The 144,179-nt window shown below is 42.8% G+C and overlaps 2 protein-coding genes and 1 pseudogene across 7 annotated transcripts; 2 read left to right on the top strand and 1 right to left on the bottom strand.

The window, feature by feature from the left end:
- Nucleotides 1-33,892: 33,892 nt before the first annotated feature.
- LOC118885822 lies at nt 33,893-34,458 on the bottom strand (annotated as a pseudogene).
- Nucleotides 34,459-101,710: 67,252 nt separating this feature from the next.
- Nucleotides 101,711-123,787, top strand: GOT2 (glutamic-oxaloacetic transaminase 2). Its single transcript, XM_036832572.1, has 10 exons — nt 101,711-101,915; nt 111,086-111,242; nt 113,449-113,577; nt 115,926-115,985; nt 116,518-116,679; nt 117,054-117,158; nt 118,280-118,430; nt 118,913-119,078; nt 121,811-121,961; nt 122,542-123,787. Exons 1-10 carry the CDS (start codon nt 101,827-101,829, stop codon nt 122,662-122,664), a joined length of 1,293 nt encoding a protein of 430 aa, XP_036688467.1. The 5' UTR covers nt 101,711-101,826; the 3' UTR covers nt 122,665-123,787.
- A 4,127-nt stretch (nt 123,788-127,914) lies between these two features.
- Nucleotides 127,915-140,861, top strand: SLC38A7 (solute carrier family 38 member 7). Of its 6 annotated transcripts, none has more exons than XM_036832569.1 (12): nt 127,915-127,961; nt 128,589-128,718; nt 129,823-130,244; nt 130,894-131,092; nt 131,328-131,472; nt 132,368-132,466; nt 133,102-133,159; nt 133,341-133,455; nt 134,813-134,960; nt 135,506-135,705; nt 136,564-136,618; nt 138,889-140,861. In XM_036832569.1, the coding sequence occupies exons 3-12, from the start codon at nt 129,975-129,977 to the stop codon at nt 138,989-138,991; spliced, it is 1,392 nt and encodes a 463-aa protein (XP_036688464.1). In that variant the 5' UTR covers nt 127,915-127,961; nt 128,589-128,718; nt 129,823-129,974; the 3' UTR covers nt 138,992-140,861. The 6 variants fall into 6 exon arrangements, with proteins under 6 accessions (XP_036688464.1, XP_036688465.1, XP_036688460.1 ...); XM_036832570.1 differs by lacking the exon at nt 138,889-140,861 and adding an exon at nt 136,833-137,640; XM_036832565.1 differs by lacking the exon at nt 136,564-136,618.
- The last annotated feature ends 3,318 nt before the right edge of the window (nt 140,862-144,179 follow it).

Genomic DNA, 144,179 nt, shown 5'->3' with positions numbered 1-144,179 from the left:
GGTCTAGGGCTAATCATGCCAAGAGAAGAAGCTTCAATTTATAGCAAAGGATGGGTGGGTGCAACTCCCAGGGATGTCTGAGTCTAACCAGACAGTGCTGCCTGCTTCCCGTATCCAGGTGGTCTGTAGTGGTGTGTCTGATAAGAACAAGGGACAAGAGCCAGATGGCATGATCACTGCAATGGAAAAGGAGATGAAGAACCACCACGTCCCAGCAGCCCCTGACATGGTGGCCCTGGATAGGTAAATTTCAGCCATTCCTAAACACTGGTGGGAAGAAATAGATTCAATTCATTAGGTGTTTTCAATCTGCTTTTTTATACGTATACATATACTGTGAAAAGAGTATCAGTTTGTGTTTGGAAGGACTGGTATGTTTATTCATATTTAGTCATCTATTAGGGGCGTGAGGAGTAAAATAGAAGGAAGTATGGAAGGGCGAATTATTTGAAAAGGCAAACTGGTATAACAGGAGAAAGCAAAGCCTTGCTTAGTTTCTAAAAGAGAACAGTCTTTTAAAGGTCAGCTAGGAGGTTTGTCTATGTGCGTGTATGTGTCTAAACCACATTTACTAGAAAAGCACGTTGGCTCATTCACCAAAAAGAGCACAGTCTAGCATGTGGCATATCTTTCTCAGAGTCCAGGGAATGGGGACTTTAGAAGCTGGACAGAGGGGAACAGAGATAAGTGCCTGTGCTCACATGCATGGATATCCGAAGTCTATTCTCATTTCTCATTCTCTTTCTCTCTCCATCTCCATCTACGTATCTTTACCTATTTCCTGAAAGCACTCTGACTTCAACATACCGCTGTCCCTTGTGTGCTAACATGAAAATCCTGATCTCTCCTTGCCTCAAGTCCATACTGCCAAGTTCCCGATTCAAAGATGTCCCACTTGGATAGGCATGAGGACACAGGACAAACCAAACGCCCTTTTAAAATACTGAATGCTTTTTATAAAATAACTTTGACTTGAATACAGCCTACAGATTATAGTATTGTATCAATATTAATTTCCTGATTTTGATCACCATACTGTAAAAAATACACCCTAAAGTATTTAGGGTTAAAGAGATATCATAGTTGTGACTGTTTTCAAATGTTACAGAAGAAAAAATAACATATATAGAAAGAATAATAAAGCAAATATGACAAAATGTTAACATTTGGGATACCTGGGTGAAAGATACCAGAAATTCTTTGTATTTTTCTTAAAACTTTTCTGTAATTTTGAAATTATTTCAAAATAAAAAATTTAAATGGGGGCTATTCTATATGAAAAGAAATTTATTATTTTAACTTGTCCTCATAGTGAAGACTCCCTTCACTCAATAGTGCCATTGGGGAAGATGACTGAAAAGTAAAAACTATACCCCAACACAACTCAAACCAAACATATGGTTGTGTAAACCACACAACCAAAACTGCATTCTAGAAATCTGGTCAAATTTTTCCACATTTCTAATGAAGTTCTCATCTTGTCATTCACACATTCATTCACCAAATATTTATTGAGAGCCTTCATATGAAATGATCGAAGATGCTGATCTCATAAGCCTGCAGAAGAGAGACACACAGAGTCATGTCTGACACTGTGTGCCATGTGGTAAAACCACAGAGAGGAGCAACCCTCACCCAGTCTTCAGTGGGACCAGAGAAACCTTCCTAAAAAGAGGATGTTGAATATCAAACCCATAAGAAAAGAGGAGTTGGCTAGATGAGGGAGGTGTGGGAGAGCAATAATATCCCAAGATATGCAAAGACACTGGCGCAGAGCACTGGGAGTGAAGGGCAGAGAAGGCTATAGGTTACAAAACAATTAAAACTGAAGAATCAAGCAAGAGCCTTATACTGAAATCAAGCAGGACCCTGCAGGGCTTTCTTGGGGACAGACCTCCTCAGTGTCCCCTGTCTCTTGTTTGTAGAAAAGCTTTAGCCTCCTAGGCCTTCCCCAAGTTCCAAAGAGCAAATTTACTCAGAGAAGTGAGAAAATGCTAAAACAAAGGAAAACAGTCATTCAAGACAAAATAATAATAGTTTAGCCATTCAAAAAGGTCAAGGAACTTTAGTTCTCCTGAAGGGCTACAGATAATATTCCAAGCTATATCCTTGAGCTGTTTTGAAGATACTATAAAACCCACACCAGGTGGAAGAAGATAACTGTATGCTGCCCACCAGCACGCAGATCCCAGACCAGCTGGAACCAGAAGGTTGATGACTGAGATCCTCAAAACCTTACCCTGTTACCTCACCATCAACCAATCAGAGAATTGTGTACAAGCTGATCACACACCCTGTGACCTTCTCCCTCACACTGTCTTTAGAAACTCCTCCCTGAAAGCCACTGGGGAGTTTGGATCTTTCGAGCATAAGCTGCCCATTCTCCCTGCTTGGTGCCCTGCAATAAATGCTGTATTTCCTTCACCACAATCTGGTGCCGGCAGATTGGCTCTGCTGCAACGCTGGATGAGCAGACCCAAGTTCGGTTCAGTAACAATACGAGTTGCTTGTGATTTTGGATTTTATCCTGAAGGCTACAGGATTTTTAAGCAAAGGAGTGACATGAGAAATGTTTTTGCTTTTTTGAATTTTAATTCTGGTTACTGGCAAAACCACTGATTTGAAGAGAGCAGGAATAGAGCCTGTGAGACCATTTGGCTGGAAGTGAGGTAATGAACACTAAGGCAACATCAGGAACATATGGACCAATGAAATTAAAGCCTCATACTCCATGTCTGTCTTCTGAAACCCAAGCCTTTTAAGTCAAATGGAAACATCCCTGTGCCCCATATCAGATGGATGATAAAGGCCAGGTGCTTACACCCTAATCTTGCTTATGACAATCACTATGGGCTCACCTTCCATTATGGCTTTTCTGATCTTGCTCTAAATTCTGTGCTTGATTCTGAGAGTTAATTCCATAGCCCTTCACAAATCCATCCTGAATGGATGAAATGGGTGAAGGGGGTTAAAAAGTACAAACTTCCAGTTATAAAATAAATAAGACATGGGGATGTAATGCACAGCATGGTGACTATAGTTAATAATACTGTATTGCATATTTGAAAGCTGTTAAGAGAGTAGATCTTTAACATTCTCATCACAAGAAAAAAATATTTGTAACTATGTATGGTGAGGGATGTTAACTAGACTTGTGATGATCATTTTGCAAAGTATACAAATATTGAATCATAAGGTTGTACACCTAAAACAATACAATGTCAATTATACCTCAATTTTTCAAAGTCAGTAAAATGCGACCATCACACTGAAGCCAAAACTATATTGCTTAAAGCCATAAAACTAAATCTAAATCAGATTATCAAAATATCCTGTTCAATGACAACTATTACTTAAGTGGGCTTCACAAAAGAATCCAAAGTTATTTCCTATGGCCATTTCCACTTATATGTTACAAATGCTGAAATAACCTCCTGTCAATCTTTGTCTTTGTCAGGTGAACTCTTAGTTATACTTCAAGACCCAAATCAGAAAGTACTTATTTGGTAACATTTTTCTGAATGCTCCCAGGAAAGGTGAGTCAATCACTCCTATGTTCTTATGGTACTTTGTGCTTGCTTCTTAACCACATGGGTCCAAACTCAGCTTTTCCACTGATTTTGGGATAATGTTGATCATAGTGCTTTCTACCTAAAAACAGAGCGGAAAATAGAATTTACCTTCCAGAGTTGTTATATGAAATAATCACTAATGAATGTTTGCTTGGGTCCCCAGAATATGAAAATAACAGCTACCAGTTATGGAGGGTTTACTCTGATTTCATTTATTACTCTCCTCCATTAAATTAGGAGCTCCTCAGGAATTCCCTGGCAGTACAGTGGTCAGAACTCCACGCTTTCACTGCCAAGGGCCCCCGTTCGATCCCTGGTCAGGGAACTGAAATCCCACAAGCTGCGCGGTACAGCCAAAAATAAAATAAAATAAATTAGGAGTCCCTCTAGTAAAAGAGACTATCTTAACCACCTATGAACCCCCACTGTCTAGCAAGTGGTTTGGCACAGAGAGGGAGCACCTTCCATAGTTGTTGAATGCATGAATGAGTGAGTGGGTATAAACAGGATATCTGATGATCAGCATCCACTGCCACAGATAAATTACAGCCTGGTTCTTGGCAGATTCCAGTGATGAAGTGTTCAGGCTGGTTCACAGAGCCACAGGTTCAGCCCCAGCTTGGCGAGCCTGCTGAGTCGTTTGCGCACATTGACTGTATCTCAGACTGCTCTTCATCCTGATCACTGGCTTAATCACCGCTGCTGGCTTCTTTCCTGCTTCTTGGGGAGTGAAAAGTTTCTGCTGCTAAAAGAACGACTGCCTGTGATCCCATCCTTTCCATTTGGGCAGTCTCCTATTATTGTCGATTCTCCCCTTGCTCTGACAAGTGGCTCCTGCTTCATCACAAAGCATTCTGTGCTTACATCTCCCTTTATCCCTGTGTGGAGTGGAACAGAGCAGAGACAGTTCCTCCCTGCCCACATTGTGCTGACACTGAAAGAGACACAATCATCAGGCAGGAAGGAAAGATGGCTTTTGAATCAGAACAAATGCATCCCAGCTCAATTCTATGCTTCATTTAATTAGGAATCAATTGGCTCTGGCCACCACGACGGAGTTCCCCTTTTCATAACAGAACTAACTCACTCTCCCTCTCCTCTCTCCCCCTTCATTTATATGAGAAGTGGAGAGAGATGGGGAAGAATTGAGTGGAGTTTGAAATTAAAAAATAGCATCCTGCAGCAGGAGAATCAGAGTGAGCAAGAATAAATATAAACAAAGCTGATATGATAAGGAAATTAATTCCAACCCCAAAAATGTATTGAGCACCTAATATGTGCTAGGAAGTGTGCTAAAATCTGGGAAGGCACCTTTGAAAAAAGACAGATTCCTGCATTCAAGGATTGTGGGGAAATAACTTCATATGATGATTATTTGGAGTAATTGATGTTATTTAGCTTGGGAAGGGAAAGAATCAGAGGTGGCATAAGTCTTGTCTTAAAATATATGATAGGATGTAGAATGGCTTCCTCCAAGCTCCTTGCAATTGTCTACAAAACTCTGCACTATCTAGCTCCTGCTGGCCACCTGCAACATCATTGTAAATGTAAGTTTCATAGGGTGGTGCATGAAACCACCTAAAATCACAGCATTCCAGAGAAGTAATAATGATAAAGTGCTTAAGTTCTTCTACCAGTCATCCTGCTCCTTCTCCTGCAAGCCAAAGATAAAACCATGTGCTTGTATTTCCCAGCCATAAATAAATGTTAAAAACTCACCCCTACAAATTACCACGACCTTTATGGATAACATATAAGAATCCAGGAAAAGAAGAGTAGGATACACAATGTGATGGAATCAGAATTTGAAGTTGATAATCTTTCATACACCCTCAGGAAGTGTGACTTCAGTTGTCATATCAGGGCTTTGCAGCCACAAAGTGTCCTTGTCAAGATCTACAACCTTTTACTTCATCCCTTTAAATTCATACATGCCATTTGTCACATCCAATGGCTCAGAAACCAATTCCAAGTGAGCACAGTCCATTACTTGGATGTTTGTAGATGGACTTTCTTTGTCCTCCTCTTTCTGAATTGACAAACCTATTTCAAAGGTTTTGCTTTGCTTGGGACCCAGATGGCTGTGAACATACATTTATTAGTCATCACTCTTAGAGTTGCAAATTATGGAAGAGTCAACTCAAACTGGCTTAAGCAAAACAGGCAAATTACTAAATCATATAACTAAAACGGCTAGTAGTAGATTTCATTTTAGAGATTTCTCTCTCTCTCTCTCTCCCCCTCCCCTGCTTCCCTTTCCTCTGGCCTCTCCCCTCCCCACTCTACCTCTATCTCTCTATCTCTCTTTCCTTTCCCCATGCCTTGGCTCTGCTTTCCTCTGTGTATGTTTCATGCTCAAACAGGATCTCTTTGTGTGGCCTCTGGAAGCTCTGGTCTTTCATCTTTGTAACTATAAGACCAGCACAAAGAAGAACAATTTCTTCCAATCTCCTCAGTAAACATCCAAATATCAGCTCTGATTGGACAGACTAGGGTATGTCTCCATCCCTGAAGAAAGCCCTGAGGCTCCAGGATGAAACATTGGCGGGGCTGGTTGCTCGCCCACCCCTGCACCTGAGGCTGGGTCAGCTAATGGTCTGAGAGGAGAAGGTGTATTTCCCAAAGGAGTCTCCAGAAGCTGTTATTAGTAAGAGAACTAATGAATGCTGAGAAGGGAAAAAGAAAAAGGCAGAAATGTCCCCTTAGTTCCCACATTTGAACATCGAGCCCATAGCTTTCAATAGTTTCAGATGGAGCAAAAAACAAAAGCCTCTGAACAAAATTTAAGTGTCCAAGGCTTGGCTTGTTTCCTTTTAGCTCATTGCCCTCTTATGTCTCCTGGAGGGAAGAACTGATAGAAAGTGAGGGTGAGAGAACAAATAACCAGGAGAAGGACGTTTGTTCTCAACCTTTTTTGAGAGCAATGAGGTCAGATGTTAATAGAGACGAAGAGTAACAGATCCAGATTATGTATTGACAGGAGGGTGGGGCTGTGCTACTGGGAGGCTCTCACTTTGTTTTCCTGTAGGACATCACACGGATGCCAAGATGGACTATTTGCACAAAAAACATACTATGTATCTGAGTCATAAGTGCTATAAAAAAAGATTATAATTAGGATTTGAAGTTCAGATTCTAGCTTAACTTTGGATATGAGAAAGAAACCATCACTCACTTATTTGAGCCTGAATTCTACCTCTTATAACCTCACCAATCAATTACAAAGGTCATGGGTATGGAGAAATATTTTTACTATATTTTAATAGCAGGAAGAAAATGTGAATGCATTTTAGAGTGGATTTCTTTGGTTGTTCTGTTTACTCTGCTTTTTCTTTTCATTTGCCCCTTCCCAATGCCCCACCATCTCAGAGTCACTTCACTGCACACTGTTTCATCCATGGCTCTGTTATGTGGATCTTCATGAGGTACAGTTATGGAAACAATAAGTTTTCTCTTCCCACAGCACCAACTGGAGTTTCTAATCACAATAATATAAGTACTATTAACCTCATCATTATTATTAACACCAATGACCACAGAACAAAAACTTAGTATGACATAATAGCCGTATTGATGAGCAATGCAATGTGTCATGTTCTCGGCAAGCACTTTACCTATATTATCACAATTAAGTCTTGCAACAAAACTATGAGGTCAGCACTTTTTTTCATCCCCACTTTTAAAATGAAGAAAACTGATACTCAGAGACCAACGTTTCAACTAATAGACAAAGCTGGTGAGTGTCCTTCATTCATTTCTTCTGCCTGCCCTGCTCTCTCAAGCCTTTGCAACTGGATTGCTCTTGATTCCTAACACTGTCTCAGGAAAGAGCGTATGTTTTCAGGGCATAATCTTCACAACCATAAGTGATGACCTATTCCTTCCTGGCTAACTTCGACTCGTGCTCTTAGAACAAAAGGCACCGCCTCAGAGCTGATTCCCAGACATCACCACTTTCAATGCTCCCCCCACTCTTTGTTCTGCATGATTGTATGGTCATTGATTACCAGCACTGTCCTTCTAGACTTAGAGTTCTGTTTGGTTTTTACTCAGAGCTGTGTCCTTAGTTTTTAGCTCAGTTTTAGTTGTCTATTACACATGGCTAAATAGATGCGTGACTGTAATCACTACCCAGGCAGGTAACAGGCAGTTTGGGACCGGTAGACTCTAAGCATTTTCTCAGGACTTCCTCCATCCCCCAATGCCATTTTCTAATGCCTCCTTTTGCTAAACCTCATCTCCCTGATTTGAAAACTATGACTCTATCCCAGATGTTATTTACGTAACTACTTATAGGAGTAAGAAAAATAACAGAAGTTTTAAAAGTCGACCAATTACAGTGAATAGGGATATGTGAAGACTCCAATAAACAGTAGTCATGCCTATCCTATCTAATAAGGACATTTGTTGCCCTAAGAATTGAGAGCCCAATAGTCACTAGAAGTTTCAAATATTCAGAAATACTGATTTTTAGTTTTATATGTAAAAATCTCTCACTGTTTTAATATCACGTGTAAGGTATATGGCCTTGCACAAGTTATCTAACCTCTCCGTGCCTCAGTTTCCTCATCTGTGAAGTAAGGACAATATTGGAACCTAACTAATAGGGTTGCTATAAAAAGTAAATTACATGGTATTTCTGAACAGCTTACAGCAGTTCTTGGCACATAGTAAGCGTTTATATATATAAATATATATATATGAATATGTGATTATATATAATGTTCAATTTCATGTTGAATATATAATTGAATATTGAATATATAACTAAATATTAAACATGTAATTGAATGACAACAATAATACATTTTTAAAGAAAAACACTGAAAGCCAAGCAAAACACACCTACAGGGCACTTGTGGCCTACAGGTTATCAGATTGGGAGCCTGCTTAGACTTTCACTGAAAACCTCATTTTGGACTGCCTCTGGATATGGCATATCTCCTGACTCTTTTATCCTACATAGTTTGAAAAATAGCCCTTTCTCTGCCCACACAGTCCCTAATTTTCTTTTTTTTTTATTTTATAAAGTCTCTTTATTCTTTTTTTTTTTTTTTTTTTTATTTATTTATGGTTGTGTTGGGTCTTTGTTTCTGTGCGAGGGCTTTCTCTAGTTGTGGCAAGTGGGGTCCACTCTTCATCGCGGTGCGCGGGCCTCTCACTATCGTGGCCTCTCTTGTTGCGGAGCACGGGCTCCAGACGCGCAGGCTCAGTAGTTGTGGCTCACGGGCCTAGTTGCTCCGCGGCATGTGGGATCTTCCCAGACCAGGGCTCGAACCCGTGTCCCCTGCATTGGCAGGCAGATTCTTAACCACTGCGCCACCAGGGAAGCCCCAGTCCCTAATTTTCTAAAATCAGCCCACTCCTGAGTCCCAAGACTACCCAAGAAGGGACAAGTTTTTAATATCTGCCTCTCCCCACCACAGGCCCCCATGGAAGTGTGGTTGAAAAACTTCCACCCAAAAGCAAACCCTTTAGGAAGCTCCTGCTTCCTAGGCCTCAGAGGGGTCTCTCTCAGCTGCAGCCCACTTTTCAATCAATCTTATCTGTAATGCTTGCAGATTGCACCCGCCACCCTCCTCCCCCACCGCAAGCCAGCTGTGTTATCAGCAATCAGCAGCACGGTGAGGACAGAGCACAGGCACAGTAGAGAACAAGGCTAAAAATAACCATTTTCAAATTAAAATCCTGAATTGTAGAGGGAAGGGGGGAGGAGAAGCAAGACACCGTAGGGCAGGTTTTATTTATTTACACCAATGAATCAAAGATAAAAGGAGGAAAAAGGCATTTCGAAGGAGTTGGGAGTATGGCAGAATTGCTTTCATCTCCAGTAATGTTGTCAAAACACGAATGATGATGCAAAGTAAATGCCTGTCAGACAAACCCAAAGGAAGCTTATTTACACGTTTAGGATGAGCAGGGTTGTAAATGATGGTTTAATTGGGAAAATCTGCCTAGTCATTTGAACAAGCAGACCTAAAAACAGACATAGTGCTGGGAGAAAAATAAATTTAAGGAAATTTCTTTTCCATTGCTTTACTCTAATACACTTCCCCCATTCCTCTGCCTCTCCCTATTCCATTTTCATTTCCATTAGAAAAAACACTTCTCAGCGTTTCCCAGGCTGCCCTTAACCTTTCTGACTCACTCACTTGGGGCCTGTGGAAGGCAAAGCATTCTCTCAATGACTGGAGACAGGCTCTGGGCAGTACCCAACACACGTACGCTGACCTCTGGAGCTGGGATGGTGGCTTCCTAAAAACAAACAGTGCAAGGGCTAATGGATTAGGGAAGGTGCATAGAATGTTCAACTCGATGTCCAGCAAATAACAGGCATTCAATAAATATTAGTTTCCTTACCTGACACTCAGTAGGGAACTGGCATTTATTGACTGGGAAGAACTAAACCAATACAGTAACAATGATTATTTCTAGATGGGAGGTTATGGTTGATACAGTTTCCTTCTTCTTTATATTTTTTATTTAGGTTTTTTTTAAATTTTCTGAGATGAGAAATAAGATGATTTTTAAATCCAAAATTCTGGATGCCATCATATTAAATGTGTCATTCTAGTCTTATACCCACCTATTCCCATCCCATGATCTGACCTTCTAGTAAAATTAATTCATTAATAAGCTTTAAAACTAAGGTTTTAGTTCTCTTTTATGGTTTTTTCAAAATGTGCCAGAAATTGGCATTTTGCCAATTTTATAGGACGAGAGGTTGGCACAAATACCAACCTTAAACTGAATATCACTTGACATGACCATAATCTCTCAAAACATAGCAAAAAATCATATATAAATATATAAATAATTAGTAGAGCATATACAATTTATTTCATCATTTTGGCCATTATTCTTAGGTAAGACTTCTTGTCGTCTGTAGCAGATACTTGTAATGAACCATTTCCCTCCCTCAGTCCACCTAATTTCAGCACTTGTATGGTAGACAGTTCCATGCATCTTTGCCGATATCCCATGGTGCCTCTCTGTACTGCTTTCTCTAAAGCTGGAGAAGATGGCTTAGCCACATGCAGGTGCAACCCAAAAATGTGGGCGAGTCTACCCCCAATGCAGTCCTCACACTATGGAGGGTAAAAGTCTATGGATAAACGTCCCAACTTCTTTGTCTTTCAGTGGGACAATTCTAAGCAGTAATCAGCTCATTATCACATACTTTATTGTTTTTCTTCCTTTCTTGTCTCTCTCTCTCTACTTTCCACACTTCTGTTATCTGTGATCACCTTCAAAATAAATTCCCCATATCAACTCCTTGTCTTAGGGTCAGCTTTAAGTGGCAGGAGGAGGTGTGGCTGCACCCACAGTAAGATATCATAATTATAATTCATTGGTTAAAAAGAGTCTTCAAGTCACTAATGATAACAACATCATTAATGAGAATTGCAGTCAACATTTTATTTATTAGAATGTGGTGCCCAGGGCTTCCCTGGTGGCACAGTGCTTAAGAATCTGCCTGCCACCCCGAATAGCCAAAGCAATCTTGAGAACGAAAAATGGAGCTGGGGGAATCAGGCTCCCTGACTTCAGACTATATTACAAAGCTACAGTAATTAAGACAGTTTGGTACTGGCACAAAACCAGAAATATAGATCAATGGAACAGGATAGAAAGCCCAGAGATAAACCCACACACATATGGTCACCTTATCTTTGATAAAGGAGGCAAGCATATACAGTGGAGAAAAGACAGCCTCTTCAATAAGTGTTGCTGGGAAAATTGGACAGATACATGTAAAAGTATGAAATTAGAACACTCCCTGACACCATGCACAAAAATAAACTCAAAATGGATTGAAGACCTAAGTGTAAGGCCAGACACTATCAAACTCTTAGAGGAAAACATAGGCAGAACACTCTATGACACACATCACAGCAAGATTCTTTTTGACCCAGCTCCTAGAGAAACGGAAATAAGAACACAAATAAACAAATGGGACCTAATGAAACTTAAAAGCTTTCGCACAGCAAAGGAAACCATAAACAAGACCAAAAGACAACCATCAGAATGGGAGAAAATATTTGCAAATGAAGCAACTGACAAAGGATTAATCTTCAAGATTTACAAGCAGCTCATGCAGCTCAATAACAAAAAAATGAACAACCCAATCCAAAAATGGGCAGAAGACCTAAATAGACATTTCTCCAAAGAAGATATACAGATGGCCAACAGACACATGAAAGAATGCTCAACATCATTAATCATTAGAGAAATGCAAATCAAAACTACAATGAGATATCATCTCACACCAGTCAGAATGGCCATCATCAAAAAATCTAGAAACAATAAATGCTGGAGAGGGTGTGGAGGAAAGGGAACACTCTTGCACTGTTGGTGGGAATGTAAATTGATACAGCCACTATGGAGAACAGTATGGAGGTTCCTTAAAAAACTACAAATAGAACTACCATACGATCCAACAATCCCACTACTGGGCATATACCCTGAGAAAACCATAGTTCAAAAAGAGTCATGTACCAAAATGTTCATTGCAGCTCTATTTACAATAGCCAGGACATGGAAGCAACCTAAGTGTCCATCATCAGATGAATGGATAAAGAAGATGTGGCACATATATACACTGGAATATTACTCAGCCATAAAAAGAAATGAAATGGAGGTATTTGTAATGAGGTGGATGGAGTTAGAGTCTGTCATACAGAGTGAAGTAAGTCAGAAAGAGAAAAACAAATACAATATGCTAACACATATATATGGAATCTAAGGAAAAAAAAAAAAAGGCCATGAAGAACCTAGTGGTAAGACGGGAATAAAGACACAGACCTACTAGAGGATGGACTTCAGGATATGGGGAGGGGGAGGGGTGAGATGTGACAGGGTGAGAGAGTGTCATGGACATATATACACTACCAAATGTAAAATAGATAGCTAGTGGGAAGCAGCCGCATAGCACAGGGAGATCAGCTCGGTGCTTTGTGACCACCTAGAGGGGTGGGATGGGGAGGGTGGGAGGGAGGGAGATGCAAGAGGGAAGAGATATGGGAACATATGTATATGTATAACTGATTCACTTTGTTATAAAGCAGAAACTAACACACCATTGTAAAGCAATTATACTTCAATAAAGATGTTTAAAAAAAAAAAATGAAGAAAATGAAAAGGCAACATTGCATGCAGAACATGACACCAATTCTGCTACCAGTCTAAAAGGAAACAATAAACTCTCAATGGTGTTTTAGGGAAAAAAAAAAAAAAAAAAGAATCCACCTGCCAATGCAGGGGACACGGGTTCGAGCCCTGATCTGGGAAGATCCCACATGCCACGGAGCAACTAAGCCCGTGTGCCACAACTACTGAGCCTCCACTCTAGAGCCTGGGAGCCACAACTACTGAGAGCCCATGCCACAACTACTGAAGCCCACGTGCCTAGAGCCCATGCTCCGCAGCAAGAGAAGCCACCGCAATGAGAAGCCCGCGCATCGCAACGAAGAGTAGCCCCCGCTCGCCACAACTAGAGAAAGCCCGCGTGCAGCAACGGAGACCCAACACAGCCAAAAATAAAATAAATTAAAAATAAATTAAAAAAAAAAAAAAAAGAATGTGGTGCCCAAATTAAACTGACCGTGTAAGCAACCTCCACATAGAATGGGACTGGAACAAAATTCCTTTCTGTCTAGATGTGCTGTTAGCACACAGAACTGTGCCAGGAACTGAGACAAAATAAGCAAGTGCTTTCACAAGCCCATGGGCAAAACCTCCCCTTTTCTAACTCTTGGCCTTGAAGAATTAGGGTCCTAGAACATGATGAGTATGGAAGACTAGCCTCACTCAACAGTAACTCCTCCTTATAGCCTGAGTTTTTGACAGCCTAACAACGGTACAGGAATTATGCCAGTTTTCCTGCTTAGCATGAGCTCTGCCACAGGACCAATGACATATAATCTGTATACTTGCTTTTCCTGCCACAAAGCTGTGACACATTATCAAAGCTTCACAAAGTCATTCCATCTTAGTACAACTCTGGACAACTTCTTTCCATCTTATTTCTGGGACAAGGACATTCACTGTATCCTACTTTCATTTTCTGATCATTATATTAAATGTTGACACATGTTTGACAACTCTAATTCATTGATTAAATGTTTTTCCTCTCTCAAAATTATTTTTAATATAATAATCTAATAAATATGAATCCCAGATTCATCACTAAATATATGACCTTGCTTAGTTAACCTCAGTATTTTGTTCTGTAAAATACAGATAACAATAAAACATTGTAGATTATTGTGAATATTGCAAAAATCCCTGTGTGTTTTGTGAAGTCCCTAGCTCAAAAACCCATCTAAATGTTAAACACTATTATTAAAATCAGATCCAATTATAATAAATGCACAATGAAAAAATACCAAGTCAGTTTTGCACTTAGAATCTGGAGACACTTTAACTAAAAGTCATATAAGGTCTCTCATTCTAACCTTTTCATTTTTTATGCAATTTAACCTTCATTAAAACTATAATGTGTAAAGACAGGAATGTATCAAAAAAGCAAAAATTATCAAGATATTCATCTAGAGGATCTCACAATATAGAAGGAAAAACAGATACATAGACAGATTTAATCATGCACTAAACATTTATGAAATGCCAGTTTTGTACTAGAACTGCACTAGGTAATACAGACACAAAGATGAGTAAGATTCTATCTCCTCTGAGAGAAGCAGCTGTCCAATGAACCAACAAGAACACTATATTGATATGATATGTATTATGTTCAAGGTGATATGAGAAGACCTTAAAAGGAATTACCAGCTCTAACAAGGGAAGTTAGAGCTGGGGGCAAATGAGTAAAGCTTTACAGTTATGACTGTTAAACTGGTATATGAAGGATGTATAGGAGTTAACAAGTAAATCAATGGGGAAAAAATGGCTCCAAGATATAGCATATACAAAAGCAAGGAATTATGGAAGAACATATTGTCTTCAGGGAACTCCAAGTAGTTAGATTAGACTGGACCCAGGAGAGATGGGGAAAGTGAGGAGGAGAGATGTAGGAAAACACTTCTCACAACGGTAGACTGTGATTATTTTGAAATGACCATAATGGAGTTACAAGCAAAGCAGTATGAAATATTCCTGCCACATAAGGTTAGATCACTTGTCCATTTACTTCTGGCAAAACTAAAACTAGAAGCTGAGCCTCCCAACTCCAAATATGGTGCTCTATCCTATAGATCAGCGGTTTAGAAAGGTGTCCCAGGACCAACAGCTTAAGCATTATCTGGGAAATTGTTAGAAATGTACATTCTCGAGTCTCACCCAGACCTACTGAATCAGAAACGGCGAGGACTGGGCTCAGAAATGTGCATTTGTAAAATCCCTCCAGATGATTCACACTAAAATCTGAGAATCACTACTCTTGACCATGCTGTTATCTTCACATTCCCAAGGAGCTGTTCATGGAAGAAATTGAAGAAAAAGCAAAGACTGCTTCTTTTTTATCACAATCAGAAAACAGCCTTATGCTCATAACAAAACTTTATCAATCAAGCACTTTGCAAAAATTGTATGAAAATGTTCTGTTTTGGCAAGTCCTTTGATGGCCAATATCTTAGAGGGCACAACAGGTTCAGGTAGCCAGAAATATCATTTACCCCCAGATGCCATTTAGGTACCAGCTACATGGAGACCCAGGAGCAGATGCCCACCGGTATACCTGCTGGAAGAAGTTAGAAGGGGGAAATAAAATTAAAAGGAATGGGAGGAAATGAATCACCCTTGGAACACTATGGTTATATCATTGATTTTTCTGAAATTAGAAGCATTCTGCATCCAATCAACCTGCCTCTCTATAGCTGACATCAACCATTGAGGAGAGGAAGAAAAATCTCATTTGTGTCAGTAACTGGCAAACTAATACAAGTTAATTTGTCAATTAAACTATCAGCGTAACAGGGAATGCTGAAAACTAACATTAGCAGGTTAAGAGAGGCAAGCTGTATAATTCATAAAGAAAACCCCAAGTCTGCAACAGGAATTCAGATGGAACTTAAATGAAGATGAACAATGGCAAAACTAAATTAAAGACAGGGTCTGAGTGACCTCTAGTGTTATTAAGAGGAATATGAGGTAAGTATGAGAAATAGAAACTAGCCTACAGTGCAGAATCCTAGATACAAATATAACTATATATGTATATATATATATATGCATAACTATATATGTATAACTACACATGTACACTTGTGTATGTATACTTCATTTCAGCATAGTCATAATATCCATTGGTTTAAAAGTCACCCAAGAAACATGTAATGTTTTACATTTCAGTTTTCGTCACTAAAATACTGACTGTTCTGACTTACTGACTTAGAATTAAAATGTCTTCATTGTATATATGCAAAAGTTTGGGATCTTAGCCTCATCATTCAAATGCCCATGGGGAAAAAGAAATAATGCCTTGTATTAAATGTTAAATAACATTAGGTTTCCTAACTGATATTGGGAAAAGGTCAAGGGAGTGCAGAGAGGCAATAAAGTCATTGCAATTTTAGAACTGTTGAGAGAGAGTGCTTACATTCAGTAGCTTCACCTTCTAATGTATGCATTGATTTTTCTAAAAGCACAGCTCTGATCACCTTCCATCAAGGTTCTTCAAGAGCCCCTGGTTGTCTACCAAATTAAGAACAAATCCTTATGTGGGTCATTCAAGGTCTTCCATGATGTGACCACTCTGACCTTCATCTCTTATGAAGAAGGCATGGCCAGATGTCACAACACTTGTATTATTTCTGCACAGGCAGACTTCCCACCTACCGATGTTTTTAACTTCAAGAATTTTGTAAACCTTTGTGTAAAGATAGCCCCAAGCCTGGGAAGGGCTTGCAGTTTATTTCTAACAATCTCCTGATTTCAACTCCTGTTTCCACCACTTGCTAAATGTGTAATTTTGGAAAAATTACTTAGTCCAACTTAACTCAGTTTGATCATCGCTAATACAAAGATAATGTACATCATGAATATGTTACTACAGCTACCTCTTCATGACAGAAGATAAAGAAGGGTAAGAAGAAACCAGGTCAAGTACCATCTCTGCCATTAGCTTTGGGAGCCTGGATAAACCACTCGACTCTCTTAATTCCAGTTTCCCCATTTGTGAAACAGGTACAATAATAACCAACTTCATAATATTAAGATGAGGATTAAAATCAGATGACTTATATGCAAAAGCAGCCAGTATATCATAGGAACTCAATAAATGCTTAACCCTGCACACTCTAGGACTACTGTCTCTACCTACCTCTTTCATCTGGAGTAGGGGCATGGACGTCAGTGATGCCATCAAGCCCTCTAATTGGGCTGGGCCTTTGACTGTCCTGTTCCTCCTTTTCCTATTGAAAATGTAGTCAGCAAATGATTCAAGAATATGTTAATATTCTTGTTAATATGAATATGTTAATATGTACATCTAATATGTACATCTAAGGTGTGGTTATTATGAACCATCTGATAATAATAATTTACAGGATGATCCTGTAAACCAGCATCATGCAGTCAGTAAAATTATTTTAGCCCATAGACTTGGGTCTAAACCAGGCTCAGAATGAAAAGTTAAAATAAAGTTTTAATGTATGATTCCACTTACATGAGGTATTTAGAACAGACAAACTCATAAAAACAGAAAGTAGAATGATGACTGTCAGAGGCTGGGGCCGGGTGGGGGGGTTTCTTTTTAACAGGTAGAGAGTGGCAGTTTTACAAAATGAAAAAGTTCTGCAGATTGGTTGCACAACAGTGTGAATATACTTAATACTACTGAACTGTACACTTAAAAATGGTTAAGATGGTAATATGTGTATTTTACCATAATTAAAAATTTTTTTTTAATTTTAAAAAGCTTTTTTGAGATGAAATTCATTACCCCTTAAATGCAACTTCTTCTGGCATCTCCATAGGCCACACACACACACAAGTGAGCTTGTGTGTAAACAGTGATCTTTGTCTGATAACCCATGATTTTACTGATTGGCCCTCAAAAGCCTAGATTATTTGAGTCCATGTTGAAGAATGATAAAAAGGACATTTTTCACCCCTCTGAATGCCACCTAACATGTAAGCAGAGGAACTGATGCTAACTCATTTGGCTAGAAATAAAAGGAGTAAAAGGATCAGCATTTACCTTCTACCTGGAGTTACTTGGGCAGAACCTGGAACAAAGCACCAGTATAAATAATTTTGAACTCCTTCTAACTATTATCAGGCTTTTGTGTGTTTATTAAAATGATTTCTCAACAAGAGCTACCAGCAATTCCTTCCACTACCTGAAAACTTAGACCAGCAAAGAAAGAAGTCCCAAAGCCAGCTCCACACTTGTGTCCCTTCCTTCTGAATCCACTGGAAAAATCAGTAAAAACTATACGTCTGCACTGCTGCTTTCTCGGGTTAGAAATTCCAAATTACTTTTAAAGCCTCCTCATTAATGTGTCCCTCTAACAGCCTAACCCTCATTGTTGGCCTGATATCCAGAATGCTTAGAGCTTGATGAAAAAGGATAAAACTCAGTAGTCTTGAATGTAAGTGAGCTGAAATAACCCCATCCATTTATCCCCAGATCCTTGTGCTTCTCCAAGTCAGTGTACCCTATGATGCTGTCTCTGTACTTCTGGATGGATTCTAGCAATCCTAGGTGTTCTCTAACTCATGATCACAATTTTTTAGGTAGTTGTTTCAACTTTTTGTTGATGTAATATATATATATATATATTGATTGCATATATATATATATATACACACACACACAAATTGATGTGCATATATATATATGCACAAATCATGATTGTATAAATTGATGCACTTTCACAAAGTGAACATTTCTGCATAACATCCGCTTTTGTTACATTCCAGTTATCCTGCCAAGGATAACTACTATACCAAATATGCTGATTTTTAACATCATACATTAATTTTGCCTCTTTGTGGGTGGGGCAGGACTTTATATAAATGGAATCACACAGAGGGATCTGGAAATTCGTGAGATTCATCTATACTGCTCTATGTAGATGTAGTTTGTTCCCTTTCATTGCTGTGTAAGGCAAATGTAACATGACTTATTTGTCCATTTTACTATTGATGCCGCTTCCCATTTATTTGAAATTAGCCCATCATATTTGGGTCTGTGAATGCACACCTCAAATCCCTGTACCTTAAGTTTCTAGTAATGTTCTAATGACCATCTGACAGTAACCACAGAGCTGCCTTGTCATCCTCTGTCCAAGTCAGTAATTCCCAAATTCCATCTCTAAGGTTCAACCAAAAACTGCCCTGTGTGAAAAATCAAGAAATTCATTTTCCCTGAGAACAATACAACCTTTCTATATTTGTAGATTTTCTGTTTTTGCTTTAGAAATTATTTTTTTAAACACTATGTTCTATCTACTTCAGTTCCGTTCAACAAGTTTTATTAGAATTTCATCTACGTGCCAAGCACTGTGCTCCTTATGGGACTACAAAATAAGGTAACATACAGTCCTTAATTTGGGGGAGCTCAGAGCCTACTGGAAAGAAAGATGATATTATATATGTGACCGCCCCCCACCCCAGAAGTGAATGTGCTGTCCAAATTTCTCACCAATGCTGTTCTAACTCCAGGGAAGAATAAAGTCATGACCCTAGGGCTGGGGGCTCTCAGGAAAGTCTTAAGTAGTTCATCCCAAGTGTGAAATATCCTTGAAATGTTGTTCGTCAGTAAAGGTATGCTTAATAAAATGATCATGCCTGTTTTAATATCAAAATATTTCCCTTCACAACTGTCAGTTAAAATAGACACTCCAGGACAATGTGTCCTGTTTAACACTTGAATTTTAGCACTCCTGTAAACCACTAATATATTAAACCACTGTAGATATCACCACCGAAGTTTGAAAAGGACAAATCTAAACAACCTGTAAAAGTTTACCACATAATAAAAGGATATGAGGCGGCTCCATCAATCTTGTAGATGATCCACAAACATCTGGCCATACTGTGTTTTGATATATACTAACTGATTTGCTCTACTTTTCCCAGGAGATAAATAATTCTTCAGATATTTTATCCATTTTAAACAACCATGCATTTCATAATATTGGAGGCTTTAAACCACAAAACTCAGTAAAACACAGGCTGAAATTCTAGTGTCACTCATACAGTTAAAAACCAAAAAAGTAATACTCATCATTTTCCTAACTGTTTGAAAGTAGAAATTGACTCCTGGGAAGGCAGAGAAGCCAATTTGCAATGAGTGGCTTTCATTTCCTACTCTTAATTCAAATTGTCATAAAATTGTTTGAAGTCTTGGCACAAGTAGTGACATTCCAATGTAACCTATAAGCGGCTCTTTGGGGAGGGACAGTTATATGTAAAATACACTCTGCATAGCAACCAAAACAGTCAGTGGACTTTGAGTGCTAAAATAGGACATCTTTCTAACCACAAAGAAGAAAAGTGAAGACGGTGGCACAAGATGATTAGAACTAAGGGTGAGAATCCTTTGGGCACTCTTATTTTGGCTTGCTGTGTCTTTTCTGTGCAAAGGGAGACGTGATATCTGTCATTCATTCATACACACATCCTGGAACTCAGGAAGTCCAAGGGTATGTACAACTAGGAGCTCTCAGAATACAGATGGGGATTAAAGCCTTGGAACTGAATAACATCACCTAGGCTAAAGAAGAGAAGAAAAGATGTATGAGGTCTGATCCCTAGTCTGATCCAATATAGAGGTTAAGAAAGAGGAGGGCAGGCTGAAGAGAACCTTAGAAGAAGCAACCTATGATGTAGGAGGAAAAACAGGAGTGTGGAATGTCTTCAAATTATATGGGGGTGGGGAGGTAGTCAACAAGGTAGGAATACTCAACCATTCCAAAGATTCTCAAAGGCCAAATGAGATGAGGTTTGACAAGGGACCAACGGAATCAGCAAGCTAAAGGCACCAGTAACCATGACAAGCGTGGTTTCAGGAAGTAGGGAGGGCAAAAATGGATTGAGGACAGCATATACAGTGAAGATTAAGTAAACAGAGAATAGACACAACACTTTTGAGGAGTTTGCTATAAAGAAAAGTGCACAAAGTTTACAGTATCTGGAGCAGGACTTTTTAAAGATGAGCTACAATAGATTAGGCCATGTGTTTATGCTGACTGGAAAAATCTAGCAAAAAGAGGTTAACTGATGATTCGGAAGAGAAAGAGCTAAGTGCAGGCTTGAAGCTCTTGAGCAGGTTACAGGTATGAGATCTTGTTTACAGAGTGTGTAGGGAGGGGAAATTAGATAAGAGCTCGGACACTTCCTCCTCTATGAAAGGGAGATGTGCAGAAGGTGTCGGCATTAGACAGATTTGTCATGGGGAAGCTGTAACAATTTTCTTCTGATTGCTTCAGTTCGCTTCACTGAAATAAAAAGGGAGGTCACAAGCTAAGAAAGGAGAAAGGACAGGTGCTGAAAAATTGAGGACAAAAGGGTATAGTTGTAATCATTTGGATAACCTGGTTTTCTATCCAAAACCTGCTACTCCAAGCTATGTGCCTTAAATAATTAAATTAACCTCTCTGATTCCCAGCTTCTTCATCTATAAAATAAGGATGACGGTTTTATCATGAGGTTAATCCAGCACCTCAGAGTGAGTTTTATTTGGCTTGAGTTTCTTTCTTATAAAAGTAATCATCATGGATCTTCCAAAATGATATTCTGAAACCAATTATCACATGAGTTTATATTTAATAAGAATACACACATGCATGGAATAGATGGCATGAAAAGGGCTCTGGGGCATACTTACAACAACTAGTCTTGGATTTAGATTGACTCAAAATATTCTACAACCAGAAAAGCAACAAATAAATTGTGATACAGAAAACATAGTGCAAAGAAGCTGGATCTACTCCCAGGTGAAACACTCATTTGCTGTGTGCCATGGATATCACCTAACTTTTCTGGGCAGATATTTCCAATCTGTAAAATGAAGCCCTTGGACTTAACGATCTGGTTCCTTCCAGCTCTAAAATTCTGTGGACATATGAATTACTCCATTTATACATAGCTGCCCCTTGCCTACTCCATGTATGGCTCTGAAATGTTTATATTTATACCTAGACCCCGTCTTTCTTTTTTTTTTTTTAACATCTTTATTGGAGTATAATTGCTTCACAATGTTGTGCTAGTTTCCGCTGCACAACAAAATGAATCAGCCATATGCATACATATATCCCCATATCCCCTCCTTCTTGTGTCTCCCTCCCACCCTCCCTATCCCACCCCTCTAGGTTGTCACAAAGCACCGAGCTGATCTCCCTGTGCTATGCAGCTGCTTCCCACTAGCTATCTATTTTACATTTGGTAGTGTATATATGTCCATGCCACTCTCTCACTTTGTCACAGCTTACCCTTCCCCCTCCCCATATCCTCAAGTCCATTCTCTACGTCTGCATCTTTATTCCTGGCCTGCCCCTAGGTTCATCAGAACCTTTTTTTTTTTTTTTAAGATTCCATATATATGTGTTAGCATATGGTATTTGTTTTTCTCTTTCTGACTTACTTCACTCTGTATGACAGACTCTAGGTCCATCCACCTCACTACAAATAACTCAATTTCGTTTCTTTTTATGGCTGAATAATATTCCATTGTATATATGTGCCACATCTTTATACATTCATCTGTCAATGGACACTTAGGTTGCTTCCATGCCCTGGCTATTGCAAATAGTGCTGCAATGAACACTGTGGTACATGACTCTTTTTGAGCTATGGTTTTCTCAGGGTATATGCCCAGTAGTGGGATTGCTGGGTCATATGGTAGTTCTATTTTTAGTTTTTTAAGGAACCTCCATACTGTTCTCCATAGTGGCTGTATCAATTTACATTCCCACCAACAGTGCAAGAGGGTTCCCTTTTCTCCACACCATCTCCAGCATTTATTGTTTGTAGATTTTTTGATGATGGCCATTCTGACCGGTGTGAAGTGATACCTCATTGTAGTTTTGATTTGCATTTCTCTAATGATTAGTGATGTTGAGCATCCTTTCATGTGTTTGTTGGCAATCTGCATATCTTCTTTGGAGAAATGTCTATTTAGGTCTTCTGCCCATTTTTGGATTGGGTTTTTTGATACTGAGCTGCATGAGCTGCTTGTATATTTTGGAGATTAATCCTTTGTCAGTTGCTTCATCTGCAAATATTTTCTCCCATTCTGAGGGTTGTCTTTTCGTCTTGTTTATGGTTTCCTTTGCTGTGCAAAAGCTTTTAAGTTTCATGAGGTCCCATCTGTTTATTTTTGTTTTTATTTCCATTTCTCTAGGAGGTGGGTCAAAAAGGATCTTGCTGTGATTTATGTCATAGTGTGTTCTGCCTACGTTTTCCTCTAAGAGTTTTATAGTGTCTGGCCTTACATTTAGGTCTTTAATCCATTTTGAGTTTATTTTCATGTATGGTGTTAGGAAGTGTTCTAATTTCATTCTTTTATATGTAGCTGTCCAGTTTTCCTAGCACCACTTATAAAAAGGCTGTCTTTTCTCCATTGTATACTCTTGCCTCCTTTATCAAAGATAAGGTGACCATATGTGCATGGGTTTATCTCTGGGCTTTCTATCCTGTTCCACTGATGCATATTTCTGTTTTTGTGCCAGTACCATACTCTCTTGATTACTGTAGCTTTGTAGTATAGTCTGAAGTCAGGGAGTCTGGTTCCTGCACCTCCATCTTTCTTTCTCAAGATTGCTTTGGCTATTTGGGGTCTTTTGTGTTTCCATACAAATTGTGAATTTTTTTCTTCTAGTTCTGTGAAAAATGTCATTGGTAGTTTGATAGGGATTGCACTGAATCTGTAGATTGTTTTGGGTAGTATAGCCATTTTCACAATGTTGATTCTTCCAAGCCAAGAACATGGTATATCTCTCCATCTGTTTGTATCATCTTTTTTTTAAAAAAAGAATTTCATTATTGTGCTCATTCTTTTTTTTTTAATAAATTTATTTATTTATTTATTTATTTATTTATTTATTTATTTTTGGCTGTGTTGGGTCTTCATTTCTGTGCAAGCGTTTTCTCCACTTGTGGCGAGCGGGGACCACTCTTCATCGCGGTGTGCGGGCCTCTCACTGTTGCGGCCTCTCCCGTTGCGGAGCACAGGCTCCAGACGCACAGGCTCAGTAGTTGTGGCTCATGGGCCCAGTTGCTCCATGGTATGTGGGATCTTCCCAGACCAGGGCTCGAACCTGTGTCTGCTGCATTGGCAGGCAGATTCTTAACCACTGCGCCACCAGGGAAGCCCTGTTTGTATCATCTTTAAGTTCTTTCATCAGTGTCTTATAGTTTTCTGCATACAGGTTTTTTGTCTCCTTAGGTAGGTTTATTCTTAGGTATTTTATTCTTTTTGTTGCAATGGAAATGGGAGTGTTTCCTTAATTTCTCTTTCAGATTTTTCATCATTAGTGTATAGGAATGCAAGAGATTTCTGTACATTAATTTTGTATCCTTCTATTCTACCAAATTCATTGATTAGCTCTAGGAGTATTCTGGTAGCATCTTTAGGATTCTCTATGTATAGTATCATGTCATCTGCAAAGACTGACAGTTTTACTTCGTCTTTTCCAATTTGGATTCCTTTTATTTCTTTTTCTTCTCTGATTGCTGTGGCTAGGACTTCCAAACCATGTTGAATAATAGTGGTGAGAGTGGGCAACCTTGTCTTGTTCCTGATCTTAGACCCCGTTTCTTTAAAGTGACAACACAGTATCTTCTTTAGTATCACAGTACACTAAGTCTTCGAGGTAAATGTTAAATATTCTAATAAACTAAACTTTTGAATGACTGTATCATGTGTATTGTCATAAATAGAAAATTATATCAAGACATTACATTTTTTATTGAAGTATGGTTGATTTACAATGTTGTGTTAATTTCTGCTGTACAGCAAAGTGACTCAGTTATACATATATATACATTCTTTTTTATACTCTTTTCCATTATGGTTTATCCCAGGACCTTGTTGTCCATCCATTCTCTAAGTAATAGTTTGCATCTACTAACCCCAAACTCCCAGTCCATCCCTCCCCCACCCCCCTAAGACATTATATTCTAAATAAACACTGTAGGGTCTTAGGGGAACACACAAATATACTTTTTGGCAAAATGCTTAAAAATCAACACATAATCTGTACAAATCAGTGTTAAGTATGACTTGGCAAAGACAGATAAGAGGAAATGTTATTTTTATCATTTAATTTTTTAATGAAAAATTATTAATTTATCTTTCAATGACAAGTTCACAGGTTTAAAAAGAGAACATGAATACCAAAGTTTTTAAATGGCACAATCATATGGATAGTCATGTATTTTTAGTTATCTGAAATGAGTCTTGGTTCCAGTAAGCTCAATGATAAGATAAGCATTACCATGGCTGATTCTGTCACTTAGAATGGACTCCAATTATGGGTTTTGTATAATAATGAAGATTATGGTCAACATGTCTTGACTAACCAAATTTCCAAGTCCCTTCAACTGCCCCTGTAGCAATCAACAAAGGATTGCCATTTCATTTAAGCAATTGTCCTAACCATCTCATACAACAGCAATGAATTTAAAACTTGGATATGGGGCTTCCCTGGTGGCGCAGTGGTTGAGAGTCTGCCTGCCAGTGCAGGGGACACGGGTTCGAGCCCTGGTCTGGGAGGATCCCACGTGCCGCGGAGCAACTGGGCCCGTAAGCCACAATTGCTGAGCCTGCGTGTCTGGAGCCTGTGCTCCACAACAAGAGAGGCCGCAATAGTGAGAGGCCTGCGCACCGCGATGAAGAGTGGTCCCCACTTGCCGCAACTGGAGAAAGCCCTCGCACAGAAACGAAGACCCAACACAGCCATAAATAAATTAAATAAATAAATAAATAAATAAATAATTTTAAAAAAAAACTTGGATAATACTCCCATCACAGTGGTGATCGTTTTGTAATAATACAGAAATATCAAATCACTATGTGTGCAGCAGTAACTAACATGATGTTGTAGGTCAATTATACTTCAAAAAACAAACAAACTCACAGAAAGAGAGATCAGACTTGTGGTAACCAGAGGCAAGGGGTAGGGGGTGGGGGAATGGATGAAGGTGGTCAAAAGGTACAAACTTCCAGTTATAAGATAAATAAGTCCTAGGGATGTGATGTACAACATGATTAATATAATTAACCCTGCTGTATGTTATATATGAAAGTTGGTAAGAGAGTAAATCCTAAGAGTTCTCATCACAAGGAAAAAGTTTTTTTCTTTTTCTTTTATTTTGCATCTGTATGAGATGATGGATGTTCACTAAATTTATTATGGTGATCATTTCCTGATGTATGTAAGTCAAATCATTATGCTACACACCTTAAACTTACATAGTGCTGTCAATTATATCTCAATAAAACTGGAAGACAAAAATACTTCCATCACAAAGATTTCCAAGGTTTCTTTATTTTCTGTGCCTCTCCTTTTTTTTTTTTTTTAGTGTTTTACAGTTTATTTCTCTGCTTACATATGTAACGTACTTGATCTTCACGACCTGACAGATATTTTCCCCATTTTACAGATGAGGAAATTGAGCCTCAGAGTGGTCCAGTGAGTTTCCCAAAGTCATACTGCTGATAAATGGCTGTGCCTGAATTGGTCCCTGTGTTTTCTGGTTCCAAATCCCACAATCCTTCCACTATCACTCAGAACCTTTCAATGATCCAGTAGCATGATGGGTGTTTGCCCCAGCTTCTGTGTGCCTCTCCTTTTGGTATATCTATAAACTTCACTGAAACAAACTTTCTAAAAACTTCAAATGACCCTTTCCTTGTGGTAGGGCTGCCAGATTTAGCAAATAAAAATGCAGAATGCTGGCTTAAAATTGAATTTCAGATAAATAACAAATAATTTTTTAGTATAAGTATGTCCTAAATATTGCACTAAAAAATTACTTGTGTTTTATCTGAAATTCAAATTTAACAGAGCATCCTGTCTTTTATCTGACCACTCTGCCTCTTTGCCCACCTTAGCCATTCAATAGGATCCAGGAAGTACACTGAGCTCATGGTGATGGTGATGATGGAGATAGCATCTGACTTTTATAAAGGGTTAATTAAGGGCCAAAAATAGCGAGCTTTTCTGATTGTATAATTTGGTATGATTTGCTTAAATTAATCAAAATGAAACAATCTATTTTGTGCTTAATTGTCTGAAAATTCATGCATTCATTATTAATTGAGGTCCTACATTTTGCCAAACTCTTATCAAGCACTGGGGAAATGGCAGTGAACAAAACAGAGTGGTGTTTTCCTCTTGGAGCCTGAGCTAGTAGGAAAGGCATCCAATAATAGGTTCAGGAATACACAACCATGGAGGAGAGGTGCAGCAAAGAAAAATAACGGGTGTCATGAAAGAGCAAACAAGGGGAACCTACCTTACCTAGGAGTATAGCTGGGTGTAGAGAAAGCCTCTCCAATTCTGAGACCTGGAGTTTGAGTAGGCATGGGCCAGCATTGAGGGAAGAGTAGGAGAATTTGGCAAGTTAAAGGGACTGGAAAAGGCCAGTGTGGGTAGAATACGGTAAGCAAGTTGGCAAAGGCAGAAAATGAGTCTGTAGAAATAGATGGGGGCCACCATGTGGGGTCCTCTGAGTCATGTTAGGATTTGGGATTTTTTTAATGGCATGAAGAAGCCCTTGGAGGCTTTTCAGCAGTATGGTGACATGATCGAAACTGCCTATTAAAACGCTCTACCTAGCAGTTAGGTGGAAAATCATACAGAAGGGAAAACTAGTACCACTGGGGAGACAGGCCATTGAAGGAGAGGAGGCATAAAATAAGGGTGTCTTTAGCTGGTGTGGTGATAGTGAGATAGAGAAATATTTTGGAACTAGAAATGACAGGATTTGTCACTGGATATAAGTAAGGAGTGAAAAAATATGAGATGTCAGATGGCTTGTTTAGAGTATGAGACTAGAATGGGGGGAAGGATGGATATGCCATTTCCAAAAAGGGCAATTTGGGGTAGATTAGAGTGGATCAGGGAGGGAAAGAGGCAATCTAATTTTGGCCCTGTTAAATCTGAAATGCCTAGTCCCAGCCCTTTGTATCACCATGATGTGAATCTGGAAATAAAAAGACTGGCATCGTTAGCATTGCTTGTGGAACTGAAGTGTTCTATATTCAGGAATGTTTTACTTCATGGTCCAAATACAAATGAAGAGGACATGTTACTCATCCAGGACAGAACCTCAAGAGTTTGGGTTAAGTGATGACTTGTAGAACTGGAACCAATTAAACACTGAGATTTGAAAGAAGGTATTGTAATATTGCTCATAAAATGCAAGCAGACTCTATCACGGAAGAGATTTGTCTCCACTAAACAGAGAAAAAGATTCAAATAAAGGAAGCCTTCATATACTATTCATTGACTTTCTTCTTGACAATTTGACAGACAAGATACAAATAGTTCACTTTTGTAGCTGACTCTAAGAACGGCAACCAATGATCTGGCTGACTGACTAAAACTATTAATTAAACAAAGTAAATGGGTTTTCCACCTCATCCTCAGCACTTCCCATCAAATCAACGGTATGAACATGTACATGACTTGTGACCTCATTTTATTCTACATAGAAAAGTTTGAGAAAGAAAAGTGAGTTAAATTCTCTTACATTTTCCCCTTCACATATGTCCTGAGATGGGATGATAATCCCATCTAGAGTTTATCACAGAAAAGTTTTCAACAGGACAGAATTAAATGAAAATGAGCATTAGAGAGAAATGGTTGAAAATAGGACAAGGATACATTTATATAATTTCTATATGTGTTGTTGGTCCAGTGTGGTGTGGTATGAATAGACCTTATTGATAAATTAGATATTTATGTATGTGGATATACATGTAGAAATTAAGGCAGAGCGGGACTTCCCCAGTGATCCAGGGGCTAAGACTCCGTACTCCCAACGCAGGGGGCCCAGGTTCAATCCCTGATTGGGGAACTAGATCCCGCATGCCACAACTAGAGATCCCGCGTGCTGCAACTAAGACCCGGCACAGCCAAATACATAAATAAATAAATATTTTTTTTAAAAAAAAAGAAATTAGGGCAGAACTTTGGGAAAATACACCCATTACGAAATGAACAAAATGTATCTCACTTTTTAATATTCTCACGTGCAGCGCATAAATGCACACAGTGCTTTTTAACATAACTGTTCCACATGGAAATATTTTAAAACTCTAAAAGTACATTTGATAATGTCTTTATAGAGAGCAGCATGTTCAGTCTGTTCTTTGAAATGAAAAGTGTCAACCATCACTGCAGTTCTTAGAACTGAGATGTTAAAAGTCTGTGGTGTCAAGAATGGGCTCATTGTGGGCTGCTGATAGTACAGACTCCTACAAATGTTCCATTGTACTTCTGAGCCATGCTAATGATCCGTGCCTAATGGATTATGAAGAGCGCTTTGAAGCCACTTTTTCCCTGATCATCATCAACTCTCAATACCTTGTCAAAAAGCACCAATGGTTGTCATGATGACATTCCACGAGTGTCCCTTCCCCAATGCAGCCATCAAATGCATTTGAAGGCTTTGGGAAACAGGCAGCAAAATTCAAGGGGAGTTCAATAGTGCATATCTGAGCTTTAAAAAAAAATTAAATCTGAAATAGTATTTGCGACATGGGCCTTTCACAGTGGAAAAAGTGAGCTATTGCTATGTGGGAATTCCACTTTTATCCAACTGAGAGAAAATATACCTTATAGTTACAGAGCACTTTTTAAGTTACATGTTGTACATTTTTTTTTTTTTTTTTTTTTTTAAACTATGAAACTTTTTTTTTTTTTTTTTTAATTTTTATTTATTTATTTATTAAATTATTTATGGCTGTGTTGGGTCTTCGTTTCTGTGCCAGGGCTCTCTCCAGTTGCGGCAAGCGGGGGCCACTCTTCATCGCGGTGCGCGGGCCTCTCACTATCGCGGCCTCTCTTGTTGCGGAGCACAGGCTCCAGACGCGCAGGCTCAGCAATTGTGGCTCACGGGCCTAGTTGCTCCAGGGCATGTGGGATCTTCCCAGACCAGGGCTCGAACCCGTGTCCCCTGCATTGGCAGGCAGATTCTCAACCACTGCGCCACCAGGGAAGCCCTGTTGTACATTTTTATCTCATTTACTAACACAATGTTCCTGTCAGTACCATTATCATTCTCATTTTATAGATGAGGCCCTCGGAGATCTCAAGAAACATGCTTAAGAAACATTCCTCGTTTGGTAAGTGGTAAAATGGTGATTCAAACCCAGTTCTCTATGATTCCAGAGTGTGAGCTTGTAAGCACCCTCCTAGGTCCCCAATTATTGTGCCATGATATGGAAATCTATGAACTCAGCAAATTTTCCAAAAGTCCAATAGAAATCAAACATTTACTTACCAAGAAAGTCCCAGGTTTACTAAAAAAAAAAAAACAAAAAAAAACCCTTTTTTGTTTTGGCTTTTAAGATAGAATTAGGGGGCTTCCCTGGTGGCTCAGTGGTTAAGAATCCGCCTACCAGTGCAGGGGACACCGGTTCGAGCCCTGGGCCAGGAAGATCCCACATGCCACGGAGCAGCTGGGCCCATGTGCCACAACTACTGAGCCTGCACTCTAGAGTCCACAAGCCACAACTACTGAAGCCTGTGTGCCACAGCTACTGAAGCCTGCGCACCTAGAGCCCATGCTCCGCAACAAGAGAAGCCACTGCAATGAGAGGCCTGTGCACCGCAACGAAGAGTAGCCCCTGCTCGCTGCAACTAGAGAAAGCCCTCGCACAGCAACGAAGACCCCACGCAGCCAAAAATAAATAAATAAATATATATTTTTTTAAAGTAATAAAATTTTTTAAAAAGATAGAATTAGGAAGAGAGAAAATTTGGAGTTGAAAGAATGAGGTTCACATCCCAGCTCTGTCATTTGTGTCCTACGTGACACTGTACAAGTTACTTAATGCTACAGTGTTATTGTGATAAACTCAGTGAAGTGAATGATATTATACCTATTTCTCGGATGAACATACTGATTAAATTCAACCCTGAGGGGCTTCCCTGGTGGCGCAATGGTTAAGAATCCGCCTGCCAATGCAAGGGACACAGGTTCGAGCCCTGGTCTGTGAAGATCCCACATGCCGCGGAGCAACTAAGCCCATGTACCACAACTACTGAGCCTGCACTGTAGAGCCTGCATGCCACCACCACTGAAGCCTGCGCGCCTACAGCCCGTACTCTGCAACAAGAGAAGCCACCACAATGAGAAGTCCGCGCACCACAACGAAGAGTAGTCCCCGCTCACCGCAACTAGAGAAAGCCTGTGAGCAGCAAGGAAGACCCAACACAGCCAAAAATAAATAAATAAAATAAATAAATTTATAAAAAAAAAAATTCAACTCTGAGTGTGGCTATATCCCAAATTATTGATCTCTTTATTTAGAAGGACTGAAAAACTATGTGATGCCAAATTGCACTTAGTCTAATCTTGGTCACAGGGTTGAATATGCCAGAATTTGGGGACTATACTGATATGAGTTTATTGTGTAATTGTCTTGGAAGGATCCCAGGTCCAGATCACACCCCCGTAGGTGAGAGTAGAGTTTTCCTAAAGTGAAACGATATTTTAGCTGTCAGCCATCCTGGAAAGAGATCCTTTGGAGGCAATAAAAAACGACTCGGGAGAACCCCATGAAAGAGGGGAAATTATATCTCTTTCCTTCAGTCTCAGGACCCACTTCAGTTCACCTGATGTTTGGTCACATTGACACAGTTCCAGAAAAAAGCAGGAAGCCAATCTGAGGGAAAAACCTAAGGATGGAGCACAGCTGTAAATCACTGCATGTTGGACTTCTCTTTTCCTGTTACCAACCTTCAGTGAAATCTCTGCTACGATCTAGGACAAAGGTCTGCAAACATTTTCTGTAAAGGGCCAGAGAGTGAATATTGTAGGCTTTGTGGGCTATACTGTCTCATCGCAACGACTTAACTCCTGACATTGTAGCACAAAAGCTGCCGTAAATATGTAAATGAGTGAGCGTGGCTGTGTTTCAATAAAACTTTATTTATGTACATTGAAATTCTAATATAATTATCACATGTAATGAAATATTATTCTTTTGATTTTTGTCAACTATTTAAAAATGTAAAATACATTCTTAGCTCACAAGCCATACAAAAACAGGCAACAGGCCAGATTTGAACCAGGGGTTGGAATCTGCCCCCTGCTCTAGGAAATTAAACAGGAGAGCCTATCCTCCTGGGAGTAAGGCAGTAAAAGAGAAAGAAATGTGCCCTTCTCTGAGGACTCGAGGCTGGAAACTAATGCTACCGTCACCATCCAAGACAGTCACACTCTATGCTGACTTGCTCCCACTTAACTAAGCCCATGGCTGCTGAATTCTAGGATGTCAATATAAGGGCAACACTGTCCTCCAAACTACTAGAAATTGATTATGGATACAAATCACCAGTGATGTGCCTGGTACCTAGAACATACTTTGACAATACTTGATTCCCTCTCTCCTTCCTTGCTTTTGTTGATTTTAGCTTCGTAACCTTGGTGTGAATATATGCTTAATTCACATCTAAACTGTTGAGGTTTTTTTTTTTCTAATTCTGACTAATAGAAATATAGGAAAGCCAAATCCTTATTACTTAAAACATACAGTTATTATTAAGTTTAGTATTCTTATTTTTTGAGAGGTTAAATTGTTCAAGATCTGTAGACAAGGGACAAAAAAAAATAAGACCGTATACAAAAGATACTTTGGTGGTGGTCTCCACCACTTCCCCTACATAAAAACTGCATCGTGTGTCTTTTTCTCCACATTCTGCATATACATGCACACACACAAGCACATGTGCCTTTCTCCAGCCTTTACATTTATGCACACTTTGAAATAACAATTTTCATTAACTTCATTCATCTTTTGGATTAGCCAAAGGACAGCCTTGTAGGCGTTAATGTAGCATAGAAAATCAATACATCACAATTAGTAAAAGCCAATTGGAAAGGTTCCTGGCTTTTATTTTACTTTATTTTTACTCATACACATTCAGTTTATTTGAACAGAGGACAGTTTTGCTATTCATTCCATCAGCCGGAATTCTTGAACCAACGAAGCCAGTGGACACTAATGAAAAAGCATTTTTCATGTCTGTTGCATCTGACTCAACACCAAGTTGCTTAATGAATTACATTTGGGTTTCACCTAGAGTTGATTAAATATTTAACATTTGGAGCAAAAATACAGCTGCATTCAGTAGGTTAAGGGTGAGCCACAAAATGGTTTCTAATAACCAATTCTAGAAATGCATTATAGGAAACACTATTAAAAATTATCTAAGCCAATAAACCAATATTTTAGACTAGAAATAACTGAGGCCCAAGAGATTCAGGTGGCATGGTTGAAGTCATCCAGCTAGATTTTAATCCAGCATTCCTTTTAGTTGGATATTAGACTCATTCTGAGAAGCAGAAAATAGGACTTGTTTCTTTTAGGACGGTCAAATCCTAGTATTCAGAAATTGGCCCTCTTTTTGAACAGGTGTAGACTGCACCTGACCTCAGGCTACACGTGTTTCTGACAATTCCAAATGAAGTGTCTGCTCTAAGGGAAAGATCTGGATTTGAGCTGCTGCCCTCGGTGGTGCAGGGTTAAGTGCCAACATGTTTGAGTGCAGGACTTATTCTTGAAGTTGCCAGCTTCAGCTAATTGCAGATGTAAAAGATAAGACACCAATTTCAAAAAGAACAGCACATTGCAATGAGACCATAAAATGTGTTCACTGTGCTCCTTCCCTATCTAAGGACAACTGACCGCACTGGAAGAAGGAGACTGATAAAATTTAATGGTCTTTTTTTTAAAGTTACTTCTAATTTAAATGTGATTTAAGAAAATTAATACCCAAGTCTGATTCAGAAGTCGTTTGGGGCAGCTAAATTACAAGGCTCCTTAGAGGAAGAGTTCTTTCCATTCAATTAATGAACAAATTTTTAGGTATTATTAAGGTATGATTGATACAATAAACTGCACATATTTAAGGGGTACAACTTGACCAGTGTTGATATATGCATACACTCATGTAACTATCATCACAGTCAACATAATAAACAATTCCATAATGCCCAATAGTTTCCTAGGCATGTCTGTAATCTACTCTCCAGCTCTGTTCCTAGACAACCACTAATCTGTTTTTTGTTTGTTTGCTCTTGTTTTTTTGGGGGGTGGGTTTTTTTGTGGTTTGGGGAGTATTTTTTACTGGTTTCCAAATGATCCTTTATTGAAATATTTTCCTTAGTAGTTCCTAACTAGCTGGGCATTCAACTGCACCAGTTGATGTCATCTATGATGTCATGATGGTGGTGACCATCAACACTGCAGCCATACACTGGGCAGTCCCCAGGATTTCTTGAATGGTTCCAGAGAGTTTTCTAGCTAAACATCCATGCCACATCTGTCAGACAAAGTTGACAATCTCTTCAACAGTGATGTTTCCTATGTGCTTAATGTTTTTTGATTCTTTCCGTCTCTAGGTGGTTCCTTGAGGGCTTTGATGGCCAGGGTAGAAGTAGAAGGTACCACCTCAATCTGGGCCTGTCTGTTCTAAATGGGTAGGTCCACTATAATCCTCAGGCCCTTCATGTCACTGGTTGCCTTGGTGATGCCACCACCAAGCTTTTTTGGAGACAGACTCAGGGGACAGATATTGGTGGCCAGGGCAGACGTGGTATCAATTTCCCGACTAAGGCACCTCAAGTACACACAACTTTTGATCTTGTTGAGGTTGAACTTGAGCGACATGTTGGAGGCAGCTGGTGTTAGATAGACCTGGATGCAAGAAGACGGAAGAAAGTTGCCCCTTGGCCTGCTCTGAGATAAAAGAGGAAAGCTGCTTTTTGTTATTATATATTTGTTTGCACTTTCTAGAATCTTCTAGAAATGAGGTCCTATAGTATGTACTCTTTTTTGGTCTGGCTTATGTAATTCAACATAAATGATTTTGAGATACATCCATGTTGTTGCATGTATCAATAGTTTGTTCCTTTTATCTGAGTTTATTGTAAGGATATAGAAAAACTAAATTGAAATGGACCATAGACCTAAATGCCAACCCATAAAACTTCTAAAAGAAAACAGGAAAAAATCATAATGGCCTTGAGTTGGGATAAGATATCTAATATAGCAGGGGTCCCCAACCCCCATGCCACAGACCACTACTGGTCCACAGCCTGTTAGGAACCGGGCCGCGCAGCAGGAGGTGAGCAGCGGGCAAGCGAGTTAAGCTTCATCTGTTGCTCCCTATCGCTCGCATTACCACCTGAGCCATCCCCGCTCCCCCACCCCACCCCCAGGTCTGTGGAAAAATTGTCTTCTACAGAACCGGTCCCTGGTGCCAAAAAGGTTGGGGACCACTGTATAGGACAAGAAAAGCGTGAACTATTAAAAAATCAATAAATTGAACTTCATCAAAATTAAAACTTTTTCTCTTCCAAACACACTGTTAAGAAAATGGAAAGGCGGGCTTCCCTGGTGGCGCAGTGGCTAAGAATCCGCCTGCCAATGCAGGAGACAGCGGTTCGAGCCCTGGTCCGGGAAGATCCCACATGCTGCGGAGCAACTAAGCCCGTGCGCCACAACTACTGAGCCTGTGCTCTAGAGCCCGCAAGCCACAACTACTGAAGCCCATGAGCCACAACTACTGAAGCCCATGCGCCTAGAGCCCGTGCTCTGAAACAAGAGAAGCCACTGCAATGAGAAGCCCGTGCACTGCAACAAAGAGTAGCCCCCGCTCACCGCAACTAGAGAAAGCCCGTGCGCAGCGATGAAGACCCAACACAGCCAAAAATAAATAAATAAATAAATGTATTAAAAAAAAAAGAAACGCCACACACTTTGAAGCAGCCAAAGGTGGTAAGGCCTGGAGTGGAAGCCAGCTTTATTTATTGTCAAGGCCAGCACATTCGTCAGCTCTCCTCATTAAAATTTGCCAATTAATGAGCAGTGGCATACCCCTTAGCAAAGGTCAGCAGCAACCTAAGCAAACTTATCAAAAATTCAAAGAGGTACAGAGTTTGGGAAAAGTTCATTCTTCACTTAATTAACGGATCTAATTACAATCCTGACATAACAAAAGGCAAAATGCGCTCTTCAAAAGACACGCAGTTCAAGGTTTAACAGCCCAGATAACCTTCTCCTTTGGTACAGGCTGACCCAAATGTGGGGGGGGAGGGGGGAATCTTAGCATACAGTCAACAGGATTGATGAAATGGCTTTTCAAGAAATTAAAGCTTAGTAGGGTATCAGTATCCCAGAGCAACAAAGGAATTGAAAGAGAATGAAGACGCTCCCACATCCTGCAATCTGGGTGAACACAGAGTCAAGGCTTTCACTAATCTCCTTTCTTAGCAGACATCAAAGTATTTATTTGGTGACCTTTCCTGACTAGTTGTGAACAGCACTTTAGCATCCTAAAGAGTCCGGGTCTGTAACTGTTGCCTCATTTAGATAAAACCTAAGATACAATAAGATAGAATGGATATGCTGTACTTACATTGTTTCTGAAATAGCAGGTCCAGAATTTCAAACCAGGTACCACTAACCAAAGGCTTAGAGAAAACTCAGCCTGACCTCCAGCTCATCCACTCAGAGAACAACCATCTTGAGAGGGTCAGCTCCATCTCTGTCTCATGACATGGAATCAGCTTCACAGGAGACTACAAAAACCCTGGCAACTTCAAGTTTTGATTCTTTACATGAAAATGAACAGATAGGAATCATTAAGTCTCAGGGCTTCTCACCCTTCTCACCCTCCAAGGGTGTTCAAAACTCTTAGACAGCAAGTGGGTTTTCCACTCAGGAGTTCCTAGGTGAGAAGCACACTCGTGGATTAGAATGAGCATATCACAGAATACTATTATCTGGAAGGGGAAACTGATGCTCAGAGAGAATAAATGACTCACCTAAGACCAAACACAAAGGTAATAGTAAAGAACCCTGCAGCCTACCCTCGGCAGGGTCAGGTGTGATAGTTCTAATCATTTCTTTATTCAACAAACATTTGTTGAGCGTCTTTCATGTGTTGGGCCTTGTTTAGTCACCGGAATGAGGTTAAGTGTGCAAAACAGATATGTCCTACCCCTCATAGAGCTTGTATTCTAGTGGAGGAAGATAGACAATAAAGTAACAAATAAGCAAGAAAAATGCATCTAGGGAATTCCCTAGCAGTCCAGTGGTTAGGACTTGGCACTTTCACTGCTGGGGCCCAGGTTCAATCCCTGGTCAGGGAGCTAAGATACCAGCAAGCTGCGTGGCTCGGCCAAAAAAGAAAAAAACAGAAAGAAAAAAAATGCATCTACTATCGGTGCTTATAGAGGATTAAAACAGAGGGACATGAGAGTGACTGGGTGACTATTATAGTTGGAAGGACCGGAGAAGCTCTCCCTAAGAGGTAACATTTCAGCTGAGACTGAAGGACACAGAGAGCCATCCATGTAAAGACTAGAGACAAATGTACAAAAGCAGGAGAGAAAAGTTGGTGCCAAGGCCCAAGGCCACTAAACAACATCAAGAAGACCAAGGCGTCCAGACCAAGAGAGTGAGGAGAGGGGTATAAGATGAGGCAGAGGCAGCAGGCCACAGGTAGCTAGCACACACAGGACTTTGCACGTCCATGATAGGATATACGAATTTTATTACAAGTGCAACAGACCCCACTAGAGAGTTTTAAGCAGAGGAGTGATCTGAATTCTCTTCAGAAGATCATCCTGGCATATATGTAGACAGTCCAGAGTCCAGTAAGAAAGTCCAGTAAGAAGGCTGCAGCAGGAGAGCAGGAAAGAGACACGAGTGGAGGTGTCAGTGGAGATGGAGGGAGGGTAAACAGAACTTGCACGTGAATTGATGAGACGTGGGAGGAGGTGATAAAAGAGGCGCAAAGCATCACTGGTGGGTTTGGGGCTTCAGCAACTGGATGAGTGGTGACGGCTGATACTGGGTTGAGGAAAATAGGCCATAGGAAAGAAGCAAATGTGGAGGTTAGCAATAGTTTTTTTGGTCAAATTTGAGATGCCTAATAGATACCGTTGTGAGATACCAGCTAGATAACTGGATAGAGAAATATACAAATCTGGGATTCTGGGAGGATGTTTAGAATTGAGGCAGCAAAGTGACAGTCACCTTCCTTAGAGATGTCACTTAAAGTCACTGGACTGGATGAGGTCACCCAGGCAAAGGGAGAATTTTTCCAAAGGAGCAGTCCACTCCACTCCTTTCCAGGAGGAGCTCTGTTCTTTTTTCTCTCCCGCACAGCAGTTCTGTGACGGTACTTGAGAACAACAAAGGAAGGGAGGCGACTCTCAGCGTCCTTGGACGCAGCATGTTTGGAGTTGGTGCCTCTTCCCTGTAATCAAAAGGCCCTCAGAGGTGAGACGCGAAGACGCGCACTTCCTGTGATGTGCTGCCGAGCGAACCCTGGTCCCTACCTCAAGCTCTTCGTAAAGAAAAAGAAAAAAACAAAAAATCAATCCGCTTTCACACAAAACTGTGGAGTTTTACTTACTGTGCACCTAAAGAGGGGAAAAGCAGCAGCCGCCGCGATCACAGGCGGCCTTCCCTGAGAACCCGGTGTGAGGCTGCCCCCTTGTGTCTACTAATGGGTATGACCCGCGCAGCAATCCAAAATCGGTTTCTTAAAATCGCAGGGCACCGAGGGGTGGGAGAGGGAGGGTGGGAGGGAGGCGACAGAAGGAGGGGATATGGGGATGTATGTATACGTATAGCTGATTCACTCTGTTATACAGCAGAAACCAACACACCATTGTAAAGCAATTATACTCCAATAAAGATGTTAAAAACAAAAATTGCAGAGCATGGAGCTGCCTTTATTTCCTCTTAACTTTTTTCTTTTTCTTTTTTTTTAGCTGTTAGTGAGTGGGTAAGTTAATTGAATAATTGAATTATAATTGCTGTACAATATTATATAAGTTACAGGTGTACAACATAGTGATTCACAATTTTTAAAGGTTATGCTCCATTTATAGTAGTTATAAAATATTGGCTATATTCCTCATGCTGTACAATATATCCTTGTAGCTTATTTTATACCTAATAGTTTGTACCTCTTAATCCCCACCTTATATTGCCCCTCCCCACTTCTCTCTTCCCACTGGTAACCACTAGTTTATTCTCTATATCTGTGAATCTGCTTCTTTTATGTTATATTCACTAGTTTGTTGTATTTTTTAGATTCCACATATAAGTGACATCACATGCTGCAGTGGTCACTATAAAGGAAACAAACCAAAACACACCAAATGCTCCATTGCCCTCGAGATGAAGCCCTTTCCCAACTCAAGCTTGACCTTGGACCCCTGCCTGGCCCTGCCTCCCCAGCCTCTGCTCCCTATGACCATTATACTGGCTCACCATCAGTCCCACACCCCACCCACCCCTGATCACACCATGGCGCACTCTCCTGCCCTGGCCCATCTGCCCCAAATCCTCCTCACACCCTTCTTTGCCTTCAGACCTCGGACTGGAAACATCCAAGCTCACTCTGGGAAACCTGCTCTGAGCCTCGAGGATGGGAGCTCCTCTGACGTATTTCTCCCATCACAGTCTTTGCCACACCTTATTATAACTGTTTCATTGTCTGTCTCCCCTAGAGAATGTAAGCTCTACTTCCTAGAAATAAGCACCACTTACCAGAAATCAATCCCATGCGTCCCCATTACAGGAACATAGATGAGGAAATGAGAAAGCTCCACGTGACATTACCTACCCAAACATCAAAACATGGGCTTCTTAAAAACACATCTTTCCCTGTCATACAAGGTATAATTCTCAAGCAAAGATAGTGGTGGCTTTACAGATTCAGATACCTGGAGGTCCTTTAGGATACCCTAAGGTGTATGACCTTGATGTGACATATGGGTCTGATTAACTAGTGTCTCGGCTGGGATTCCTCTGAAAGCAGAGCCTGAAACAAGTTGAGTGCAGATGATGTCAGAAGCAGGGATGTGAAACGGTGGAAATAAAACAGGGAAGGAGGAAAATGAGGGATGGGTTACTGAGCTGTTTACTTGCGGGTCCAATAGAGCTCAGTGATGTCAGGGAACTTCTGAGAACCCATGTAGAAAGCACCTTATAATCGTCCATCTGAAGGGCAGAAATGTGGTGCATTTTTCAACCAACTCTGATTTTCCACTGGTGAAGGACTGCTACCTTGCATCTCTGGGCTGAGCCGATAAGAACTCGACTATCCTTCCATGGTTTTAGAAAACCACATGAGGCAGAAAACCAGAAAGAGACCATGACACACATGCTTGAGGAGGGATGAGGACAGGAACAGGAACTTTCCACCTCAGCTAAGCTGAAAAAGGTGAGTTGAGGGGATGTGACCTGGGGACGACAGGCATCTGTGTCATCTAGGAAGAGTCTCATCCTGAATGATTTCGAGAAACCTTGTTCTGTAGAGCACAGGGTACCACATTTGCCATTTGCTAGCTGTGTGAGATTCAGCAAACTTCTTATCTCTCTGAATCTTAAAATTCTTCATCCATCAAGTAATTATTAATGGTAACTATAATTAAGGGCTCTTCTAAATAACAAATGTGTTAATATATGTGAGGTGCCTGGTACAAGGAGAAAAAGAAATTAAGTTGCTATGGTATTGTTAATAAAATAATAAGAGTAATATCTCACTTGCCTCATGGGTTCATATCTGTTGACTCCATTTTTGTCCCACTCTTACTTAGTAGCATCTGTTTATTCAGACACATGCTAGTTGCTTTGGCTTGTTTCCATTCTTCCTTCTTCCTAACAAATATTTATTGAGTCTTAACTGTGCTTCAGACATTGTGCTCCTGTTAACTCTATAATTTTGCTTCCCAGACCATATTCAAGCATTCTTATCTGAAGTACTAGAAATTCGCTGTCTGCATAAATACTGCCTGCCACTAACCCCTAATCCACACCATGCAAATATTTAAAGTCTTGCCATGTCACACTGGAAATGCAACAAATAGACCAGAACTTACATCTAAATGAGCACTGTTCCTCTTAAGTAGTCACCTTGCAAAGTTACACAATCCACCTGTCTCCCTCCTCCACTCCATGCATACATTTAGGGAACAATACAGAGTCAGCATATTATTTTTAATGCATTTGAAGACAAAAACTATTTTTGTTTCATTTGTAGGTATATGCAACAACACAAACAGAGGAGTACATAACACTAGAGACCACATCTTATTCTTCTTTGGCGACCCCCACTCCATACCTACCTAGTAACCTTCACTTTGTAAGGCAACAGTAAGTGTTAGCTACTATTTTCATCCATTTATCAAATATTCTAAGCACCTACTATAAACTAACTGATGTATTAAGAGCTGAAAAAGGACACAAAGGTAATTAAAGTATGATTTATGATCTCAAGATCGCTATGGTCTAACAGAGAAGTTAATATTAAATGCCTCTACAAAAAGATCTTAGGAGAATTTTATAGATGAAGTTGAATTGAAAGGTGGGTACGATTTCAATAGACAAAACTGTGAAAGAAAGAATGCAGTACTAGCAGCAGGAACAGCAAAAGCGAAGGCACCGAGTCAGGAAATAACCAAAACAATTCATTAACAGTGTTAAATAATTTTTTCTCAATCAGTGGAGACTATAGATACTACCACCATCTTAGCACTAAAAAGATCTAGAGGTGGCCAAATGGAAAACATGGTCGTCTCAGACACTAAGAGCAGGGTCATTTGAGGCAATGGAATTAATGCATCAAAGTTCCCTTTTTTTTTTTTTCATTTTTAACAATAACCACTGTTTGTCAGACACTGCTCTTGGAGAATGGATGAAAGGAGTATGGGTTGGAAGCTGAGGGTCAGTTAGGTGACTCTGGCTAGGATTTAGGTGAGAGAGAATGAATGTCTGAAGATGATACCAGAAGGGGTAAAGAAGAGGAAACAGATGTAAGAGATAATGTATTAGTAAAATTCTTAAAAGGACTAGCTGAACAAGATCAACTGATATGTGGAAATAAGGCATAAATTGAGAATATCTCCTATTTCTAACTTGGACAAGTGGGTGAATTGCAATGCCTTTTTCTGCATGTGTGTGCGTGCCAGTGTGCATGGAGAGGTGAGAGGAAGTGGTAGCTGGAGAGTTCAGTTTTCCTGAACTGAGCGGTATTTGGAATATCCAGGAGAGACTATTTTAGTATGATTGACCAACAACAGGCTCTACCGTCAGCTGTGCTATTTTAGAATCAAGCAGGACCTTTATAACTCTTGTAAGAACAAAGTTTGGATTTTCAGAAAAAGGGAGAGTTCTTTTCCTCCATAAAGCTCTCACTCAGTTAGTTCACTGAAAGTTTACGACTAACGCTTAGCTCCGTGAAGGTAGGAGCTCTGTCTCACTCACCTATGTGCTATTCGAACCTAGAATCGTACCTGGCCCAAAGAAGGCATTCAGGAAAGAGCTGTTGAATTAACTAATTAATGTTAGTTATAACATTAAAAGTAAACAAAGTAAAAAATAATAAATCTCAGGCCTATTCTCAGGAGTCTCTAGGACTACTGGATAGTAATCCAAGCCTATAAACAGAACGCCTTGGGGGCCAGGAGAAAGGAAGGATGAGTTAGAAAAATGATCTTTTCAGTCTCAAGGAGGCAGGGACGCCTTCAGAATACAGCCAGTTGTTTCCTCCCACACATCACCTGCCGCTTTACTTCCCATACAGAGTCTTAGACCAGAGATTAGCACATGTTTTGAAAAGGGAAGGAAGGGAAGGAAAGGAAGAAAAACTGCCATAGCTCCCACTGGCTTTTAACTTCATTGGTTCCAGACATTTATGACAGCTGATTTTGTATTCTTTTGATATCTTCTTCTACCCTCTCTGTTCCAATTTAACCAAGCTTGAAGAGCATCTACTCCTTGAAACCAAACGGTTATTAAATTCAGCACACAGTGGACACTCAAAGCTGATTAAAACAAAGGAAGAATGGAAGGAAGCAAGGACAGAAAGAAAGGTCCTTTACAAAAGATTGGCTTTCATTTATGGAACTTTATAAGCCCACTGAATGTGTTTCTTTTCAGGTATTCCATAGGGAAGCTCGCTTGGTTCCAAACCTAAAGATCAGCAGCAACATGTCACAAAGGAAAGAAGGCCCAAATCTTGGATTAGTGGCATCTGTTCCCAAAGGGTGACCCAATCGTGGGGAATTGAATCTGATATGAGAAAAGGTAAAGGACCTGGGCTGCCTAGTCAATCCTGGCCACACCCTATTGGTATTTGAGGAAAATAGAAAAGAGACATAGTAGAGAGGAAAAACTGAATGCTGAAAGAGGGAGACAGGATTTGAAATGAGCCTGAAAAATGAGCAGATTCATATAGTCCGTGGAATAGATGGTTTGGGACACTCTACTAAGACACTGGTGTAACATCAGAGGTATCTAAACAGGGGTGTTGAAACTCACTTCCCATAAACTTCTTTTTAGTAAAAATGAAGCTTGAAAATTTGAAAAATATTCATCACCAAAGAACTCTCTGGAGGAATTGAAAAATCACCTGCCTCCAGCTAGTACTTTGCTCTGTTAATGATTTGTATACATGTGAACAAAAGGTTCAATGCTCCTATTAATTACCTAAAAAGATGATTAATCTCCTCTTCCACTATGGAATTAGGGACTCAAGAGGTAGATCGTTTAAACCTCTGTATCACAGATATCAGAAATGAGTATCCTTCCTTATACACTCACCATACTCTTCCCCAACTTTCTTTCTGCTCCCATTCTATACACACATATAGCACATTAAGAAGAGATGAAATTCATATTCATTTTGTTTTTGCTCGCATCCCAGAGGTAGAAATGGTGAGGCACAAACTTTCTAAGCTAGGGCACATGTGTGGGTAATCATACCCTTTACTTCACCATCAGAATGTCCCCTTCTCCCCACATGCTCCCATATTACTCCCTGAACACACATTTCACCTAAATTTGCCATGAAATCCTCAAGATGTTCACAACTTTTTTTTTTTAAATAACACTAAGCATAACCTATCTACTTTGCCTATGGTTGGGGCCTTAACTGTAATAGCCTCCAGTCTTGCAATTCACCTTTCCATTTATGACCTCTACTCTAAACTGTAATTTGGATTGTCCCTATTTTCATTGCACTGTGCAAATATCCCACCACATAAAACATTTCTCTTGGGGCACTCATCCATATTCCAACTGCCAACTTGAAGGGCTCTCTGAAAAGTTCACTTCAAATTATGTAACGCTAAAAAGAATTTAAACCAAAAAGGATAGGATAATTATTGTTTTTCTGAAAATTGTTTATAGTATCTTTGGGTTCAGGACTTAACAACAATCAGCACTTGTAATGACTTAGATGAAGATGTAAAAGGTAGGAACTCAGCCTTGCAAATAACATGAAGATGTGGAGAAAAAAAAACTACTGAGTGAAGTACAATAAGCCACTATCTATTAACTACTATTAAGGTGCTTTATACGTAAATCACACAATTTTATCATAAAAATCCCTATAGAGTTGCTGCTGTTATTATCATACCTCTACTTCATAGAGGAAGAATTAGGCCTTATCATGTCTAGGGCACAGGTGCAAATCCACTGCAGCTGAAGTAAGGGAACAGAAAAAAAAAATCTATCCCTGAGGGAAGGGGCAGGAATACATGCCAGACATAGGCTATTAGACCTCTCCTCTAGCTGAGCAGGAAGACAGTAGATCCCTAGAAGACTCCACCCTCAGGACCCAGGACACAGCAGTTATCTAATACCAAGGCTTAATCAGAACAACAGAAAATATGACCCCTTCTCTGCTCTCACCACCAGGCTAACAAGCCTCCAGTAATAAATAATAGCAGTCTATTATTGGAGAGGGGCAACAGTGAAGACCTAACGCTGATGGTGGAACACATATTAAGAAAAACCCTCTGGCAAATTAGCACCCACTTTAAACACAAAGAAAAGCTAGAAGAATTTGAAGCCTGTGGTACAATGAGGGTGCATTGGTTTCCTGAAAAAAAAAAAGATAAGTTATAGGTTGCATTGTTTCCTGAAAAAAAAAAGATAAGTTAGAATCCTAAGGCTCAGTACCTCAGAATATGACTTTATTTGGAGATCAGGTCTGTACAGAGGTAGTCAAGTTAAAATGAGGTCCTTAGGGTGAGTCCTAATTCAATATGACTAATTTCCTTATAAAAGGGGAAATTTGGATACAGAGACAGACACGCATAGAGAGAAGATGATGTAAAGAGATACACAGAGAAGATCGCCATCTACAAGCCAAGGAGAGATGCCTGAAACAGAACCTTCCCTCACAGCCCTCAGAAGAAACCAACCCTGATGACACTTTGATTTAGGACTTCTAGCCTCCAGAACTATGAGACAGAAATTTGTTGTTTAAGCCATTCAGTTTGTGGTACTTTGTTACAGCAGCCCTAGCAAACTAAGACAGAGGGTAACCACAGAAAAAATAAATCCCAAACTCAACTTAACTCCTGAGTAGATTGAATCAAACACTTACTAAAGGTCCAGCAGGAGGAAAGGCATGCCAATTTCCAAATTAAAAAAAAAACTATTAAGTTTCTACAGTCATTAAAAAAAAAAAAAGTCTGGCTTTCAATCAAAAACTACTAGGCATACAAAAAAGGACAGAAAAAAACAAAAAAAACTGTCAAGAGACAAAGTAAGCAACAGAATCAGACTCATGTATGACACAGATGTTGAAACTAACAGGGAATTCTAAATAATTATGATTAACATGTTAAAGGCTATAGTGGAAAAGGTGGAGAGCATGTAAGATCAGATGAGTGATTTCAGAAAAAAAAAAAGAAAATTCTAGAAATGAAGATCACTGTAACAGAGATAAAGAATGCCTTCAACAGGCTAATCACTAAACTTCACATAACTGAAGGAAAAAGTCAGTGAATTTGAATGCAGGTCAATAGAAATTACTCAAACTGAAACACAAAGAGAAAAATAAGACCAGAGCATCCAAGAGCTGTGGGACAATATCAAGTGGTCTAATATACATGTAATTGGAATCCCAGAAGAAGACTCCATTTCTCTTTCAGGAGAAGAGAGAGAAATGAGGCAGGAAAATATTCAAAGAAATAATAGTGAAGAATATTCCAAATTAATGACAGACACCTGGGTTTGGCAGGATACATACGAAACAAAGCATACCTATGTATACCATGTCCAAACTTCTGAAAAGGAAAGATACAGAGAAAATATTAAAAGGCAGCTAATACGTACAATGGAATATTACTCAGACATAAAAAAGGAATGAAATATTGCCATTCGCAGCAACGTGGATGGACCTAGAGAATACTATGCTTAGTGAAATAAGTCAGAGAAAAAAAATACTATATGGTATCACTTACATGTGGAATCTAAAAAATAATACAAATGAACCTATATACAAAACAGCAACAGACTCAGACAGAGAAAACAAACTTACGGTTACCAAAGGGGAGGTGGGGGTGGGAACAGATGAGGAGTGTGTGATTAACAGATACAAACTACTATACACAAAATAGATAAGCAACAAGGATTTACTGTATAGCACAGGGAACTATACCCAATATCCTGTTGGGTACAGGTATTAGGAGTACCTAATATTCCTATAATGGAATATAATCTGCAAAAAACCCAGAATCACTATGCTATACACCTGAAACACACAATACTATAAACCAACTATACTTCTGTTTTAAAAAATATCATAGCAGCCAAGTTAAAAAAAAAAAGCAGCAGCTAGAGGGAAAAGACATATTACAAACAGGAATAAATGAGAATTACAGCAAACTTCCTGTCAGAAACTATGCAAGCCAGCTCTAGTATTCCACATGATGATATACTGCTCAGCAATTAAAAACAAAACAAAAAAGAACTGATAATACATGCAATAACATGGATGAATCTCAAATGCATTAGGCTAAATGAAGAAGCCAGAATCAGAATGTTAAACATGATATGATTCTATTTATTTAATATTCTTATAAATTATAGGGACAGAAAACAGATGAGTGGTTTCTAAGAGTTCATGGGAAGGACTGACTAAAAAAGGGGCACAGGTGAATTTTGGAGGGTGATGAAACTGTTTTACGCTTGATTGCAGTAGTGGTTACACAACTGTATATATCTGTCAACACTCACAGAACTGTATACTATAAAGGGTGAATTTAGCTGTATGTAAATGTTAACATTTTTTAATGTAATATGTTATCAGCACAGAGTAAATGATTAAAACTAACCACAGAAATGTTTAAACTCTTGAAATTATAAATAAAATATTCACCACATATAGAGTATTGACTAGGTGACAAATGTTTTACAAAATTCTCTCTAAGCCTTGCAGGAACCCTTCAAATATGTACCATTACCTCTACTATTAGATTAAGAAATTGATCTTCAAAAAAGTAGAAGGACCTTCTAATAAGTTATGGAGCAAAAACTCAAATCCAAGTTTTCTTGGTTTAAAATCTAAAATAATATGCTGCACCCTGGAAAAAAATAATATATTGTACCCAAAAAAGTTCAATGTCTATGTTTTAGAGGATATTGAGAGAGATGACCTCAAGTTTATCTTCCAATTCTGATTTCACTGTTCTTTGAGTAAGTCTCTCTACCAGGTTCTAATGTTGTAGATTTGGTAGTAAAACATATTACTACATTTTAGAATCCAGGCTAGACATATTTTCACTTAGTAATATTAGAAGAGTAATTTTAGTTCTCCTCATTCTTCCTGCCATATTGTGATTTATAAGAAACATATATTTCGTCATTCAGGTAACCAAAATATATTCTTGGCTCACAACTCCTAAAACTTTTGGAATTTCCTGTGATTGGAGCTCTAAAGTTGTCTTTTGTTATATTTATGAGGTGGCTTTTGGAACGCCCTTAGGTAACCTAAGGATGGGGGTTGGCCACCAGCAGGATCAACGAAGCGATTAAAGGGTTGGAATGTTCAGCGTCCCCTTTCCAACTTCGGGGAGGGGAGAGGGGATGGAGATTGAGTTCAATTGCCAATGGCCAACGATTTAATCAGCTGTGCCAGTGTAATGAAGCCTGCATAAAAACCCAAAAGGACAAGGTTTGGAGAGCTTCCAGGTTGGCAAACACGAAGACTTGGAAAGAGCGGGTGCGCTGGGCGAAAGCATGGAGGCTCCGTGCCTTATCCATACTTTGCCCTATGCATCTCTTCCATCTGGCTGTCCCTGACATATCTTTTTAAAATAAACCAGTAATCTAGTGAGTAAACCAGTTTCCTGAGTTCTGTGAGCCACTCCAGCAAATTAATCAAACCCAAAGAGGGGGTCTTGGGAACCTCTGATTTATAGTCATTTGGTCAGAAGTACAGACAACAACCTGGGCTTGCAAATGGCATCTGAAGTGGCGGGAAGGGAAGGAGGCAGTCTTGTAAGACTGAACCCTTAACCTGCGGGATCTGACACTATCTCCAAGTAGACGGTGTCAGAATTTTTTTTTTTTTAATTTTTTGGCCGTGCTGTGCGGCATACGGGATCTTAGTTCCCTGACCAGGGATGGAATCTGTGCCCCTGCAGTGGCAGCGTGGAGTCTTAACCACTGGACCGCCAGGGAAGTCCCGAGAGTGTCAGAATTGAGTTGAATTGTAGGACACCCAGCTGGTGTCACAGAGAATTGCTTGGTGTGGGGAAAAACCTCCACGCATTTGGTATCCAGAAGTGTCAGAAGTGAAGTGGTCTCTGTGAAGGTAAAGGAGACACATGGGGAAGAAAGACCTAGTAGAGAAGAACTGGGGTTTTTTCCTACACAGAAGGAAAAAGCTGAGTTTTCTTCCTAAACAAGGATGATTTGCTCTGCAGCTACCTTCTCACTTTATTTTCTAATGTGTGTGTGTGTTTGTTTTCTTATTTAAAGGTGATCTATGATTGTTGTAGCAAAATTTAAGCACACAGGTAAGCGAAAAGAAGAACATTAGAAAACATCCACAATCTTACCACCTAGAATTAATTACTGTTGACTCTTGCATTTACCTCCTTCTAGAGTTTACTTTCTCTGCATACATGAATTTCTTTATTCAAAAGGTTTCATATTATTTTGTAGACTATATTTTTCACTTAACAATGTCTTTGAGTCAATACATATATTCATTTATAACATCATTTTTCAAATTACAGAAGTATATAGTGAGAGGTTCTTTGTCTCCCCACTAATCCACCCCTCCAGATGTGGCTATGGTTAATGTTTCAGTGTATATCCTTCCAGGTTGTTTTTATATCGTGTGTGTGTGTGTGTGTGTGTGTGTGTGTGTGTGTGTGTGTGTAATCTAAAAGCAGGGCCAGCAGAAGTTGGTGGGGAAGAAGACACTAGTAATCTAGAGAGGAAGACACTAGGAATCTAGGTATCAAGAAAGGCAGAGCCTGGGCTTCCCTGGTGGCGCAGTGGTTGAGAATCTGCCTGCCAATGCAGGGGACACGGGTTCGAGCCCTGGTCTGGGAAGATCCCACATGCCGCGGAGCAACTAGACCCGTGAGCCACAACTACTGAGCCTGCGCGTCTGGAGCCTGTGCTCCGCAACAAAAGAGGCCGCGATAGTACGAGGCCTGCGCACCGCGATGAAGAGTGGCCCCCGCTTGCCACAACTAGAGAAAGCCCTCGCACAGAAACGAAGACCCAACACAGCCAAAAATAAATTAATTAATTAATTAATTAATTACTTAAAAAAAAAAAAGAAAGGCAGAGCCTTAGCGGGCACTGTGCTATTACAGGTGTTGAAACCAAGCAGGACCCTCTGGGGCCCTCCTGGGGACAAAAGCCTTTTCGTGTCCCCCATTTCTTATTTGCAGAAAACAACTTTAGTTTCCTAGGTCAACTTAAAAAAATGCGCCATGTGAGAGTTGCGAGTTAAGTTTTATTTGGGGCAAAACGAGGACTGCAGCCCGGGAGACAGCATCCCAGACAGCGCTGAGAAACTGCTTCAAAGAGGCGGGGAGGGGGGGGGCTTCCCTGGTGGCGCAGTGGCTGAGAATCTGCCTGCCAATGCAGGGGACACAGGCTCGAGACCTGGTCTGGGAGGATCCCACATGCCGCGGAGCAGCTGGGCCCGTGAGCCACAATTACTGAGCCTGTGCGTCTGGAGCCTGTGCTCCACAACAAGAGAGGCCGCGATAGTGAGAGGCTCGCGCACCGCGATGAAGAGTGGCCCCCGCTCGCCGCAACTAGAGAAAGCCCTCGCACAGAAACGAAGACCCGACACAGCCATAAATAAATAAATAAATAAAGAGGATGCATTTCAAATTGTCTAAATGTAACCTAAAAAAAAGAGGCAGGGGGGAAGGTCAGTATATGTGTGATTTTGGTGGAAGGGGAATACATGCAATCAAGCACATATTTTTTTGTAGAAGGTTTCTGCCAGTCTCATGAAGGTTACTGCTAGTCATGAGGAGCAGACGTCACCATGAAGGAGTTTAGTGTTTTTTTAGATATGAGGAGATAGAAGAATTGGGCTCATAAAATTGGCTCCTGAAAATATCTAACTATCTGAAGACCTGTTCTGCCAGTTTTTCCCAGAGCACAGAGTGCCTCATTTCTGCTCTCCTTTCAGGGGTGCTGAAAGTCAGCAGCTGCTGCAGCCCATGATTTAATCCTTGTAGAGGGAGATGGCAAGTGCCAAAGGAAAATGCCAATTTGTAGTTGACATAGGCCTTCCCTAAGTTCCAAAGAGTAGATTCAAGCAGTTACTAATTAGGGAAGCGAGGGAATGCAGAAACAAAAGAAAAGCAGTCAAGAAACAATAGTTCAGTGATAAAACAGAGTCCTAGCTCCTCCTCAAGGGATACACATAACAATCTGACTTTGAGTTGTTCTGCAGGAACTAAGATTCCCCACCAGGTGGAAGATGGTGACTACATGCTGAGCACAAACACACAGACCCCAGACTAGCTGGAACCAGAAGGTTGATGATTAAGATTCTGAAACACCACCCTGTTACCTCACCACCAACCAATCAGAAGAAAGTCATGCCCCCTATAACCCTCACCCCAAATGTTGCCTTTAAAAGCCTTCTGCCAGTAAGATGGATCTGAGACAAACTTAGATCTCTCATCTTCTCCATTGGTTCCCTCTCAATCAATAAACGTTTCTCTGCTCCAAACTCCGACGTTACAGTTTGTTTGACCTCAGTGTCCGTTGGACACACGAACTTGAGTTCCACAACGGTACTGTTTCTCTTAAACCTTAGAACAAGCATATAAAGTACCTACTTTATATGGTAATCATATCCTTATTTCACAGATGGAGCTGCTGAGGTCTAAAAGATCAATTAACTATCCCAAAGCCACACAGCTGATAAATGACAGTCACATTTTATCAGGTCTGCCTGATGCCAAAGCCCAGGCCTTTAACTAGTATGCTAGTAGTTCTCAACTGAGGGGGATTTTGCCCACACACCCTGCACCCAGGTGACATTTAGCAATGTCTGAAGATATTTTTGGTTGTCACAACTGGGGGCAGAGGGTATGCTACTGGCATCCAGTGGGTGGAGGCCACAGGTGCTGCCACACATCCCACAGGGGGCAGGACAGCCTCCCACAGCACAGAATTATCCAGCACAAAATGTCAACAGTGCCAAGCTTAAGTGACTCTGCATTATGCCATGGCAGGTATGGAAGAAAAGTTTCAGGTTGAGGCACTATTTTGCTTCAGTGGGGCCTCTTTCCATGGTCCATAGTCTTGGTCCTGGTGGCATGCCTTTCCCAATATTAACGACATAAGCCTAGGGTCACCATGTGTCTGATTTCTGCCCTTTGGAAAAAGAGGAGGCTGGGGTGGGTGTTACAGAGGCAACTTTTAAAAATACACCACAGGATGACTGTGTTGAATTCAAAGACAGATTTTGGAATGTGTGACCCCAGTTAAAGAAGGCAATACACAGAGCCCCTAACTGTTCTATCAGGCAACATGAAGCACTGAGCCCCGGGGGCAGGAACAGGGATGGGAATTATGTCCCCATAATCCACAAAGGGAACATTTTCTTAACAATAACACAGTGATTTCAGAAGCAATTTTAACAACAAAAATCTTCCCCCAAACTTTAGAGCTTTTCTGATTTTTGTCAGCAACAAAAGAATACAGCTTCCAAAAGCAGGCTGTATCTCTGAATATTAAAACTCCCACCTCGGGAAATTTTTTAAGCCTTCAGACAACCCCTTTTAAAGTTATAAATGAAAGTCACTCAGCAGACTATAGTGCTCATGGGCCCCTTTTATCTACTGAAGAAAGACAACAGAGTGAAAACTCGGGAGCCAGAGACCAAATTACTGACCTTGAGTCACCTTCCACACCACGTCTGGCCCAACCAAGATAGGGAGTTAAAAGCTTTAACTAGACCAACAGCAAATGATGTAATTTGATGATATAAAGAAATCCATCAAGGGAGAATAAATGACTAGATCATATTATTCACAGAGCTCTTAGAATTTAAAACAGAGCCTTGATTTGCCTTCAGCTAAGTTCTTTCATGCAAAAAATCAACCATTCCACTTTCCCCTCCTGTCCAGAGAACAAGCAATTCCATAGCCAAAGAACTGGTCCACTGGAGCTTGGACTGTCCTAATACATTTATTATTTATCTGCCTAGAGCTGCATGAGTGAACCCCTACATCACTCTCCCAGCTCTACTGCTCCCATTTCCCTTTTCTATGATGGTTATTATTATGCCACACCGATACCTATTCATCCACATCTTCAATATGAATTCCTGTGTTCCTTCACCCCAACTGTATTTCCCATGCGAGCCAACTATGAAACTTTCAGAATTGCCACCAAACCCAAGCATCAAGGATCTAACGCCCAAAACTGACATAGCAAGGACGCACCACAGCACTTTGTGGCATTTCCCCAGGACTCACAAACTGCTGTCTTCATACTCAAATCTGCTTCTTTCTGCCTTATTTTCTCCCTAACTCCTAACTATCAGTATTAACTGTTCATTCTCATTATATACCTGGCACTGTATTAGGTGTTTTAAAAATACAGTTTTATCCCACAGAGAAAACTACAGGTGTCTTCACTGGAAACTTTCACCAAATATGTAAGGAAGACATAATTCCCATTTTACACAAACTCATTCAGGAATAGACAGGGAAAGAATGCTTCCTAACATTCTATGTGGGTAGCAGTATTCTGATACCAAAAACAGATGAAGGTAAAAGAAAAGTATTCTAGAGACCAATAGCTCTCATTAACATACGCAAAACTTCTCACTAAAATTTTAGCAGATCAAATACAACAATACGCTTTTTTAAAAAAGGTTACTATATCCAAAACTAGTAGGCTTATCCTAGTGGAAGGCTACTTTAACATTATAAAATATATCAGTGTAATTCACCATTTACACAGACTAAACAGGGAAAACCATATGTTCATCTCAATATATTTGACAAAATCTACTGGGAAAGGCAAAGAGTTGTAGAACTGCAAAGTGGACATGAACAAAGAGTGCTCCTCCAGAGACCTAATAATCTTTTTAAACAGAAAGATGAAAAACCTCTCTTTCATCTCTAACCCATAATTTTGGCTTTGTATAAAGATGCTAGAATCCTGCTATCTCAGATGGAAACATTTTGAGGTATACACACCCAAAATAATACTGGAATCCTGCCAACTTAGACTTGAGTCTCCGTGTTAAAATCACATGGACTTGCAGAAAATCACAATGTGACACCCAAACTGCATTTGTGGACTACCTGATACTTCTTATTTTCTGCTTTTTGTCTCAAATCTCTGTATCCACAGGAACAAGCCAAGTCCCTTACAAGTTATACATGCTCAACAAGTGTTTGCTGAACTAAATATTGAATAAAACTCTTAATATAAAAAAATAAAATAAAATAAAAAATACAGTTTTACTTAGTCCTTGCACCGACCCATGAGATAAGTATCATTACCTCTATACTACAGATGAGAAAGCTTAGAGAGTTTTCGTAACTTATAAAAGATAACATAAAAAGTAAGTGGCATATTTAGTCCTAAGTATATCTGACCTCAAAAATCATTTTTACTACACAGCATGCAAGATTTGTGGATGAAAACTCTAAATTCATTAGCAGTAAATATTACCAAAAATAAGATGATGGCTAATTTTATGTCTTTCTTAAATATTCTCTATATTTTTCAATATATAAAATTGGGTACACAAGATAGACTAACAGAGAAGGGATTTACCCTTTCAACAAAAACAACCTAAAACAGATGAAACATATGAAACAAAAGTTTTCAAGACCTTGGACATAAGGCAACAAAGGCAGTGATCCCTGAGAGATGGGAAACAAATAAGGTGAGCCCTATGATTGCCTCAGTGTACTCTAGTAAGAGAGTGTCCAGGGACTTCCCTGGTGGTGCAGTGGTTAAGAATCCACCTGCCAATGCAGGGGACATGGGTTCAATCCCTGGTCCGGGAAGATCCCACATACCGCAGAGCAACTAAGCCCACATGCCACAACTACCGAGCCCACGTGCCACAACTACTGAAGCCCCACATCTAGAGCCCATGCTCCACAACAAGAGAAGCCACTGCAATAAGAAGTCCACGCACCGCAACGAAGAGTAGCCCCTGTTTGCCGCAACTGGAGAAAGCCCGGTGCAACAACGAAGGCCCAACGTAGCCAAAAATTTAAAAAACAAATAAATTAATTAATTTTTTTAAAAAAAGAGAGAGAGAGAGTGTCCAGACCTCTGTACAGGGAGGGGAAACCAGGCAGAACCTAGCAGACTCCCTGAGTTGAAGAGACAAATCTAAGAGTCTAGTGAGACCAAAGTGGCTAGAGTTCACAGCACCAGCAAGGAGGGAGGTGCACAGAGAGAGAACTCCAGACACTGCAGAGGGTGCCCTTTAAGTATTTAACAAGTACTGATCGGTGCATATGTGTGAGAAAACTACCCATCAGGAAAAGAACCATCCAAAAAGATTAAGTATCCAGTGTTCAAACAGAGCTAGGTATAGTGCCTAACCCCACAAGCCAGACTAGAAAACCACATGACTCACAGGTCACTGAGTAGATTACACAGTAGGGTCTTGCTTCAGTCGTGGAAAATAATTATCCCTAGAGAACTCTGCTCAAGTCCCACCTAATATTTCTTCAAAGCTATAACCAAAAGGATCAAATTTCTTCCAAGTAATTTAAACATGTCCTAGAGCAAACCTCAAAAAGATTTATACGGATACAAAAATATCCAGCACTCAGTAAGGTAAAATTCACAGTGTCTGGCATCTAATCAAAAATTAACAGACATGCAAAGAAGTAAAAAGATACAACCATAATGAGGAGGACAATTAAAACAACTGGTATATGTGTATTCCATATGTTCAGAATTTGAAGTACAGGTGTGAAAGATATAAGACCCAAATCAAACTTCCAGAGATGAAAAATACAATTATGAGATGAAAAATAGACTTGATGGGAGTAATGGCAGATTAGACACTGCAAAGAAAAAATTAGTGAACTTAAAAACACAGGGGACCTCCCTGGTGGTCCAGTGGTAAAGAATCTACCTTTCGATGCAGGGGACGCAGGTTCGATCCCTGGTCAGGGAACTACATGCCCACATGCTGCGGGGCAACTAAGCCTGTGTGCCACAACTACTGAGCTCGCGTGCCTCAACAAGAGAGCCCACATGCCGCAAACTACAGAATCCAAGCGCTCTGGACGCTGCATGCCACACCTACAGAGCCCACGCGCCCTGGAGCCTGCGTGCCACAACTAGAGAGAGAAAACCCGCACGCCACAACTAGAGAGAAGCCCACGTACCACAACAAAGAGCCCATGCAGCAACAAAAGATCCCACACACCTCAACGAAGACCCCACGTGCCACAACTAAGACCCAACGCAGCCAAAAAAAAGAAAAAAATAGCAATAGAAACTATTCAAAATGTACCACTGGAAAAAAAAATGTAACACAGAGAGAAAAAAGAACCCAATAAAATTAAAACTGCATCAGCGAGATGTGGGACAACTTCAAGCAGCCTAATATATGGGTAGTTGTAGTCCTACAAAAGGGGGGAGAGAGAGAAAAAATATTTGAACAAATTTCAGTCAAAAACTTTCAAATATGACAAAAACTATAAACCCACACATCCAAACCCAAATGAACCCCAAGCACAAGAAAAATTAAAAAAATAAAAAATTAAAAAAAAACTATACCAAGGTGCCAACTATACCAAGATACCAAGGCACATAATAATCAAATTACTGGACTTCCCTGGTGGTGCAGTGGTTAAGAATCTGCCTGCCAATGCAGGGGACATGGGTTCAATCCCTGGTCCAGGAAGATGCCACATGCCACAGAGCAACTAAGCCTGTGTGCCACAACTACTGAGCCTGCACTCTAGAGTCCACGAGCCACAACTACTGAGCCCACATGCCACAACTACTGAATCCCGCGCCTAGAGCCCATGCTCCGCAACAAGAGAAGCCACCGCATGAGAAGTCCATGCACCACAACGAAGAGTAGCCCCCACTTGCCACAACTGGAGAAAGCCCATGCGCAGCAACGAAGACCCAACACAGCCAAAAATAAATAAATAAAATAAATTTATTTTTTAAAAAATCAAATTACTCACACCATTGGTAAAGAGAAAATCTTAAATTCAGCTGGAGAAAAAAGACATGTTATGTAGAGAGGAACAAAGATAAGGATGACAGCAGGTTTCTCATCAGAAACAACACAAGGGAGAAAACAGTAGAGCAACACCTTTAAAGTACTGAAAGAAAAAACTGTCATAAAAGAATTCTATACCTAGCAAAAATGTCTTTCTAAATAAAAGCAAATCAACATGGATGAACCTTGAAAATATTATGCTTAGTGAAAGAAGTCAGTGACAAACGTCTATAGATACTATTTTATTTATATGAAATGTCCAAAAGAGGCAAAGCTACACAGACAGAAAGTAGATGAGTGGTTGCTTAGAGCTGGGGGGTGGGGGAGGTAAAAGCAGGTGATTACTAAACTAGAATAACAAAGAGTCACAGCTAATAAAGCCAACAAAGGAGATAAAAATAGAATCATAAAAAATAATCTGAAAAAAAGGCAGAAAAAGAAAAATAAAACAAAGAACAGATGAGACAAATAGAAAACAATTTGAAAGATGATAGGCTTAAACCTAACCAAATGAGTAATTACATTAAATGAAAATGATTCAAATATTCCAATTAAAGGCAGAAATTGTCAGATTTATAAAAAGCAAGACACAACTAAAGATAAACAAATAGATCAATGGAATAGAATACAGTCCAGAAATAGACCTATAGATGTATGGAAAAATCAGTTGATTTTTTTACAATGATACTAAGACAATTCATTGAAGAAAATAATCTTTCAACTAATGGAGATGGAACTATTGTATATCCATATACAAACATAACAAAAATAATTTTGATCCATATCTCATACCATATACAAAAATTAACTCATTTGAACACAAATATAAAACTGAAACTTCTAGAATAATACATAGGAGAAAATATACTGGATTGACAAAGACTTCTTGGCTACAATACCAAAATCACAATCCATAAAAGAATAAATTGATAAATTGAACTTCATGATAATTGAAAACTTTTGTTCTTCAAAAGTCACTGTTAAAAGAATTAAAAGACAAGCCACAAACTAGGGGAAAAATTTTGCAAAGTATATATCTGATAAAGGACTTGTTTCCAGAATATTTTTTTAACTCTGAAACCTCAAAAAATAAGAAAACAAACAACCCGATTTTTTAAGTGGGCAAAAGATTTAAACAGACCCTTCAGCAAAAAAAAAAAAAAAAAAAAGATATATGAATGGCAAAGAAGTATAAAATGATGCTCAATATCATTACTCATTAAGAAAATGCAAAATTAAAACCACAATGATATAGCACTACACACTTTAATTTGATGGCTTACATTTAAAAGACTGACCATACCAAGTATTTGGTGAGGTTGTAGAGGAACTGGACCTCTCATACACTGCCGGTGGGAATGTAAAATGGTACAATTGCTTTGGAAAAACAGTTTGGCACCTTCTTAAATAATTAAACGACATCTACCATATAATCCAGCTATTCCACCCCTAGATATTTATTCAAGAGAAAAGAAGAGCTATATCCCTACAAAGACTTATTCAACAATGCTCACAGCAATTTTATCTGTGATAGCCAAAACTGGGAATAATCCAAATGTCCATCAACAAGTAAATGGATACAACAATTGTGGTATATCCATACAACAGAATACTACTTGGCAATAAAAAGGAATGAACTATTGATATACACAACATGAATGAGTCTCAAAATAATCATGCTAAATTAAGGAAGCCAGACTAAAAAAAAATTTTTAATTAAAAAAAACCATATTGTGTCATTCTATTTATATAAATTCTAGAAATGCAAAATGATACAGTGATAGAAAGCAGATCATTGGTTGGGGGGAAGGGGGAGCAGCCAGGATGACGAGGGACAAGAGGGAAGAATTTTAAAGGGAAACAAGAAAAATACAGGTCATGAATGATACGTTTAGTACCTTGATTGTTAGGTTCACAGGTGTACACATAAGTCAAAATTTATTAACTTACAAACTATAATATGTGCCATTTATTGCACATCAATTATGCCTCACAAAAATGGGCACCTGCAATTTTATAATCATAAAGCATAAAAAACATACCTTAATAAATCCAAAGAGATATCTAAACTAGTGGGAATTTCAGTTGCTATAATAAGGGGAGATATTTTAGGGGAAGTGGAATCTTCAGTTCCTATAAGATATCAATCTGAAAGTCCAGCATGGCTAAAATACCTCATGGACCAGACCAAGCTGGTGATAATTGCCTATTTGTCTTGTAAGTACGAATAGGAGTAAAATCTAAAATGAAAATCTACAGAATTTCAAGAGATTTATTTCAACTATTCATACAAGGACTCTTCTCCTCTCGAGACCGTTAAACGGGGCTCCTTCAACACTGACTCATAAATCTGGGATGAAAAAAAAAGAACTTATTTCAATAGATAATGCTTCATGCTAATGTTTCTTTTCAATCACCAAGTGAAGGTCCATCACAATCATAAGGACTCCCACAAATCATTTCACTAGGTGTTGGGGTCTACTTAAAAGCTGCCAGCCAGTGAAACCTCCTGTAATCAATTTCACTCATCTTTGAGCACTTCAAGATTGTCCTTTTAGCACTCAGGTTTGTAAGCCAAACCACAATGATTACCACAGATTCTATGACTGAAGCGCCTCTCTGTTCAACTACTGATCTTCCTCGACTTACAAAGGTTACCTCCTGATAAACATAAGTTGAAAATATAATAAACAGAAAATACATTTAATATACCTAACTTACCAAACATCATCACTTAGCCTAACCTACCTTTAACATGCTCAGAACACTTAGCCTACAGTTGGACAAAATCATCTAACACAAAGCCTGTTTTATAAGGAACTGTTGAATATCTCCTGTAAGGTACTGAATACTGTACTAAAAGTGAAGAACAGAATGGTTGTAAGTGTATCAGTTGTTTACCCTGGTGATCACGTGCCTGACTGGGAGCTGTGGCTCGCTGCCTCTGCCCAGCAGCACAAGTGAGCACTATACTGTGTATTGCTAGCCCAGGAAAAGTGTAAAATTCAAAATTACAAGTACGATTTCTACTGAACGCATATCACTTTTGTATCATCGTTAAGTCTAAAAATCATCAGTTAAACCACTATAAGTTGAGGACAGTCTTATTTAATTGCATGTGCCACAAGAGAAACTGCGCAAGAGAGTGGGCATGCAACCCCTCCTCAAGACTGTAGAGAAGAAACAGACGTTTTGAAATTCTATATTCTTGTTTTAAAAGTTGATATTCTCTTTTTGGGGACAGTGGGGAGGAAAAACAAGTAACTAGCTATATTGAAATCCTTTGGGAAAAGGAACCAGGAACCAGAAGAGGGACTTTTACTTTTTACTTTACATCTTACAATATTTTTTTGAATTTTCTACTCAACACGTATAACTCTTTTAAGTCAGTAGAGGATATTTTGGTGTTAGATTTAAGATCCTTTTGTATTCATTTCTATAATCCTCTGTGTTCAATCTTTTAATAAAGGTAATTTTTAATAATGTTCATCCTCCATTGTCACTGGGTCTATTCAGAACCAGGAGGAATAGAGATCTTTTAATCCAAGACTTTCATTTTACAGATGGAAAAAGTGATGCTCAGACTAGAGAAGCTGTCTGCCCAAGCCGTCATACAGTAACTGGTATGGCCAATTCAGGGACTAAGTCGTCTTCTTTTTTTTTTTTTTTTAACATCTTTATTGCAGTATAATTGCTTTACAATGGTGTGTTAGTTTCTGCTGTATAACAAAGTGAATCAGCTGTATGTGTACATATATCCCCATATCCCCTCCCTCTTGCACCTCCCTCCCACCCTCCCTATCCCACCCCAGACTAAGGCCTCTTAACTTTCAATGCTTTTTACCAAATTTCCATTCTATACTTACATATTAAGATTCCACAGTAAGCTTTTTAAAACTCTAAGTACAGCAATATTCTGGATGCCACACCTTGAAAGAAAAGGTGCCAAAGTGGAAAACTATCAGATGAGAAGTAATTGAGGAGATTTAAGGAGACTAATGAAGCATGTGGAAGTTTTACGGTAATGCCTGAATTTCTTTAAAACAACATCATGGGGACAAGGTGGGGAGCATGTTCTGTGTGGCTCTGGAAAGAAGAACTAGGTCCCATGGGAGATAGTCCAAGAGGGCAAATGCTTGTGGTCCGACTATCCACAATGGAGTGTCGTGTGTGTGTGTGTGTGTGAGTGTGTGTGTGTGTGCAATGAGTTGGGCAATAATGTGCCAGCTATGTTGGAGAAAGAGACAGATGTGAGAAGAAAGATAACCTAGATGCACTTTGAGGTCTTTTCCCCTGGGGCCCAGGGGAGACTTGTATACACTATGGTCACGCCTTAAGTGTAGGCCACCTTATTAGATCATTCTTTCCCTTGCCTCGTTTCATGTGGAAGACACTGACTCATCCCCAACCGTTCTCCTCATGAAACAAATGAATTACACTCGGCTTCACAAGATTAAAGCTTTAAATCAGCAGTGACGATTACTGGACAGAGTGGCAAAGTAAGACCACTGGGCGCCACAAACAGCCAAGGAGCAGAACCCCCAAACAGAGCTAGACAAAGTTCAGAAGGTTAGGTAGCCTATTTGGTGCATCCCAATCTTTCCATTTCATTACCCTATCCGTCTCATTGGGTTTTTAGTGGGTTTACTTTTGTCTGTTTTCTTGTTTGTTTTGCCCTCATTTCAAAGCATCCTGTCTGTTCAAATAGCAGCAAAGCAGTTAAACGACTTTAAACAGCCAAAGGGTATTGGATCTTTGAAGTAACAGTAAACAAATACAGCTTCTAAACTTCCTTAGGGCAAGACCACCCCTGTATCTTCTTTAAGTAATAATGTGAGAGGTGAGAATGAACAGAATGAGAAGTGGGCTGAACACTGAGTATGATCAAAAAAGACTATTTTTATGCATTTCTTCATTAATTTATTTACCCATGTAATGGGTAACGTGTGTAAAAAAAAATAATGTGTGAGGAACATATGAGCTTTGACCAGACAGACAAGGTCTTTGAACCCTGGGAAAGTGACTTACCTCTGAGTCTCAAGTTCATCAAGTGTAAAATGGGAACAATAATAAATTTCTGCTGATCTTCAGATTCATACATTGAGCTAGTTGAAAGCATCCTTACTTAAATGATACCTAAGTCCCTCAAACTCAGCATGTTTAAACCTCTGTGAACTTATACAACCTTCCAGAGTTCTCTGTTCCTCGTTGCATCACCACACACAGAGCCATAAATCTAGTCATACTAAATATATCACTTCTTCCTTACCCACCCACATCGATCCATTCACCAAAGTCCTCCCATTTAAAAAGGAGTATTAGGACTTCCCTGGTGGCGCAGTGGTTAAGAATCCGCCTGCCAATGCAGGGGACACGGGTTCAAGCCCTGGTCCGGGAAGATCCCACATGCCACGGAGCAACTAAGCCCGTGCGCCACAACTACTGAGCCTGCGCTCTAGAGCCCATGAGGCACAACTACTGAGCCCGCCCGCCACAACTACTGAAGCCCATGCGCCTAGAGCCCAAGCTCCACAACAAGAGAAGCCGCCGCAATGAGAAGCCTATGCACTGCAACGAAGTGTAACCCCTGCTCACTGCAACTAGAGAAAGCCCGTGCACAGCAACAAAGACCCAACGCAGCCAAAAATAAATAAATAAAATAAACACATTAAAAAAGAAAAAAAAAAGAATCCTCCTGCCAATGCAGGGGACATGGGTTCGAGCCCTGGTACGGGAAGATCCCATATGCTGCAGAGCAACTAAGCCTGTGCACCACAACTACTGAGCCTGCGCTCTAGAGCTCTCAAGCCACAACTACTGAGCCCGTGTGCCACAACTACTGAAGCCCATGCACCTAGAGCCCACGCTCCGCAACAAGAGAAGCCACTGCAATGAGAAGCCTGCACACAGCAACGAAGGCCCAACACAGCCAAAAATAAATATATATATAAATAAATAAATACATTTATTAAAAAAATAAAAATAAAAAGGAGTATTATGCAGTTATTAAAAAATAAGATTGAAATATATCTAATGTCTTAGAATGATGTCCCAAAAGCATGTGTGTATACACACACACACACACACACACACAGGATAAGGTAAGAGATAGGAAGGGAAAGAGGAAGGTAGAAAAAAAACTACAAATTGTTTTCAGTAGTTACCTAAAGGATATTGGAAATGGAGTTGTTCTTTATTTTTCTCTTTTTGTTTATCAGTACTACATAAATTTTCTGTAATGACTAATAATCAAAGGAGAAAGTTATAGTTTTAATTATGAGGATTAGCTAAGGAACAGATTCCTTTGATAAAATAATAGAACAACAAACCCTAGCATTGTTTCATGACCAAAAGAAGCAGTATGGAGCAGTGGTTAGGACACAGACTCAGCCAGACTGCCGGGACTGAACTCCAGCTTGGCCACTTCTTACGAAATATTAGGCGAACTACTTAACCTCTTACTCTTAGCTTCCTCATCTATAAAATGGGGATAATATTAGGGTCAATATGACAATTAAATGAATTAATACCTATCAAATCCTTTAAACAGAATCTGTAATATATCAAGGATTACTGTTGACCCTTGAACAACACAGGTTTGAACTGCACGGGTCCACTTACATGCAGATCTTTTTCAACAGTACCACCACCTCCATAGTTGGTTGAATCCGCAGATGCGGAACCATGGGTAGGAGGGCCAACTATCAGTTAGATGGGGATTTTCAACGGCACGGAGGGTCGGGCCCCCCCCACCCCTGTGCTGTTCAAGGATCAACTGTATTTAAATGCTGCTATCAGTAGTAGCACAAACATTTTCATCCTCCTCCTCATCATCTTCTCTCTCTCTGTCCTAATCTAAGCCCTTAATTTCTCTCTTTGGACTGTTTCAACAACCTTCTAATTTCTCCCCCTATTTCCAGTATTGCACATCGTAAATTCATTGTCCAATCAGTAACCAGATTGATCTGGCTAAAGACAATTAAAACTATGTCACCTTATATACAGACAACATCTTTATCTTTGTGTGATATAGTTACCAGTTCTGATCTGGCCCCTGTCCACACTCCTTTCCTCACTTCCAAAATATTTTACTTCATACTCTATGGTGTCATAACGCCAAACTGCTTCTCACAAACCCTGGTGAAGCACCAAATTTCCCACATACCTTCTGGCTTTGCATATGCTATTTTCTTTGCTTGGATCATATCACCCTTCTTTTTTCCCTTGGATGACTTTTATCCATTCATTCAGGTTCAGCATAGGTGCCATGTCAAGAAGCTTTCTCTGAAACCCCAGGTAATATTACTCCTCTTCTTTTTTTACATAATATCCAGTGTTCTACTACGAAGTGTTCTGGTTGTGTGATGATTTTGCACACCAAACTGTGGGAATCTCAAGGGCAAGGACTATGTTTATTTCTCTTTGTATGCTCAGATTCTAGCTCTGCACAGACACTCAAGTGTTTGTTTAAACGAATATATCTGTATAATTACTTCATAAGGTATTGTGGGATTAATTGAAATGGCAATTCCCTCCTTTCGGTTTACTCTTTAAATCAAAAGAAACAACAGCAAAAGAAAACACACACACACAACTAAGCACCTACAGTGTGTCAACCCTGAACTAGGTACCATGGAAATGATAATGACATCATAATATAAAAACAGTGATAGGGACTTCCCCGGTGGTCCAGTGGGTAAAACTCTGCACTCCCAATGCAGCGGGCCCGGGTTCAAGCCCTGGTCGGGGAACTAGATCTCACATGCATGCAGCAACTGAGGAGCCCGCATGCCACAACTAAGACCCAGCGCAGCCAGAATAAATAAATATTTTTTTAAAAAAAACAAAACAGTGGGGACTGCCCTGGTGGCGCAGTGGTTAAGAATCCGCCTGCCAATGCAGGGGACACGGGTTCAAGCCCTGGTCTGGGAAGATTTCACATGCCACGGAGCAACTAAGCTTGTGTGCCACAACTACTGAGCCTGCGCTCTAGAGCCCTCGAGCCACAGCTACTGAGCCCATGTGCCACAACTTCTGAAGCCCATGCTCCGCAACAAGAGAAGCCACCTTAATGAGAGGCCTGCACACCATAACAAAGAGTAGCCCCTGCTCGTTGCAACTAAAAAGAAAGCCCACGTGCAGCAACGAAGACCCAACGCAGCCAAAAATAAATAAATAAATGCTAAAAAATGCTAAAAAAAAAAACAGTGATAAAATTCTTAGAAAATAATTATAGTATGAGGTAACATTTGATGGAGTCCAAAGACAAGATATAAATAAAGGGTTAAGGGAATTAGCAAGGGGATATGATCCTTTGTTAAATTTAGTACATCAAGACCTATGAGGTTGGACCCTTGATGGCTTAGGGCTCCAAGGGGGTTCTCCCAGACAGAAGGGCGGCTGCATGAACAGTGCTCTGCGTTTTGCCGTCTACTTGTATTCTGTCCTTTCATTCCACAGTAGCATCCAGGAGTATCCTGATCACTTTTTTTTTTTTTTTGGCCGCACTGTGTGGCATGCGGGAACTTAGCTCCCCAACCAGGGATCGAACCTGTGCCCCCTGCATTGGGAGCGTGGGGTCTTAACCACTGGGCCACCAGGGAAGTCCCTCCTGCTCACTTCTTAGAATTCCACAGTGGCCACTAAACATGTCCTCTTTGTCTTGAGTAGAGCCTGTATGTTCAAAAACAACATCAAAAACCACTAAAAGGTGAAAATAAAAGTAAAGGAAAACCCAACAGCAGAAATTAATGGTCAAACATTTATGAGCATCCAAACAACAATAAAAGCATAAACACACACACAGAGTGTACTTAAAGCAGTAATCACAGTGCCTGAGGAGTAAGAAGCCTTGGCAACTAGTAGTTATAACTTCCTCAGAACAAGCCAATAGGTAGGTGCATTCTACAGACAAGAAAGCTGAGGCTCAGAATGATTAAGAGAATGGCTCAAAGTCACAAGATTTGCTGTGGAGACAAATTCAAACCAGTGTCCATTAGATTGGAGAGTCTATGTCCTTTTCATTACAGTGGGTTGCCCTCTTAGCCTGCTGTACCCCCTACACATGCAATAGATTCATGCCTCTTCTGATCAATACTACCTATTACCTTAAGCTATACCTGGTAAATATTGATTCATGTGTAGCTTCAAAATGTTCATGATGCCCAAGACTGAACTATTATTGTGAGCATCCTAACCTGGCTACCCCGGGACAGTAGGGAAGAAATACAACATTGGCAACTGTGTATACATGTTGCCCACATTTGCTGAAATAACCAAAAGAGGGTATGGAAATAACGGGAGATTACATTCAACGGCCTATCTTAACATTTCTATTCCCCACCACATAAGAGAGAAAACAGTGTTCCCATCACAGAAGACAAAAAGCATAAACTTTGATATCTGACCCAGGATTTAAAGTTGTGGAACTGAGGAACAGCAGTTTTCTTATCTGTAAAAGGGGTTGTTATGAGGATTCAAAATAATAAGTTTAACTTGCCCAGCCCATTGTAAGATAAGTTGAAAATTGTTGCTATTGTAAATATTAGTAGTAGAAGTAGTAGTGTTGTTTTAGCATATGAACACAGATAATAATACATGGACCTGGGAAGTCCTTAATGAATTGTGTGGGCTCTTGGAAACCAGCTCCTACATTAGTCCTTTCCCTTCAGCGTGGGACCGTGTACAGACAACTAAGACAAATAATCAGGGGCTTGGTAAAGCACATGTGAAGAGACAGTGCAATCTCTCCCCTCCTTGAGGGGCTACCAGGTTTTTGATGAATGATGAGGGTGAGTGCCAGTCATGAGGCACAGCGGCAGGGAGCATTCCCCAATAAATATTTAAATCCCAGCTGCCATTCCCAAGGCCCCAGAATTCACATACTCAGATCTGAAGCAAATGAAAAACAAGAAAGCAAGTAATAAGTTAACAACCCACTTCAGAAATGACTGCATTCGTTCAGTTGAGCAGCTACTTAAGTTCTGATGGTTCCCACTCATTTGCCAGTGTGTAATTCTTTTTCTTTTTTTTTTTTTCTTTTCCTTCCAGTTTTATTGAGATATAATTGACATACAGCACTGTATAAGTTTAAGGTGTACGGCATAATGATTTGACTTACATACATCATGAAATGATTATCACAATATGTTTAGTGATCATCCATCATCTCATATAGACACAAAATTAAAGAAACACAAAATAAATATTTTTTCCTTGTGATGAGAACTGTTAGGACTTACTCTCTTGACAACTTTCCTATGTAACTTTCAGCAGTGTTAATTATGTTTATCATGTTGTACATCACATCCCTAGTACTTATTTATAACTGGAGGTTTATACCTTTTGACCACCTTCCTCCAACTCCTCCTCCCCACAACCCCCGCCTCTGGTAACCAAAAATCTGATCTGTTTTTGATGAGTTTATTTGTTTGTTAGTTTTTTCGTTTGTTTGTTTTTGAAGTATATTTGACCTACAACACTACGTTAGTTCCTGGTACACAAACAACATAGTGATTCTATATTTCTTTTTCTTTTTTTTTAAACATCTTTATTGAAGTATAATTGCTTTACAATGGTATGTTAGTTTCTGCTGTATAACAAAGTGAATCAGCTACACATATACATATATCCCCATATCCCCTCCCTCTTTCATCTCCCTCCCACCCTCCCTATCCCACCCCTCTAGGTGGTCACAAAGCACCGAGCTGATCTCCCTGTGCTATGCAGCTGCTTCCCACTAGCTATCTGTTTTACATTTGGTAGTGTATATATGTCCATGCCACTCTCTCACTTTGTCCCAGCTTACCCTTCCCCCTCTCCATGTCCTCAAGTCCATTCTTTATGTCTGCGTCTTTATTCCTGTCCTGCCCCTAGGTTCTTCAGAGACATATTCTTTTAGATTCCATATGTATGTGTTAGCATATAGTATTTTGTTTTCTCTTTCTGACTTACTTCACTCTGTATGACAGTCTCTAGGTCTATCCACCTCACTACAAATAACTCAATTTTGTTTCTTTTATGGCTGAGTGATACTCCATTGTATATATGTGCCACATCTTCTTTATCCATTCATCTGTCGATGGACACTTAGGGTGCTTCCATGTCCTGGCTATTGTAAATAGTGCTGCAATGAACATTGTGGTACATGACTCTTTTTGAATTACTGTTTTCTCAGGGTATATGCTCAGTAGTGGGATGGCTGGGTCATATGGTAGTTCTATTTTTAGTTTTTTAAGGAACCTCCATACTGTTCTCCATAGTGGCTGTATCAATTTACATTCCCACCAACAGTGCAAGAGGGTTCTCTTCTCTCCATACCCTCTCCAGCATTTATTGTTTGTAGATTTTCTGATGATGCCCATTCTAACCAGTGTGAGGTGATACCTCATTGTAGTTTTGATTTGCATTTCTCTAATGATTAGTGATGTTGAGCATCCTTTCATGTGTTTGTTGCCAGTGTGTAATTCTAATCAGAATGAAAGTCCTTAGTCATAGCAAACTACAGAATCTTCTATCCTGAACCTATTAGGACTCTTATAAGTAAATGCCTTGCAAAGGGAACTGAGTCATCAGCTCATAGCTCTGTCTATCCCAGGCTTATTTCTGATGCTGACAGGCCACAAAGCAGTACCTATCTCTTCCTGGTATGTTTAGTTTATCTGACTATGACTTGGCCTTCCACCTCCCCATGCCCTGTGAATAAAGGTCATAAATGTCCTCCCATCTGCCTAGACTCAGGTCAGCACACAGATTCTAATTCAATGTTGTACTGGTCATTTAACTTTCTCTACCTCATTTTCTTATATGTAAAGCAGTTGGTCAAGGCATAGTACCCCATCAAGCCCTTAATGCCCTGATACAGAGCAATACCTCTTATGAGGTTATTAATGTGAGGATGTCAGGGGGACACATACAGATAGCAGATATATACAGCTAATGGAGCAGGCCATAAAAGTAACTGGGCTCCATTTAGGTTTGACTGAGAGTAACAAAGAGAAAAGGAGAAAATCATGTTAATAGTCTACTATAGTTTGCCAAATTAATTTAAAGGAAAAGTGTCACATTTCCTCATTATAAACAATGACTCTCCCTTTGGATCAACTCCCGCAAGCCCACCTTGGCCCCTCATCAGGTCAATAGCATTGATGAAGTCCATTCAGTAGCCCAAAATTTAAACAACTCTATATTTCCCAAGTCTGCCCCGTCCTATTATTTTAGTTACTGTGGCTGAATATTTGGCACTCATCTTTGACTCCTTCAACTACCAAGTCCTTCAATATTTCTACTCTTCTATACCCCTAATCTATCCCAGTGGTCAGTAAAGAGCTCCAGACCTATATCCCCTCTCAACTAGCCAACAGAGAAAGCCTTCCTCTGCTCGTCCTGTCTTAAGTATCTGCATTGCAGCGTATCGTATCTACCTCTGTGACTTTAACCTTTCTAAAATAAAGTTCTTATTCCCAAACACTAAATGTCTCCCCAAGAAATAAAGGCCCAAATATCTCAACCTGGCGTTCAAGTATTTTCACAATCTGACCCCAAATGTCCTGCATCCCTCACCCCTTTCTGTCTCCCTCCTTGAATTCTAGAGTCCACTCAAGCTAAGCTGACTGCTGGTCCCAGAGTACACTCCTGGTTTCTCTCCTCAACATGTGTTCATGATCCTTCCCACCTGCAAGAAGACCTTAATCCACCAATCTGTTCATATCTAAATCATCCTTCGGCATCAAATGTCACCTTTCCTGAACACTTCCCTGAACTCCCAGATAGAAGGGATCTTTCTCTTCTCTGAACCTGACTGCCCTCTCTCTAGCATTTATTACAATATGATGACTCCACAGACTGAGTTCTTCACCATTTCACTCAGCCTCCTCCTAGCGCAACAAATCAATCTCTGCGAGTTTGAATCCTGGCCATTTATTAGACCTGGGGTTATTTATTTAACCTCTACCAGCCTCCATTCACTTGCTTACAAAATGGTGATAAGAATGATTCCTACTTCACTGGGTTAGTATGAGGATGTCGTGAGATAATACATGTCCAGTACTTACTTAGCTGGCTGTCTGACATAGAAGAGCTCACTAAATGTTAGCTGTGGTTCTTATTTATTTGTATCTGTGGAAGATACTCTCCAAAAAGGGTTCCCTCTCTATAAGTGTGTGCTACTTCACCCACTACTAATACCATTACCCCTCCTCTTGAGTCAGGGCTGGCATTATGACTTTCCTTGATCAATAAAATGCAGCAGAAGTGATAACACTTCTGGTCTTCTCCTTTAAAAAGCCAGGCAGCTTCTGCCTTCTCCCTGGTAAAGCCAGTCACCTTGCTGTAAAGAAACTTGGACTAGACTACTGGATGATGAGATACCACGAGGAAAGAGAAAGGCCATATGGAAGAGCACTGAAATACCAGACACATGAGTGAAGCCCTATTGGATCTTCCAGCCAAGCCCAACAGGCAACTGAATGCATATGCATGAGAGACTCCCCAAGCAAGATAAGCAGAATAACTGCCCAGCTGAGCCTTAGAAACCTCACAGCCAGCAGTGGATTTATGGGAAATCATAAATGATTATATAGTTAACTAAAACAACTTCTATCTACTTTCCCTTCTACTAGACCATGAGCTCCTTAAGGGTAAGGACCATATCAAATTTATATCTGTATTGCCAGCTCCTCAACAGACAGAAATTTGAATTAATTCATAGGTTAATATACCAGTGAACTAAGTATGTGAGTGGCTAAGGCAGAATGTTTGAACAGAAAGCTATTGAATGAATTATTTCCCAGCTCTTTATGAGGATACTGGACATATAGCATCAAAGCCCAGGGTACAAAAACATTAATACAATCTGACAACATAAGCAGGAGGACCCCATTTTTGAAAGCCTTATGCTCAGCATCTTGGTTAAATAGGTCTCTTCCAAAACAACCTGGCTGCCTGTCAACTTCTAAGACAGTGGCAACCTGGGTAGCCTGGGGAAAGGAAGTGGGAAACTTGGATTTATTGCACTAAGTGGAAATTGCAGAGGGAAACAGATGGAAGATAAAATGTTCCGTGATGTTGTCCATTTTTCTACCCATTCACGTAGTGATTGCTGCTCACCATCTGTCTTGGCCCCAGAAAGTTGGGTCTTTAAGCACTGAAAGAGCCTCCTTCTGTCACTACTGCAGAATTATATCAAATGTACCACGTCTTAAGATTATACCTTGTCTAGCAGAGTCTAGCTCTGTCCCTTTAAGCCTGATGGCCCATCCCCAGATCAAAAGACCTGAAAAGAAGTTATCTCTTCCAGCTTTTTCTCTTTCTCAAGTTTTGTCCTGAACCATAACCCTCTTGTTTTTGCATCTCTTTTCTGTTAAGAATCTTGCCTGTGTCCTCAGACACAGAGGTTACTGTGCACCAGAGGTTCTGACCCCAAGCTTACTGCGCACCAGAGGTTCTGATCCCAAGCTCTCTTCACCAACCATAATGGTTTATTTTCCCATGAACTTTCCAACTTCAGGTTGTGTGGACGAAGTGAAACCCTCAAGCATACCACCTGGCCCCAGCATCCAGTGTAAACCCTTGTAATCTCTGTAATTCTTGGGCATTACACATGAGATCGCAAATGAAGCCCACATCCCATCTGCTGGTCAACATTTTACATAGATCCTTTGGAAATGGGTTAGGAAGGGAAACAAAAGGATCAAGGATGTGACCCTGCTAATTTGAGTAGATGCGAATGAAACCCAGTGCCAGATGTGCTCAGCAGCTTTCACTCTTTACTTTTCATCAAGTGAAAAGTCATGCCCTCCTCAATAATTTTTGTTAATTCCCAGGGTCTTTATATTCTCACTGCCACTCCTTGCTGCAATTTCCTGAATCCACTGAATTCTTGTTCCTGGTTTTAATCCTGCCACATGTGCATTTACTGAGCCTCAAATATCTTTCTTACATCATCAAATGCTTCTTGAGTCTTTCATATGTGAATGCAACAAAACCCAGTTACTGTGGCCTAGGACATAATGATCTAGTGGGGGGGAACAGAAAATTAATAGACAATTAAACACTGTGGTGAATGCTCCTACAGGAAAAGTCGAATGTGTTCTTTAAAGCACCTCATTCTGGGTGTAAGATGGGAGAGCAGAACAAGCTTCCCAGGGAAATAAAAAGCAGGAGATACTTAAACAGTTGCTACTCAAAGTGTGGTCCATTAAAACAGACAAGTCCCCAATCATAGTTAGAGATTTCAGCATCTCTCTCTCCATAACTGACAGAACAAATGGATAGGAAATCAGCAAGGAGGTAGGAGACTTGAACAACTATCAACCAACTTGACCTGAGTGACATTTATAAAACACTCAACCTAACAATGTCAGAATACACATTCTGCTGAAATGCATACAGAACAATTACTAAGAAAAACCCTATTCTGGGTCATACATCAAACCTCAATTATTTCAAAAGGACTCAACTCATACAAAGCATTTTCTCTAACCACAAAGAAATTAAATTAGAAATCAATAACAGATAGGTCTCTGAAAAAAATGCCCAAAATTTTGGAAACTAAATACACATCTAAATAACCCATGGGTTGGGCTTCTCTGGTGGTGCCGTGGTTAAGAATCCACCTGCCAATGCAGGGGACACAGGTTCGAGCCCTCATCTGGGAAGATCCCACATGCCACAGAGCAACTAAGCCCGGGTGCCACAACTACTGACCCTGCACTCTAGAGCCCACGAGCCACAACTACTGAGCCCGCATGACACAACTACTGAAGCCTACATGCCTAGAGCCCATGCTCCACAGCAAGAGAAGCCACCACAATGAGAAGCCCGCACACCACAACGAAGAGAAGCCCCCACTCGCCATAACTAGAGAAAGCCCACGTGCAGCAATGAAAACCAAAAAAAAACATTTTGAACAGGATGAAAATTAAAATATCAGAATTTATGGAATGCCACCAAAGCAGTATTAACAGAGAAATTTATGACTATATGTCTATATTAGAAAAGAAAAAAGGTCTCAAATCAATAACTTCAGCTTCCACCTTAAAAACTAGAACAAGAAGATAAAATTAAACCCAAATTAAGCATAAGAAAGGATATAATAAAGATCAAAGGGGAAACGAAACAGAAAACAAAAAGGCAATAGAAAAAAACAACGAAGCCAAAGCTGTTTCACTGAGACCATTAAAATTAATAAAACTCTAGCCATAATGATTAAGAGAAAAAGAGAAAAGACACAAATTACCAACATCAGGAATGAAAGAGTTACAGCATTTTTTTTTTTTAATTTATTTTTGGCTGCGTTGGGTTTTCGTTGCTGCGTGCGGGCTTTCTCTAGTTGCGGTGAGCGGGGGTTACTCATTGCAGTGGCTTCTCTTGTTGCGGAGCACGGGCTCTAGGCACACAGGCTTTCATAGCTGTGGCTCATGGGCTTCCGTAGTTGTGGCTCGTGGGCTCTAGAGCACAGGCTCAGTAGCTGTGGCGCACGGGCTTAGTTGCTCCACAGCATGTGGGATCTTCCCAGACCAGGGCTCGAACCCATGTCCCCTGCATTGGCAGGCGGATTCTTAACCACTACACCACCAGGGAAGTCCCAAGAGTTACAGCATTTAAATTTCTACAGATATTAAAGGATAAAAAGCAAATATAATGAACAACTTCATAACAATAAATACAGAAACTTAGATGAAATGGACAATTCCTTAGAAGACACAAATGACCAAAGCTCATTAAAGAAAAATTAGGTAACCTGAAAATACCTATCAAGGAAGGGAACTGAAATTATAATTTAAAACACCCCACTAAGAAAACTCCAGGGCCAGATGGCTTCACAGTGCATTCTACCAAATGTTTAAAGAAGAAATAATGCCAATTCAATACAAACTCCTCCAAAAATTAAGGAGAAGGGAATACTTCCCAACTTATTCTGAGGCCAGCAGTACCCTGACACTAAAATCAGAAAAAGACATTACAAGAAAAAAAAATAGACCAATATTTCTCTTGAACATTGATGGAAAAATTCTAAACAAAATTTTAGCAAATCAAAACCAACAATATATTAAATGGATAATATATCAGGACCAACTGGGATTTTTCCAAGGAATGCAGGGTTAGTTTAACATTCAAAATTCAATCAATGTAATTTACTATGTTAACTAACTAAAGACAAAAAAACATGATAATCTTAATAGATACAGTAAAAGCATTTCCCAAAATCCAACATCCATTCCTGATAAAAACCCTCAGGAAACAAGAAAGAGAAGAGAATTTCTCCAATCTGAGAAAAGTCATCCAAAAAACACCCACAGTTAACATCACACTTAATGGTGAAAGACGTGAGTATTCTCCCCCGGGACTTCCCTGGTGGCGCAGTGGTTAAGAATCCGCCTGCCAATGCAGGGGACACAGGTTTGAGCCCTCATCTAGGAAGATCCCACATGCCGTGGAGCAACTAAGCCCGTGTGCCACAACTACTGAGCCTGCACTCTAGAGCCTTGAGCCACAACTACTGAGCCCATGTGCCACAACTTCTGAAGCCCACGCACCGAGAGCCCGTGCTCTGCAACAAGAGAAGCCACCACAGTGAGAAGCCCACACACCGCAATGAAGAGTAGCCCCTGCTCGCCGCAACTAGAGAAAGCCCGTGCACAGCAACGAAGACCCAACGCAGCCAAACATAAATTAATTAATTAATTAATTTTAAAAAATATATATTTTCCCCCTAAGATTAAGAACAAGTCAACGATTTCCACTTTCATTACTTCTATTGAACATTGTACTGGAAGTTCTAGACAGTACATTCAAGCAAGAAAAGAAATAAACAGTATCCAGATTGTAAAGGAAGAAGGAAAATGTGAACCTTTATTCACAGATGACATGATAACCTATGTGGAAAAAGAGATGAACTCAACCAAAAAATTACAGAACGAATAGATGAGTATAGGAAGGTTGTAAAGATTCAAGATCAATATAAAAAAATCAATTATATTTGTATATGCTATCTACAATTGGAAATTAAAATTTTAAAACTATTATTTAAAACAGTATTTAAAAATATTAAATACTTAGGGATAAATCAAAAAAAAGATGGGAAAGACCCATACAGTGAAAACAATGAAATACTGCTGAGAGAAATTAAGGAAGAATTAAATAAATGGACAGCTCTACCTTGGTCATGGGTCAGAAGACTCAATGTTGTTAAGATGTCAATTCTCCTCCAAACTGATCTGTAGATACAAAGCAATCTCAATCAAAATCCTAGCAGGTATTTTTGTAGAAATTGAGAAGGTAACTCTAAAATTCATATGAAAATGTAAAGAACCTAGAATAACCAACATAACTTAGAAAAAGAAGAACAAAGTTGAAGGACTAACATACCTGATTTTAACACTTTTTTTAAAACTAGAGTAATCAAATCAGCATGGCATTGCCATAAAAACAGGCAAATATAAATAGTGAGTCCAGAAAAAAAAACTACACATATATGAACAGCTGATTTTTTACAAAGGCACATAGACAATGCAGATAGTATAGCCTTATCAACAAACAGTGCTGCAACAACTAGATATCTATATTCTCTGGCAACTCTGGACCTCTGTTCCCACCAGCCAGCAACTGGCTGGGCACCATGCCGTTCACCCATGCACTTTGCCCGGCTCCCCACCGCTCCCCACCGCTCAGCTCATCTCCCCTGTGTAACTCATTCACGTTGCTCACTCATCCCCTACAGACAGCTGAGCAGGGGACCCCCAGGGGACTCTCTCCAGACCTGTGGCCCCCTGGGCCTGCCCTAGCTGCTGCCGTCCTCCCTGGAGTGGCCAGCCCTTGTGATGGGAAAGGCCCTCTGGACTCTGCCTGGGTGCAGACCTGCTGGGTGGCCCATTGACACACAGGGCCAGAAGGCCAGGGCATGGGCAGTGGGTTGTCACATTGGTTCCTCTCCGACCGGCCGGTCCCACTTACAGAGTCTTACCAGAAACTGGACACAAGCCAAGCTTTGGTTAAAGGAGGGGTCCTTACCACAAATGCCCACAGGGTCTAAGCTTAGAAGGTGAACCAGTGGAGAGTTGGGGAGGAGACAACACAGGATGGAAGGGATTGAGGCAAACTAGACAGAAAGGCCCATCCTGGTGGCAGCTGATTCCTGCCCACCCTGACATGAACCAGTATTGTCACAGCCTTGCTTTTTAAGACAGGAATCCAGATTTTTAGATGTAAATGTCTGAGTTTTAAGTGTCATCAATGAATCTAAATTAAAATACAAGAAAAGCCACAAGAGGCCAACACCCTGGTTCTGAAGGCACATTCAGCCTCAGATGCCAGCAGATCCCGGGTTAAACCCTTCAAGGCGTGGGATCAGCTCTGGTCCTGGGTGCCTGTGAGGGCAGCTGTGAGCTGGAAGAGCAGCGGGCAGGGCTTTCTCCCAGGGTGTCTGCGGCAGCCCGACCACAGCTCGGCTTCCCAGCTGCCTCCAGGTGGCGGGGCCTGACCTCCGAAGTCGCTGCCGTCCATCCCCACCACCCGGAAGCCCCGGTGACAGGACTGCCAGTACCTACCACATATGATGGGGGCAAATATGTCCATGCCTTGAACTGCTGCTTGGATATGGTCTTGTTGAAGATGAGCCCTCCGAAACTGGGGAGAGTCAGCAAACGATTAGAGTGGACGCTTGCCAATCTTCTCCACGCAGACCGCCAATCAGCTGAGCACTTTCCTGGCTCCCTGGCCCAGGTGGTCTCCCCAGTGCCCTCTGCACCCCACACATGCATTTTCACCTCTGTTCTGAGTCTCACCTGTTCCAAAAAGCCCATCTGATGATGTCAGCCCACTGAAAACCCAACGAACCCTTTCTGAGGCCACTTAGCTGGCTGGGCTCTGCCAAGTGATAGCCTGCGAGCTGCTCTGCAGCAGAAAGCCGAACCTGCGCAACGTCTCCCGCCCCTCTACCCCCGTTCCCAGAAGCTGCCACCCCAGAACCTGCCCCCACCAGCCCCTGTGGTTTAGCAAAGGCCTGGAGCCCAGGAGCTTCTAGAAGCAAAGACACCTCGACCACAGCCTCCCCTCCCCAAGAGTCAGTCGGGAAAGCACATCAGAAGGGACTGGGGTGGCCCCGGTCAGCATCCACGAGCAGAAAGGGGCCCCGAGGATGGGTCTGGAGGGCAGAAAGCCTGGGTTCGGCTGGAGGCCCCAGGGCCCTGGGGCACTAATCCCTCAGCACTGTAGGTCCCACCAGCGGCCGTGCTGCGAAAACACGGCGTCCACAGAGCCGTGGCCTTGAGGCCAGCTAAGCGAGGCCAGGCCAGCAAGGGCGGCGGCAGCAGGAGAGCAGGGCCCCGGGGCCCCGGCCGGTGCTCGTCCACTCTCACCAGGCTCTGCTCCTCAGGCCCCCGTGCTCTGGACGCCATAAACAGGGCTGCCCCTCGGAATATACGAGGTCCGGGGTTCTCGGGGGAAGAGCGAAGAGCATGGCGAAGGCGCCGCGTCCACAGCTCACCCCACCCGGACCCGGAGGCGTCGCCACACCCCTGCGCCCGCGCGCGTGCGCACCTGCTGACGACCATCCTCAGGACTTTCCCACCCGAACTTCAGGATCTTCACGACGGGCGGGTTCTGCTTGGCGACGAGGACCCACACGGGGGTCAGGGCCGCAAAGCCAACGCAGACCAGCGGCGTCAGATACTGACTGTGGAGGGCGGGGTGGAGGGCGGTAAAGGGGCGCGTGGCTGGTGGCGCCAGAGCTCACGGAGGGGCCCGGGCTGTGGCCTGGGTGGCAGAGCTGAGAGGTGGGTAGGGACTCTGGGCACCGCAGGCCCGAGGAGCAGCTTCCGTCCCCATCAGTCTGGTGGGCCGTCCCCCGCACGTCTCAGAGAACCTCGCTCCTATCAGGCGGCTGGAAGGTCTCCTTCCGCCTCGATTCCCGCCACACCCGCCTTTTCTTCTCTGATGTCTTTCTGACTTTCCTGACACACTTCCCTCCTCTGCCTCCTCTCCGCCCAACCTCATCGGTTCCATTATGGGATCGTGACCGTGGCCAGCACCACGTTCGGCACCTCGTGTGCCTGACTCTCCTGTTCTCAACGACCCACTCGGACGGCCTGGCAGGAGGTGGCAGACCAGGATACACGCCCTGCTCCTGAGGCCATCACAGCGCCTGCGTTTCTCATAGGGCTCGGACCTCGGCCTGCTTTGCATCTACTCCTGTCCCGGTGTCACCTGCTCCAACCGGCGGGAGCCCGGAAGACCGACCTCGACCTGGATCGGCCGCCGGAACCTGGGCACAGGCCGGAGCCCGACACACGGGGCACACGCGGCCGCCTCGGCCGCCCCCGCCGCCCCGCCTGCCTCCTACACGCACGCAGAGCGAGTCACCGGCCTCGTGGAGAAATGTCCCCTGACCCACGGCGCGCCCAGAGCAGGCTCGAGGGTGCGCACCCCTCTGCAGAGGCCGCAGGCCCAGCGTGCAGGCGTGGCTCCGTGTCCCCTGCCCTTCTCCGCAGGAAACAATCGTGGCCCGTCCTTCTGGCCCACGGGCTCCCGGGAAGCTGCAGGGAAGGACCAGCCGCCACAGGCCACGTGCTCCACGGTGGGCGTCCAGGGCAGGAGGCGGGTCCAGGGGTTCCGCTAGTGTCCGACGCCCTGGAAATGGCAGCCTGGAGAAGCAGGTACTCAGGACCCGTACCCCACCCCCAGCGCCGTGATACCCGCCTCCCCAACTGAGGGCTCACCCCCCAGTAGTCAGGACTTACCTGACTGGTGCCAGGCCGGAGACCCGCGAGACCCCGGGGATAACCCACTGTCCAACTGCAGGGACGGGTGGCCCAACACGACTCAACGTCTGGTGCGTCGAGCGGAGACGTGGGGCTGAGCGCAGAGGGGAGGGAGGGTCTGGGGAGGCCTGAGACTCGAAGTTATTTTGCAAATCAAACTCGATAACTAACCCATGCACAAATCTCCTTTGAAATTATTTTGTTTGAAAAATAAAATAAGGTCATCTTATTTAAAATAAAGGAAGAAAGAAGAAAAGAAAGGGAGGGAGGGAGGATCTCACAAACAACCTAACTGCATACCTCAAGGAAATAGAAAAAGAAGAACAAACTAAAGTTAGGAGAAGGAGGGACTTCCCTGGTGGTCCAGTGGTAAAGAGTCCGCCTTCCAATGCAGGGGGTGCGGGTTCCATCCTGGGTCAGGGAACTAAAGATCCCACATGCTGTGGGGCAACTAAGCCTGCCGGCAACAACTACTGAGCTCTCGCGCCTCAACTAGAGAGCCTGCAAGCCGCAAACTACAGAGGCCACGCGCAACAACTAAAGAGAAAACCCGCACGCCACAACTAGAGAGAAGCCCCGCACACCACAATGAAGAGGCCGTCTGCTGCAACGAAAGGTCCCGCATGCCTCAAGGAAGATCCCCGCGTGCCGCAACTAAGACCGGAAGCAGCCAAATTAATTAAATATGAAAAAAATAAAGTTAGGAGAAGGAAGAAAATAAAAATGAGGGTGGAAATAAATGAAATAGATACTAGAAAAACAATAGAAAATATTAATGAAATTAAGATCTGTTTTTTTTTTAAAAGATAAACAAAGTTGACAAACCTCTAGGTAGACTAAGAAAAAAAGAGCGGGGCTTCCCTGGTGGCGCAGTGGTTGAGAATCTGCCTGCTAATGCAGGGGACACGGGTTCGAGCCCTGGTCTGGGAAGATCCCACATGCCACGGAGCGGCTGGGCCCGTGAGCCACAACTACTGAGCCTGCGCGTCTGGAGCCTGTGCCCCGCAACGGGAGGGGCCGCGATAGTGAAAGGCCCGCGCACCGCGATGAAGAGCGGTCCCCGCACCGCGACGAAGAGTGGCCCCCACTTGCCGCAACTAGAGAAAGCCCTCGCACGAACCGAAGACCCAGCACAGCCAAAAATAATAAATAAATAAATAAAAATAAAAGTAGCTATAAAATTAAAAAAAAAAAAAAAAAAAAAAAAAAAAAAAAGAGCGACAACTCAAACAAAACTATAAAAGAAAGAAGAGACATTACAACTTATATTATAGAAATGTAAAGGATCTTAAGAGGCTACCACGAACATTTATACACCCACAAATTGGACAACCTAGAAGAAGTAGAGAAATTCCTGGAAACATATAACCTACCAAGAATGAATAATGAAACAGAAAATCTGAACAGACCAATAATGAGTAAGGAGGTTGAATCAGTAATCAAAAATCTTCCAACACAGAAAAGTCCAGGACCTGATGGCTTCACTAATTAATTCAACCAAATATTTAAAGAAGAATTAATGTCAATCCTTCTCAAACTCTTCCAAAAATTGAAGGAGAAGGAGCACTTCCAAACTCATTTTACAAGGCCAGCATTACCCTGATACCAAAACCAGACAAAGATACTACAAGAAAAGAAAATTATAGGTCAATATCCCTGATGAACATAAATGCAAAAATCCTCAAAATACTCGGAAATCAAATTCAACAACACATTAAGAGGATCATACACCATGACCAAGTGAGATTTATCCCTGAATGCAAGGATTGTTCAATATATGCAAATCAGTTAAGTGTGGTATACCACATTAACAAAATAAAGGATAAAAATCATAGGATCATCTCACTAGGTGCAGAAAAAGCATTTGACAAAATCCAACATCCATTCATTATAAGAACTGTCAACAAAATGAGTATGGAAGGAACATACCTCAACCTAATAAAGGCCAGGGACTTCCCTGGCGGTCCAGTGGTTAAGACTCTGGGTTTCCACCGCAGGAGGCACGGGTTCGATCCCTGGTCAGGGAACTAAGATCCTGCATGCCACGTGGCACGGCAAAAATAATAATAATAATAATAATAAAGGCCACATATGACAGCTAACATCATGCTAAATGGTGAAAAACTGAAAGCCTTTCCTGTAAGGTCAGGAACAAGACAAGGGTGCCCATTCTCACCACTTTTATTCAATACAGTTATGGAAGTCCTAGCCAGAGCAATTAGGCAGGGAAAAGGAAAAAAGGCATCCAAATTGAAAGGAAGAAGTAAAACTGTCTCTATTTGCTGATGACGTGATATTATATAAAGGAAACCCTAGAGTCTGCCAAAAAACTGTTAGCACTAATATACAAATTCAGTACAGGTGCAAGATACAAAATCATATTCAAAAATCAGTTGCATTTCTACCCAGTCGTTTAAAACCTTTTGGCCACATTGGGTTTGTCAGCAGAAAGAAGAGAGAGCAGATGAATCCTTGTTAGAATATGATGAAGAAGATTCAATTCTCTAAAATTCCCAGAAGAATACCTAGAAGGGGGTAGGGGGAACTTCTAAAGTTGTCTTTAAAGCCCCTGTCTCCTGCCTAGCATTTCTAAAAGAACTGAACCTCTTCCTAGGAGAGTGAAGGGCGATTCCAGATGGGAACTGAACACCACGAGTAAATAAGCCTTGACTGTCACTTTATAGATGGTGAGAGGGTAGGTAATGAGGATTTCCTTCCATAGGCTCTCTGAGGCCAGCAGCCAAGGCAAAAAGATCCCAGTATCCTCATTTCCAGGGTTCTCTGCCACTGGTCCCCAGTCTCATAAATCCAAGAGGAACCAAATCATGTACCTGCACTCTCTCTCTCTTTTTTTTTTTTGGCCACACGGCTTGTGGGATCTTAGTTCCCCAACCAGGGATCAAACCCGGGCCCTTAGCAGTGAAAGCACAGAGTCCTAACCACTGAACCGCCAGGAAATTCCCTGCACTCTCCATCTAACTGTGACAGAACCCAACGGCCCTTCCCCACTGAACACACACACACACACACACATCTTCCAGCGTTCATCTGCTTTTCTGACCCATCAGCTACTCCACTCTGAAAAAGTAATGGCAATTATTTTGAAATTTTGGTCAGAAGTCAATGTAGACATACATTCAGGTCACCATCACTGTCACAAAGAGTTACCAGGAGAAACGTAGCAGAATAACATTTTGAAATATTTAATCTCTATTGTACGTTTTCCCAATTTCACTTCCCAGAAGACAAGCAAATAATTGGTCATGTTACCATTTCCTCAGGAGAAAAACAAAGCTAAGTTGAAATTAGACGGATGTTGCAAATCCTCTTGCTATTTTTATCTAAATTTTAAGCCTCAGGAAGACTAGGGTTCAGAGGTATGGACACGTTAGGGCTATGTAATGGGTAATTTTATGTGTCAATCTGACTGGCCTAACGGATGACAAAATAGCTGGTAACACATTATTTCTGGGTGTGTCTGTGATGCTGTTTCCGGGAGAGATTAGCATTTGGATCAGCAGACTGAGTAAAGAAGATTGCCCTCCCCAATGTGGGTGGGCATCATCCAATCCATTAAGGGCCTGAATTGAACAAAAATGTAAAGGCAGGGCAAATTTGCTTTTTGCTTCAGCTTCATCTTCTGCTACCCTCAGACATCAGCACTCTGGTCCTCCCGGTATTCGCTTTACTGCATTGGTCTGGAACCTGATCTGCAATCTCTCTGAGGTATGCCTGTATTATTAAAATCTATTTTTTCCTTAAGTAAACACAGTTTGAAGCCAAGCGAAAGGGTTAATAGGGGTTTGTGTAGATGTCCTTAAGTGGCTTGGCATTTTGTAAAGTTTTGGGGTGAATGGGCAGAGCACAGAGGATTTTTAGGGCAGTGAAGGTATTCTGTATGATACCATAATGATGGATACATGTCATTATACCTTTGTCCAAACCTGTAAAATATACAACTCTAAGAGTGAGCCCTGATGTAAACTATGGACCCTGGATGATTCTGACGAGTCAATGTAGATTCATCAATTATAACAAATGTACCACTCTGGTGGGAGACGTTGATAATGGGGGAGGCTATGTGTGTGGGGTGCAGGGGTGATATGGGAAAATGTACCTTCTACTCAATGTTGCTGTGAACCTAAAACTACTCTAAAATAGTGTTAAATAAATAAATATGACATATATTTTACGCCCGAATACAGCCATTTTTATTCCAATTTATAATTTTTTAAAATTATTTCCTGGTAAAATCGCTTAATTCTCTTCCAAAAGTAAAATGGGGACTGCTCAGACTTTGCAGCGTCCTGCATGGAGTATTCTAGGAAGCTACCACGAGATGGCAGCATCCGCCCACGGATGTTACAACCAGCCTAGACCGTCTCTGCAACAAGGAGCTACACGTGTTTGAGGAACCCTAGAGGGCCTGAGGCCTCACCATCTGTTTAGGGGGAGGCAGGGATGCTGGCTCGGAAAACATCTGGTAGGAGGCAGTCCTCTCCACGCCTCCACGGGTACACACACACTCCTGCCCTCATTCACTCAGAAGGTCCTGTCACAATTCTATACAGTTGTGGCCATTTTAAACACACACACACACACACACACACACACACATACCACTCAAGATGTCCAAGCCCAGAAAAGGTCCCTGACCCACCAAATCTCAAGGTTCAGAGGGCTCTTGCATCTGTTCCTTCCTTTCTATTTTAAACATAGACATCACTGGAGATGCAGCACATTAAATAACAATTTCAGTGTCAGGATGCACCAGCCCCCAGTGTCAACCAGGTCACCCTCGGTGTGGGTTGCACTCTGCACAGCCAGGACCCGCAGGAAACCACAAACTAAGGAACCTCTGACGTCCGATGAGCACTCCCTGGTACCGTGGAGTAACTTCATTCCCTTTTTTCACTTCAGGTAACTGATTTTCAGTGTGGTTTAGTCACATCTCTATGTTCGTGTACCACCTAGTGGTAGAAGAGAGATTCAAACCCAAATTTGTCTGATTTCAAACCCCTTTTTTCTACTATCACTTTATTGTAGTGTTTATCTACTTTATTGGAGCTTTTCCTACAATACTGGGTAGGGGGGAAAGACAACAAGAATATCCGGCTCTCTGAAAAGATTTAGTGTCACTTGGGTTTTTTTTCTTTTTACAAATAGAATCCAATAGAATTAAACAAAGAATTTTGCCAAATGCTGAATGGAAGTTAAATTGTAGTTAAATGGAATGGAATGTGGAATTCTAGTCAACAAGAATTCTCACAGATATTGCAGAAAAAGTTTTCTGTGACCACGATAGCACCTGAAATGCCTTATCACCACATAAAATTTAAGTTCTATGAAGAATGCCACACTTGTTCTCAAAATGTTCATAAAATAAACTGTGCATTCTTAGTTTGAGATTAGATGTTATGTAAGTCTGACCCAGAAGACTTTTTTCTATGCTACTGCTGGCCACAGGGCCATTATAATCAGCAAATCGATATGGGCTTAAGTCACATTAATAAAAGAATAAAGTAATTATCACACTCTCCTCTGCCTTGGTCAGACCTCTCCCAATGGTGCCAAGTTCTTGTTATGACATTTTATGATAGGTTTTGTCAACCTAAAGAATGGGTTTTGATGCCAAAAGTTATTATGACATTTTAGGATGGATTTTGTTAATAAGAGAAGAGAGAGCAGGAAGGTCAGGGGCTCCAGGCCAGACATCCCTGGGGTCCTCAGCTGTTTCTCCTGCCATGAACTGAGGAAGAAATGATTTAATAAGAGGGACACAGCACCTATACTCAAATATGCAGGGCATTTGTTTTCTGACTCTGGTGATCAGATGTAGGCCTCTGAACAGAAGGTACACAGATAGAGTTTATCTCATGATAGGGAAGAGTACTGTCACACCGAGTGCTGTCCCACAGTGGAATAGGTGGCCTGGGGAGGGCATCAATATCTGATGAACCAAGGAGACCCATAAGCAGAAAATCATTCCATATATGTGATGTACTGTGACAAACTCTAGACGCACAGTGGTGTTTCAGGTAGGCTTTGTCTCTGCCCTCACAGGGCCTTCACAGAGAAGACAGACCAGAAAAAAACAAACAAACAAAAACGTATCTAGTTTTAACTATAAAGTATGAAATGTACTATAATAAGAACGAGAGGGCAAAGGAGCCCATCCAAGGGGCCCCTGCCCCTGTCTCTGAGTACAGAGAAGGACTCCCAGAGAATGAGAATATGAGACTTAAATAGTGAATGAGAATTAACTGAATAAAGAAAATAGGAGAAAGAGAAGATTTTCCCCTGAGAACAATGCTGCTTCCCACATAAAGTTCTCTGTGACCTCCTTCACATATGTGACCTTTATAAACACCAAGAAAAATAGCCCGTTGTTATGTTATCTATTGCTGCATAACAAGCCACCTCAAAGCTTTGTGGCTTAAAACAACAACCATCTATATGCTCATGATTCTGCATCTTGGCTGAGCTCACACAGGAATGTCTCCGGGCTCTCCTGTGCTCACTCCTGTGGCTATAATCATCCGATAGCTCCACTGGGATGGACTGGCCAGATGGCCTCGGCCGGGGCACCTTGGTCCTCCTCCACAGCCTCTCACCCTCTGGAAGGCTAGACAGAGCTTCCTTACTCGGTGGTCTCAGGGCTGCATTCCAAGAGGGCAAAGGAGGACGTCTTAAGGCATCTAGGGGCCAAGGCTCTGGAACTCACATAGCATCATTTCTGCCACATTCTAGTGGTCAGAGCATGTCATAAGGCCAATTTGGATTCAAGCAATAGGGGAACAGACTCTTGCTTTTGACAGGAGGAGCTACAAAATACTGTGGCTCTGTTTTTCAATCTACCGTAAGTATGGTGAGAAAACCCAAAGTGGAAGGAATTAGGGAAGATTCCAGAGAAGAGATGGAGCTTGAGCTCGGTCTTAAAGGATGAGTAAGGTTTTGTCGAGGAGAGCAGGAGGAGCGCATAGCATTACAATGACATGGAGGTGTCAGAGAATATAGGTGACCTGTTTGAAAAAGAACACAGGGATTGGCTCAGGGGACAAAATTGTGGGGAAAGACCCATCAGGAGAAGAGCACCATCACACCTAGCACTGTCCCACATGCATTTGGCTGCTCATGATACGATTAATAAATACTGACTGTGTCCAATCAAGGACAAGATCATGAAAGCCTCTATGGTAGATATAGGAGTTTGCCAAGAGAAAATTTTTAATCAGGGGAGTTAGGCAATGAGAATTTTCCTTGCATATCCGAAATGTCGTTTCATAGACACTGCATAAACTAGCATCCAAACTATTTTGTTCCTGTGGATCTGGTCAAGACCTTTAATCATCTGTACTTTCTGTGGCCCTTGACTTGATCATCTGTGTGAATTCTGGATCTTCGTTTTGATCATATCAATTCACTCAGAGTAGAGGAGAGATGTAATACCCTCAGCAAGCTGCAGAGACCCCATCTGACATGAAAATGGACACTGAAACAAGAGGACCATGATGAGAGCAGGTATGAAGGCATATGGCTAACATCTAATCCAACCACATTATCTCCCTCCAGTTGGATTCACACAAGATTTTTTTTTATTTGCCTCGATCAGTAGAAAGGAGATACTTTATTGCTAAAAGGCTGGAGAGAGAAAGAAGTGAGATTGAAATTCTGGAACTAATCAACTTTGGCAAAGCCATAATAGTGGTAACTTGCAACTACAGTGGTAGATTGCCCAGGGTCACATAGATCAAATGATTTAAGCCACTAAGAACACAGAATAAACATTTGCTCATATCTGTGGTTGCTCTGTGAGCAGGAACTCACATGACTCACGATGAAAGTGTAGTCATAAAAGACCACATATTATTATTGTATGATTCCTTTTACATGAAAGGCCCAGAGGAGGCAAATCTATAAAAACAGGAAGTAGATTAATGGTTGCCTATTACTGTGAGGAGGAGTGAGGAGAAATGGAGGGTAGCTGCTAAAGGACACAGGGTTTCTTTGGGGGATGATAAAATGTTCAAAATTTGATTGTGTAACGGAGCAGGACCCTATGGGGCCTTCCTGGGACTGACCCTCCCCCCCACTCCCCCACTCCCCCACTCCCCACCATGTGCTCTGCCTGCCTCTTTTTTTTTTTTTAATATGTATTTATTTGGCTGCACTCCATCTTAGTTGCAGCAGGGTCTTAGTTGCAGCACGCGGGATCTTTAGTTGATCTTTAGTTGCGGCATGTGGGATCTAGTTCCCTGAACAAGGATGGAACCCAGGCCCCCTGCATTGGGACCATGGAGTCTTAGCCACTGGACCACCAGGGAAGTCCCCTGCCTGCCTCTTGTTTGTAGAAAAACTTTAGCCTCCTAGGGCTTCCCCAAGTTCCAAAGAATAAATTTAATCAGAGAAGTGAGAAAATGCAGGAACAAAGGAAAGCAGTCAAGCAAGACAAAATAATAATAGTTTAGCCATTAAACAAAGTCAAGGACCTTCCGTTCCTCTTCAAGGGCTATAGATAATCTTCTGAGCCAAATCCTTTGAGCTGTTTTGCAGATACTGAAACCCCCACCAGGTGGGAGAAGTTAACTGCGTGCTGCCCACAAGCACTTAGACCCCAGACCAGCTGGAACCAAAAGGTTGATGATGTTGACTCCCTGTTACCTCACCATTAACCAATCAGAAGAATGTCCATCAACAGATCACATACCCTGCAACCCTCTCCCACACTCTATCTTTAAAAATCTTTCCCTGAAAGCCTTTTGGGGAGTTCGGGCCTTCTGAGCATTAGGTGCCTGGACCCCTTGCTTTGTAGGCCCTTCAATAAACGCTGCACTTTCCTTCACCACAACTTGGTGTCAGTAGATGGGCTTTACTGTGTGCAGCTGAGCAGACCCAAGTTTGGTTTGGTAACAATTGTGGTGATGGTTATAAAACTCTGTGAATACATTAAAAATCATTGAATTGTACACTTTAAGTGGGTGAATATATGGTATGTGAATGATATATCAATAAAGCTGTTCCAAAAAACTAAGTTAAATTAAAGAATAAACTCTCTTTTCACGCAAATCCTGTCATTTGGAGGCTGGCTGGCAACCATCCTCTAATCTAACCTTTATGCTCAGAAAGTCTTTTCAAAATCAAGGGGGGGGAGATATGGGACTTCCCTGGTGGTAAAGTGGTTAAGACTCTGCACTTCCACCGCAGGGGGCATAGGTTCGATCCCTGGTCGGGGAACTAGGATCCCACAAGCTGCATGGTGTAGCCAAAAAAAAATCGAAAAAGCAAAAAACAAGAGGAGATATATTCTCAAGGCAAAAACGAGTATAATAAATATCTTCTGCTTCCTAATGGTGCCCTTTGTTTGTTTAGCCCAAAGGGAGCATCTATATAAATGCAGGTCAAGAATCCAAGAACATGGGGCTTCCCTGGTGGCGCAGTGGTTGAGAGTCTGCCTGCCAATGCAGGGGACACGGGTTCGAGCCCTAGTCTGGGAAGATCCCACATGCTGCGGAGCAATTGGGCCCGTGAGCCACAATTACTGAGCCTGCGCGTCCGGAGCCTGTGCTCCGCAACAAGAGAGGCCGCGATAGTGAGAGGCCCGCGCACCGCGATGAAGAGTGGCTCCCACTTGCCGCAACTAGAGAAAAGCCCTCGCACAGAGACGAAGACCCAACACAGCCATAAATAAATAAATAAATAAATAAAATTAAAAAAAAAAAAAAAAAAAAAAAAGAATCCAAGAACTTGATACCTATCAGCTGGAATTTACATCATCCAATTAATCTCAATGCTGGCAAAAACTACTGTCTTGTTTTGTTTTGTGGGGAGAAGTAAAATCTCTTGGAGGTGGGAAGAATTAAGACCTGTTGACTCAATGCATTTTGTGTTAGGTTTGCCAGACAGTGATGACACGTTCCTGGGCCTAAGGTTGACTATATTTTGCTAAAATAGGAAGGAATCCCTCAGGGACACACAGGTCTGGGGCTACTTGTGCTGCAGGGTGGATTCATCACTAAATTATCTTTCTAACAAAGGCAAATTACCTCCTATGTTGTACAAGACCCCGAAGACATTAGCTGAATGAATCTAATGTCCAGCCAAGACTTGAGCTGAGAGTCAGCAGGATGGCACCTGCCAGAGGAGCCTCTTGGGTGGTCTACACAGACAAAGGTGAGCATTGACAACCGTGATCACATGTACCCCTTGGGAGGGCTTTCACACACCATGGTCTTATGTGATACTCTTCTCAGTCATTGCCAGGAATGATTTTAACTACATTTATCTGCATATGAGGAAACTGATGTTCAGAAACATCAGAATCATATAGTTGACAGGGCTTAGCTTTTGTAGACATAGAGCTCTTCGTTCAAATGCCTTAAATACAACGTATTAGCCCAATGACTTTTGGCAAGTTTTTACACCTGAGTTTCAGTCGCCTCCTCTTTATAGTGATGATGATAATGCCTCTCTCATAGGCTTGTAAGAACTAGAGGAGAATTTATTCACACAAGCACATACACACATATGCACATATACACATACATGCACATGCACACACATACATACACACAGAATGCCTGGCACTTCTAAAGAGTTTAGCAAGTGGTTATTAAACTGTGGCCTCTGGAGTCTAACCCCTTGGGTTAAAATGCCAGGCCTGCTATTTGCCAAAGCTAACAAATGCAAGAAGCTTGGCTTCTCTGTGCCACATTTTCTTATCTATAAAATGGGGACAATAATAGCAGCTGACCCACAAGTTTGTTGTAAAATTTTAAGATGATAAAAGCATATAAAGTCCATAATAAATAGTCAATAAATGATGGACACAAAGAGGATAATGATTAAAAGTAATGATTACCTTAACTCTGAAACAATTTGTTCAGGGTCACATAACAGGTAAGGTGAAAGTGGGCTCCAATTCTAGGTCTTCTGACTTTAAATACTGATATTTTTCCATTACTAGAGAAGACCACAAAGTCAAGAGAAAGGGTGTGAAATATTTTCAGATCCCAAAGGGTCTTCGGTGGCAGAAAGGACGTCAGCAACATATAAGAAACAATAAACTCTTCTTAAAAAACAGAGTAGAGGGGAACACTTCCTAACTCATTGGATAAGACCAGTATTGTTGCAGTGATTCCAAAACTAGATAAAGACATGACAGAAAAAGAAAACTACAGACCAATCTCTTTTATGAATATGGACACAAAATCCTCAACAAAATACTAGCGAAGTGAATCCAACAGCATATAAAAATAACTGTATACACTATAACCAAGTGAGATTTATCCCAGGAATATAAGATCAGTTAAGGATACAAAAACCAATCAAAATTATATACCATATATAGAATAAAAACAAAAACCACATGACCATCTCAATAGATACATAAAAATCATTTGAAAATTCCAACACCCTTTCATGATAAAAACATTCAACAAACCAGGAATAGAAGGGAACTTACTTCTTCAACCTGATAAAGGACATCTGTGAAAAACCCATAGCCAATATCATACTTAACATTGAAAGACTGAATGTTTTTCCCCTAAGATCAAGAACAAGACAAGAATGTCCACTTATATTCAACATTGTACTGGAGGTACAACATTGTACCAGGGCAATTAGGCAAGGAAAAGAAATAAAGACATCCAGATCAGAAACGAAGAAGTAAAATTATCTCTGTTTGCAGATAACATGATCTTATATATAGAAAACCCCAAAGAATCTACTTAAAAACTATGAGCTAATAAACAAGTTCAGCAAGTTGAAGGAAACAAGATCAAGATATAAAAAGTAGTTGTATTTCCATACACTAGCAGTAAACAATCCAAAAATAAAATTAAGAAAAAAATTCTACTTGTAATAGCATCCAAAAGAATAAAATACTTAGAAATAAATTTAACCAAATAAGTGTGACACCTATACACTGAAAACTACAAGACATTGTTGAAATTTAAGATCTAAATAAACAGAAAGAAATCGCATGTTCCTGGATTAGGAGACTCAATATTGTTCAGAGAGCAATATTCCCCAAACTGATCTACCTGTTCAACACAAGCCCTGCCAAAATTTCAGCTGGCTTCTTTGCAGCAATTGACAAGCTGATCCTAAAATTCATATGGAAATTTAAGGCACCTAGAATCCCCAAAACAATCTTGAAAAAGAACAAAGTTGGACTTTTTAAGGACTCACACTTAATTTCAAAACTTACTTCTAAACCACAGTAATAGAGACAGTAATGAAACAGGAGGGAAGGGGGCAGGGCACAACCTTTAAAAGACTGACATAGCCCAAGAACACGACATAAACCGATTAGACCAAACAGGTCCAAAATTGTGGACGAGTCAACTTCCACTTGACCTTGAGTCTCAGGATAGCTCATTGTAACACACCAGCAAGCTAAATGACACATCCACAGGTGCCATGACAATTCCAAGACCTACCATAAAGGTCAAAAAGTGGCCCAATTTCTGGAAATTCCCACCCCTTCCCCAAAATAGCTGGAATACTCCTCCCACTCATTAGCCTATGAAATTACCCACCCCTATAAAAACTGACAACCCCATACCCTGGGGCTGCACTGGCCTTCTGTGATGGCCCACACTCTGTCTGTGGAGCGTGTTTCTCTCTAAATAAATCCACTTCTTACCTATCACTTTGTCTCTCACTGAATTCTTTCTGTGATGAGACATCAAGAACCTGAGCTTCATTAAGTCCTGAGACCAGGTGTGTGATGTCAGTGAAAAGACTTTGGGTTCAGGGACTTCCCTGGTGGCTCAGTGGTTAAGAATCTGCCTGCCAGCCACTATGGAGAACAGTATGGAGGTTCCTTAAATAACTAAAAATAGAATTACCATATGATCCAGCAATCCCACTACTGGGCATATACCCAGAGAAAACCATAATTCAAAAAGACACATGCAAAAAAAAAAAAAAAAAAAACAGACACACGCACCCCAACGTTCATTGCAGCACTATTTACAATAGCCAGGTCATGGAAGCAACCTAAATGCCAATTGACAGACGAATGGATAAAGAAGATGTGGTACATATATACAATGGAATATTACTCAGCCATAAAAAGGAACGAAACTGGGTCATTTATAGAGACGTGGATGAATCTAGAGACTGTCATACAGAGTGAAGTAAGTCAGAAAGAAAAAAACAAATATCACATATTAACGCATATATGTGGAACCTAGAAAAATGGTACAGATGAACCGGTTTGCAGGGCAGAAATTGAGACACAGATGTAGAGAACAAACGTATGGACACCAAGGGGGGGAAAGTGGCGGCAGCGGGGTGGGGGGCATGGTGGTGGTGTGATGAATTGGGAGATTGGGATTGACATGTATACACTGATGTGTATAAAATGGATGACTAATAAGAACCTGCTGTATAAAAAAAAAATTAAATTAAAAAAAAAAAGAATCTGCCTGCCAATGCAGGGGGCATGGGTTCGAGCCCTGGTCCAGGAAGATCCCACATGTCGTGGAGCAACTAAGCCTGTGTGTCACAACTACTGAGCCTGCGCTCTAGAGCCCATGAACCACAACTACTGAGCCCATGTGCTGCAACTACTGAAGCCTGTGCTCTGCAACAAGAGAAGCCACTGCAACAAGAAGCCCGTGCACTGCAATGAAGAGTAGCCCCAGCTCACTGCAACTAGAGAAAGCCTGCACGTAGCAACGAAGACCCAAAGCAGCCAAAAATAAATAAAATTTAAAAAGAAAAGACTGTGGGTTCAAGTTCCAATCTGAGTTGCATGGTTTCAGTGAGGTACTGACATAAAGACAGACATATAGATCAATGGAATAGAATTAAGAGTCCAGAAATAAATCCATACATCTATGGTCAATTGTTCTTTCAACAAGGATGCCAAGACCATTCAGTGGGGAAAGAATAGTCTTTTCAGCAAATGATGCTGGAACATCTGGATAGCCACATGCTGAAGAATGAAGTTGGACCCTTACCACATACCATATACAAAAATTAACTCAAAATGGATCAAAGGCCTAAATGTAAGAGCCAAGATCATAAAACTCTTAAAAGAAAACATAAGGCCAGCATGGGAGGTCTTCCTTATGGCTAGAATGGGAGCTCTCAGGCTTTGACCAGGTTTACAATGGAGCTATGTTACAAGACCAATGCAGTCTATTTTGTGCAGGATAGTTGTGCAAAAACTGTGTTGGTCATGTGACTGAGTCACAGAGCTATTGCAGCTGGTTGTGTATGGCAGGAATCATTTTCAACTCACTTTTGATAGAGGGTTTTCTGCCATGATCACAAGGCACTCATATACCTTGTTCCCTCCCTTTTTCCCTATCATTATCTATTTTCAGGAAAGTATATAAAGGTGGTCATTTATATCTTAACCTTCACCTAGGTCATTCATTCATCCATTCATTTATTTATTTTCCTAGTGCTTTCAATAGCCCAAGGTCAAATAATTTGCATATTAAGCTTCAATTTCCTTATCCTTGTTAGGAGATAAGTCTCCCCAGATTTCTCACTTTCTGCAAGGTCTGGGCCTTCTAAGCAAGATATGTTTGAATGGCAAACAGCTTTGGAAGCTAGAGACATGTATCTCATGAGATATTTGGAGATTATCTCTCTGGAGATATCACAAGGTAATAAAGATAAGACTTTTCCTTCCTCTCCCCCAGTGGAAACTTGCTTACATTCCATAAGTAATCTCTCTCTCCACAGGGGAAGATGGACAGATCACCAGTTTCCTAATTTCAGGGTTCCTCTCCTATGGGGCACCCCTCTGCATGAGCAGGTAACCTCCAGCCTTCATCACCTTTCCCCATGGAGCATGGGGCAAGGAGAAACACTGCCCTGGTAGCTGTTTTGGCTGTGAGTACTAAATCATCTGTGTCTCTGACCCAGGGGTCTCATGTCTGCTGTAAGTATATAAAAACTGTAACAGGCTAACTCATAAGCTTACAAGTAAGGTAAAATCCCAGACTTTTCTCAATTTCTGACTTAAAATTTTGTAAAATGGATAATACCAGAACCAACACTTTAGAGTTTTCATCAAGACCATATGAAATAATGCATGTAAACACTTAGCTATTATTAGTCAGTCACTGTGCCTTACTATATTTATTAATTATTCTACTGGAGACACAAAATTAAGTACTAGGGACACAGTAGGAAGCAATAAAGGGATTTGCTTCTTAGATTTCTGTCTGAAAACCTGAGTTCGAGTCCTGGTTATGCATTAACCAGTTTTGTGACCTAGGACAGTCACGAGAGCCTTTGTATTCTCATTTGTAAAATTAGAATATTGGAAGAGGTCAACATGTAAAAGATTTATTCCAAGGAACATTAGACTCATGAGATTATTCTTCGGGGAATAAAAGTGTTCCATGGACACAAAAGTCAGGGAAACTTTGCATCTTATATATCTCCTCTAGAAATCTATAATGCATATAGTAAAAACTCTGAGAAGCCCCCAGAAAGGAAACCTGTTTGATTTGAATGAAGCCACAGTTTCCAAAAGTCATTTGACCACAGGACCCTTTTTCCTCATGACAGCAAATTAGCATCCCATGGATCATATCGTAGGAAATACTGAACTAGGTGATCTAAGTTTCTCCAATGTTAACAATCTTCTGTCTCTCTGCCATCATTACCTACATCTAATGTTTCTTTCTGTAATTTCAGACTCAGGTGTGAGTGGGGATGGTCTTCTTGTTGACAGGGGCCACATCTGTCGCTTCTAAGTCACAGGGCATAAGCAACTGACAGCTCAGTATTTACACAGAGCCACACCAGTAAAATATACACCCATCAGCAAGTGCACAAAAACAATGATATTAGAAGTTTGTAAACGAGCTTCCCAACATACTTATTGCCACCAACACCCTGTTTTCCACTGTTCCTGGGAAGCCTTTTCTTTAATAATCAGATGGAGGGCTTCCCTGGTGGCGCAGTGGTTGAGAATCTGCCTGCCAATGCAGGGGACACAGGTTCGAGCCCTGGTCTGGGAAGATCCCACATGCCGCGGAGCAACTAGGCCCGTGAGCCACAGCTACTGAGCCTACGCGTCTGGAGCCTGTGCTCCGCAACAAGAGAGGCCACGATAATGAGAGGCCCGCGCACCGCGATGAAGAGTGGCCCCCGCTTGCCACAACTAGAGAAAGCCCTCGCACAGAAACGAAGACCCAACACAGCCATAAATAAATAAATAAACCCAAAAGTTAAAAAAAAAAAAAATCAGATGGAAAGAAAAGCTTGGAACCAGAAGGCTTTTTTTTTTTTTCTGCCTTCTAAATAGCTAAACCCAGTAAGAGTAATGGTCTAGAACCTGGAAGATTTGGATTCTAATCCTGCCAACCTATGAACTCACTTTTGATTTGAAGCAAGTCATCTTCCATATCGAATCCTGCATTTTCCATCTGGAAAGTGAGGGAGTTAAGTGAGGTGGTCCCTGTGTTCTCACCCAGTTTGAGAATGTTGTCTCATTCTGAGTAAATGGCATCTAAAGGCAGTTTTGATCCAGCAACTCCTGGTTTGGCCGTATAGCCTTCGGTAGTGTCCATCTGGCGCAATGGAGTGTGTAGCAACCTCTCTACCCTCCAACAAGCAATAGCTGGAGATGGGAACATCTCAAGCCCATCTGGGTCTTTTCAAGGAGGCAACACCACACCCCTCATGGTCAGTGCCCACACTGAGGTTACCCTCACTCTTTGGGACATGCTCTCTCCAGCTTTGGGGACAATCTGTGTCCACTGAATCAATGGCTTGGACTATTGCGATCCTCATATTTTTTCTTTTTTAATAATTAAAAAATCAACAAGAACCCTCATTTAAGTTATGCTAAGGGGTTTACTTCAACCCACAAAATCTATGAGAGCTATACCTGGGCCTGGAAGTGGAGCCAGACACAATAGCTTAGATTAAGGCAGGAGAATAGCTTCAAGTGTGAAGTTAGAGTTTGTTCTGTGTGTGTGTGTGTGTGTGTGTGTGTGTGTGTGTGTGTGTGTGCGCCTGTCATGATTCAAGCATAACTTAGCTGGGAGAACTAAGTGCTGTGAATGTGCACACTGTCTTCTATTTTTCCAAACTGTGCTTAGGAGAAGCTCAAATCCTGTTAACTATTGAGCACAGGGAACATCTCCCCAGTGCAGCCGCTAGCCTTGGCTTTGAGGTTGCTGACTGCACCCCTCTCCCTGCCCTTCCTGTTGTCAGCTGAGTGAGGTCTGGGGCTTCTCTGAATCTCCTCACCTGGTCAGAACCACACAGTTGCAGGAAGAGGAACACTGAAGACTTCGTTGGCTCTGACTTTACCAATCTGTGACCTTGAGCCAGGCATGTGACTCTATGGGTCTCAGATACTTTCTTCTTCTATACAAAAGGTCTGATAACCCTGCCATGAAAACATCAGGCTGCTGGTGGGACATCTCTTGACCCTTCCCAATTTGTGCTGTAATATCTGAGACCACCTTGACTTTGTCTGACTATCTGCACCTCGTTCTCTGATGTCTTCCAGTCTTGACAAGTGCTGTTCTTTCATCCTGGTAACATCCTTCCTTTTCTGCTTAATAAACTTGTATTCATTCTTCTAGGATCAAGTCAAGTGTTTCCTCCTCCAGGTGTTTTTTTTACATACATTTTAAAAATTTAAGTATAGTTGATTTACAATATTAATATTAGATTCAGGTGTACAACACTGTGATACAATATTTTTATACTCCATTTAAATTACAAAACAATGGATATATTTCCCTGTGCTGTACAACATATCCTTATTGCTTATTTATTTTATACATAATAGTTTATACCTCTTAATCCCCACCGCTATCTTTCCCCTCTCCCTTCACTCTTCCCATTTGTAACCATTAGTTTGTTCTCTGTATCTGTGAGTCTGTTTCTATTTTGTTATATACATTCGTTTTATTGTCTTAGATTCCACATATAAGTGATAATATAGAGTATTTGTCATTCTCTGACTTATTTCACTAACCATAATACCCTCATAGTTCCATCCACATTGTTGCAAATGGCAGAATTTCATTCTTTTTATGACTGAATAATATTCTAGTATATAAATACCGCATCTTGTTTATCCATTCATCGGTTGATGGACACTTAGGTTGCTTCCATATTTTGGCTATTGTAAATAATGTTTCTATGAACATTGAGGTGCATGTATCTTTTCGAATTTGTTTTCGTTTCTTCGTTTTCTTTCAATTCCAGCAGCGGAATTGCTGGATCATATGGTAGCTCTATTTTTAGTTTTTTAAGGAACCTCCATACTGTTTTCCATAATGGCTACACCATTTTACAATCCTACCAACAGTGTACTAGGGTTCCCTTTTCTCCACATCCTCACCATTTGTTATTTGTAGACTTTTTGATGATAGCCATTCTGACAGGTATGAAATGATATCTCATTGTGGTTTTGGTTTCCATTTATCTAATGATTAGTGATGTTGAGCATTTTCTCATGTGCTTATTGGCCATCTGCATATCTTCTCTGGAAAACCCAGGCGGTTTTTCTTGACATCCCAGGTTGGGTGTCTCTGTTCTGCACTCCTCTGGCAGTGGCATCTGCATTTACATTTATACTTAGAGAACCCCAGTTCACAGTTCTGCCCTTCAAGATGCTCACAGTCTTATGGCAGATGCTGCCTTATCTTTTATAATTGCCCTTTTTTGCAATGTCCTCCTAGGGTGGTGATATGTTTTAGAAGGATCCTGCTAGCTGCTGTAAGGGGAATTTCTTGAGGGGCAAGATGGAGTCCAACAGTCCAGTGAGAGGAGGGGTTTCTGGTGTGACCCAAGAGAGGACTATGATGACGTGACCACGTGGATGAGAGGCAGGTGGCTTCTACTTCCTGTGGTAACGAGAGCTGGGCCTGAATCTCAGCTCAGCCCCTCCCTGGCTATTCTGGAGGTAACTGGGGAGTATGGGAGGTGATGGAGAGCTGGATCAAGAATGACTCTTGGATTTCTGGAAATGGGTAGGTAAGTCAGACATGACTCAACACTGAGCATGTCAGGTCATGATGGGAGGGCATATTTGGGATCTGTGGGTGGAATAAGTTCAGGCCTTCACATCTCAGCCCTGGCTCGCGCTGAATCCTGGTCCTCACCCCCATGGTCAGGGCAGGGTGGATCCAGCATAGGCAGCCAGAGGGACAGAACTGATTAGAAAAAACAACAGGCCAACTATCTGAAAGGCTAGACCCTATCAAAGGTGCTCTGTGTGGCCCTGGGTAAGTCACCTTACTGGCTGGGGCCTGAGCTCACACATATGTGAATGAGGGAGGCGACTGGGCCCAGCCCTGGCCTCCCAGACACCGAGCCGTGAAGTCCAGACGACAATGAGGTTGAAACACCTCCTCTTCCTTCAAGATCCACTCACGTGTCACCTCCTCCTTGTCACCTCTCCCGGTTCCCCAGCCAGAAGCAACCCCTCTCCGCTCTGGGCTCCTAGAACCTCCACACTATGGGCACGCACTTCCTTACACCCACCTCACAGCTCCCGCATGAAATGGCACACACAGGCCACGCACTGCCATGTCTGCTCCTCCTCCCTGCACGTGGTCAGCATAAGCCCAGGGCTGGTCCAGAACCCAGAGCTAGTCATGCTCCTAGCGGAGAGGGGAATTAGGGTCCTTCAGGTGAAGCGTCTGAGCGTGAAGCACACCACAGGGAACACAGGGACATCAAGACACACCCAGGGGTTGCACACAGGGAGCCACAGATGGACAACATTAACACAGGATTTTTAAAAATCATTTATTAAAATCCTTAGTTATCAGGTGGAGGTGGGTGGCTTTTCCAGAGTAATTTTACACACACAGATAAGTGTTTGGAGACATTCTGTGAGCCAGTGGGAGAGGTTTCCAGAGGGTCCACCAGCCAAAGACCAGTACATTCTGTGGCGGCTCTGAAGATGCTCTCTGACCATGAGGAGGGGCAGAGATACCAGAAACTAATCCCCCCCGACTCCGTCTCCTGCTAGCAGGAGTGCCTGCACTCAGGCCTCCCCCAAGCTCTTTTTCCAAGGCTGTGCATTTCCCTAGGGCAGGCTGGGCATGGAGGACTAGGGTTGAGGGGATATAAGAGGCCCCAGTCAGTCCAAAGAAAGGGCTGCTTCTTCAGATGAGGTGGCCCTCAGCCAGCACCATCCCCTCCCCACCCAAGGCCACTAAGGCAGCCCAGCATCCCCTACCCTGGGCTCAGGTGGTCTCTTCTGTCCTCTTCAGGAAGCATGCAAACAGGGCACACCTAGACACCTGCACAGTCACACCCCACTCACTGACTTCCACATGTGCACACAAATGCAAGACACGACAAGGTCACACTCAGTCACCCCAAGTGCACATGAACATTCTCCATAGACTCCAAAGATAGGCATACAGCTACTCATACACACATGTGCACACACACACACACACACACACTATGTACACGCGGGCCCCTCATAAGTACTCTCTCCTTATATAATTTACATAAATATCTACATAGTAGCTGCTGGGGCCTGCTGCTCAGATCCCCTGCCCCCTTTCCACTGAACCCATTCACTTGCCAGGCAAGGTCACGCAGCAGGACAGACAGTCAATGCACAGGTACAAAAGCCAGGCCCCCTCGTCCTGGTTCAGGACCACTCTTCAGGGCCGTTATCGCTTCAGAGCCTTTGTTCTTGCTGCAACACAGCTCCTCCCTCTATCCAGTCCTGCTTCAGTCATTCCCCCAGGTGGTGATGGCCAGAGTGCTCCCCTGAAAAGTATAAGTCTGTGCTGAGCTCTCTTTCCTTAAGGGTCTTCAGTCCCCTGGCCTGGAAGAGACTACATCTTTTCTACCTGCTACCTGAGGTTGACCCGCAGCACCAAATCCCGCAGCACCAAATCCAGGCCTGGGCCTGGAGCAAAAGCCCCAAGATGATTCCTGGACAGGCCACCAAAGAGCTGACTCCAGGCTGGGAACAGATCAGGGGATCCTCCTAGTTATCTGCATTTGGTACTGAAATTGGTAAAAGGAATTTAGCCTCTATGTGTGCTTTTGTTCCTAGTCTCAAACCATAGTTGGCTATGTGACCTTAGGGAATACTTCCCTCCTTTGGCCTCAGATTCTCCATATATATAATGGGAAGTCTGGAGTTTGGGACACAGGCTTCCTGTGACATCTATAAAGGGCTGCAAGGCATGGTTTAGATCTACGCTGCTCCAATGTGGTCCACTGGTCAGCAGCACTGGCCTCATCTGGCAACTTATTAGAAAAGCAGAATTGCAAGCCCGACTCAAGATCTGCTGAATCATAATCTGCATTTTCACAAGACCCCTGGGTGGTTCCGATGCACATTACAGTGTGAGAAGCACTGTCCTGAATAAGCTCTGAAAGCCCTTTCTGTTTCTAGAGTTCTATGATAAACTACTTCACCAGGATTGGGATGCAGGGTGTGGGTCTTTGAGTTGAGAAGGGTTATGGATTTGCCAGCGAAGTTTTGTCTTTATTGATCCCTGGTGACCAGACAGCTCAATTCCAGTCAGCTTTCATGACTCCAGCAGAATTCCCAGCTGTGGTAAGAGTAATTTTAAAAATAATAATACAAACGATGATGAGGGTTGAGTACGGTGAAGTACGGACTTCTCTGTGACTCAGGACCTCCTCACTATTAGACATTCCTCCCCCCTTTCACCCGGGAGAATCCAATGAACATCTGGATCTACCTGGAGCCCTGGGGGCTGACTTTTCCGAGCTCATCCCAGAAACACTTCCTCTGGGTCTGACTGAGGGTGACCAGGAAATGGGAAAAAGGCCTGGAGAAGCTCCAGACACCGTGGAACAGAGCATGATATCTAGTCATTTCCAACTGCTGGAACCCAGAGCCTGTGAATGTCTGAACCCAAACATTGCCCAGATTGCCTAGTCCAGGGGCTTGCATGTAGTTTGTTAAAACTGTTTTCTTAAAAAAAAAACAACTGATGGACCTTACACATATACATATGAGTGCTTACTTGGAAGTTCATGTGTAAAATATAGAGAAGTATAGACATCATGTTTGACTTTAGGGCAGGGGTGGCTGCCAGAGGCTCTCTGACTGCAGTGGCAAGTGGATGGTTTAAAGGATCAGCAGCTACTAATTGGCAGATTAGGACCGAAACCTGAAATGCAGGATTCGAGAATGCAAGTCATCAACAGTAGGATTAGGGGTAGGCGGTGGGAGGGTGAAAAAACCCCGGGAAATGGCCAGAAGGGGTGATCAGTCAGAAGGGGGAAGCTGACCAGCCACTGCCTTCCCCTGGAGGGAGAGTCAGAAGATGGAGAGCCACCCTGAGCCCTGACTGTGATGAGAAGAAAGACAGGAAACGGTGGGCGCAGAAGGGACAGTGAAGAGGGGCACAGGCCGTGCTTTCTCCCTCCTCCATCTCCCACATGTGAAATATCGTACATCCTGCAAAGTTCAGATCAAAGGCCATCTCCTCCACGAACGCCTCCCCGATTTCCACAGCTGGCACCGAGTCCTCCCTCCTGTGCCCTCCCACGGTTCTCTCCCCTCCATCTGATCTTTGCCACATTCTGCCTCCTCCTATTAAGGCTCCCTTAAAAGGTAGCTAGTGTGTACCTTTTGCACTTGATTTTTTTGCCCCTTCCTTTAGACTCCTGACTGGAATGGAGACATGACGGCTCAAGTTGCAGCTCCCATCTTGGACCACTGGGTGAGGGGTACACCTTAGTGAGGATGGAGGCACAAGCTGGGTCCCTGAGGACTTTGTGGGGCAGAAATGCCACGCCAGCCCTTGACTGCCCATCTCCATATTTTTATGTTAGAGAAATACATTTTATCTTGATTAAGCCGATTATTTTGGGTCTCTGTTACCTGCAGACAACCCCAATTTTAACTGATACACTGGGAATTATTTCAGGCTCCTTTTCTACTTCTCCCTGCATTTAATCACCAAACACTTTTGATTCGTACTCCATGATATGTCCCAGATCTGTAACCTTTTCTCCATCATTGCTACTTCTACCTGAATTCAGACAATCAAGAATTTCTTGCCTGGATTATTGTGTCAGCCTTCTTTTGACCTTGTCTCCCTACCTCTTAGGAGAGTCCTTTCCAATCCACCTTTCACACCAAAGACTCAAATTAGCTTTCTAATGAGAAAGTTAAATGTATATGTTACAGAGACCCACACCCAGAATGGTGATAATCGTTAATATTATCTGTAATTTTTTATGAAGCAAATATGACAAAGTTGTCTTATTCCCTCCATAAGGGCAAACATCCTCTTGTGCCCTCCTGATCCTGAGTTGAACTGTCTCCTTGGTGTATTCTTTCAAATTTTACATACATTTATGAATGAATGTATGGTATGATTTTGTGTATTTTAAAATTTTATCTAAACGGCGCCATATTATACCTATAGTTCTGCGACTTGCTTGTTTACGTTTCTGAGGTCTATACATGCTGATACCTATAAACTGAGCTCATTCATGTCAGTAGTAACAGCTACCTCTTCGGTCAGGTCCGTCGTCATTAACTGAATGAAGCGTGTCGAGCGCTGTGAATGGCAATAAACTGTGTTGTCTCTGTTTTCCGGGACCACGTGGCGCCGGCGGTGCAGACACCCCCTGCGGGACCCAAGGCCTCACGGAAGCCTAGCCGCTCCGCTCCGGCCACCAGGGTGCGCTGTGACGCGGCTCGGGGCCTGGCGGGAGGCCGCTCTAGCCTCGCCCGGGGAAGTCGCTGTCCTTACCTTCAGCAGGACCTCGCGCCTCCGTGTCCGTACCCGCTGGCATCTCCGCTCCGTCCTCCAGCCACCCACTGCCCTCTTGCCGCCCACCATGGCCCTGCTACACTCCGGCCGCGTCCTGTCCGGAGTCGCCGCCGCCTTCCACCCAGGCCTCGCTGCCGCGGCTTCTGCCAGAGCCAGGTAAGCAGGAGAAAAAGGAGCCAGGGCGACGGGCCTGCGAGCTGCCGGCGCCTCAGAACATCTAACCCGCCTTCAAAGCACACGCGTGCACCCTCACACACCAACTTTCTCTGCTACCCCCTCGGCTTCACAGGGGGCTGAGGATTGAGCGTCCGCGCCTCACAATAACCCTTCGGGTCCTACCTCCCACCCCTCCCATGCCCCTAGGACTGTCGGAGAGCCTGCCAACGCGTTCCCCTGGGTTAAGAAGTGTGGCCCTCTACGGCACCCGGACTCCCATTCAAGGTGGAGAGGTCACGACACGCAGATTCGACGCAGTGCGGGTGGGGGCAAGGGGAGAGCCCCCGGGCTGTGGCGCCGAGCCGGCCTCGCGCGGATTGGCTGCGGCGCCGGGAATGCCTCAGCCCGGTTGGCTGCGCCGGGCGGGGCTGGGGGGTGGGGGGGCGTGAGCCCTTGACCCGCTGCTCTGTGGGGTGGCGGAGCTCACCTGTTGGGGTCTCCCTGGGCCGCGGCAGGGCTGGAGGGGCGGCGGTTGGCTCCCGTTTGTGTGCCAGGCGAAGAAAGCTCAAGGGAGGAAGGTTCTCAGGGCCCTGGCTTTCGGGCTCGGCGTTCTTCCCTGCATCCTGTGACCTTGGCGCGCGGCATTCTCCCGCCTGTGTCGCCCCCTGAGTCACCGGTGATCCCCTCCCCCTGGCCCTTTGGCCCTTGGATGTAAGAGTTGGGGTGTAGTGACTTTTTCCCCCCGTTTTATCCCTTAGGTCTGGCTGTAGGGAAGTAGCCTTTCTTCCCCTCCCTCTTGCTCTGCTCTTGGTTTAGTGAATATTTCCTCATCGCAGTTACACAGAGCCAGGCACTGGACCAGATGCTCGTGCTAGATGCAGCGGTGGACAAGCCTGAGGGAGGGACCGGTGTCACTCAAAAAATTCCAAATGTGTAATTTCAAACTGTGTGATGTGTTGCAGAGAAAAGGTTAAAGAGCATTAAACGAGTTAGTAATTCCTTCCTAGTGGAGAGAACCAAGCCAGGCTATTTAATTCACTCAAGAAGCCGATTTGGGAGAGTGCCCTTAATGACTACCTAATCAGGAACCGAGTCTCCAAACCACCCCAGTCAGATCTTAACTCCAAAGAGCAAAGCCTTGACCTCTCATACCTGCCTTGGCCTTTCGTTTGAATGTACGCACGGTGTCTTTAAGCCGGCAGAACGTTTGCCCTTACCAAATCCCCCACACTCTTGGCAGTACAGTTTTGTCCAGGCTTTCACTCTTTCTTCTTTAACTAATTTGGTTCCTTCTTGGCCCACTGTCAAGGTGTGCTCTTTAAGGCAGCCTACCTGGACCAGAATTAGGGAGGGGTTATCATTTATGCAGCAGATTTGGAGAACAGAAAATAGTGCCTAAAATTATGGGCAAGTGAAAGTCTGTTTCACCATTGTAGTAATCTTAAAATAATCTCTTATTTTATGGATTTGGTTGAGTGGCCTACAGCTCTGCTGACAAGGTGCTTGGTGAAATCCCTATGGGTGTTACCTTTTAGTCTCTCTTTCACTTTGACAGCCTAACTTGTTTTTCTTTTGTGTCTTTTCCACATTAGAATGTGAATTCCATGAGAGCAGAGACTGTATCTACATGTTCACTGTTATAATATAGTATTTCAGGACTTAGAACATTGGCTGGCATGTCTTTCAAATTGAATATTTTAATTTTAAACCTTGATTTTTAAATTAATGCAATGGAAACAAAAATGACATTTTAGCATTGTATCTTAGTTCAAAGTCTAAACGTAGGGGAACCAGAGTGGTTCAAAATGTGTACCAAAAAAGTCTTAAAATATTTGAGCACCTGCCGTTGAGGAGGTGCTGTTCAGGTTTAACAATGATGCATGATTCGGTGGTAGAACCAGATGCCGTATCTAACTATGACTGTTAACTGTTCAGACAAAAAGGAAGTTAAGAATCTCCACTCCTGCCACGGTGGATGTGATCTTTACCTAAAGCCAAATGGTAAAATTGTAAAACATTTAAACAACTAATTGAAGTTTTTTATTGTTTTTATTTTTTTTAAAACAGCTCATTCTAATACAATGAAACCTTGGCAGTTGGTATTCTGAAGGACTGAGGATTTATCCTATGACATACTTAATTTTCATACTTGGGTCATTTAAATGGAACTCTCTAACTTCAAGTGTTCCTATAGCTGCATTTTTTATACAGAAGGAACTAACCTTTAACCTTTTCTTCCTGACCTGTGCTGTAAAAGCATAGTGACATGAAATCAGACATAGTCACAGGTCAGTGAAGAAAGGAAAATATGCTAATGTATTTTTATTATAGATACCTATTCTTAATTATTTAATTCTGATTATTTAATTTGTAGTTAAATAACTGAAGGAGTATCATGAGACCCTTTAGAAAGGCAGTGTGCAGTAGTGGTACAATAACCAGTAAGAAGATCATAATTGTAGTATTGTCTTTGCCGTTTTTTAGCTCTATGATCATGAGCAAGTTAATTAACTTCTCTTCTTATTTAAAATAAGAAGGTGAGGGAAAACATTTTAAAAACTATAAAGCACTAGGTAGACTCCCAGAAAAATTGCAAGGTATTTGAGTTGGAAATGCTTATCTGAATACTTTGTACCTAACATCTTTCGGTTGGCTGGTCAATATTGCTCAATGGCTGAAGCTTTGTGCTTTTGTCCAAAGTACATAGATAGGAATGCTTTGTAGGCCACAAGTTATCAGTATCAATTTTGTCCCTGGAACACTCTTGGTTTCCTCTAATACTATCCCTTAAAACCATTAGAGTTCTTACAGTGTGGGCGTGATCTTTACCCTTAGAAGGAATGGAATAATAAAGGGCATAGAGCACTGAACATCATTACTGATATAGGACTGACTAATCAAATTAAGTATCCCTGCTCCTTTATTTAGATTGTTTAAGATTTAATGTTTTGAAATTTTTTTAGAATTCTTCTTAAAAGATACCACTCTCAATCAGTTCTCTGCCAGAAGACTCAAGGCTATGATTTCTGAGAGAATTTCTCTACTACATAAACTTTTTAAAGAACTTGACAAATAAGTGCTTTTCACACCCTTTAATAGAATGGTGCCTTCTCCTTGTGGTTTAGGAGCAGCGGCTCTGTCATTGTTGATGGAAGGCCCTGGAAACAGAGCCATCTTTTTAAAAATGAAAATTGCTTATTAAAAGTTCTCTGTATGTCATTGGGCATTCAAGGTGTTCCTTGCACTCATCAGTTAATGACAGTGATATAGGTGGGCAGGTGGCTACATGTTTTCAGGGTCTGAATCATGGGTAGGACATAATGAAAGCTTTCGTCAGGCCCAGTTCAGAAGTTGCTTCGAGGTAGTATCTGTTTCTCACTATTGCTTAGATACTGGGACAACCAAGCAGCCTAGAACACTGAAAAAGAATGAGAAGGATTTTGAGCTGGCAGTAGCGCTAGTGAGGAGGAAGAATGATAACATCTCCGAGACTCCAGAAAAAACTAAATAGTACTAATTGAGAAGCAGGAAAGACCTGCATATTTGGTCATAAAGTTATGACTTATGCTCCTTGAATTTTCTACATACTTGCCTCACCAGTCTCCATACTAGTGGCAAGGTGGTTATACATAAAAGTGTATTAGTAATAATTTAGTAACAGTGATACCAGCTAACATCAAGCACTGTGTATCAGGCTCTGTTTTTGAGTTTTTACATTTGATAGCTCCTTTCATCCTTGTAACAACCCTGCAAGATAGGTACTGTTGTGCCCCCAACACAGGTGAGAAAAATTGAGACTTAGAGAAGTTAATCGATTCGCCTGTGCTCACACAGCTGGTAGGTGGCTGAGCATTTGAATCCATGCAGTTTGCCCTACTGACATTGCACGGGGCAAGCTATTAAAAGAAGTAAAAGCCTGGGACATCTGAAAATGGAATAATTCACCCTTTGTTAAGAGAGAATTAGCTGTACATACCAATTACAGCTACTGAGACTGAGACAATTTTCAACTTGTCAGGAGAGCTTAAATTTAACTCTACTGCCATGTCCAACCGGCCATCCAGCGTGCCTGGTGGAGGAGAGAGGTATATTAGTGCTGATTGGCCACAAGTTCAACAGGAGAACGATCATTGGGAAAGAAATTCTAATGGAATAATTCGCCAAGCTTTCAGCATGGGTAGTGTACTGTGCTGTGCTGAAACATTTGATTGGTTGGGACTGAATAAATGATTACTAAAAGAATGTGGGCTATTTCACCTAAGTTACTGGGAACTTTGCTTCCCTAGCTTCTACTTTCTACTGCAACACCCCCTGGCTGTTTCTTACCCTTAGCCATTATTCTTATGCCTCTGCTTAGAAAGTCTTTTTCCTCCTTTCATCTGTAGCATAGATCACCTCCTCCTGGAAGCCTTCCTAAGCCTGTACTTACCTCCCCTTCCCAGGCTATCAGGTCCTCTCCTCAGGGCCCCCATAAATAATTATCTGTGCCCTGAGCCTGTCTTCATCACTGTATGTTATCCCTCCCCCCCCTCCCCCCACCCTACATTGTTTATAACTCCCTACTGGTCACTCCACTGGGCTAATCTGGTGGTGAGGGATTGTGTTTCACTCTTCTTTGTATCCCCAGCTCTTAGCACACTGCAGTTTCTCAGTGATTGATTTAGAGATCATAAAGACTTTGTTTTCTTTATGAAATATGAAACTGTGTAAAAAACTTCTTGCCCATTTCCCCTGAAGAAGAAGGGTAGAATAATCTTTTTCTCAGAACAGTAATTTAGCATGAGGTAAAACCTCAGTTTAATGTATTAATGCTTCCATGCTGCCAGGAGGATTGGAAAAAAAGATGGTGCTTTTCCAGGGCCAATCACAAAGACAGTTTTTGGTGAAAGACAGCCTGAAATTTTTGTGTTTTCTGTATCTAGGATTCAATTTGGGGAAGGCCAAATGAAAGTGTTTTTAGATGTTGTTTGGTCCCTTGATTACGATCGGATTTTGAGTGCCTGAGAAATAATTATTGCTTACCTATTTAATCAAAACAACAACAACAAAAATATTAAACATATAAAATGATTGTACAGAACCTTAGCTCTTTCAAATGTGCAGAACATCAATTAGGAAAAAAAAGAACTTTGAGTTGGAAAATGGGAGAAAAAAACAACAATCATAGTACCTTAAATACTTCTGTTCTCTGAATTTCTAGCCAGAACTAAGATTAATCTACTAAATTTGTTCAGTAATAATCTCACAAATGTGCAGAACCATTTTTGATTTTTTGTTTTATTCTATCCTTAAATAATCAAGGACGTAAGAGAGTCAGCATAGAGCATAGAGAAGTATTCTGCTAAAAACGGAATCTCTACCATCTAGACAGATTATACAGAAGGTAAAAAATAACCTTTCATATTGTAGGTGAAGTCATTAATCACTAAACCAAGGAAGATTGAGCAAAACTTTGTTAAAATGTTAACACATTTCGTAGCTTTTTTTCAGACTCAGTTATTATAAATCAAAACAAAATTCACTTTCCAAGGTTTGTCTTTAAACGCTCTTTCATATTTACAACAAACTGACACTTTAAGATAGTATAACAGATTTCTCAGTTTAATTTCTGACACGGTAAATATTGGTAGTTACGCTCCACATAAAGGCTTTTCTGGGCCCTCAGTAAGTTTTAAGAGCGTAAAGTGATACAGAGGCTGAAATGTTTGAGAACCACTGCTTTAGCTAACACTTTTTTTTCCTTGAAAAACAGAAACTTACATACAGTTGTATTTCTGTCTCTGTTGTATAGTCTCAACCATTCATTAATTATAACTTTAACTGAAGTAACTTACATTTCACAGATAAAACGGGGAGGAAGTTGATGTCAGTCCTACACAAGCATTTTGGCAGATTAGTAAAGCTCATAAACACACACAGTACAACTTCTGCAGACACACACACACACACACACACACACACACACACACACAGAGACAGACAGACACACAGGTCCCTTTTATACCTTCTTAAAATGTCAACAACGAACATGTTCACTAAAATGATCCAAAGCTATAGCCTCTCTAAAGCATATAAAAATAAGAAGCAAAAGTATATAAACTTTAAATTTGGCTTAGTAATCAGTATGTCAATATTTTATCATACTTAGAAATTATCTCGGTATCCAATGGTTAATCCATAAAGTCACTGTAATATAAGTCAAAGATTTCAAGTTATTTAAAGATCTTGGAAATTGTCTTCAAGCTACAAAATTTAATTACTGTTCTCCCATAACCCTAGTCTAATCATGAGAAAAACATCAGACAAATTCCAATAGAGGGGCATCCTACAGTATCCCTAACCAGTACTCCCCCAAACAGTCAAGGTCATCAAAACAAGGTATGTCTGATACGGTCACAGCCAAGAGGAGCCTAAGGAGACATGACAGCTAAATGTAATGTGTCCTGGAACAGATATAGAACATTAGGTAAAAACTAAAGAAGTCTGAATAAATTGTAGATATAACGTATCAACACTGTTTCATTAATTGTAACAAATGTACCCTACTAATATACGACATTAAGAGGAAACTGTTGTGGGGTGGGTGTATGGGAGCTCTGTACTATCTGTTCAATTTTCTCTAAATATAGACATAAAATATCAAGTCTATTCGTAAAAAGTAAAAATATATTACTACTGGTAAAATTTTTAATTTGTCAAAATAAAAATTAGTTGAACACAAATTTATATTTTCCATAGTTTTAAATGTTATATAGAAGTGATGTTAGCTTATTTTATCAGTGAACCAGTATAAGTTTAGGGAAAACAAACCCACATAGAGTAAAATGTATGCTTGTATTATACTTAACATGAATAAATAAAAGACATAGCTGTTTTTTAAAATCAAAATTAAACTAGTCTCATTTATCAGAGATTTACCTTATATGAACTTGAATTTTATTTGTGTGTTTTTGGCTTCACTGCAATGCATGTGGGATAGTTCCCCGACCAGGGATCGAACCCAGGCCCCCTGCGGTGGAAGTGCAGAGTCCTAACCACTGGACCACCAGGGAAGTCCCTGAACTTGCATTTTTAAAACGTTTCTGAGTTAGCTGCTTTAAGAGAAAAAAAAATTTAATACTAGCACATTTTAAGCACTAGAAATTCAGTTTCTATAACACAATCAGAACAGAGCACCTTGACTTTTGAGTTTTTTTATAATCTAATTTATCAGTACTCTCCTGAGATGGAAAACATTTCTCATTCAGACACTCAGAGATAAAACCCCCCAAAAAAAGCCTGTCTGAATTACACATGGAGAGCTTATAGCTCTTAAGACCTACAACTTCAGCCACTGGTAAAGAGTAAAGACACACAATCTCAGGTCTGATAAAAAAACATGCAAAAAACAACAACCAACCGGATTGTCTGTCATCTCTCCCAGTGGAGAATAGATCTCTGCTATCCATTTACAGAGATCACTGGTCACAGCACAAAACCAAATTCACAGTCAGTGTTGCCGACAGGGACTAGCTTATTGGCCATAGAGGAACCAGAACCCCCAAATTAGTAGGGAGTGGGAACAAGCTAGAGAAACAGTTATTTACAGTGATATTTCCTCTTGGGATTCACTCAGGGAGTGCACACCCCCTGCAACACAGTTCACCTGGCTCTGCCAGGTAAATCTACTGGGCATTGGTGGATGACCCCTAACACTGTTAAAGGATAAGTTATTTTTTAATTCTCATTTTTTATACATTTTTTAAATATTTATTTTTTTAATTTGTCTGTGCCGGGTCTTAGTTGTAGCACACGGGATCTTTGTTGCTGCATGCTCATTGCTGCACACGGGATCTTTAGTTGTGGCATGCGAACTCTTTAGTTGCAGCATGTGGGATCTAGTTCCCTGAACAGGGATCAAACCCAGGCCCCCTGCGTTGGGGGTGTGGAGTCGTAGCCACTGGACCACCGGGGAAGTCCCTATTTTTTATACATTTTTTTAAAGGTTACTTTCCATTTACAGTTATTACAAAATACTGGCTGTATTCCCTGTGTTGTGCGATACATGCTTGAGCCTATCTCACACCCAATAGTTTGTACCCGCCGCTCCCCACCCCTATATCACCCCTCCCCCATCACCACTGGTAACCACTGGTTTGTTCCCCGTACTTGTGGGTCTGCTTCTTTATTCACTAGCTTGTTGTATTTTTTAGATTCCACATATAAGTAACATTATACAATATCTGTCTTTCTCTCTCTGACTTAATTTCACTTAGCATAACGCCCTCCAAGTCTATCCATATTGCTGCAAATGGCAAGATTTCGTTTAAAGGATATTTTTTTTAATGTAAAATCATGACTCATACAAATATAAAATAATGAATATTGTTAAGCATTTTAACTCAATAAGTAATGAGGAAATCAGTAAGATGTTACAACCAGTTCTAAATACCTGGCAATTCTCTATCATCCTCTCCACCTCTACTGCCCCCATCCTTGTTCAAGCCCTCATCTTTCTCTTGCTGGGTGCTGGACCAGATTTTCCAGTGATCCTTCCCTCTCTGCATTCAGTACCCCACCTTGTGACCAGATGAGCTCTAAAAATGCAAGTCTCCTCATGTCACTGTTCTTACCTGGTCACCATCCCCCCTTCAAAAAAAACCTTAAATGATTCTGTATATTTTCACTACATCCAAAGTAGAGCCCAGGAACCTGTATTTTAATAAGCTTTCCAAATGATGCCCTTAACAAGTTGGGGAACAGGATAAAACGCAATCCCTTTGGTTGGGTGTCACAGAACACCCTTACTTTGGTCCTTGCTTACTTCTCTAGTCTCATCTTTTACCACTCACAGCTTCTCACTGCCAAATTACTTGAAATAGCCTTTGCCTGGGAATCCAGGTCAGGTTTGGACTGCTTTGAAAGTGTATACACGCACCCTGTCCTCCCAGGATGATTCAGGTGCCCCCACCTTTTGCTTCTCACAGCATTTGTATTAATATTATTGGCCTCCACTCTTCTGCAAGGTGCTTTGAAGTCTTATGCAGTGTTGGATTATTGGTGTCTATTGCTATATCATGTGCATGGTAGACATGCAAACATTTGTTGAAATGGATTTTTGGCAGATCCCAGACGTCTTTGGCCAGGGAAATCTAGTTACTGTGACTGATGTCTTATATTTCCCATTTCAGCTCCTGGTGGGCTCATGTGGAGATGGGGCCCCCAGATCCCATCCTGGGAGTCACAGAAGCCTATAAGAGAGACACCAACAGCAAAAAGATGAATCTGGGAGTTGGTGCCTACCGGGATGATAACGGAAAGCCTTACGTGCTCCCCAGTGTCCGGAAGGTAAGCTTGCCAGACATCTGTTTGATGGGGATGAATAACTGAAGGGCACTCCTGAAGAGAGACAGAAAGACTCCTGGACAGGGAGTCAGGAGACCTGGGTTCTAGTTCTGATACTGCTTGAATCACATAGGGTGTCTGGGCTGTAGTCTCCTTGGCTATAAAAGTGAGAGGTTGGAACTATATGGTCTTTTCCAAGATTGAACTTATATCATTATCTGTAAAACAGGCAGAGTGTCATGTTTAATCCTGAGGATGCACAAAAGGACCAAGCATTTAAACATTGTCTCTTGGTGATAGGAATAGCCCTTTGTGGATGAGGGTTACCATTGTTATTTTCCATTTCTCTCATTTTGATTGCCTTAATAAAACCCTCCTACCCAGGCGTTTTCTGTCCTTTCTTCCTATTGAGCTATAGAATAATTTTCTTTATTTTGTCGTATTTTTATTAGTAGTCTTTCTATTGGTTATCACAACTCTAAATAATGTAACTAATTTCCTTAGAACAGTTTTTTGTTTTGTTTTGTTGTGTTTTGGCTGCATTGGGTCTTCATTTCTTTGCGCGTGGGCTTTTCTCTAGTTGCAGCGAGCGGGGGCTACTCTTTGTTGCAGTGCATGAGCTTCTCATTGCGGTGGCTTCTCTTGTTGCGGAGCTCGGGCTCTAGGGTGCATGGGCTCAGCAGTTGTGGCTCGTGGGCTCTAGAGCACAGGCTCAGTAGTTGTGGCGCAAGGGCTTAGTTGCATATCCCGCAGCATGTGGGATCTTCCTGGACCAGGGCTCGAATCCGTGTCCCCTGCACTGGCAGGCGGATTCTTAACCACTGCGCCACCAGGGAAGTCCCAGAACAATTTTTTAAAAGAAAGTATGTGTTTCCTTTCCATCTGCACCTCCTCTGATGAAATATGTGCTGCTTTGTCACTTCCAAACATGGGGTAGTGACGTGTTGTTCCTACATACAGCAGAACTAGGCATCCTTAGTGGAAGTTACAGAAGCATACTTTGGGGTGGGAGTAAAGAACCCTGTGATCATCTGAGCTGCAGTAGGCTGGCTCAGGCCTTCGTGAGCCACTGCAGTAACAGAGCATGGGCTGAATGAACCACTGAAAGAAGAAATTTCTGAGTGTATGGGAGTGTGGATTAGGTGTCCTCTCTCTAATTCCCTGAGTAGAAAAAAAGGACTCAAGAAATGGTTGTGATGAGAAGACTCACAAAAAACTGCTGGCTGCTGGGTCTCACGTCATGCAGGGATTGCTTCTGTTCTCAGTAAATCAGTTTAAAGTATTCAGCATGTGTTAGCTATTGATACAAGCTGAAACACCACCACACACTTTTGTACATTACCTCTTAACTCTTCACCTCAGTCATATGAGGTGTAGAAACAGCTGTTCCCCCATTCAACAGGTGAGCAAACAGAGGTTCAGGGAGGTTAACAAATCACCCAGGGTCACACAGCTAGTAAGGGACAGCCAGGCCTCTGACTCCAAAGCATGAAGATATGTGACTATTACTATGAACCTTTTGAAGTTCTTAGACTGGTATATACCTTGAAATACTTCTTCTTTATGTATTTGTTTTGATTTTATCATCTTATATCTATTTTAAGTGTTGCTCTTAAACCTTGTTCTTGTGCATCCCAAGAATGCCATTTTTTTATTAAACCAAGAGACACCATATACCTACCCATTCACATAAAACCTAACTTAATGGGCTTCCCTGGTGGTGCAGTGGTTAAGAATCCGCCTGCCAGTGCAGGGGACACGGGTTCGAGCCCTGGTCTGGGAAGATCCCACATGCCGTGGAACGACTAAGCCCATGTGCCACAACTACTGAGCCTGTGCTCTACAGCCTGTGAGCCACAACTACTGAGCCCGTGTGCCACAACTACTGAGCCTGCACTCCCTGCTCTCCGCAACTAGAGAAAGCCCGCACGCAGCAACAAAGACCCAATGCAGCCAAAAATAAATAAATAAAATAAATAAATTTTAAAAAACCAAAAAACCTAACTTATAAAAGTAAAATATGATAAAAATTTAATATTTCTGTTCTGTAATATAAAATATATTGTACTTACCCTTCTTCTTGAACAATATCTCCAAATTATTTTAAAAGGCTTTACTTCCAAAATTTAACTTATAAAACATTAGATATTATTCATGGTAATTCCAGGTAAGGAGAAGAAACTAAATGGATGCATTTTCTCTTGTCTAGGCAGAGGCCCAGATTGCTGCAAGAAGTTTGGACAAAGAATACCTGCCCATTGGGGGACTGGCTGAATTTTGTAAGGCATCTGCAGAACTAGCCCTGGGTGAGAACAATGAAGTGTTGAAAAGTGGCCGGGTAAGGAGAACAGACTCTGGCATCATACGGGTCTCTTTTTAAATTTAACAGTTTAAACAAATATGTAATAATTTAAATAAGAAAAGATACACCACTTTGTGTGTGATGATTGTTTTGAGGTGGCCACACGATGACTAATATCTCTTCTTTCGGTAGTAAATTGCCACTAATTCAATAAAAGATTTCATATAATACCAATTCCAAAAATGTAGTAGTAATCCTAAAAATGTTGTAGTGATTTGACTTAAGATTTGACAGTTTTTGCTGTTAGTCTCTGTGTGTGCTTATGTTCATTTTACACTGAATGGCTTTGAGGAATGCCAAACTATGCCAAGTTTTAAGGCCTATAATTAGCCCCCACCCTCTTGTCCCAAGCTGCCAGCTTAGGTAGAGGAAACAGGCAGAAAACAAGCCACAGGGTGACTGTCGGGGCCAGGACAAGTCTGGCACTCCTCTGCCGCCCCTTCACAGCCAGCTTGGATGTTGAAAGAGCAGACCGTGCTCCCTCCGTGCTGTCCCCCTCCTCTCAGAGGGCAGAGAGCATCACTGCAGCCAAGAGGTGAAGCACAAGTGGTTCCTAGGTGTCTCCTCCCTCCAGCTCCCTGGGGGCCCTCTTACTGTGGAAGAAAGAGGCCCCTAAAGGTCACTGAACATAAGCTTTTTACAAACAGATTCTCATATGCACCCACAGAGTAAACACAGGCCCAGCACTTGTAGTAGAAGACTCACATCATGCAGGTGGGATGCAGCCAGCCAGCCTGACATGTGGTCTCATGTGCGTTATAGTTTCCTTGCTTTTGAAACAAATGTGTTTTTTTTTTTTTAACTCCAAGTGTTTTTATTTTTTTATTTTTTTAAAATTATTTATTGATTTATTTATTGGCTGTGTTGGGTCTTCATTATTGCATGTGGGCTTTCTGTAGTTGTGGAGAACGGGTGCTACTCTTCGTTGCGGTGCGTGGGCTTCTCAGAGCGCAGTCTCAGTAGTTGTGGCACACGGGCTTAGTTGCTCTGCGGCATGTGGGATCCTTCGGGACCAGGGCTCAAACCCGTGCCCCCTGCATTGGCAGGCGGGTTCTTAACCACTGCGCCACCAGGGAAGTCCCACAAATGTGTTTTTTTTTAATAGATACATTTGTGTGTTTAAATATTTATTTTTCTGGGTAAGTCTGGGGGAAAACACACAAAGCAAAGCTAAGCTAACACATCTCCCCTCCCCATTCCCAAGGCCAGAATGAATAGTTTATTCACAATACTAGTCTAAGAACATTAGTTCATTAAGTGGGAAAAAAGCATACAACCTCGACCCCAGGGTAATGTAGTAATGATCCTAAGTCATGGACAAAATATGGTTTGATTGCTATCCATATAATCAACCACCTGTTAACCTCTCAAAACATCTATATTTTTCTGTAATTTTTGCTTAGTCTGTGTATTATCTAGCGAATTGTAACCTAAGTGTAAGACTGGCCTATCTTAAAATCACATCAGCTTCTCTTTTATAAATTGCTATGCCTTTCTGATTCTTATTATCAGATTTACAGTTAGGTTTTTATTTCTAACATGCCAAAGTTTGCACAGGCAAACTTTGTTTACTAAAGAGTTTGTTAGTAGGGTTCCCCCCATTTAATCCACTGCCTCCCAGTCCAGAAAGTAGATTTATGTTTTGTAGAGCCTTGTACTTCTATGGTGCCTAAAAAAAAAAAACAACAAAAAACCCTACTGTAGTTTCTTACTCATCCCCTAAAGTTGACCAATTTGAAGATTTACCTCAGGCCATCTCCCTGTTACCCAAAAAGTATTTTCAGATTATGAAAACTCATAGAATATTACTCATGTAATAATGTTATTCTAATATACTTGTTGACTGTTTAAGATGACTTGCTTTTTGATGTTCAGAGAGTCATTCAATTTCATATAAGTCTAGAATAATATTTGAATGTAGTGACTGTTCATCGTGTCTTTTTTTCTCTATATAAATCACTCCTTTTTCATATCTGGTGGGGGGCTGTGTCCTGAAAGTTTCTCATATAACACAGTATGATACTAACAACTTCCAGGGCAGGCCATAAGGAATTAGCTTCCACATCAGCACAGGTGTTAGAAACTGAAGAGCCAGGTCTTTTGAGAACCTGTAAGGAGAGTTGCTCTCTCTTAGAAAATGGAATGAAACAGTAGTACTGTTCTCTCGTTTCTAAATACTCATTTGGAAGGGTGTCTTCATCTTCTGAAGAAAGAAGGGTACTGACCATACGGTGCCTCCCTGTGGGCTTGAGCTCAGGGTTGTTAAGTCGTGGGCCCGTAGAGAGAGTGCTGCACCTCACTGACCAGGGGTGTCTCTCCTTCAGTATATCACCGTGCAGACCATTTCTGGAACCGGGGCCTTAAGGATTGGAGCCAATTTTCTGGTGAGTCTGGAAACTCCTTCAGTAAGATGGTCTGTAAGCTGGGGATGATGGGGTTCCCTATTGCATATGTGTTTGACTTCTGACCCAGAAGTAGACTTCCTCTTTCCACAAAGCTGGAAGATTTCCGGTTCTCTAATAAATGGAGTTGGGAGGAGAGGGGGGAATGGAAATACTTAGAAGAAATTATAAGGAAGAGATAATTATAAGTACAATTTATTGAGCACCTACTGTAACTAGGAGCTTTTATATCTTAACTTGTTTAATCTTTCTGAGGGAGATTTAGTTAATGCCATTTTACAGAGGAAGAAAGTGAGGCCCAGACAGGTCCTTGGCTACATAGCCAGTATAATTGTTGCAGCCTGATTCCAACCCAGGCAGTCTCGCTGCTGAGTCATCACTGTCTCTCAATTGTAGAGAGAAGCTGACTTTCAGTAGAGAAAAATGTCTCCTCAGTTAAATATATCAACTTTTCTGTTGTTGTTTTTGCCTCTCCTTTCTTCATTTTTCCATTCCCTTTCATTCCATCTTTTAGCAAAGATTTTTTAAGTTCAGCCGAGATGTCTTTCTGCCCAAACCATCCTGGGGAAATCATACGCCCATCTTCAGGGACGCTGGCATGCAGCTACATAGTTATCGATACTATGACCCCAAGACGTGTGGCTTTGACTTCACAGGCGCTATTGAGGACATTTCAGTAAGTGTGGCTTTCAGGGCAGGAGGGGGAAGGAACAAGGAATAAACCTCCCTGTGGAGATTTGATGTCTCCCACTTAGGTCTCAATATCCAACTTAAAACACTGGGATGAGGGACTTCCCTGGTGGTCCAGTGGTTGAGACTCCGTGCTTCCACTGCAGGGGGCACAGGTTCAATCCCTGGTCGGGGAACTAAGATCCTGCATGCCGCACAGAGCGGCCAAAAAAAAAAAAAAAAACAAAAAACCAGGATGAGCTAATTCCAAGACCTCACGTTATTTTCGTTACTTATCAAATAATGATGACCCTATGGCATTTCAGGTAAATGATCTCCTTTAAAGCTGCAAAGTAATCTCTTGGTTGTTGTTCTCTTTAGAAAATACCAGCACAGAGTGTTATTCTCCTGCACGCCTGTGCCCACAATCCCACGGGAGTGGACCCTCGTCCTGAACAGTGGAAGGAGATGGCTGCAGTGGTGAAGGTGAGGCAGGTGAACTGACCGGTGACTGCTCTGTGTTTAGTAACTAGCCTTGGATGCTTCACTTGGCAAAGTCTTAACAGTGAGATTTAACCTCGAGGCTGCATGAAATTTCCACGCATTGCGTAGTTGCCAGGAAAGAACTCCTTGTTTGCCTAATTAGCAGTTCTATAATTGATGATACATGAGCAGTTTGAAAATAATTTTTGCTCCTCAGCCAAGATGTACAGAATTCTGATAAAACTTGTCACTGGCTAGTCTGCACAGTCGGTGTCCCTGGCCCCAGGGTATCTGCTGTTGGTGCCTACGCCTGCCCTGGTCAGTGGCTACTTGTTCATGCTTTTATCCTCTTTTTCACATCCCCTCCTGTCTTTTCCACTCTCCTTGGCATTGCTGTTAATTATTCACAGTGATTCTTATTCTTCTGTGAGAGAAGGCACTAGTCAAAATGCCCAAGGAGGAAGATATTCCTCTTGGCTTGTGTCCCCATTCTCATTCCTTTCGGTTTCCCTTTCTTTACATCCTGTCAAACCTAAGCTGTGAACAGAGTGGGACAGAGAAACAGCATTCAGAGAGCACTTTCAAAATGAGATGGTTATAATGAGGCTGTCCCCTGAGCCCTGGGAATAAGATGGCCTGCCAGAGTCAGTCTTATTAGCCCCAGGAAAGGCTGAGGCTCGTCCTGTGTTGGCTGGACCAAAATAATTACCCAGACCACTGTGGGCCTTAGAAGAGCTTCCTGTTTGGACTTCCCTGGTGGTCCAGTGGTTAAGACTCCATGCTTCCAATGCAGGGGGTGTGGGTTCGATCCCTGGTCAGGGAACTAAGATCACACATGCCATACTTCCTGTTTGACCAGACAGCATTCTGTCCAGGTTGGATTAAGATTATCTTTTCTTAATGTCTTCTTGAAGGCCCATATCCACCAAAGTATTGAATAAAAAAATATATATATTGATATCTTAACTCTAGGAAAATTAAACATCTCCAAACTGCCACCTGGGGAGAAAACTGTTGACTTTGTCTGAGTGAAGCAGGCATGGTCCCAATAAGCACAGGTAACCATCTGGGGCATCTTGAGAAGAACTGCCTAAAGCTTTGGTCATCTTTTCTTTCCTTTCCAGAAAAACAATCTTTTTGCATTCTTCGACATGGCCTACCAAGGGTTTGCCAGTGGCGATGGTAACAAGGATGCTTGGGCTGTGCGCCATTTCATCGAACAGGGCATTAATGTTTGTCTCTGCCAGTCCTATGCCAAGAACATGGGCTTATACGGTAAGCTAAAGGACCTAGGGTGATATGTGTTCTCTGTTGAGACTGAAGAAGTGGTGGGAGAGGGTGCCACAAAGGTGTAGAGTCTTGGAAGGGGTGGGTTGTGCGTGTGCGTGTGTTGTCCGTGTCCCTCTTACCCAGAGAGGAAAGACGGGTAAAGTGGATTTTACTGCTCTAAGCCATATCTTATTCAGTGTCCCTGAATTCCTCCAGCAAAGAAACCTATCACGGCTTCTCTAAACAAAAAGTGACTGCTCTGTGAGCCAAGAAGATAGAAACAATGAAGAGAGACCTGTGACCACTCTCTAGTACTCCAACTTTCTGTTGTAGATTCACCATGCTGGTTGTTGAAAACTTCTTGTTTATAACAAAGCGTTATTTTGTGCTTCTGATGGAAACAGATAACACATAGCAAATGGAATCATGACTGCCTTTAGTATTTTAGATAGGAGAACCAGAAGACAAGATCCATTTTGTCTTTTCAGGTGAGCGCGTGGGAGCCTTCACTGTGGTCTGCAAAGATGCTGATGAAGCCAAGAGGGTAGAATCACAGTTGAAGATCCTGATCCGTCCCATGTATTCCAACCCTCCTCTCAATGGGGCCCGGATTGCCTCCACCATTCTGACCAGCCCGGATTTGCGGAAACAATGGTAAAGGCGCTTTGCCATCCCCCAGCCATCTGCCCTTCCCACCACTGATCCTTCAGAGCTCCTTTATACTTGGCTTATAGGGACATGCAGTGTCACTCAGCTTCCATATGTGGAAGGGGAGGAAGGAGAGAGGAGTGTGCATTTTGTCAGCACTTTCGAACAAATAAGTTGGTTGTTCCCTGTAAGAGAAAACATTGGTCTAGATTAGGGGTTGGCACACTATGTTCTGCAGGTCAAATCTAGGCTGCCCCCATTTCTTGATGAATTGTGTATGGATGCTTTCATGTCACAACAGCAGAGTTCAGTAGTTGTGACAGAGAATGTGCAGCTCACAAAACCTAACATATTTACGATTTAGCCCTTTAGAGAAAGCTTGCCAACCCCTGCTATATATAATTTGGAGTCATGGAAGGTGTGATTTGTTATATAAGAGTTTATCCTGTGTAGCTGATTAACCGAGGGCATAGATCCCTAAGCAGCTAATTGGATAGAAAAGCTAAGTCTGTGAGAAACTTCATCCGTAGCTCACCTGGTCATCATGGAACAACTGTTTTTTCTACCTTGGATTAATCCTCTGAACATTGAAGTAAATAGAGTCTGGTTCAGGATATTTCTTTTCAGTACAACAGATCTATGCAAGGCTTACCAAAAAATCAACTACTTTTTAAATTAGATCTGTTATAAAATTAATGTGTGAGTACATTTCAGAAAGTTTGGGCAAGTCACTATAACCCAGATTTTTTTTCTTTGCCTGTTATTATTCATAGTTGTAACATGAATAGTATGTCCATGTATCATATGTATGTGTAAATATGTTATATATGTGTGTGTAGGGTTGGTTTTGTTTTTGTCACTAAGAATTATTCTAAGCTTTTTTTCTTAATATTTTTAAGTGGTTTTTAAAAATATTTCCATGGTCCTTAATGGTTATCAAGATGTTTATTTTTTTAATGTGTGCATTTCAGTACTCATTTGAAGTCTGTAGTGTACAGAGATGACAGAGATACTGTGCTAGGTGACTAAGATATCTCTTCCCTTGGGGAGTTTATAATCTAGTGAGAGAGATACACGTATAGCATTGCTACAAGACAGATGGAATAAATGCTGAGTAAAGGAAGAACTATTGATTAGTGGGGAATGAGGGAGGAAGTGATGCAGACAGCAGCATTTGAGCTCTGCCTTGAAGAGAGAAGGCACTTTTTTCCAAAGGAAAGGAAGGGGAAAGATGTGCGTGAGGATCAGCACGGGCACGTGATGTGCATCGTGCAGGGTGTGCTTCAAACCAAGTGGGTTTCGTAGCAGAAACACTGAGTGTGAGGAGGGTGGAGAAGGCAGCAAAGCTGGGAAGGTGGGAGCAGATCATGAAGCACCTTGATATTGTGAGAAGTCAGAACTTCATTCTGTGGACAACAAGGAGCATGGGGGCGGGGCGGGGGGCAGTGGTTGCTAAGGTGGCCCTGGATCTAGCCATGGTCACGTACTCAGTGCCTTTAGGGACCAGGCCTCAAAGTGAATGAAGCTGGATGGATAGGACTACAGGAAATTTAAAATCAAATGCCATCTGATGAATTATTAGGTACCCACATGCGCCAGGCCAAAAAAAAAAAAAAAAATCAAATGCCATCCTTAGTGGGGCTAGGGGCTCCAGCCGGTAATCACAAGGTTGGTGCAGTGTTGCCAGCTTCTTGTTTTTCAAGAGAGGCTACAAATCCACGTCTTTATGTGCATGTACCAAATCTAAGAATGTTTAACTGGGTCAAATAAGACATGACAAAGACTCTTATTCGGGCTTTCATTGGCAGTGTGTAACCTCTGTTCTACCTCTGCATGACATCATGGTGGAGAGATGGTTTGAAAAGTGAACACATAAGAACAATGAGATAAATTATTTACAGTCATCTAGTTAGTGAGAGCCCACAAGAATTTCCCATAGCTCCATAGGAACAGAATGAAAGGGTAGATTCTGAGGAAGGGGAAGACTGTGTCCTGAATCCAGCGAGCATGCACAGTCAGAGGACTGCCTTCTGTGCTCCCCCAGATAGAATTCACCCTCTCTTCTCAGGGCTCTCTTAACACAGCACAATTCTATCGATTCTTGACTTATCCTGCCTTGTTCCATAGTCAGTTGTTTACAGGTTTGCTCCCAGCCGCAATGGTAAGCTTTTAAAGGGAGGGGCCGGGTCTCAGTCCTCCCTTTCTCCTCAGCACCTAGCACATGGCTGGGCACATGGTAGGTTCACAGCACACTGTCTTTAATTGTGAAAGCAGGAATGTTTCTTCCATCCATGTTAAAGAATAAGGTCATATTTTACTGTTTAATTTGCAGCTTTTGCCCCTTGAATAAAGGATGGAGAGCCTTAGTCCTCCTATGTTTTAGAGTGATTTAGTCATTCATTTTTCTTTTTTTAAAATTGAAAATCTAATTGGCTTTATTAAATAATTCATGAATTGGGCAGTATCCATCTAGTAAATAGAAAGGCACTCCGCATTCATTTTTCTTAATAACTCAATTACGTCAACTATTTTAGTTGCCTGATCAAAGTGGTGTTCTGATACAAAGCAGGATGCTGTAAAATAGCTTTCTTCCGAGACCAGTGACAACACAGGACTCGGTCAAAAACGGAGAATTGAGGCACGCTAGACCAGTACTCAAGGGAGGTAAAAATGCCGGGAACTGGCTTATCTGTCGGCGCTTGGCAAGAATTGAGCTCCATCTTGGGGGTTTTTTCCAGGTTACAAGAAGTAAAGGGCATGGCCGACCGCATCATTAGCATGCGGACTCAGCTGGTCTCCAACCTCAAGAAGGAGGGCTCCTCCCACAACTGGCAGCACATCGTTGACCAGATTGGCATGTTTTGTTTCACAGGCCTAAAGCCTGAACAGGTGAGTGGACTCCGATTTCTCCGCAGCAGACCAATTGATCAGTCCTTGCAAACCAAAATTCCTCAGGTCACCTACCCATTTAGGATTACTCTAAAAACAGTCATTTTGAAGCTTCATTCATAGGTAAAAGAAATATGAAGCTTTCATTTTGTTTTACTCTTTGCTGGTCGTTTACCTGTCTGTATCCTCTATGAGGTTGCACACTTCTGAAGAACAGATCTTGTTTTGATCATTTTCATAAACACTGCCGTTTCTCAGAAAGCTTCCAGAGCAAGCAGGAGCCTGAATATTGATAAGAAGAGTAGTTGTTCCATAGCTGGATTCTGGATCCATTTTTCTACAAAGGCTGAATATAAGATTTTTTTCACCTGGTCACACTTTAGAATTCAACATCCTACTTTAAAATAGCTTTTTATTCTTCTTTCATTCTAAGCTAGCATACCAAATTCTGGGAATAGGGTTTAAGTGAGAAAACAGACCTTCTGTTATTTTCCTGTTCTAACTGTTGGCTAATTGTGCCATGCCAGGGCTGGGGAGACCCCCCTGACCAGGAAGTGCCCACACACTCTTCTCTCTGCAGGTGGAGCGGCTGACCAAGGAGTTCTCCATCTACATGACAAAGGATGGCCGTATCTCTGTGGCAGGGGTCACCTCGGGCAACGTGGGCTACCTTGCTCATGCCATTCACCAGGTCACCAAGTAATTCCCCTGGTCAGAGGGAACAGAGACAACCTTCCTGTCTTCAGCCTCTGCTATTGTGAGATTCACATGGAGGAAGAGGGAGAGTGGATGGTGGTGAGCGGATCATTTTTTTCAACCACAGTACTTTAAAACTCAGCAATTGAATGTGTTTCTCAGAAAAGAATGTGCAGTGAAAGAGGGCGGAGGCACCTGTGGCTGGTGTTGGGAACTCTGTGGCTGTAAACCAAACTCTCACTCATCCTTTTCTCTCCAGTTTTTCCAACAGTTTACATGTACAAGAAAGATATAAGCCCAAAAAATACCTGTCAATCACACCATTGCAATATTTCAGAAGCTTTAACAGAAGCACCTTTTGGTGTTGCGGGTTCCTCTGTAAAGCCAGCGTGAAAATAGCACCTATTAGAGGCTTTGTGAAAAGACCTAGTTCTAACATTAACAGTCAGCCTCATGTTTGTCCTCCCATGATTGAGCAACCTTATCAACAAACCGTATGACAGAAATCATGTTTTACAGCGAGTCTGCTACCGCTGCAGCAAAGAAAATAAAAGATGCTATTTCCTGTCTTATTTAAGAAAAAAAGAAAGAAGGCTCTCCTTTTTAGTACTTGCAGGCATTTTAATGTTCCTCTTTTCTCCTTACTCACTGCTGTTCTTTTCCTTAGGCACAAAGATCTATAACTAGCCTAGATTTTCATCCTGTTCTACTCCTTGATTGACCATCAGTCCCATCCCATAGGATTTACTTATTTGAAGAATGAAGAACATTATTTACTGCTCATCCCATACCCTCGCTTTTCTTGGCAAAGAATAGCGGAGAGTAGGTAACTGCACTTTATTTCAGCATCCCCTTCAATGATTGTTATCTCCTGTAGGGATGTTGCTCTGCCCAGTTGGACCTCGTAGCTTTGTTCAGTATGGTTGTGCAGTCACTCATTTCATATCATGAGTCAGGCAATGCAGGGTAGAATCGGGAAAGAGGATATTCTGGGCTTTGATTTTAACTTTTGTGTGCTGCCAGCTGGGCTCAGGCTTTACCCTTTGGAAGGATAACCACCATTTGCTCTAATCATGTAGACTTATTGCAGCCTGGTCTCTCTGTTACAATAAAGTTACTGTAGACCCAACCGCCAACTACCATGTTATCTTTTTTCTTTAATGGGATGAAAGGGTAGGAGTGGATATATATCCCTGGAATCTGGAATTGTGTCCAGATGACCATAAGCCAAGAGATGTTTTAGCTGTTTCGAATGTAAACCAAAGCCACATCTTTGTCGTGTCATTCCTCACGTCCAGTCCAACAACGCTGAAAATGTGGGTACAATCCTTTGGACCTCGGTGGACAAGTAAATGGAGTGCCTCAAAGGATCCTGTGGCTAGAGGCAGTGATGAGATGGGGAGGGGAGGTGGCAACTTCGGTGTCTAGAGGAGTCAAGTAGGTAATATAAACGAACAGTGCATGTAAAGTAAAAAAGTGATGTGAACTGGGTGTGAGATGATTGTCAGTGACCATCCCGCATCCTCAGAGATGAGGCATAGTAGGGAAGTAAGTGACAGGCACTGTGAAAATGAAAGCCCAGGGTTGCAGGTCTTAAATTTTTCAAATAAAATGGAAATCCTGATTTTTATGGGAGGTCTATTGATGCTTAAAAGCTGGCAACTAATTTTTTTATTATTATTATTAATGATTTGCAAGCAAGATGCAAACAGTAGATCGCCAGTGTGCAGCCTCTACTATAAAGTCATATGCTCTGTCAGCAGACATCCCAAGGTTATTCTATCACCTTCTGCTTAATGCCAGGAGCCATTCAAGATAGGACAGCTACTGGGCAGACAGGCAGTGGAGCAGGAGTCAGGCCCAGAGCCCAACCACAGTGTTTTGATTATTGCTGGGAGGGGAAAGCAGGCTCAACTTGTTCCTTCCCCCTTGCTTCTCCTCGCTCTCTGAGAGACACAGTACATGATGGGCTCACTCCTGCTCCTTGGCTCTCTGTGTTCCTATTGCTAATGGATACACCAAGGTGGTAAAAGGTCAAGTGAATGGACTGATTCACCGGATGTCTTTGGGAAACTATCTTAAATGGGGAAACAGTAAACATATTAGTCAGCTGCTCTGTAAAGGAGATGACTGCCTAGCTTAGAAGAAACTGCTTTAAGTCTCCCTGTCTGGAGCCAAAATGATTGAAAGTTGGCTGCCAAGACCTCAGCTAGAAAAGGAACTTGACCACCCGACTGACCTTGTTATTTTTAAACGCATGTATTTCCAGCTCACCCTGGACCAAGTCCTATTCCTCACTGAAAAGTCGTGTAGGGTGTGAACCTGATGTTTTTCTCACAGTTCAGTCCATTGGCCATCAACCTTTTCCTCATTTCCTACTAGGGTCTAAGATGTTCTTTCACTTGATGGAGGAGGTAGCTTGCCTGCCCAGAAAGAGTAGTCACGCCTTGTTTCACCATCATTTGAGGTAGGATAGTTCCCAAATCTGGATTTTTTTTTTTTTTTTTTTTTTTTAATATTAGTTCCCTGGCCATACCTCTAGGCACTCTGACTCAATATGTCTCAGGTAAGGCTTGCGAATCTATTTTTTTAAATGAGAAAAAGAAAACTTTCTAGGTGGTGCAGATACAGCTGACGCATGGGCCAGCCATTGGGTGCTATTAGAACAACTGCCGTAGGCTTACATCTAAATAGCCAAAGTCCAGCTCACTCAACCAACTTGAGAATTTTGTTTGAAACTTTTTTCCTTACTTCTAGGCTGTGGAAATTTTTTAAATTAATTTTTATTGGAGTATAGTTGATTGGAAAAAAATTTTAATAGAAATTATTGGTTTATTTATATCTAATAACTGAAAAGACCAACTTTTTCTTTTCTTAAATGACAGTCTTATAGAAAGGTTGAGAATAATATTGCAAATCACATAACTGATAAGGGATTTGTATTTGTATATAAAGAACTCTTACAACTTGATAATAAAAAGGGGGTCTGAATAGACACTTCTTCATAGAAGACATACTAATGGCCAATAAGCACATGAAAAGATGCTAACATGAGTCATCAGGGAAATGCAACTCAAAACCACAATGAGAATCACTTCATACCCACTAGGATGGCTATAATCAGACAATAACAAGGGTTATCAGGGATGTGGGGAAACTAGAACCCTTATACACTGTTGGTCAGAATGTAAAATGGTGCAGTTGCTTTAGAAAACAGTCTGGCAGGGCTTCCCTGGTGGCGCAGTGGTTAAGAATCCGCCTGCCAGTGCAGGAGACACGGGTTCCAGCCCTGGTCCGGGAAGATCCCACATGCCGCAGAGCAACTAAGCCCATGCACCACAACTACTGAGCCCGTGCTCTAGAGCCCGCGAGCCACAACTACTGAGCCTGCATGCCACAACTACTGAAGCCTGCGCGCCTAGAGCCTGTGCTCCGCAGCAAGAGAAGCCACCACAATGAGAAGTCCATGCACTGCAACGAAGAGTAGCCCCCACTCACCGCAACTAGAGAAAGCCCGCACACAGCAACAAGACCCAACACAGCCAAAAATAAATAAAATAAATAAATATATTTAAAAAAAAACAGTCTGGCAATTTCTCAAAAGGTTAAACATAGAGTTACCATTTGACCCAGCAATTCTACTTCTACATATATACCTAAAATAAATGAAAACGTGTGCACAAAAAAAGTGTACCTCAACATTCATTGTGGCATTATTCATAATAGCCAAAAAATGGAAACCACAAATGTCCAAACAACTGATGAATGAATAAGCAAGATGTGATATAGCCATACACATACATACATGTAATATTACTCGGCAATAAAAAGGAATAAAGTACTAATATGTGCTTCAACATGGATGAACCTTGAAAACAGCTCATCCAGAGCACAAAGTAGATGAGTGGTTGCCAGGGGCCTGGGGGAGGGACGAATGGAGAGTGATTGCTAATGGTTACAGGGTTTTGGGGGGAGTGATAACAATGTTATGATATTAGATAGTGGCAATGATTGCAAAACTCTGAATATACTAAAAACCACTGTATTGGGCACTGAAAGTATAAATTTTTTGGTAAAATTCATAAATCTCAATAAAGCTGTTATTTATTTATGTTTTAAAAAACCTGCAACAGCTCAGATGTCCTTCAAAAGTAATTAGTTGCACAAACTGCAGATACCATGGAATATTGTTACTCAGTAATAAATAAAACATAGACACACTGCATGAGTCTCTGGGAAATTATGCTGAGTAAAAATAGCCAATTCTAAAAAGTTGCAGAGTGTATGATTCCATTTATATAACATTCTTTGAAACGACAAACTTTTAGAAATGGAGAACAGATTAGTGATTGTGAGGAGTTACAGAAGGGGGGCCCTGCTGGAGGGAGGTGAGTGTGGTTATAAAAGGGTAACAGGAGGGATCCTTGTGGTGATGGAAATGTTCAGAATCTTGAATGTGGTGTAAACCCTACACATGATTAAGTTGTATAGAACTAAATACACACCAAAAAATGACTATAAATATAACTGAGGAAATCTGAACATGATCAGTGGATTGTGTCAATGTCAGTATCCTGGTTGTGATATGGTACGATAGTTTTGCAAAATGTCACCATTGAGGGAAACTGGGTAAACAGTACACAGGACCTCATCAGCAAGGACCTTTGATGCATGGAGAGGACATAACATAGATGAAGACATTGGAATGCCAAAGATTATGTGACAGCTTGCAAGTGGCACACAGCCACAAACAGAAGCCAGGTCTCTGGACACCCATTCCTTCATTCAACAAGTATTTATTTATGTGAGTGACACCAATGCCTCAGATCCCCAATTGTAGAATCTAGGCCCTGGGGTTATAGTCACGAACAACCCTCCGGCCAGCCACAGCTCAAGGAGGTACAAATGACCCCTCGCTGTCCCTAGTGAAAAAGTCCAGGGTCACTGGCTGTGGGTGTGAACGTAAGAAGGGAGACAAAGTAGGATAATGAGGCCAAATAGCTCTGGCCCACAGCATCCGTACTGGCAAAGACACCAAACCTCCTAACGCTCTTGCTGGGAGGCAGGAGGTGTGGCTTGGCCAAGAGGCCAGGACTAAAGTAACAGGATAAACACGGGCGGGCTGGGGGCCGAGGCTGGTTTGGGGCAATGCGGTTGGGTTGAGGATTGGAGAGCTGGTGTCCAAGACTAACGCCTGCCGAAAACTACAGCTCCCAGTGTGCCCCGCGGTCCGCCCCTGCCCCGGCGGTCATGTGACCGCTGCTCACGTGTCTCCGCAGCCGGCCCGGGCTCCAAGCACCGCAGGTAAGTGAAAGGAGGTACAGGTTGGTGGAGGTGGAAACGTTAGGTCCCTGGGTCCCCAGGGCCGCCACCGCGGCAGAGCCCTGACCACTCCCTGCAGGGCTCTGCAGCCCGGCGTCCTCCGCCCCACACCCGCCTTCGGTCGGCTGGTCCGCCCTTGCGGCGCTTTAGCCCGGCCTGTCCCCACCTAGTCTCCACCTAATCAGTCCTAGGCCCGGATGGAGCGCCGGAGCCCCTCCCCAGTTTACCCCACAGCAGCCCACTCTCCTCGCTTCAGGCCTGAGGATCGCCCCCACCCCTCGCCCTGGGTGCGCCCTGGCCCACCTTCCAATGCAGCCCACCCCTCGTATTTCTGGGATCCAGCCGCAGGCTGGCCTGGGGACCTGCTCCGGTTGGGATCTGAGGGGCCTAGTGCAGTGGTTACAGCTCTGGCCTGAGCGTGTGGGCATCAGGGTTCTAGTTCTGGCTCTGCTGACGAGCCGCTGTGACAGTCTAGCCTCTTTCCCTCCGTGGGTCTGTTTCCCTGAGCTGCTGCTCCACTCCGTGAGTTAGTCAGAGCGCCTCGGTTCCCTTCACTCTGCTGACCCGCACAGAAACAGCTCAGACTCTTTCTCTGCTGACAAATTTTAGGTAGAGTTTGAGAAAGAAGAAACTGGGGGCAGAGAGGGAAGTGAGGAGAATCAGATCCCAGATCTTTGGGGAGAAGGAGCTGTAAGGAGCAGCTGTCCCTCCACCAAAGCCAGAGGGGTGGAAAGAGCAGGTAAGCTCGGGACCACGGAGCAGAGTAGTTTGAGGGGAGGGGAGGCTGAAAGATTTCAGACCAATGCAGAGACCTCTGTGTCTGGGATGTGAGCAGGATGGAGGACAGGGTCTCATGGCTCAAGTAGCGCTAACTTTGCAGGGCTCTCTCTGGAGCTACGCTGGAAACTTGGGAAACCTAAACTGCCTCCACTGCTCACTGCTTTGATTTTTTGCTGAGTTGCTGGCTGGGTGGCAGGTTGCACAAGAGGAAGAAGCCCTGTGGCATCTGACTGATCTTTCTGGACTTGGAGCCAGCAGGGAGACATTTCCCCTGGAGCTGTGTCCCTTGGTTGCATGCTTGGTGACAGATGTCTGAGAGTACCCAAACTCCCCCTTTTCTAACGAGTTTAAGGCTCCCAACTTTGTTCAGCCATCACAGGAGGAGCAATGGCAAGCATCTGACTACCCAAGAGGCCTTGCTAGCCATTCTAAACCCCCCAGTGTGCTGGGGGCATTGGAGGGGATGCCCCTGTGATGGGCAGTGGTTAGGTCAGGCATGTGGGGAGAAAAGTAAGAATTGGCCTAAATTTTGAAGGGCTTTGAAAGCTCCACAGAATTTAGACTCTGGAGGGAGGTATGCTGGGCTGTAAGAAACTGAAATACCCACAGTTCTGGGTGAGGATTGTTCTTGTGACCCTGTGGTGTAGAAACAAATTAGGAAGCCAGACAGATCTGGATCTAAATCCTGCTTTGCAACTTGCTACTGTGTGACCCTGGATGAGTGATCTGATCTCTCTGAACCTTATGACCACTGTCATAAGGAATGAATGAGATAAGATATGTCCATGACACTCCTGCCCGATGCATGGCCTCTAGTGCTGACATATCAGTACCCCTCTCTTCTGTGTTTATGTCTTATTTACCTGATAGGTCTGTAGGCCTGAAGCAGGCAGGAATTACATCTGACACACTTCTGTCTCTGCCATCACACTGTGGCACCCAGTGCAGTGTTCTGCACACAGGCACACCCGGGTTTGGATCTCAGCCATCTGATCTTGGGAAAGTTGTTTCACCTTTCTGTGTGTCTCTTGGGATAACAGTAGTACCTGCCTTTCCCATCTAGGTTGAGGAGAGCCAGAGCCCACAGGCCTCCTAGGATAACAGCCCCAAACAGGCTGGTGGCACCCTCCAGCTGAACGTGTTCCCTCAGCTCCCCAGGGCATGTGGTCCTGAGACAGAACCCACAGACCCTGCAGGAACAAGACTCCCAGGGCCATGGCCCAGGTCAGCATCAACAGTGACCTTGGCGAGTGGGGCTTAAGCACAGACTCCGGGGAGCGTGCCCGTCTGCTGCAGAGTCCCTCTGTGGACATAGCCCCCAAGAGTGAGGGGGAGGCCCCTCCTGGGGGTCTGGGCAGAGGCACCACTTCCACACTTGGAGCCATCTTCATCGTTGTCAACGCCTGCCTGGGCGCAGGGCTGCTCAACTTCCCAGCAGCCTTCAGCACTGCCGGGGGAGTGGCAGCTGGCATCACGCTGCAGATGGTGAGTGAGCGGGCCTGGCGGGCAAAGGTGCAGTTCGAGTGGTGGGTCTGGGCTCTTCACCTCAAAAGGGAGGCTCTGGATCAGGAGTGGTCAGTTGGAGACACATACTACCACTCTCCCCTCCGTCACACATGGCAGACATTACTAATCTATTCCAGCATTCTTTCCTTTGAGCCCAGATGAGGCTTCAAAAGCCTTCCCAGCTATCAGGGAAGGTTGGACATCAACTGCATATTTAATAATTTCGTGGTTATGTTTAAAAAGCAGGCCCATACCTTAGAGCCGTGCTGAAATATTTACTGATGAAATGATATGATAGCTCGCATTTTCTTCAAAATAATCCAGAGTGGGAGAGGGAATAGATGAAACAAGATTGGCTGTGAATTGATGATTTTTGAATTTGAGTGATGGGTACACAGGGGTCCATTATACCATTCTGTCTACTTTTGCGTTATGTTTGAAATTTTCCTCAAAACTTTTTGTTTTTAAAGAAAATCTCAACTCCAGTAATCTATTAAAATTGCCCTGCAAGATAAGGCTAATTTGCCAGATGGGCATTGGGCATTGGGCCAGTAAGTGCTGAGCAAGACCAGGCTGCTCTTTGCTGCCAGGCCTTTCCCACACCCTCTTGCTCCGCCCCTGCCTGCAGGCCATGCTGGTTTTCATCATCAGTGGCCTCGTCATCCTGGCCTACTGCTCCCAGGCCAGCAATGAGAGGACCTACCAGGAGGTGGTGTGGGCTGTGTGTGGCAAGCTGACGGGCGTGCTGTGTGAGGTGGCCATTGCCACCTACACCTTCGGGACCTGCATCGCCTTCCTCATCATCATCGGGGACCAGCAGGACAAGAGTGAGGCCCCCCCTCAGTACCTACCTCATCCCCCCACCCCTCAGCCCTGGGGGTCATGCGGTGGGCGGGAAAGAGCATGGAACACCTGCCCAAGGCCTGGCCTGGGCCCGGCATTCATCTGGGAATCCTCCCTCCTGGCTGCTGGGCCCATTAGACAGATGGAGGTCCCAGCAGAGGTGGAGGACCACACCCTGCAGTAGCCTGGCATCACGTTCCATCCTTCCTCCCTGTGCAGTTATAGCTGTGATGGCAAAGGAGCCTGAGGGGGCCGGCGGCAGCCCCTGGTACACAGACCGCAAGTTCACCATCAGCCTCACTGCCTTCCTCTTCATCCTGCCCCTTTCCATCCCCAGGGAGATCGGCTTCCAGAAATATGCCAGGTTCGGAGGCCCCACCCCAGCCTGCGCTGGACAGAAGCTCTGATCACAGGCAGCTGGAGACCCAAGGGCTGCAGGGGAACCCCTCTCCTCCATGCCACCTCATCTCCTGGGGCAGCAAGAGTGGGCAAGGCAGGGTAGACCGGGGCTTGCAGGGGTTCCGGCATAAGACCTTCCTTTTGTGTCAGCAGCAAGGGAGACAGTGGCTCTTTGCATCAGTGAGAGATTCAGTTCCAAATGTCCTTGTCAAAGAAGGGATGGGTGATAATCATGTGTGAAGGCAGTCTCCTAGCCTGGGCCTTGTCTTTCCCATGGAGGATGGGATTCTTGATCATTTGAGATTGTCAGCCTGGCAGCATTTTCCATGCAGCTTGGTATAAAGGGAAGGGACTAGCTTCCTGGCTCAGAGTCTGAAAAGCTGTGGGATTCTAAGCTGTTTCCTGTGATGCTTTATCAAAGGGGTCACACTCAGAGTCTCCAAGGTTTCCTTTAATGTTGACTTCCCAGTATGTGCCTTCAACCCTCCAGCATCTCCTACTTCTCAAAGGCCCTGCTTGCACCTCTCGCCAAGTCTGGGCTGCTCTGATTGATGTACTTCAATCAGATGTGCTTTGAAGCCCAGCACCCTGCTGTGGTCTCTGAGCCATGGAGCTGAACCACCTCATTTCCTAATGGCCACAAGTGTCAGTCTGGTCCCCTCTTGGCTTCCTAAATGTGGCTTGTTTCTCTGAAACTTATTTGTCATGCATTTCTTGAGTCTTTGTTTGGGATAGTCTCCCAGTTGGTTCATTAGACACTTGTGGTCACTAAAGTTAAGGGTGGATGTCCCTGGGGATGGAATGAGAGAAAAGGCAGCTGGGGCTGGGGAGGAGGAAGCTTAATCTATCCTTCCTGGCAGCTTCCTGAGCGTCGTGGGCACCTGGTATGTCACTGCCATCATTATCATCAAATACATCTGGCCTGATAAAGAGATGACCCCAGCGGACATCCTGAACAGGTGGGTGAGGGCCCCCGGGAGACACATGGGGTAGAAGCTGCCACTCAGGAGATGCTGGGTCAGGCATCAGAAAGCCACACAGGTGCTCTTCCCAAGGCTCATTAGCTCATCGGGGCTTGACTCATTGGTCATTTTAGGAAGGAGGCAAGAGGTCCTGATCTCTATTTACTGGAGAGAAGAGTGACAGCCGGAGATGAGGGAGACTTTGCCACTAATGTCCAACAGATGAGCCAATGTGAGACTAGGCCTCAGGTTATGGAAACTGCCAAGGTGGAATTGCACATTTGTTTCAACATGTGCTTATCTGTAATATCTGTATCTTCCATGTGAGGATGAATCAATTTTCTTAATTAAAAGAAACAAGTTTCCTTTTTCGTGAAAGGAACAAATCAGAGAAGCAAAAGCCCAAGCGCAAGAGCCAAAAATTCTGGATTTTGGTCCCAAGAGGGCCTTCCAGAGCCCCAGTTTACTGACCTGTAAATGTGTCCTCTCCCAGTTCCCAGACTTCTGTGGGTTGAATGTGTGCATGCTGGCTGGTGGAGGCCGTGGGGGGCTGAATGAAGAGTAAGAGCATGGTGGCGCTTGGTGACTCTGAGGGGTTCCCAGGCAGCAGCATCATGTGTGTTTGTCCGCAGGCCAGCTTCCTGGATAGCCGTGTTCAATGCCATGCCCACCATCTGCTTCGGATTTCAGGTGCTAGTTGCAAGGTCCCTTTTGTCCCCTTAGCTCACTCCCCATCCTGGGATGGAATCCACGTTACAGGCAGGATGGGGGAGTCCTGGAAGGAAGGACGGAGTGGGGGCCCCAGGACTTGCCCCTTATCCTTGGGGGTGAGGTCACTTGCCCACCATGACCCTGCCCTTCACCCTGACAGTGCCACGTGAGCAGTGTACCCGTCTTCAACAGCATGCAGCAGCCTGAGGTGAAGACCTGGGGTGGGGTGGTGACAGCCGCCATGGTCATAGCCCTCGCTGTCTACATGGGCACAGGTGAGTGCTCCCCTCCGAGGGCGGGGCTTAGAAGGCTCCCACTTTCCCTCTTTGTCCCCAAGTCCTCTGGCCCAGGATTTCCTGGGGACAGCCCTGCACTCCCAACACGTCGAACACTTCTGTAGGCACTGGCTTGAACTTGGGCCAGCTTGGGCCTCCTCCTGCCCAAATGAGAAAGATGTATGCATGCATTCATTCATCAGCTCTCAGTGGGTGCCTAGTAAGTCCCAGGAACTTTCTCAGCACTGGGGATGCCATGCAGATAGATAGGCCCGGTCCTGCCCTCATGGAATTGACAATCTAGTCGGAGAGAGAGTCTTCCAGGAGTAAGTCAGGAATCAGTAAGGAAATCTAGACAGTGGTGAGTGCCATGGTAACAGGGAAACAGGGAAGCTGTGAGTGGGACTGAGTGGGGTTGGCTTTGGTGGGTAGGTCACAGATGGCTCCTCTCTGAGGAGGTGGCAATTGGGGAAGCCCAAATCATGAGAAGGAGCTAGAATCTGAAGAGCTGGGGGAAAAGCATTCCAGACAGAGGAACCAGAAAACGCCAAGTCCCTGAGGCTGGGACAGAAGAAGGGCTGCATAGCTGGAGTGGAGCGAGCTGAGGGCGGGTGGCGGGCAGCACGGCCAGACAGGGAACACAGCCAGATCCTTGAGGACTGCTGGGAGGCAGAGAGGAAGCGTTTCAGCAGGGGTGTGGCTCGGGGACACACGGCTCTGGGTGTCGTGTAGAAAATGGTTTGGGTGAGGGAGCAGGACTGGGAGACTACAAACAATGGCCCTGTGGTTCCTTCCACAGATGGTTCTCAGGACCAGCACTGTTCTAGTTTCTGAAGACACAGACAGGAACAAGGGTGGCAAATAGGCAGAGTCCCGTTCTCCTGGGGCTCGTGTTCTGGTTGAGGGAGACAGACAATAAACAAGTAAAAAAAAAAAAAAAAAAAGTTCCAAGAGAGAGGAGTGCTCTGAAGAACACAACAGGGTGGTGTGAGGGAGTGCTTGGGAGCAGGGATTATTGTGGATGGGCTGGGCGGGGAAGCATTCTCTGAGGAGGGGACAACGGAGCTGAGACCTGAATGATGAGGAGATGGGCAGACAGAACGTTAACGCAGAAGCTCTGAGACAGGAACTGCTGGGTGAGTTCAAGATCAGAAAGGTGACGGTGCGGGGGTGGGAGATGTGAGAAGTCAGGGAGGGAGGCTTCTGATCCCAGCCTCGACACACCTCTGAGCCTCAGTCTTAGCCTCCAGAGCTGCTCCGTCATCTCCCCATCTGCTGTTGGACCGAGCGGTGAACGGTCCATCGCCCTAACCCTCCGAGGGTCGCCCGGACCCAGCCCTCTTGTCCTTGCCCTCAGGCATCTGTGGCTTCCTGACCTTTGGAGCTGCTGTGGACCCCGACGTGCTCCTGTCCTACCCGTCGGAGGACATGGCTGTGGCCGTCGCCCGCGCCTTCATCATCCTGAGCGTGCTGACCTCCTACCCCATCCTGCACTTCTGTGGGCGGTGAGTCCCCTCCCTACCCTGTCAGGGTGCTCCCTTTCACCAGGGCCCCTGAAAGCCCTTTGAACATGGGCCTTGTGTAGAATCCATTTTATAGAAGGAGAACCGGAAGCCCAGAGGAAAGCGTCAGTGCCTAGCATGGCCCTGCAAGTACCCCCAGCTGGGTCTTTGGGGGCCCCCTTTGTCCCAGAGTCACCAGAACATTCTGTGAGTCCTCGGAGAACCTCTAGTCCAGATCCTTTCCTGAACACCCTGCTTTCTGGGTGCCCCAGACCCTCCTTCTCAGGAGACTAGAAGTACATGTTCCCATGGGTCGTGCTTGCTAGTCCTGGGCCAGGCAAGGCACTAAGCCGGTCACATTCACCATCCCGTCCGGTCCCCATGGCAACCCTGAGAAGAGGGCTGCTAGGCCCATTTCAAAGAAGAGGAAACTGAGGCTCAGGGGTTAGAGTCTTACCTGCAATCCACCCAGCCGGGGGTCTGGCCCCATGGCTGGAGGTGGGGAGCTGTTAGCAGGGGCGCCTCTGAGCCGCTCTCTGTGTGGGCAGGGCGGTGGTCGAAGGCCTGTGGCTGCGCTACCAGGGGATGCCGGTGGAGGAGGACGTGGGGCGGGAGCGGCGGCGGCGAGTACTGCAGACGCTGGTCTGGTTCCTGCTCACCCTGCTGCTGGCGCTCTTCATCCCTGACATCGGCAAGGTCATCTCGGTCATTGGAGGCCTGGCCGCCTGCTTCATCTTCGTCTTCCCAGGTGTGGACCCCTGGCATCCCCGCAGCACTCTCTCCCAGGGCCTCCTGGCCTGAGCTCGTCACCTCCCGGGGAGGATCATCACCAGTGTTTATTGCTCACCCAGTTCAGGCTCTGGCATGTTTAAGCGTTATCTCCTGCAAAGAAGGTGTAGTTGTCATCTCCATTGTACTGGTGAGGAGGTGTGAGGATCAGAGAGGGTAACAAGCTTGCCTAGAGGTTAACAAACTCAACTAAAGAATAGTAGAACCTTTTCAAACCCAAGTCTGTCTAGGTCCACAGCCTATACCCTTAACTCTTCATTCAAGTACCTGTTACTCCCCGACTATCAGGGATTTGGCTGGGTCAGCCCATGACAGGGTAATTAGGGTCTGGTGGTAGCTCCCTGACACGGGTCGGGTCGGGAGACCTGAGTTTCAGACACAGTCTGCCACCAGATCCCTGGGGAACTGTCCTATCTGCCCAGTCATGAGTTCTGCCTGTACCCAGCTTACTTCTCTCCAGGAGGCCACCTGGAAATCCCTTGCCAGTTTGCTTGGAGCAGGGGGGCCACATCTGCTCAGAAGTGCACTGGGAAGGGCCCTGCAATGTAGACACCTCTGAGTCACCTCCCAGTGCTGCCCCTTTAGCTCTGGGGCTTGCATGCAGCCCAAGGGGTGCCTGGCAGGTGCTGGCCCCTCCTCGGAGACCAGATGCCAGGCCTCCAGCTGGGTGCAGAGTGGAGACAGAGGCGGAATGTGTGGAGGAGTAAACACAGGCCTTTCTCCACCCACTGCCACTGCCTCCTGGCAAAGGGGGAGGCTGGACCGCCGGGGGTGGGGGGGCCCACCCAAGCTCTTGGGGCCACCTCTTCTCTTCTAGGGCTGTGCCTCATTCAAGCCAAACTCTCTGAGATGGAGGAAGTCAAGCCAGCCAGGTAAAGCAGGGCCCGGCCCCTGGTCCTCTCAGGGAGGTACTGGATGGGGGATGGCCTTTAAATGGATAGGAGTCAGGAGACTTGTGTACTTTGAAAAACTTTTTTAAATACTTCTTTTAAAATGGGTAACATGTTAGTTGTAACAGTTCAAACACTACTGAGGATTATTTTTTTTTTAATTTTTGAATTTTATTTTATTTATTTTTTTATACAGCAGGTTCTTATTAGTAATCAACTATTGAGGACTTTAGAGAAAAAAGTGGAAGTCCCTCTTTCCCCACAGCCTGCTCCCCACCTCTCCCTTCTCCTGAGAGAGCTCCATGAGATCAGCACAGCCTGTGTGCCCTTGTAGACTGTTTCTGTGTGTGCATATGTGTCTGTGTACACAAAGCTATGCATGTGTATACACAAACACATGGGGTTTTGTGTCTGGTTAGGTTTTTTCAAAAATGGTTTCATGCCAGACACATTTTTCTGCCACTTGCTTTTTTCACTTAACCATGTATTTTGGAGATCATTCTATGTCCACACAAGAAGATCTACTGCTTCCTTTTTCCATGGCCGTAGAATATTTTGCTGTTTGAATGTGCCCTGAATGTGAACACACTTCTGCATGTACACCTTGGCACAGCTGTTCGAGGATCGCAGTAGCATCGATTCTTAGAAGGAAATTGCTCCACCGTAAGGCACGCTCATTTTTACTCTGGCACATGGGTTCAAATTACCCTCCAAAAAGGCAGTACCACTCAGAGTCCCAGAAGCAGTGAATGAAAGTGCCCTGTTCCCCACACCCCTGCCAGCACTGTATATAGCGGCCTTTTCAGTATTTGTTAGTCTAATGGATACAAAACACTACATTTTTTAAAAATTAACCATTTTTACCATTTTAAAGTGTTCAGTTCAGTAATATTAAGTGCATTCATATTTTTGTGTAACCATCACCACCATCTACCTCCAGAGCTTTTTCATCTTCCTAAACTGAAATTCTGTACCCATTAAACAATAATTCCCCATTCCCTCTCCCCTCGCCCATGCCCCTACCATTCTACTTTCTGTCTGTGTGAATTTGACTCCTCTAGGTACCTCATGTAACTGGAATTATACAGTATTTATCTTTTTGTACCTGGCTTCTTTCACTTAGCATAATGTCCTCAAGGTCCATCTACGTTGTAGCAGGTGTCAGAACGTCCTTCCTTTTTAAGGCTGAATAATATTCCATTGTGTGTATAGGCCACATTTTGCAAAACATTACATTGTTTTAATACGTGCATGTCCCTGAATGGTAGAGAGGTTATGACCAGGTTGCATGCTTTTAAAAAAAATTATTGTGCAAGTAATACTCATTGGTTATAGAAAACTTTAAAAATACAGACAAGTCTAAGGAAGAAAATAATAATCACCTTTAATATCCAGATATAACCAGGGAATTTCCTGGCGGTCCAGAGGTTAGGACTCTGTGCTTTCACTGCTGAGGGCATGGGTTCAATCCCTGGTCAGGGAATTAAGATCCCACAAGCCAGGCAGGCAAAAAAAGGAAGAAAAAAAAAAAAAAAGAAAGAAAGAAAAAATTCCGGTTATAACCCTGTAGCTATTTTTGACACATATCTTTGCAGATGTCTGCTTTTTTATTTATTTATTTATTTAATGAAATGGATCACTCCATGTGACCTGCTTTTTCCTGACCATCTTTCCATCAGGAGATATGCATTCTTTTTTTTTTTTTTTTTTAATATTTATTTGGCTGTGCCATGTCTTAGTTGCAGCACGTGGGGTCTTCTATTATGGCATGCGGGATCTTTTAATTGCAGCATGCAGGATCTTTAGTTGTGGCACGCGGGGGTCTTTAGTTGCAGCATGCAAACTCTTAGTTGCGGCATGTGGGATCTAGTTCCCTGATCAGGGATGGAATCCGGGCCCCCTGCATTGGGAGCTCGGAGTCTTAGCCACTGGACCACCAGGGAAGTCCCAGGAGACATGCATTCTAATTCTGGTCCTGCCCTTGGTGTGCTGTGACCAGTCAATTAATCCCATTAGGTCTTGGCCTCTTTACCCATGGTCTAGGGATCATACACCCAGACTCATAAACCGTTGTATGAAAGTCGTTGAGAAGTAGGAAGTGCTCTACCCACAGGAGAAGTGGTATAAGTAATTACAGTAATTAACTGATATATATATATATATATATATATATATATATATATATATATGGAAGTCGGCAAAGTCACAAGTGGGTCGACTGACCAGGCCCTCTCTCACCCTCTGCTCTACAGCTGGTGGGCGATGGTCAGTTACGGAGTCCTCTTGGTCACCCTGGGAGCCTTCATCTTCGGGCAGACCACAGCCAACGCCATTTTTGTGGATCTCTTGGCATAACCACTGCCTCCCAGGGAATTCTTGGCCTTTGCTATTGGACCCTGGAACCCATCTCGTAGAGCTTCAGGACCACCCTGAGTCCGGCATCATTCCCCTCTACTGGTGGGATGACATCTGGACATCCTTTTCCAGGGACAGTTCTGGGGTGAAATCAGGCCCCACACCCCTGGACAGCTCAAACCCAGCTCCCTTCCTGCCCCCGCATCCTGGCAGTGCCATGGATGGTAGGAGAGGAGGTCTCGTGTCACAGAATAACCTTCCCCCCTCTTCCACCTCTCAACTTCTCCATGCCTGGAAGCCATGGGTGAAGAGAGTCGGTAGGTCTTGGAAGGAACAACTCAGCCTGACTTCCCTCTGGAGAAAGAGTGTGGACCAAGGGCTGCCATCCTCCACAGAGAAGCCTGCCCTGGGTAGGGGCTGTGCTCATTACCCCGGGACTCAGTGCCTGCTCCGGTCTGTCGGCAGCCCAGCCAGCAGTGGCTTCCTCCGGCAAGTTCCAAAGGTAGCACTGAAGTCATACAGGTGCGCCGAGGCAGGCAGACTGATGCCTTGTCCACTGCCTCCTGGGCCTGCGGTGAGCCTGAGAGCCCTCTTGCCCATAGCTGGTTGACATTTCCCAAGCCTTTTGGGGCCTCGCCCTGTCTTTTTACCCAGACCTGATGGTCCAGGCACCCCTCTGCTCCTCCACCCCCAGACATCACCAAGTCTAATGTTTACAAACGGCGCCAGCCCAGCTCTGAGCCAGGGGCCAGGGGCCGTCCCGTGCCACGGTGCTGTGAGTAGGCCTCCCTTAACTTTCCCCAAGGCGGGGAGTGTGCTTTTCTCTCTCAGACCCCTGATGGGTCCCTCTTTTCAGAGGCACAAGGGTGGGTGAGGGAGCATGCTGGGGACCCCATACAGGCTGGGCTGGTGAGGATCAAGGTGAACCTGTCTGGCATCTTCACTTTGAATGGCTGCTTCTCTTCTCCCTGCCCTGCACGTCCCCCCCTTCCCTGCCAACCCAGCCTGGTACCCTGGAGACAAGAAAGGCAGCTGAGTGGCCACTGACGGGGCAACATCTGAGTGTAGTCACGCCAGCCTAAAAGTTTCCCTTCCAGTGTGGATCTTGTCTGCTCCTGTCCCCCATCACCTCTTCACCACCACCCCATTTTTCTATGTAGCTCAGTCTCTCCTGTTCATATAAGTATGGGGGTGGGGGTGCACCAAACCCTCTCTCGTCCACTTCCTCAGCTCCACACGTCTACCAGGCCTGGCCTCGGAGGCCTGTCGGTCACACTGAGGTCACGCCTACGTTGTGCCCCGGGGTGGGCGAGGAAGGATATTCTCCCCTTTCATATTTTGAACACATTGGCCACTCACTTAGGCCAACCCTAGGCACCGTATCAGGCTTCCTCTGCCTGGAACACCCAGCATTTTCCCTGGCCCCTCGTGCCTAAAACCGCTGAATGCAGTGGTGGGGTGAGAGGGATCCCTGCCCTCTGGGCCGTGAGACAGAAGAAGCAGAGCCTGGTTGGGGCCAAATAGGCTTCTGCTCAGACCCCCGGACTGGGTGACCTGCCTTTCCTCACGTTCCCTGGGGGCCAGACCCACGTGGCCGTTTTCTCAGTCTGCTGCACAGCACCAGGCCCTGCCAGTGCCCACCCCGGATACAGTTAGGAGGACGGCCCATCATCAGCAGGGCTGCACTGCCTCCTAATGTTGGATTTCAGTGAGGGGTGGGGGGATGTAAGGGGAAAATGAGCTGGAATCTGGCCTAACCTCAGGAGCACCTTCCCCTGCCCTCTCTGCCAGGGCATTTTACTGTTTCTTTTCTACTTGTGCACATTCAGACCAGGGAGGATGGTTAATAAAAAGGGACTTGTGCTGCTGAGCTGCGTGGCCTGTGTCTGGTGCCAGGGACAGTCCAGGCCACTGACAGGAGGAAGACGGGCTGGAGTGGGAGTAGGGGTTGGGGTGCGATAAGGCCGTTTGGCCTCACCGTCTGACCCCTTACTCGAGGATGGGCCCATCACGCTCCCTTTCCCAAGCCGGAAACCTGCAAGTGGTTCTTAACACTTCTCTCTCCTTCCACATCCCATCAGACTTTCCCCACTGACTTGGGACTCCACCTTCGTCTGTCCTGCTGCCTCTACCTTGGCTCAGGTCCTTCCTGTGTCTTCCCTGCACCACTGCAGCCTCAGATTTGCTTCTGTGTTGTATGTTCCTCCCTGACCTCAAGTTTTGGGGTGAGCTTCAAACCCCTGAGCATCCCCCCCCGCTTTGTCCTTTCAGAGGCAGGTGTTGAGAGCAGGCCCTATTGTCCTGGTTATGGAGCCTGTCACTGTGCTCAGTGCTGGGGAGAAGACATTCAGCAAAACACACCAGCTCTGCTGTCAGTCTACTGGGGAAGACTGATGCTTAGCAAGTCATCACAAATATAAACATGCAAGTTGTGATAAAATGCCAAGAAGGGAAAATATAGAATGTTATATTTGGGGGTCTGGGGAGTCAAGGAAGGTTTCCTGGAGGAATTGACATATGAGCTGGCCCCTGAGTGATGAGTAGAATGAACTAAGTGAAGAGAGGTGGGGAGACCTTTCCAGGCTGTGGGAAATGCATGTGCAAATGCCCTGTGATGGGAGGAACATGGTCATCTGAGGAACTGGAAAGTGGCCATTGTCGGTGAAGCATTACCTGGGTGTGGGAGAGCAGCAGAGGTGAGAGCAGAGCATTCTGGGATGGTCTGCAATGGCTCCCCCTGGTCCTCAGAATAAAGTCGAACCAGCTCACCTTCTACCACACTCCCCATCCCTGTTCGGGTATTTTGCAAAGATCCCTCCCTCCTGGTGGAGGTGGGGACCCTCTCCAAGGAGGAAACATGTTGCAAGACTAGACAGGTGGGACAGCTTTGGGCCACGGTTCGCACCTGCCTAGTGGGCCAAGAGCTTGAGGTTTGGTTTCACTTTCTCTGAGTGAACAGAGGGAAGGAAAGGTTACATCTAGGCCACAGGCAAATGCACAGCCAAATTCATCCATTCAAGTCAAGACTTGTAAGTACTTAATCAATGTCTGTCTCCCCGTTAGACTGTAAGTTCCATGGGAGCAGGGTCACATCTCCCTTGTCCATCAGGTATCTTAGCCAGGGCCTGGCACATAGTCAGCAAGTGTTCAATAGTTGTTGAACAAATGAATGAATGAATATCAACTAACACTTGTTGATTTCGTACTTTGTGCCCGCACTTAACTTGCATCATTCACATTCGGTCTTCATGACAACTCTCTGCAAAAGTGAAAGCTGAGAGATGTTACATAGTTTGCCCAGGGAGTAAAATTGGAGCCCTCTTGCCGTGCATGAATGAACAAGTGAGCAGAGGGCTCTGTCAGTCTGGTGATTTCTGACCCCGGAAGGCAAGCTCAGGAACCTCCAGCCCTCACGCTGGCACCAACATCAGATCCTAAAACCTTTGACTTACTGTCCCATCCAAACCATGTCAAGTGGTGGGATGCCTGCTGGCTGGTGGCTCTGGGCAAGTCGCTTCCCCTCTCTGCGCTTCTGTTTCCAGATCTCTAACATGGGACTGATCATCACTGACCTTATTTACCTCCCAGGATAAAGGAGAGCCAATGTCAAGAAAGTACATGAAAAAAATGACAGAAGTGCTTTATAACCAGAAATCCGCGTTTACAGAAGAAATGCGAAAACTCACGTTTCTCCTCAGGAGGACACAGGCAGAGGTTCCCCTACCAATTCCTGGGAGTCAGGGTACTTCTCAATCTTTAATGTGCATACAAAATTTTTACCTCCTTAGGATACAAATTCTGATTCAGTAGATCTGGAGTGGGGCCTGCAGTCTGCGTTGTTAACGCTCCCAGCTTCGCCCATGCTTTGGTCCTTGGACTGCACTTTGAGTAGCAGGGGACTGGTGGACAGAGCAAAGGCTTTGGCTTCAGACAGACCTGGGGTGGATCTCAGCAGTGCCTCTTTACAGTGGGAACTCAGAAATTAGTTCACTTCTCTGAACCCCTCTCCTCGACTATAAAGTAGGAGTGATGGTGCCCATCTTACAGATGCAAATATTATAAATCCAAGGACAAATGGCATAATATACGTGAAATGCCTGGCAGATAGCAGGGATTATGTTGGTCATTTCCCTGTACTGGAAAGAAGGGGTGGGGTGGGGGGGTAACTGCAGTTTCTTCCTTTAGTCAATAGAGGTCACCTCTGAATAATTTCGGCTTATGAAAGTGGGGAGCCTATGGCCTCAGAGGACAGTCCAGTCCTGAGTCATTGGGGTTCCTGGTGATCTGCTGCCTAGCACTTCTGAATGATGTCCCTATACTGGGGCAGGGCCACTTCTAGGTCATGGCCTCCAATCTGGTGGGGGAATCAGACCAATCAAATAATCACAGAAACTAACTGTGTAGGTACATGTGCTAGATGTAGATTCAATATTACAAATCCAGATTTGGTAATTCATTGCTGTGATACAATGAAAAAATTTTCCGTAGGTGTGGAGGAAGGCCAGAGACATTGTAGTCAGGAAGAAGGAAGAAGGCAGAAGGCAGACACCCTGTCCTCCGAATACTTTGTGTTTCCTGAGGGGGCAGTGGGGTGGGGAGGGGGGGAGGAGTAGGCACAAGATGCCTATTTGGATATTCTTCCATTAAAAATGAAATTGATGTGTTTCCAGTCCAACATGCAAGAAGCTTGGAAGTGGCCACTCCATCCTAACAACAAGTAAAAAGTTGAACAAACCGAAAAGTCAACTCTTCTTAGATATGTACAATAAGTCAGATTATAAGGCACACCTATAAGGCACACCACTGCCCCCAGAATTGGAGAGTGAGTCAGACAAATACAGAGCAGAAACCCACAAGCAGAAACCTCTGGGAGTCAGTGCCAGGGTAAGGAAACCTGAAATGTAATTGATGAATTGCTGGAGGCTCAGTGTGGACAAATCTGAGAAATAAAAACACCAAGGAAGGGCTTCCCCGGTGGCACAGTGGTTAAGAATCCACCTGCCAATGCAGGGGACACGGGTTCGATCCCTGGTCTGGGAAGATCCCACATGCCACGGAGCAACTAAGCCCGTGAGCCACAACTACTGAGCCTGCGTGCCACAACTACTGAAACCCGTGCGCCTAGAGCCAGTGCTCCGCAATGAGAAGCCACCACAGTGAGAAGCCTGCGCACCGCAATGAAGAGTAG

The sequence above is a fragment of the Balaenoptera musculus genome, chromosome 19, assembly GCF_009873245.2.
Source record: "Balaenoptera musculus isolate JJ_BM4_2016_0621 chromosome 19, mBalMus1.pri.v3, whole genome shotgun sequence".
In the NCBI taxonomy this organism is placed as follows: Eukaryota; Metazoa; Chordata; class Mammalia; order Artiodactyla; family Balaenopteridae; genus Balaenoptera; species Balaenoptera musculus.
This window is presented reverse-complemented; position numbering and strand designations above follow the sequence as displayed.

Coding starts and splice junctions, on each gene's coding strand:
- GOT2 (XM_036832572.1), top strand. CDS start 101,827: ATGGCCCTGCTACACTCCGGCCGCGTCCTGTCCGGAGTCGCCGCCGCC. Junction 115,986..116,517: donor GGATTGGAGCCAATTTTCTG/GTGAGTCTGGAA, acceptor TCCATCTTTTAG/CAAAGATTTTTTAAGTTCAG. Junction 121,962..122,541: donor CAGGCCTAAAGCCTGAACAG/GTGAGTGGACTC, acceptor TTCTCTCTGCAG/GTGGAGCGGCTGACCAAGGA.
- SLC38A7 (XM_036832565.1), top strand. CDS start 129,975: ATGGCCCAGGTCAGCATCAACAGTGACCTTGGCGAGTGGGGCTTAAGC. Junction 130,245..130,893: donor CTGGCATCACGCTGCAGATG/GTGAGTGAGCGG, acceptor CCCTGCCTGCAG/GCCATGCTGGTTTTCATCAT. Junction 132,467..133,101: donor CCAGCGGACATCCTGAACAG/GTGGGTGAGGGC, acceptor GTTTGTCCGCAG/GCCAGCTTCCTGGATAGCCG.